This window comes from Denticeps clupeoides, chromosome 4 (genome assembly GCF_900700375.1).
Source record: "Denticeps clupeoides chromosome 4, fDenClu1.1, whole genome shotgun sequence".
Taxonomy (NCBI): domain Eukaryota; kingdom Metazoa; phylum Chordata; class Actinopteri; order Clupeiformes; family Denticipitidae; genus Denticeps; species Denticeps clupeoides.
Window position 1 is genome coordinate 3578994 of NC_041710.1, and position 122302 is coordinate 3701295.

The 122302-nt window shown below is 46.1% G+C and overlaps 5 protein-coding genes across 9 annotated transcripts; 2 read left to right on the top strand and 3 right to left on the bottom strand.

Annotated features, from left to right (window-relative positions):
* Window positions 1-9951: 9951 nt before the first annotated feature.
* Window positions 9952-20220, top strand: emilin2a (elastin microfibril interfacer 2a). Its single transcript, XM_028977181.1, has 9 exons — window positions 9952-10150; window positions 10240-10365; window positions 11263-11450; window positions 11909-13753; window positions 17223-17501; window positions 17574-17621; window positions 17717-17767; window positions 17854-17994; window positions 19174-20220. Exons 1-9 carry the CDS (start codon window positions 10056-10058, stop codon window positions 19503-19505), a joined length of 3105 nt encoding a protein of 1034 aa, XP_028833014.1. The 5' UTR covers window positions 9952-10055; the 3' UTR covers window positions 19506-20220.
* A 90-nt stretch (window positions 20221-20310) lies between these two features.
* Window positions 20311-41855, bottom strand: lpin2 (lipin 2). 4 transcript variants are annotated; one of them, XR_003749543.1, is made up of 21 exons: window positions 41550-41855; window positions 33943-34143; window positions 31859-31954; window positions 31090-31409; window positions 30811-30918; window positions 30589-30715; window positions 29733-30066; window positions 29170-29269; window positions 28696-28883; window positions 28350-28443; window positions 28158-28227; window positions 27853-27945; window positions 27089-27174; window positions 26733-26886; window positions 25491-25639; window positions 24053-24139; window positions 23564-23716; window positions 23084-23198; window positions 22664-22767; window positions 21299-22215; window positions 20311-21207 (listed from the first exon to the last, which is right to left on the bottom strand). XR_003749543.1 is itself a non-coding variant. In XM_028976956.1 (20 exons), the coding sequence occupies exons 2-20, from the start codon at window positions 34132-34134 to the stop codon at window positions 22068-22070; spliced, it is 2718 nt and encodes a 905-aa protein (XP_028832789.1). In that variant the 5' UTR covers window positions 34135-34143; window positions 41550-41855; the 3' UTR covers window positions 20333-22067. The 4 variants fall into 4 exon arrangements, 1 of the variants encoding a protein (XP_028832789.1); XR_003749544.1 differs by having other exon boundaries at window positions 21291-22215; XR_003749542.1 differs by having other exon boundaries at window positions 20311-21211; window positions 21291-22215.
* Window positions 41856-42737: 882 nt separating this feature from the next.
* Window positions 42738-66803, bottom strand: myom1a (myomesin 1a (skelemin)). The gene is made up of 37 exons (XM_028976631.1): window positions 66708-66803; window positions 65869-66033; window positions 64241-64381; window positions 63999-64176; window positions 63758-63915; window positions 62761-62853; window positions 62581-62669; window positions 61530-61565; window positions 60915-61076; window positions 60671-60832; window positions 58997-59138; window positions 58311-58510; window positions 57426-57482; window positions 57215-57339; window positions 55899-56082; window positions 55635-55809; window positions 55367-55488; window positions 53565-53761; window positions 53346-53472; window positions 52349-52533; window positions 51838-51952; window positions 51598-51754; window positions 51383-51489; window positions 50131-50175; window positions 49917-50053; window positions 49677-49821; window positions 48903-48962; window positions 48761-48828; window positions 48539-48664; window positions 47613-47700; window positions 47495-47533; window positions 47256-47361; window positions 46122-46285; window positions 45997-46033; window positions 45365-45387; window positions 45051-45106; window positions 42738-43949 (listed from the first exon to the last, which is right to left on the bottom strand). Exons 2-37 carry the CDS (start codon window positions 65982-65984, stop codon window positions 43680-43682), a joined length of 4392 nt encoding a protein of 1463 aa, XP_028832464.1. The 5' UTR covers window positions 65985-66033; window positions 66708-66803; the 3' UTR covers window positions 42738-43679.
* Window positions 66804-68683: 1880 nt separating this feature from the next.
* On the top strand, window positions 68684-75279 carry pccb (propionyl-CoA carboxylase subunit beta). Its single transcript, XM_028975502.1, has 15 exons — window positions 68684-68894; window positions 68963-69082; window positions 69164-69232; window positions 70386-70442; window positions 70530-70643; window positions 71051-71161; window positions 71504-71612; window positions 71793-71913; window positions 72014-72095; window positions 72514-72637; window positions 73315-73422; window positions 73501-73601; window positions 74557-74655; window positions 74736-74835; window positions 74930-75279. The coding sequence occupies exons 1-15, from the start codon at window positions 68694-68696 to the stop codon at window positions 75049-75051; spliced, it is 1638 nt and encodes a 545-aa protein (XP_028831335.1). The 5' UTR covers window positions 68684-68693; the 3' UTR covers window positions 75052-75279.
* Window positions 75280-76995: 1716 nt separating this feature from the next.
* stag1a (STAG1 cohesin complex component a) lies at window positions 76996-118890 on the bottom strand. Of its 2 annotated transcripts, XM_028975500.1 has the most exons (34): window positions 118696-118890; window positions 92266-92439; window positions 92019-92130; window positions 91755-91904; window positions 91536-91632; window positions 91346-91422; window positions 90781-90985; window positions 90549-90700; window positions 90009-90082; window positions 89631-89754; window positions 89410-89508; window positions 89231-89310; window positions 88397-88504; window positions 88035-88149; window positions 87262-87379; window positions 87090-87193; window positions 86899-86991; window positions 86721-86810; window positions 85891-86094; window positions 82809-82879; window positions 82637-82724; window positions 82489-82569; window positions 82278-82370; window positions 81514-81688; window positions 81288-81427; window positions 81100-81201; window positions 80148-80296; window positions 79944-80072; window positions 79381-79586; window positions 79098-79269; window positions 78535-78648; window positions 77447-77561; window positions 77285-77365; window positions 76996-77200 (listed from the first exon to the last, which is right to left on the bottom strand). In XM_028975500.1, exons 2-34 carry the CDS (start codon window positions 92292-92294, stop codon window positions 77177-77179), a joined length of 3771 nt encoding a protein of 1256 aa, XP_028831333.1. In that variant the 5' UTR covers window positions 92295-92439; window positions 118696-118890; the 3' UTR covers window positions 76996-77176. The 2 variants fall into 2 exon arrangements, with proteins under 2 accessions (XP_028831333.1, XP_028831334.1); XM_028975501.1 differs by lacking the exons at window positions 76996-77200; window positions 77285-77365; window positions 77447-77561; window positions 78535-78648 and having other exon boundaries at window positions 79130-79269; window positions 79353-79586.
* Between the last annotated feature and the right edge of the window lie 3412 nt (window positions 118891-122302).

Below are 122302 nucleotides of genomic sequence, written 5' to 3' on the forward strand. Positions count from 1 at the left end.
ATAAAACAGAATCAAACCAAATCTTGCACAAATCTCACAACATAAATGTTGGTGATGTGACAATAATGAAATATATCATGTAATATTGTTGATGAACAAAAACGAGACTAAATACTAAGATGTCTCTTAATTTTCGTTGATTTATTTGAGACGGTATATTCTCTTGTTTATTATTTTCTGTTTCCTCTGTCTCCGATCCGGTCTAACAAATAATGTCACTCCTTCAATTCACATTCGCGGCATCAGGGTCTGGAATGGTTGTAGAGTATTCTTGAGTCTATAAGGTAACAATAATTATGAAATTGACTTTTCATTGACTAAAACTAGACTAAAATAGTCATCAGTTTTTGTTGACCTAAATAAGACTAAAATAGTAATGGATGATTCTGGCTAAAATAAGACTAAAACGCTCAGTCTGAAACTTGACTAGACTAAAATGATTGTGGTGGTAGTGGTGGGTAACACACCAGAAGACCCAGGTTCAAACCCAACTTACTACCATTGTATGCATGAGACTAAGACTAATAAAAACTAAAATATCAGCTTGATGCAAAGACTGAAACTAAAATTGGGATACAGCCCTAGATGGCCGGAGCCCTGGACAGCCCTTGTTGTACCATACCTGGCTTCAAATTAGCAAAACCACTGAATCTGCTGTAAAAGGAGGTGGAATAAGGGAACAGGAATGAAATATCATAACCCTTCCTTGTAAAGGTGCATGCAGGTGAGTTCAAGTGTGGGGGTCTGTCAGTCAACTTCATGTCTTGCCCCTACACTGTCTTTCAACTCAATAGAGCTATTTAAGTCACTTAAACATTCTTATTTAAAAAGAATTTGTCTTTTGTATGAACCCACTGTCAGTCTTCAAATGTGAAAAAAAAAAAGAAATATCATGAAAATCTTTTAATCTTGGAACTCTCTCCCACGCCTGATTATTAAAGTCACACCTTCAAACAGCCCACATTTATGAGAAACATTTGTGACAAGTACCATTGTGTGACATTCGTGTTGTCGTCTGCCTCGTCATCCTGTGCAATGTGAAGAGGTCACAAGGCTGCAATTCAAAATATTGTACATGCTGTCCGAGTCCTTGGCTCATTGAATCATCGCCGAGATCAAAATAAGAGGAAAAAGAGGCATTGTGTAAGCTTTTTATGAGGCATCTCCACTCAAGAAAACGACCAAGGTTGTGAGATGTTCTTCAATAGTCCCACCTGTGTTTCCTTGGGAACCCTTTATTTTTTCCCTCAATCAGGATGTACAATGCCTCCCTCTGCCGAAGCACGGAGTCCTTGATTGCTTTTGTTGCATGGCAGCGCAATGTTCTACACGACGCAATCTCACGCCCGCCGTCTTGTGTGGGGCTCACGCAACACCACCATCAGATATGGTATCTGAAGAATATGGAGGCTAAAAGACATTCCGATATAGTCATTAGTCTCTGCCAGCCTCAGCGTCAACGGTGAGGATCTCTGTACAGGTGCGATGAAGTTCATTTCACTGACATGTTTTCACCGCCCTTTGGGCCTATCATGGGGGGAATTGATCATTTTGCATTAAAAAGTGACACAATGTCAAAAACCTTCTGACCAACAAGGTTTGCCGCCCGATCCTTGGTATGTCATGTGGTGTGAATACCTGGCCTCACACCTCCAGGGTTGTGAGACTGAATCCCACCTTGTGTGGATGCATGCTCTTCCCTTGTTGCTGTGGGTTTCCTTCGGGTCCTTGGGTTTCCTCCCACCGTCCAAAAGCATGTGCACTAAGTGGATTTGTGACTCTGAACTTACTGGAGTGAACTGAATTGGGAGTGAGTGTGTGTGTGAGTGAGTGAATGAGCTAATTATCAGCTAATCCTCAGTGGTTGGTTGTCAATGCTCTGTTTCACTGTCCTTTGGTTTAAAACAGTCTTATTATGGCTGAAACTGTGAATTTTACCCAAAAAAAGGATCAAAAATCTTCCAGTCAACAAAGTAAGCTAGTCTAGCCTAGCCTAGCCTAGCCTTGTTATGCGGTGCGATTACCGGTATTTACCAGTGGTAGCTAATTATCAGCTAATCCTTGACAGTCGATCATCAAAGCCCAATCCTGGGAATGAGTCATAAGTGGTACTGGAAGCCTAAGAGGAGACATTTGGCCCAGTCACCACTTAATTGGATCACCAGGCTATTGTCTTTCTATGTGTTATCTGGCGTTATGGAGGCGTAGGTCGGACGTGACGCACCCCCAAACCCCCCTCAATGTGGATAATGCATTAATCCCCTCATCTCTGGAGAGAGGAAACCACGAGGTGTCCCCGCGGGACAGTGGCGCTGCCTCCCCGCCAACGATATTTCCCGGACAGATTGCGCACTTATTGCATTTTGACCCGTTCCGCAGCCCCATATTGATTTTTGAAGCATTACGGCAATATAAGGACGAAGGTGAGCGGCCGGGGGTGGACGGGGAGGGGGATTTCTCTGAGTGAAGGCCGTAATAAGCTTTTGTTTTGTCCCTCTCCTTGCTCTTCCTCCAGTTTGGTTGTTTTTGTACTTCTCGGGTCGATAAAACAAATTCTGCCATGAAAGTCTGGGAAATATTGCCTCGCGACGCGTCTTCCTGTTCAGACAGGGGGGCGGAGGGGTTCAAAGCATTAATCAGATAACAGGGATCTTGTTTCCAAATTTACGTCACACTATTTCTCCCGCGAGGACGTTCCTTTTTTAACGCGAACCTGTTGCCTGGTTGTCAGGCGGTACCTGTTGTGTTCGTGTTTTTTCTCCTTCGCATGTAACACTTTTGCCCCGAGACACGGTGGGGAAGTGGGTGGAAATGGAGTCTGTCTCCACGGTGCATTAGTTGGTCTCTAGCATGTATTATTGATTTGGCATTCCTAATCAGGTTTCCAAGTTGGTCGTTAATGTGGGCAGACAAAGAGCTGGGCTTAGATTGTCTTCTGCCGCCTTTGTCTGGGGGACCTTTAAAAGAAACTCGCTTTTCCTGTCCACCCCACCAAACCTGTCTATGACTTTTGACGCTTGTGAAAGTAATTAACGTTCATGTGACATGCTCGTGAATCGGATTTAAAGTTAGTTTTGAGAAGTACAGTTAGCATGACAAGGGTGAGGGAGTGACGAAATGATGGGAACACGAGACGGATGGAAACAGGCGAGGCAGGCCTCTGATGTAAAGTCTTATGATATCATCTCCCCAGCCGGACGTCTCAGACAATAAGAGCCAGCTGAGTCACTGAAAAGTGAAGATCAATGCGGCCATTAATCATTTTAGATGATGAGCCTTTAATCAGCGCTCAAAAATACATCCCCTGTCACCCGGCGGGGAGGCGCATGATGATGCTGGTTCCTGGAGAGGTTTTCATGGGTCCCCGCTTCTCCCATTTTTCCCAGGCCGATTTCCCGCCAACATCAGGGCGTTTTTTAAAAGCCTGCGGACCACGCTTTCTCACCACCACCCCCATTAAACCAACAGCCACTTACCGGGGGCTTGACTGTGAAAAATATGGCACAAGCAGCGAAAGAGAAATTGAGACACATCGATTTGTGTTTATGTGTGGGAGGTGGGTGGTAGCCTAGTGGGTAACACACTCGCCTGTGAACAAGAAAACCACAAGGTCCCAGGTTCAAACCTCACTTGTGTCCTTGAGCAAGACACCTAACCCCGAGAGACTGTCCCTGTAACTACTAATTGTAAGTCGCTCTGGATAAGGCCGTAAATGTAAATGTGATGAAGGGGAAATCAAGGCATTTGGCTGCAATTTAAACATTTCCAGTCAAGTAGATGAGTAGTGTGAGAAGATGAGGAAAATCAGATGAAGAGCTGGAACAGAGTGGGACGCGAGGTCGGAAGGTACCATGGGGAGTTGGGACACGGGAGTGGTGGACAGATAGAGGTCAGAGGTCATCCTGTGGGGGAAAGTGAAGGGCAAGCGGTTTGGTTCTGACTGCTGATGAACAGAGAGATTGCAGGTACATCCACTGGATTGCTTTATAGCAGACATTGTGTGTTGTTCAAAATCTCCACTCTAAATTTCATTCGCTGTATAGATGTATGTATATTGGGTCAGTGGAAGCGACCCCCGTAATCAGAAGGTTGCCGGTTTGAATCCCAAAGCGCCGACCCCACGCACTGCTCCCCAGGCGCCTGTCATGGCTGCCCACTGCTCACCAAGGGTGATGATTAAATACAGAGGACACATTTCGTTGTGTCACCATGTGCTGTGCTGCAGTGTTTCACAATTACAATCACTTTCACTTTCATATCGCAGATATATTCATTAGGGGTGTCAAAATGAATGCCATAATCACTGTAATTAATTCATAAATGTGTTAAAGCAGATTGACACAACTTATTAAGAAAAACTGTCCAAGTATTTTAATAAAAAAGTGACCAGATCATCTCCCTGTCACTACGTGTCTGAGCCTCCTTGCCACGTTGTTTTTGTGTAAGCAAGACTGACTGGGTGACGAGGGTAGCCATGACGAGAAGCCAGTGTGCAGCATGAACGTGTTCCGAGCGGCCTGAAAGTTTCTCATTAGTTAAAACAAATGAACGCTTCGCTCTGCATATTATTGCGAAGCCCTTGAAGTGAAGTGAAAACGAAAGTGAATAGTGGCTGGTGTGTGAGGACGGTACCTTGATCAAGGGGACCTCGGTGGCACCCTGGCGGTTCCGGATTTGAACCTGCAACCTTCCAATCGCGAGTCTGCTTCCCTTTGTAATTACCCGTTATCGGGAGGTTTCTCTGTAAGTGCAAGAGGAATCCGTAATCCTTTTTTATACAAGATTAAAAGCTCCCTATTTATTAAAACCACCGGACTGATCGCATTGATTGAGAAGAACAAATTAATTTATGTGACCGTTTTTTTATTGACATTGAAACACTCCGTATAGACACCGTATCCAAGCTCAGATGTGTGCTGGAAAGTTCCACTGATAGCTTTCATTCGTTTTTATGATGATTATGACCGAAACCTCCAGTAGAATATTAAACCATTAAATGAAGTAATCACGATTCATAAATGTCCAGCTATCTTCATTTATACACTCAACACTTGTCTTGGGCTGAAGGGAAGGGAGAAACAAAGGAATATTTTCACAATGTTCTAATTAAGATATTAATTCCAATTCAAACTTTTACTGATTAATGCAACCCTACCGGTCCCTCTACCTGAGCGGGAGACTGCAGGGACCCTGTCATCACTGCCACATGTGGGCGTGTCCCACAACAGGAAATAGGAGCCGCACGGCGCAAAAAACAGTCATTATCGGCCGAGCGCGGCCCAATTTAGTCGGCACAAGTTCGTTATCTACGTGCCGCCGCGGCCCAGGCGCGACCTCTGCCGCCGACTCCGCCCTCGGCGCATCTAATTATGTTCCAGCCCAGCCGATGGAGGCAGCTCACCTGGACCCACTTCTTCGCTTGTTGACGGGGACCTTGCCGACCCAGAGCAATCTCTGCACATTAACATTTTATGTGACGAGCCCGCGATGGCCCTCCTCAAGTATTCATGGCTGAGGCTTATGGCCGCATTAACATTCGACAGCGTCTGTGTGCACGCGCTGCTCGTGTGCGCGCTTGTCTGTCACTTGTCCGTCGTCACGGACGACCGGTCACGCCGCATTGGTAATTAGTTCCTGGACGGGGGACCTGCAACCTGGGAAAAGGGTCGTTGGGAGTTTAGCGCCAATTAGTACTAATCCGGTTGAACATTTGCACCGAGAAATTAGCAGAGAGTTCTAGTCCAGGCTTAATTACGGCAGCCAGACGATTCGTTGGGGGTTTTTTTGTGCTTTGTTTCCTGCGAAACCCCCTAAAAAAACTGCTGCTGAGGAGCATGAAAGGGGCAGTGGTGGCCTTGCGGTTAAGGAAGCGGCCCCAAATCAGAAGGTTGCCGGTTCGAATCCCGATCCGCCAAGGTGCCACTGAGGTGCCACTGAGCAAAGCACCGTCCCCACACACTGCTCCCCGGGCGCCTGTCATGGCTGCCCCACTGCTCACTCAGGGTGATGGGTTAAAAGCAGAGGACAAATTTCACTGTGTGCACCGTGTGCTGTGCTGCTGTGTATCACATGTGACAATCACTTCACTTTATTTACAAAGGCCGCACCTCGCCGGCTACGTCTGGTGCCCCGGTCGCTCGGAGGAGAGGATTGACATTTACATTTACAGCATTTACCAGACGCCCTTATCCAGAGCAACTTACAATCAGTAGTGACAGGGACAGTCCCCCCCTGGAGACACTCAGGGTTAAGTGTCTTGCTCAGTGACACAATGGTAGTAAGTGGGATTCGAACCCGTCGAGTGTGTTACCCACTAGGCTACTTCCCCCCCAATTTTACTATCTCTCGCCCTCTTTTTTAAAGTTAAAGTGAAGTGATTGTCACATGTGATACACAGCAGCACAGCACACAGTGCACACAGTGAAATTTGTTCTCTGCATTTAACCCATCACCCTGAGTGAGCAGTGGGCAGCCATGACAAGCGCCCGGGGAGCAGTGTGTGGGGATGGTGCTTTTGCTCAGTGGCACCTCAGTGGCACCTTGCCGGCTCGGGATTCGAACCAGAAACCTTCTGATTACAGGGCCGCTTCCTTAACCGCTAGGCCACCACTGCCCCTCTTCGCGCGTAAACAACGGAGATTGAAAGAGAGGCGGGCTCGGCGCCCGGCCCGGTCAGCTTGCGGCCCGGTCTGTGGCGCGCCGCCCGGCCTCGTGACAGGGTGGCCGGGCTGCGAGCGAGCAGCCTCTCCGGGTGACTCAGCCGGTGTCAGCGCCGCGGCCTTACGCAGCCACCGCCGCCGGCCAATTATGCGGGAAGCCACGAGACCCACGCACATGGCCCCCAAAGTTCCCTTCCTTCTGGACCGGACAAATTAGCCGCAAATTGCGCCATTAATGGACCCCCACAAGTGCACTTTCCTTGTTCAAGATTAACGGTTGTACCTGAAATTGTTATTAGATGGCACAAGGCCTCATTACCGAGGCCACGACTGGATAATGGTCCAATAAACTAAGGTAACGAGGTTAACATTAAAAGATTTAAGAGCGCGATGCCACTTCGGGGGCATTAATTTAGTGGGGGGAAGACAGAAGGGCTCTTGGGAACGACGACTTTTATCCAATCAATTAAAGCCGCGGGGCCCTCAGAGGCGGAACAACTTAAAGGACCCTTTGTTCCTCGTCGAGAAACAATGCGAGAACACTCTGCACTTTGGGGTGTGAACTGTTGCGGCAGTTCTGGGTGACGCTTAAGGACACGCTCCACTTGTGAGGTTTAATGGCACCTTCCAGAAGATAATCTTCGAAAAAGTCTGTGCGTGCCTGTGTGTGTTTTTTATATAATTTCAGATGCAATCTGGAGTGCAAAGTGAGAGCAACACTGATGGCAAGGACATCAGATCACACACACAAACGTCCACACTCTTACGTCCATATTTCCATGTTAATATATGTTATGCAAGTGAGTGATTGTGGAATACCCCTTCCTTCCAACAAAGTGTTCATTTACATTTACATTTATGGCATTTATCAGACGCCCTTATCCAGAGCGACTTACAATCAGTAGTTACAGGGACAGTCCCCCCCTGGAGCAACTTAGGGTTAAGTGTCTTGCTCAGGGACACAATGGTAGTAAATGGGATTTGAACCTGGGTCTTCTGGTTCATAGGCGAGTGTGTTACCCACTAGGCTACTACCACCCACTGGGAGGGAATTCACTCTGTGTAGTAAGAATGGAAATGCTCTACTCAGGAACCTTTCAGTGTTCTTCCTGGGAACGATCTGGCCCGGTTTTAGTGTTTATTAAAGTCTGCTGTTCTTTTTTATTGAGTATACTATGAAGTACACCACCAGTGAACTTTTACGTATGCCGTTTACTGGAGTAACACCACATCACGTTTACTTTATAATTATATTGTAATTATATATTGTGCTTGCATTGCTTTCGGGGCAGGCATAGTCAGCATGGAACAAGCAGGTTTACACATTCGATACGTTTCAATCTTATGTAAAGTATGTGTAAAAGGCGTGCCTACTTAACTATTCTTTCACTGTGTATTTCTAGATGTACAGATCTAGTACACGCATGGAGTGAATTTGTCAGTTTTAATCAGACTGGAGGTTTGCTCAGGTACTTTAAGTTGAAATTTCTGTAAGTGAATGCAAGTTAATTTTTTTTTTTTTTTTTTTTTTTTTTTAAACTACCTGATTCCTGGTTTTTTTGTTTTGCTAACAAAAAACCGCCGCATGTTACCTTCAGCAGGCGGGTCTGCTGCACATCCTCATCCTCACGTAACGCGTTACGTTACGTAACGCCGAAGTCCATCCGCAGGCGAGGGTCCGAGTCGGGGGGAAGGGGGGCGGCGAGTTACCGTGTGGCCGCACTGCCCTCTGTCGGTGGCGGGAGGTACTGCACGTCCGCAGCGCCGTGTCCAGGGCGATTTGCAATCAGGATTTACGTGGACAGGGACAGTCCCTCCTGGAGTCCTGCTCAGGGACGCGATGGTAGCAGGTGGGGTTCGAACCTGGGACTTCTGGTTCATAGGCGAGTGGGTTACTCACTCACCCCTCACTTTATTCGATCAGCGCGTATGAAGTTAAGGTGATGTAGGGGTGCTAGTAGCCTAGTGGGTAACACACTCGCCTACGAACCAGAAGACCCAGGTTCATTGTGTTCCTGAGCAAGACACTTAACCCTGAGTGTCCCAAAGGGGGGACTGTCCCTGTAACTACTGACTGTAAATCGCTCTGGATAAGGGCGTCTGATAAATGCCATAAATGTGATTAAGGGAACTGTTTATACCCCAGAACCCACAGTGACCTCGGCCTAATGGTCAGACCCCTGGTCATCAGCTCCTGGAGATATTAAGATAAAACTGTATTTGGAAGCCCATTATTCCCTTTAAAATAAACGTTAATTCTGCATCATCCGCACCTGAGCAATTACTTTTCTACTGAAGAGGATTAGGGCCACAAAAAATGTCATGACTTCTAAAAAAACAGTCATGGTATATGCTGAGAATAAAGTTACAATTCTAACAGACGTTTTCTAACAAGTCTGATTTAAATCTCACAATTCTCACTTTTTAATCTCACAATTCTAACTTTTTTCTCACCATTCTGATTTAAATCTCACCAGTTTGACTTTAATCTCACCATTCTGACTTTAAACTCATAATTTTGACTTTAATCTCACCATTCTGACTTTAAGATCACAATTCTGACTTTAATCTCAGAATTCTATTTTTTTTCTCACCACTGACTTTAATCTCACATTCTGATTTTTTAATCTCACAATTCAAAATTTTTTGCTCACCACTGACTTTAATCTCACCATTTTGACTATTTAACCTCACAATTCTGACTTTAATCTCCCCATTCTGATTTTAATCTCCACATTTCTGACTTTAATGTCACCATTCTGACTTTTTAATATCACAATTGTAACTTTTTTACTCACCACTGACTTTAATCTCACCATTCTGACTTTTTAACCTCACAATTCTAACTTTTTTGCTCACCACTGACTTTAATCTAACATTCTGACTTTTTAACCTCACAATTCTAACTTTTTTGCTCATCACTGACTTTAATCTAACATTCTGACTTTTTAATCTCACAATTCAATTTTTTTGCTCACCACTGACTTTAATCTAACATTCTGACTTTTTAACATCACAATTCTAACTTTTTTGCTCACCACTGACTTTAATCTCACCATTCTGACTTTTGAATCTCCCCATTCTGACTTGAATGTCCCCTGTAAACCAGGGACATGTAGAAGATGGGTATGTTCAGTGTGGGTCGCCAGTGTTACTTTGTTGTTAATGATATGCATGGCGCCCGTGTGAATGTAAATGTGAATGTGAATGGCGTCGTGCGTAATTCGGCGTTTATTCAGCTGCGCGTTGCCTGTCGGCGGGGAGGAGGCCGGGGCAGGAAGAGGGGGAGTCCGCCTCTCCCTCCACCAGCCACTTCCAGACCAGGCTGGGCCGGAGCTCCGCGTCTCTTTTTCTCCATCTTTTCTTTTCTTTTTTAAATGCCCGGGATCGGACGCCATGAGGACGCGAGGCGGCCTGTCCGTTTTCTGCATGATCGTGGGCTTCTCTCTGACCGGTGCGTCCCCGTCCGGCGCGCACCGGCACCGGAGTAGGTGAGGAGCAGCGGGGGGAACCGGGACGCGACGGGGTCCGGGTCTGCTGGGGGGGTCCCTGATCCCCCGCGTTTCCTTGTCCTTCGCAGGAACTGGTGTGCGTTTATCGTGCAGAAGAACGTGAGCTGCGCGGTGCAGGGGAGCGTGGAGAGCTTCGTGGAGCCCGGGCTCGGCCCCTGTCCCCCACATCTTCCAGACTGTGAGCAGAAGGCCATGTAAGTACCTCCAGTGGGGAGAGGGGACATGAACGCACCCACGTAACAGGGCAGTCAGTCTTGATGAGCCCCTAAAGGCATAAACGCAGGAACAGCGAGAACAATCGTGGCCGTGGATGTGAAAAGGCCGCATTGCACTTTTTATTGCGCCTTCTGGGTGTGAAGAAAAATTTATGATGTTGCTGGTTTTAAATCATCGGTGACAATCGGTGAGCACAAATGACACCGGCGGGGCGAGACACTGGGTCACTGTCCCTTTTAACCAGGCCCTTCGTCTAGTTACTAGTAACGGTCAAACCTTCCTGTTTTAATTAAACATTATATTTAGGCTAAATGTACATTTGACCCTAGACCATGAAGTTCTTATTACAAGGACTGGGTATATATACATATTTATCTAATGATCATTGGTTGTATCTGGACAGGCGGTTTTACGTTGTCTCTGTGTGTACACACACACACACACACACACACACACACAGTTTTAAAGTTGTTTAAGGTGTCAGCTGCGTGAGTGAGTGAGAGGTGGGTTTTTTTGTGGGGTTTTTTTAGCGTGTGCGATATCTGACCCCCAGATGTGATGAGTGATGTGGCGCTGGAGGACATTACGTAACCCACTGTTTTCCCATCAGCCCACTTTTTCATTGTCTTCCTCACATGATGCCCATGAGCTCGGGCTCACGTGTCAAGTCAGCTCCTTTTGGTTTTGGTATACGTCATTACGATTCAATTAAACGTAGAATGTAGAGTGCATTTTCACTGAGCGTAAAATGGCCATGACGCACGCCAGGTCTCGTCGTTCCCAGACATAGAAAAGGCAACGCAGCACACGACAACATTGACCAGATCCATTCACCATTTCAAATTGAAGTAAGCGAGGAAACTCTGCTGTCGCAGGTATCGCACCAGGTCCCGGCCGACCTACAAGATCGCGTACAAGGCGGTCACTGAGCTGGAGTGGCGGTGCTGTCCCGGGTTCCAGGGCCCAGACTGCAGGGAGCGCAAAGATGCGTCGACGGGGCGAACGGTCCCCGATCCCCAGTCCTACCCGAGACCCCGGCCGGCGCAGACAAGGCACCCGCAAAGTAAGTCACGTTCAAGACAGCGTGGAACAACGTGACCTAGTAGGTAACGCACTAACCTATGAACCAGAAGACCCAGCTTCAAATCCCACTTACTAGCACTGTGTCCCTGAGTAAGACACTTAACCCTGAGTGTCTCCAGGGGGGACTGTCCCTGTAACTACTGATTGCAAGTCGCTCTGGATAAGGTAAATGCTGTAAATGTAAATGGTGCTACAGGTAACATTTAAACAACGTTACACACCGGCATAAAGTGCAACGTTGACAATCCGGGATCACAGGCAGTACAAGAGTGACATTTGAGACAAACTAAACATGTAGACAACAAAAAAGACAGACAGACAGACAGACAGACAGACAGAGTTAAACCAGTGAAATGAGTGTAATGAGCCTTAAAATGTAGGACAGGAAGTGGTGAATCTCGACCCAAAGTGGAACTTTACATGTATTTCCTGTTACAGGAGCTGAGCGCAGGGACACAGTCCAGCATGAGGTGAGAAGTGGCAATGTGGACAAGACTCAGAAGCTGGAAGAAGAAGTGCAGAGACTCTCTCAGACTGTGCTGGACCTCCAGGCGGCCATGACGGGCGTACGGGAAAACCTGCGCATGAGCCTGCAGGAGGACACCAGCAAGATGCTGGTTACGCTCCTCAACAACCTTCAGCCGCCAGACGGTGCAAGAGCAGAGCAGGGTGTGGTGCACCTGGATGGGCACCAAGCCACCAGGGGGCGTGCCCGTGATGAAAGAGGGATAGAGGAGGTGATTGCCAGGCTAGATGACGTGACAGATGCCCTGAAGAGTAAAGACAAGGCCTTGGAGGATCTGCGAGGGACAGTGACTGGTCACGATGGCCAGATTCGCATGCTAATGGATGCGTCTCAGGGCCCTCCCATCTCCAGTGGGGCCTCCTCTGACTTGGATGTGGTCCAGGTGTACATCGATGGGAAGTTTGAGAATCTGAGGAAGGAGCTTGCCGAGGACATTGAGCAGAAGTTGTCATATCTGAAGAGCACGTGTGATGAGAAGATCCTCTCTGTCCAGAAGACCTGTGAGGAAGGGCAGGAAAATGGCTACTTCAACTTGAACAATCTGCTTGAGACCAAGGAGGCTGAACTGAGGAAGGAGATCAGCTCATTGCGGCAGGATCTAGGCCTGTCTGAAGGACTCGTTCGTACCAATCGTGAGACAGCACCTTCAAGGCAGGAAGACGAGCACAATGACTTGCGCCGAGAGGTGCAGAGGTTGGCGGAGGCACATCGTGTGCTGAATGCTCGAGTGGACAACGAGCTCCAGCACTTGTCCATGATCCAGCTGGAGGACATCTTTGGCCCACGGGTTGAAGAGCTGGAGGACCGGATGAATGTGACTCAGAGAAATGCAGAGCTCTACAGCTTCTACGTTGAGGAGAAGCTCAGCAAAGCCATGGCTGATGAAGTGGCAACCCTGCGCAAGCTGCTGGAAAATAGGCTGGAAAGCATGGAGGACCAGTTCACAGTAATGCTTGTGGAGATGAGCAACAACTCCTACCCAGGGATGTACATGGACTCCATGGATGGCCTCCAGAATGAGATTAACTCAAACAAGTACCTCATCCAAGGCCTGGAGGACAGGATGAATGCCATTGGAGATGCCTGTGCAACAAAAGACTGCAAGCCTGGCTTGGATGGCTTGGACGGACTCATGAAGGATGTGCAGAACTGCAGGAACAGCCTGGACGTTATGAATACGGATTTGAGGAGCAATGCGGACAAGATAAAAGAAGTTGAGTTGCTGGTGGGTGGACTGTCGGTAGAGTCTAAGGTGAATGGTAGGAACGTAGAGGACCTTGAGAACAGGTTCACCAACCTGAAAGACAATGTAGATGGTTTGTCTGGTTCTGTGAAGGAGCTAGGAGGCTCCATAAACAAGTTCAGCCTGGACCTCCAGAACCTGAGTGCCACGTGTTGTTTGAAAGGGCAGATGGGCCCAGGTCAGGAAGAAGCCGGGGCGAGCAAACATCAAATGGAGGAGCTAAGGAACCGATTGGAGAAGCTGGCTGCACAGATGACCTCGGAGTACGGAGACTCCAAAAAGATCACAGCCGACGTCCTTACAGGAGCGTCGGTCCTTGACACCCGACTAACAGCTCTGGAGGTGTCCTGCCGAAGACTTGATGCCGTGTCCAGGAGCCTCCAGAAAATGGACACCACTCTGGGAACACACACCGGAGACATCGTCACCCTGCAGGACACCCTGCAGAAGGTCCAGGCGCAGCTGTCAGAGTCGGTTAAATGGGCTCCCGGAGATCCTGCAGCTAAGGAACCAGGTGAGTTAACAGTCTGCGACCAACATTACTTTTAAAGATGAGCGGCCAAATGAAACGAATATTTATCCCTGGATGGGAAATGAAGGACAGGATGGGAATTAGAGGCGGGGCTTAGCTCAGGCCTACGTGCCTTGAAAGATAATGTCTGAAAAGGCCAAGCTGACCCAGCTGAGGTGGATTTCCATTACTGCAGAGAACCTTCGAGTCGCTCCTTCACCGGCCCGACTGGTTATGGGATGCAGGTGCGCATGTTTGCCCTCGGGGCCTTTTCGGGGGGGGGGGGGGTAGGGAGAGTTAGAAGCTGGAGCACGATGAGGTCACCCCTGCATGGCTATAATATGTCACAGGTTTTTAGGTCTGGACCCCCAAAGCCTGATCTGGGAAACTCGATTCTCACACATCCTCGTTTTAGGCGTATAACCTTTCTGGGTTTTTTTTTCTGATAGCATCTTCAGACGAACCGTTTCGGATAAAGCAGCAACTGTGTCTCACCGGCACACCTTCCGGTGTCCCCCGTAGTCCATTTATTTCACCCAGCCACACAGCTGGGAGTGAATGTCTTCCCTCAGCTCACAGTACAGCGTTCCATGACTGGACGTTTTTTAATGTTTTGTCGAATAGGTGAATAACTCCGCCCCCACACCCCCCCAACCCCCCAACCCTGGCTGGGAATCTGGGAAGTTTGGGTAATCGGTACGAAAAATCCCGCGGAGGATTTGCTCTCCCCCGAACCTGTACTTTCCGTCTCTGTTCGTGAGCATCTGGTCTCCATTAGGCCCCTGAGTCAGTGCCGGAGCCCCAGGAGGCGGGGCGTTCCTCGGGCGGGCTCCGGCCCCAGATGTTCGGCATCACGCGGTGATGTCACACAGACACCCCAGGGGTGACGTCATTGTCGACAGCTGTCTCTGTGTCCTCACGAAGGACTCCTTAACAACGATCCTCTATTTACACGCAATGGCCGCGTTTATTTAGCCGCGCCGTTTTGGTTAATTCTGTGCCACCGTGACATATGCAGAGCATATTACTGAAATAACTTTATATCAGTCATTTGGTTGTGGCCTAGCGGGTAACACACTCACCTATGAACCAGAAGACCCAGGTTCAAATCCCACTTACTACCATCGTGTCCCTGAGCAAGACACTTAACCCTGAGTGTCTCCAGGGGGGGGACTGGCCCATTGAGCCCATTGAGACATACTGTATGTGATTTTGGGCTATATAAGAAATAAATGTTGTTGTTGTTGTTGTAACTACTGATTGTAAGTCGCTCTCGATAAGGACGTCTGATAAATACCGTAAATGTAAAAAAATGTAAATGACACAAGTGACAAGTTTTTCATGCTTCGGCCATTTGGACGAACAGCTTCCCATTGTGTGTGTGTGTGTGTGTGTGTGTGTGTGAGAACTGTTTACTTTTTGTTTTGCATGACCCTCTCCATTCTTTAGCGTAAATCTCCGGCGTCTCGCGGCGTCGGGCTCATTGTTCACCGTCGAAGTCCATTAAAATTCCCAGGCAGGCAGAGGGCGTTTGTCTTGCTCTTTGCATCGCGGACGCCCCGGCTGACACCCGCCGGCGGGAGCGGATCCCTCATAACCTTTTCCCGTGTTCGGGTTCGGCTTGTGCCGCGATGCGCTGTTGACCTTTCTTATTAAAACCGCCGATCTCGCCCGAACGGACAGTTTACTCTCCGCCGAACTCCTAATCTCACTCTCTCGCTTCCTGAAGATTGGCATCATCTCTCCGTTTCCTGACTCGGACGTGACCGGGGAGCTGGACAGCTTTCCGAAGCATGGGACTTGTTTCTGGGTCCCGGTCCTGGACGAGGTCCGTCCTCGTACGGCGTTTTCAACGTGTTTACACAAGCGTCGTGGCCTTCGGCCGTCCGGCCTGTTGAACAAGACTGGCGCACACACACACACACACACACACACACACACACCACCACCTTTTTCCGTACCAAAACTAACCGTAAACTGGCCTGTAGGTCTACGGCGTCATAGATTTATGCCACCGGCGCATACGGGAGGGACACTTTTACCACGTTAAGTCTGCAGGCTCGAGTCGCATGAAATTTAAATCTCACCAACGTCGCTGAACGAGGGAGGTGTGTAACGGAACGAGTGCGGTAATGGTACGGTATCACACGTTTTTTTACTTGGTAAAGGTGTACTTCTTTACTACTGTAAAGTCTTCTACATGATCTAGTTAGTATAGTATGTGTGGTAGTAGCCTAGTGTGTAACACACTCGCCTGTGAACCAGAAGACCCAGGTTCAAATCCCACTAACTACCATCGTGTCCCTGAGCAAGACACTTAACCCTGAGTGTCCCCAGGGGGGGACTGTCCCTGTAACTACTGATTGTAAGTCACTCTGGATAAGGGCGTCGGGTAAATGCCGTAAATGTAAGGCAAAAATGCATTATTTAAACTCTTCCTACCCGTCATTCTGGAAACTTCCGTGTATTCTGAGAACGCCACTAAGGCGTCACAGTAGAAATGCAGAATGTTCTATATTCTTTTGTGGACGTGTCCAACGTAGCGAGTAAAATTGGCTTTAATTGCGTTTTGATTGTATTTGCTTGTTTGTTGCGAGTAGCGGCGAGAAGGAGTTGTGTTACTCCAGGCAGAAAATGGGTTCCAGGCCTCTTGAAATTAGAGTCGTCTGGCAATTGTAGTCATTAATAACCACATGTGAGAGAGAGAGAGAGAGAGAGAGAGAGTGTGTGTGTGTGTGTGTGTGTGTGAGTGTGTGTGTGCGCTCCACCCCACCCTCCAGGGTTTGTCTCCGTTGGTCTGATAAGAGTAAACACTGCGGCGAACCCCAGGGGACGGGGGGGGACGTTCGAGGGAAGGAGGCGATGTGACGTTCGGGAGGACGAGCACATCTTCTCGCTTCTCCGCGGTTCGCGGTGCCGGCAACCCCACCCGACATCCGCCCCCCCCGCGGCTCCCATTAGCGGCTGGTGATTGTGCTTCCCCTCCGTAAACACGGAGTCACGCAGTGTGTGTTTCTGCCGGCCCCTGGGGGCCACTCCCGCCAGATTGCATCTCCGACTCGCCGCGCCGGATGGCTGCGGTTCCCCAACTTCGGGGAGGAGTTGCCACTCGGCGACAATCATCCGCAGGGACACGTGAGCACGTCGCGGTGGCATTCTGCTCATTGTCACTGTAGAATGTGTGCTGCGATGGTGATGAACGGATTACTGCGGTATTCTCGCTAAAACCGAAGGAAAGAAGCTACGGCCAAGGCAGGGTGTCACCGCGGGCGTAGTTGATGCAGGGTTACGTCAGGGCGCGCGAGAACAGCGGAGCGGTAAAAGGGCCCCGCGGGAGCGTCACTGCTCTGTCACCAGGTCACTGGAGGAACTGGGAGAGGAGAGTTCAAGACTTTCACTTTCTGTGACACTTTAATTTGATAATAATGATGACATCTCTCTCTCTCTCTCTCTCTCTCTCTCTCTCTCTCAGAAGTGACGGTATTACAGCAAGTGCCCGTGGGACCCATCATCCAAGTCCCGCACCGCACCCCGCACATCCACATCCCTCTGATCGTCCCCCCCGCCCGCCGGCCACCGACAATCCTTCAGCAGCCCCCCAGGCCACCGTCACCCAACCAGGAGCCCCCCAGGACGGTGGTGGAGACGGGCGAGGCCGGCCCCCCCGGCTACCAGCGCCGGGTGACAGTCAGACGAGATCGGGGCACGGCGAACCCCCAGACGCCGTCGCAAGGCTTCGCTGGCGCGCCAGGTAGGTGGACGGGCGGGGTCACGACCCCCCGTGCACGTGTCTGAGTATTGACCAGAGTCTGTTCGATCGCAGGATACCCGCCAGTAAACCCCGCCTCCTTCAGAACCGACCCGCTCCCACGTAAGTGCGTTTCTGTTCTCCGGCATTGGTTTGGTTAGTGCGGTGATGCCATGTTGTCGGCGCGTGTAAACGATGTCTCCGTCTGGACTCTGCAGTGGTTCGGCTTCCCTACAGGCCCGCGGCGCACCTTCCAGCGGCGGCACCCGGTAAGTCCGGCGCACGGTCCTGGTTCAGCGCGCCGCTCGTTACGGACGCCGTCGGTGAGAGTTTTCTGTTGCTCCGCCCCCTGCAGTCTTGGCGGAGAGCGGCGGCCCGGCGGACCCCTTCTCCTTCTCGGCCGGGCTCACCCGCCAGCCTTTCTCTGGCGACTTCAGCGTGGTGCGCTTCGACCGGGTGCTGGTGAACGACGGGGAGCATTACAGTCCCCGCACAGGTAAAGCCGCTCTTTACTCCCAGGAGGGCCGGCCTTCCTCTTACCCGGATCCGGCGGACGACTCTGCATCGATGCCGTACAGAACTCGACCACAGCTGACCGCACATACGTAGACTAGGGGGCAGTGGCGGCCTAGCGGTTAAGGAAGCGGCCCCGTAACCAGAAGGTTGCCGGTTCGAATCCCGATCCGCCGAGGTGCCACTGAGCAAAGCACCGTCCCCCCACACTGCTCCCCGGGCACCTGTCATGGCTGCCCACTGCTCACTCAGGGTGATGGGTTAAATGCAGAGGACAAATTTCACTGTGTGCACCGTGTGCTGTGCTGCTGTGTATCACAAGTGACAATCACTTCACTTTATTTTATATCCAACACACCATTTCCTGTTTTCTTGTGTGCAACATGTGTATATATATATCCACTGTGGACACTAACTTATGTTCACATTTTTATGTATATTCAGATATTTTTAATTGCCTCATCCACTGTTTATTTCCACAGGTTTCCCAGACTGTTTATTTGTATATTGGACTTTTTACATTATACCGCTGGCACATTCTCTGGGCCATTTATCGTGCACTGTCCACTTTTTGCCGTGACAATGTAAATTTCCCACTTGTGGGACTAATTAAGGATCATGTTATAAGATGACAATGATTTTCCGACAACGGTATGATAATTTTAGTTTAAAATTAGTGCTTGAAGTGACTGGCCAGGGAGGAGTTCAGCCTCGTCCACGCTGTCGTTCAAAATGAACGCCCTCTGAACACAATGCACATTCTCACTGCTGCTCGCTCGTCGCTTACATTTACAGCATTTACCAGACGCCCTTATTCAGGGACACAATGGTAGTAAGTGGGGTTTGAACCTGGGTCTTCTTAAAGTTAAAGTGAAGTGATCGTCACATGTGATACACGGCAGCACAGCACACGGTGCACACAGTGACATTTGTCCTCTGCATTTAACCCATCACCCTGAGTGAACAGTGGGCAGCCATGACAGGCGCCCGGGGGATGGTCTTGAACCATCTTCTGGTTCATAGGCGAGTGTGTTACCCACTAGGCTACTACCACCCTTTTGGTAGTGTTTGGTAGTGTTTGGTGTTTAACACTAGTCGTGACAAGAAAACGTTGCATGGTTCAGACGTCCGGGGCCTTAACTCTCACGTCACTTCTCTGTAGGTATTTTCACCGTGCCCATGGATGGACGATACCTGGTTACCGTGGTCCTGACTGCACTGCGCGGCGAGAGGGTGGAGGCGGTGCTCTCCGTGTCCAATCGTAGCGTCCAGAAGCTGGACAGCGCTGGTTACCAGAGGGGCGATGCCCCCTGGCACAGCAAAGAACAGTGCGCCTGTGGAGGCTCCGCCTCTTTCAACCTTATCCTGTCACTTAGGCGCGGCGACCGCGTGGGCGTGGTCAGGACCGCTGGCCAACTGGCCATCTCCGAGTCCAGAGAGATGCTCTCCACATTCAGTGGCGTCTTCCTGTACCCTGCCACGCCCGCCAGATAGCCCCTGAGGTCACATGTGTCCAACCAACCAATGAGATCAGATGTAGGACTGTAAGATACTTTGGCCTGGGTACGAGAGTGACGAAAGCAATTAATATAAATATAATAATAAATTTATTTACCTAGTAATGAAGTAACTCTTTAAGCTTTAATTACCCTGTTGCCAAATATGTAAGTATTAGAACATTTTAGTTTAGCATTAAAACGCATCTTCAGGCCTATTTCAATTTACAAATTGTGAAAAAAAAGGTTTATATATTTTTATAGCCTTAAATTAAAATGTATTTCTTTTGTAATCTTTGAGCAGAATTCTGAAAACAACTTAATCTCCCGGAGATCTGTGGCTTGCCCAAGGAAGCCTCTCATCTCCGATTTTATGGTTTTTTTTTTTTTTTTTCCCTGCGGTGGCTTTTAAAATGACATCAGGCGGACATTCGTGCCGCCGTTTGTAGTTTATTCCAAAACCCCAAGTTTAGATCAGCCACTACAGGCTGGTGAAGATTGCAGCAAGTGTCTCTGTTGCAACCGCTCAAACCGCCCGACTCCCACGGGAGATGACCGGCGTTCTTCCCAGGCGCCACCCCACCACATGGAATATTGTGTAAGATTTTTTTTGGGTCAGTTTTCTGGCATCCGTGCGATCTGTATCTACGCGCCGAGCAGCCGCTTTCTGTACCGCGCAAGAATGCAATAAAGAAATCATTTCATTCAACCAACTCTGTAGAGAAAAGTCTCCAGATTTCTTTTTTTTTAATTTATTACCTTGGTCATTTGATTTGTAGGATTAAGAGAAACACGTGCACTTGTTAGAGGAATAGATTTTAATACTTTTTATGTAATTTTCTTTAATGTGCCATAAAACATTTCATATAACCCATACAGATAAACATACAGTTAAGTTCTCTTTTTTTACTTATTAATTTTTTTTATATGCTGGTTAGACAAATCAAGTTGCAAGCGTTACACGCACACACACAAAAAGAAGAATATGTACCCCACCCCAAACAGAAATTAAGAGCATATAAAACATAAAAGTCATCAAGACAAACCAAGGGGTGGGACCGGTTCAGCATATACCACAGCAATTTCAGAACATCGCCACCATGTATTCAATAGATTTTCTATTTAATAACCTTTACGGAACGAATGTCAGGTTCGTACAAAGCGAGTGTGTCCTCTCCACACGAGACATGTTGCTTTCATAGAAAGAATGGGATCTTTTTCTTTTTGCTAACAAAACACAGAGGCAGTTCCAAACGGCGCGCACACACACAGACACCAGAGAAAACATAAAAAAAAAAAAAAACAAGAGCCATCATCATCAGAACCATATAAGCATACCTGCAGATGTGTTGTGCTTTTTTTCTTTTTAAAGATATATTTCATAGATACTTAATATGCTTTGTAATTAAAAAATAACTACTTTGTGGCACAGAGTGCTATAAAATACAAGTGTTCATACAAATATCCATAATTATACAACGTGGGATCATTCTTGGACAAGCATGAGAACTTAGGAGCCTTGCGTTCCACAAAAAGCCACCATCGCAGCTACTGGTTGGAGGACCTCTGCCCCAAACCTTCCTTCTGACGCATGCCAACACTTCCCTGACAGATAATCCCTCCATCTCACGCCAGGGAGCACATCTGGGCAGGTCACTTTGAAAAGTCCAGGTTTGTCGGACCATGCTGCACCAAGCGAGCTGCCTGATCAGAATAACACTGAGTGCTGATATGAAATGAAATGTTCTTTTTTTTTTTTTTTTTTTTAAGAGCAGCAGGTCACCTCGTCACCTTTGGGGCATCTTATCGCTGTTCCCTCGCGACATTAAAGTGCGGGACGTTTTAACGTCTTCCGGCGTGTCTCCAGCGGAGAGTGCCGTTCGCTTTTTTTCCCCCACCACCGCAGGCCCCGGCGTGGCCGAGCTGGGGCATCCATGAGCGCCGGAGCCCGGCGGCCGGCAGGACAGGAGGAGGAAAAGGATGCAGTAAGGCAACATCGAGCAGCTCCACTCACGGACTCCTGCACCAATCTCTCACCGAGAGGCGTTCCTTACACAAGTCATGAGGACAGTGCACATGAAAACAATAAGTTAATTAACTATAAATAACCTAACATTGATTCTTTTTCCCCCCCTTCATTTCATAAATTAAGTTCCTATGGTTGTTTTAAGGTCACAAACCTACCGTTCTAAACACAAGCAAGCAGTGTTACATGCCCAAAAGCGAAAAAAAAAAAACTAACATACATGTTTGTATTATTTCATGAAAGATTATGATAGATTATTTCATAACCAAGAGCCACGTGAGGTCATTCGTGTGACGGCAGGGGTGAACAGAACGGCCTGTCGTGGCTGTAGCAGCTTCAGAATCACGCTAACGTTACCAAGGCTCTCGCTGGACAGGCGGATGAGAGCAGCAGCCACTACCAGTGCGCGGGCAAGGCGGGACTTTTATTTTGAAACGGGACCGTGTGGCCAAGTGCTTCTGTGTCCTGTAGAGCCTCAGGTCAGTATAAGTCGTGTTGGGTGAGTCGGGGGGAGGGACCCATGGAGCTCTGGGCCTACGAGAGCAGCTCGTCCGGGTCGATTTCAGGGATGGGCTGCCTCCAGAAACAGAACGAGCTGAACTCGGGGAAAGTGAATGCAGAGCTTTGTTCCTTATTCAGGAGGGGAAAGACGTGTTCGACCAGCTCGCTCAGCCTGCTGTACCTAAACACAGAACATCGTTATGTATGAATACAATATGATTAGAATACGCTGTGATATGACCATATAATCAGACAACAAAATAGAAATGCCTATTGTCTAATTTTTGAACACTGTATACAGCAGGGGCGTCGAAATTAATCTCATAATCAAACGAGGCCTGTCACTGACTTATTTAAAAAAATATCGTGAAATAATATAGATAAACTGACAGGATGCATCGTGATTAATCGATAATCGTAATCGTGGACCAGTGAAGGTCCTAACCTCTACTTTACAGCTATATAGAGGTGATGCTTCAGGACGAGCGATGGAAGGGCAGAGGTACCTGTTAGCGGCACGGTTTTAATATTACACATTAAGATTTTATATAACGCAATAAAGTACATTTCAGGATTCGTTCGTTTCAATCCGGACCATGCTGTGAGTGCAACTGCATGAGGACACTTACGAGGACTTATTGCCCTTGGTCTGTTCCTGGATCAGTTCACCTTTCGGATTGACAGTAAAGATCCTGCAGACTGGCACTCCAACCTCCTTGTAGGCAAACACATCCTGCCAACAAAGGCGAAAAAAAAGGAAAAATGTTTCCAGCGCAGTCAGGCAATGACACAACTTTCCAGGACGGTGATGCAAACACAAACAGGGACCCGCCCAACGTCCAGGCTGAGGACACTGACTGGCCGGGTCGACCCCTCCGCCCCCCCGGGAACAGCTCTTCACAGACAGCCAGAGCAGGGAGGTGTCAGGGGTCGCCCGAGAGGGGCCGTACAGACGTCACGGTGCAGCCATTCACGCGCCGCGCCCTCCCATCAGCCCGGGTCTGAAGCCGAGAGCCCACAGACACATAAGACGGGGGGACAAAACTCACATTGGTGCGGTTTCCGAACGCAGCGTAGAACGGCTGCTTGTTGGGCTGGAACAGGTTCTTGATGTCAGTAAGGCACTCGATCTTGAAGATCTCCGGCTTCTTCTCGATGACCTCCCTGTTCGGGAGAAGGCAGCTCGGTTTTGTTTTTTTGTTTTTTCTATCTGTCTCAAAGCTGAGCTCGTGAAAAATGCATGAAGAGTAAAATATTCCGGCACCTCCACCTCCCCGGGGAGGCGCTGTGGACAGAACCCTTACTGGCGGGTTTCATCATTTCATCCCCTCTTTAAAGGAGTGAATTAAAGAGCGTCTAAAAGCTCGGGGGCGAACGCAGGAGGGGTTTCTCTCTGAGAAGAAGGTCGAGTGCAGGACGTCGTGCTTAAATTTTCCACTTCCTACACGACACGGTCACAAAAAAGACGCGGCGTCCCGAAAATAAGCCCGGCGGTGCGGAGAGGGAGGGACGGATAAAGGAGGCGGTACCTGTGGAAGGCCGAGAAGAGGCTGCTGGGAGACAGCATCAGGGGGCCGCGGGGCAGGATGGTCCCTCCGTCGTTCACCCACTGCAGGTAACCGCGGGTCATGTCCGCCATGCCGATGGCCCGCGCCGAGCAGTACAGGAACTTGTACCCGTTCCTGCGACGGAGGCACGGACACATTTGGTCACTTCACTTTAACTTTCATGGCATGAAATGGTTCAGCTGATGAGAAAAAGGGCGATTAAAAGGGCAAATAATGTTATGCATTATGTGTAAAAAGAATAAATGAATTAAATAAAACGTATTTTGAGGTTAAAATTAGCCCAATAGTTCATAGAATCTAGTGTGGCGGGTCATTATTCTGAAGTTTAAGACTTTGGTGCTGCGTTGTAGATCCGTGGCGACGGCAGGTGTGAAAGGTGAACTGGGTGTGAAATAAAGTGACGAAGCGCTAAAGTTCTGCTTTCACCGCGTCCAGCAGAGATCAACTCACTCAGCCACAGAGTGGTACAGCTTAGCGATGCCCTGGTGCGTCCAGTCCTTTCCCAGCTGCGGCAGGATCTGCCCAAACACGTCCGATCTGGGGGGGACAATCAAAAAGGAGAAGAGACAAAGACAAATTTTATTTTATCTTTATTTTTTTTAAACACGAGGCCTACCACCGGCTAGGGACCACATATTATACGAGAGCGTAGATGATCTGAGGGCGACTGCAGCTGAATCAGACGGTCACGGCGTTGCCCAGATCTCTGCACCTTACCGGTAAATGACGGCACTGAATGGCTTCGTGTTGGCCGGCCGCGTTACTTAAATTAACATACAAAAGGTAAAGATGACGTTTGTGCTCGTTTTCGGTGCTTTGGGAATATTTAAAGGGCAGGAAAATAAAGTGCGGACTGTAAGGGAAGCCACACATCAACCCAAGCTGCTGGAAGCTTCCGCCGCGGGGCCGTTTTAGAGCACCTCAAACGGAGCTCGGCGAGAGGACCCTCATTAGCGCGCCTCACATTTATTTTAATCTTCCTCCGCGGCGGCGCGCCACATTCCGCCGGTCTGATTTAAATTGGCTCATTACGGTGACATCCTCCTCCCGGTCCAGGCCCAGGCCACGCGGCCCTGGACGGCGGCCCCCACATCACAGCCGCGGCCGTGGACCCCGATCGCTGGGCCGCGGGAATAATAAGCGCCAGTCAATCTGCCCGCCGTTTGATGTCCGCCACCCACCAGCTGCCGAGAGTGGGAGTCCGACGGCGGAAGAAATCTATTTCTTCCAGTAATAATACCGCAGCCGGCTTTGCAGTAATTAAAAGTTAAATCGAAATGAAGGGTGGAGAGGAAAAACACACTTGTGCTATATTTAGAATGTCAGGTTGCATATGAATGCACATTTAATTTGGTTAGAGGAGGGGGAAAACGCGGCTCGGCGTGCCGAGGCTCTTTGATGTTATTTGATACGGGGCTCGGCTTTTGACACGCGGGTTGATAAAACTGCTACGTGGAGCATGGATTGTGAATGATCGCCTTCTCGGCTCTCTCCTTGACGGGGGGGAGAATATAAAAGCCAGTCATTCTGACATCCCAAAAAAAAGTTATGGTTACAGTCCTGACAGTCTCTCTACCTACATTTACAGCATTTACCAGACGCCCTTATCCAGAGCGACTTACAGTCAGTAGTTACAGGGACAGTCACCCCCTGAGGACACTCAGGCTAAAGTGTCTTGCTCAGGGACCCAACGGTAGCAAGTGGGGTTTGAACCTGGGTCTTCTGGATCTTAGGCGAGTGTGTAACACACTAGGCTACTACCTGCCTGGCTTTATTTCAGACATCCTCTGTGGTGCAGCAGCATGCTAATCCGGCTGCAGGGACAGAGAACGGGGATCCTGTTATTCACACAGGAAGTTTTGTTTGGTGCAGGAGTGGAGGTGCGTACTTGGTGATGGTGCCGTCGATGTCGGAGATGATGACCTTGTCGTCCCAGTTCCACAGGTAGATGGTGCCCTCGCAGCGGCAGGTGCCCTGGTACTGTGTGGTGATGCTGAAGGTCACGTCATTGGGTCCCTCCTTTAGCTTCAGACTGGCCTGTGTGTGGGCAGATGCAGGAATGTTTAACACACACAGAACCCGCCCACAGTCCCCTGATCTGCTAGCTCTCATTTTCCCCACTTCTCAAATTACCAACAGAATCACACCGCGCTGGTCCAGATCTATGTGCCGCAGCATTGCTATTGGCTTCTGGTACAAATGGATTGCTTTTAAAATAATCTCATCAGGCCAGAGTCATACATACAGAGTACATCTCTTACATGTTAGAGCACAAATTGAAGCCAAGGTCACTAGAGGGCGGTGTTTCTCTGCATTAAATTAACAGAAAATTACTTCTTTTAAAAGGAGTGAAAACGTGACTTTGTGAGATTATTTAACATTAATACGAGTTCCCCTGGCCTGTCTATGCTCCCGCAGTGGCTAGAAACGTTGATAGGTGCTTCGCTTCTCCCACTCATTAGCATTTAAAGCTACAGACACCAAACCGGCACGTCCTGGGAAATCTCACTGGATCAAAGTGGCTGTAATTCTCCTACAAAGCCCTGGGTAGTTTTAAATGCTAATGAGGAGGAGAGAAGTCTATAGAAGTTCAGGGGGCAGGAAGTAGTGTCGCCGCTTTTCCAGAAATGTTTTTTAATAAGCCAGTGCTAAAAAAAAAAAAAAAAAAAAAAAAAAACATTGGCTATAAAAATGAGCACAAATCACAGCAAATGCAATGCTTCACACGTTAGGAAGCCATGAGGGTCGGTGAAGATAATGTTTTACGGGAGGGGTGGGAAATTCTCTGAGTGGAAATAGCATGAGAAATGGGAGGTAACCTTACCTCTTATGACATCATAAGGGGTGAATTCCAGATCAGACCGTCAGAGCTGCCGGTCTATGAACGGTGAAGCAGAATGACCGAAGCTTTCTTTACACCTATCGCAATTTCTAGCCACTGCAACCCCTAGACAGGCTAGGGGAATTCAAAAAGTCAAATTTTCATGTCAGGGGACCTTTAACATGAAGAGACTTCTCCAGAGCTTAGAATCTTTAGGGAGCAGTTTGGGTTCTGCAAGATGGGCCTTCAGTGCAGAGGGGCAAATCTGAATCGCCCAGATGGGACAGGGACAGAACAGTGGGGTCTTACGATCTGATGTGAGGACAGGCGCAGCGATTTCTTGTAGGCGTGAGGTGTGGGGTGCGGCAAGGCGTCTGACTGCGAGCTTCTCTCCAAAGATGCAGCAGCCACAGCACTCAGCTCTTTGGCCTCCTCATCGCTGGATGAGTCCCTGGCTTGAGACCTAGGGAGGGAAGGGGAGAGAGAAAAATAGTCTTTCCAACTCTGCCGTCAGGTTTATTTCTTGTCTCTTCTCACAGCACTATTAATTTAACAGGACTAGGAATTATATAAAGTAATAATTGGTAAAAATGCTGCCAGAAGGCACTTCCAATGACAACCTGAAAACCGATGAGTGGCAGGACTACAGCGATATGAAGACCTACTCAAGGGCGTGGCTTTTGTCAGACAGCGAGGAGCCTTCGTCTTCCAACTGTGACTCCTTCATCTCCAGCTTCCCCGAGATCTCAGACTGCATCACGCAAACAGGCAGAAATTAATGGGTGGACCAGCGAGGAAAGGGGAAAAAGAGAGCAGATTAGTCAGTCGTTACTGTAATTCTGCGTCTGTTGTGACACGCCCTTCTGTTTGCAGGAAAAGTGACAAAACGAGCTCAACTAAAAGCGGGGAATTAGGAGGCCTGAGCTTTAATTACTGCTCATTTAAGGACATGCAATAAAAGCCTGAGTAGCTATTAGGGCTCTAATGATCTGGTTGTATCCTGTGCGAGGAGGGGGCCGTGGTGAATACTGATGAAAGGCCTCCAGAGGACCAGATCGCTCAGACTATTTATACCCATCGGGGCTGGTGCTGTAAAATTCCACTGCACCCTGGACGTGGAAGACAAGACAAGCAGCTAAGATGTGGACGCAACAAAATAAATCAATCAGTTCTAAACTCGTTTTATTCCTGTATCCAACTCCTCCGGGCCTTCATATGATGCGGTCCAGATGGTATTGGAAGGAGGGATGGGCGCTGATTTCTCTTTTCTAACTATGGCACATGCTGACAGCTCCTTATATGCAGGCTGAGCACACATCTGTGCTGCACAAGCACAATAAACTAATTAAGAGTGAATGAGTGACGAGACGCGGCGCGGCGCAGTCTAATGGAGACTTTGGGAGCTGACGGGGAAACTTTCTGCACTTACCTGTTTGACGGTGCTGTCCGCTCTCTTGCGCCAGAACCACCAGCGGCCCGGCTTCTTTGGCATCTTCTCCTTCACCCAGGCCTCCTCGGTGGCCTGAGAGACCATGAGGAGGACAAACACAGACAGATACACAGTTCACAGTGGTTACTGTGAAATTGCTCAAGTTGCGGTGACCAGCGCTTCGCAGGTAATCAATAATCTGTAATCTGTGCATGAGTCTGCTTCTTAATTCCATTTCCCCTAGTGTATACGGGATCCATTATCGAAATTTTGTAAGATCCTGTGGACAACAGAAGTCGCGTTACCTTGGGCAGGTTTTTCTGGAAGGCCTGCAGACTCAGGATCAGAGGAGCGGCCAGTGTCCAGTTGTAATATCTGGGAGAGAGGGAGGCATGAAATAAACTTACTGAAGAAGAAAAAAAAAAAAAAAAAAAAAAAGAACTTTTTTAATCATTAATCCTTATTAATCATGGGCGGTGTGTGTTTGAGACTTTCACCTGTTTGCGATTTTGACAACCAAATTGGGATTGTCTATGATGGCTGGATTCTCTGCAAATTCGTGGTAGGTGATAATGTGTTCCATAAATTTTTCTAGATAAAAAAAAAAAAAGCAAATGTATATCACAGGTCATATTTAAGAAGTAATTTTATTTTATTTTTGGGTAAAAAACAGAACTATATTTCTCTCAAAGCTGGTCTGAAAGTGCAGAGATATAAATAAGTAACTTTTCCAAACTCTCCTCCATTGATCATGATATCACGATAGGGCTTCTGCCTGCAGGAATTGTGTAAAGCGCATGTGAATATTCCTGTTCTATGTTCACTTAGAAAGAGGGTGAGCACCTTTGGATATTTCTGCGTTCTCGCTGAGTCCCCCACACAGGGACAGCGTGACGTCTGGCAGGTCTCCGGCAGAGTCGGACAGGCACTCGGTCCCACTGTCAGCTGCCGCGCTGCCCACCGACTGCGGTGACTGGGAGCCCGAGCGCATCCCAGAGTCCATCCAGTGCTTGGAGCCAGACTCTGAATCACTGCAGGAAAAAAACATCCGTGGCTTGATGAACACATGCCTATTCAGGCGGAATGTACCATGTAGCACTGGCCAAGTACTATCTAGTAGATGAATGTACCATGTAGCACTGGCCAAGTACTATCTAGTAGATGAATGTGATCCGTTTTTAATAAATCACAGAAAAAAAGCATATGCTCTGCTCCTTTAATGAGTAAAATATTTGGATTTCACTACAAATGAGAGCAAAGTTTTGAGTAGAAAATCTATCAGAAAAGTTGCGTTTGTTTTCCCAAAGAGCACAGTACCTCTTAGGAAAGTATCGAGCGACCGCCTCAGCATCGAGTACGTTCAGGTCGTCCAGGTAAATGTCTTCTGGGCCCTGGTGCTGACTCCTCTTAGGGACTCCTGTCAGGAAAATATAATAATAAATTACTACAAGACATTTTGGCTGACTGGGGTTTTTCATACATTACATACATGATTGAATGTAAAAATGAGCACAAATAGATTTATTTATTTTTTTTTAGCTCCATCACGCGAGACTCTGAAGAACCAGTGGGTTCATTTAATGAATGGTGTTGATGACGTCATTTCCGCGAATGCCCCTCAACCTCTATAGGTCGCTCTCCTCCTCATCCCGCCTCTCTCCTCCTCATTAGCATTTAAAGCTACAGACACCGAGACAACTTCATGGGAAATCTCATTGTGGAACAGGATCAAAGTGGCTGTAATTCTGCACCAAGGCTGAATTTTGGAAAGAGACTTTAGATACAGTATTAGGGGACCAACAAGACAGATATATTTGAAAAATAAATTATGCGATGCAAGCTTTATACTGAAGTGAGAATTGGGAAAGTGACCCACTCACCTTTCTTATTAGAGGGCGAGTCGGTTTTCGATGGGTCAGCGATGTCTCCAACCATCTGAGCAGCAGCCGCGGCTGCAGTGTGGGGGTCAGAAGGGGTGGAGGTGGCCATGCTGTCAGGCAGCTCGCAGGTTATGTTGGTGACAGGAGTGACCGGGGTCCGGGGCTCGGGCTTGACGATGGTGCACGTGCGGCCTGGGTCCACCTCAGTGAACCGGTCTTGCTCGTCCGCTTCAGTCTCCATGGCTTCAGTGCTCAGGATGACCCGGAAGTGCGTGTTCTCCGACGGCGTGATGGTGACCGTCTTTGGCAGCTCAGCCTTCTCCTTCTTTGGGACCTGGAAAAAAACATTAATCTCAGCGCGCTTTCACACTCACAGGTCTTGGGTGCGGTTTATCTTGTCCAGTCTGAACACAGTATTAAATGCCCCATTCTACGTATATTAAATGTTAAAACATCTTGACACAGCAGTGATCTAAACGCAATAATAATAATAATGTCTCGCATGCTTGCTCTTGTTCGCTTGCTCTAGTTTTTTAGGACATTTTATGCTGGCATCGATATGTGGTACATTCCGGGACTTCCGACCTGGTGAGAATGTGTACCGAATCAAAAAAGGACCAAACACCGGTTGCATGATTTGAAAAACGACCGATGAACAGAGAGAAAGCTATCGCGTGATTTGGAGCGTTTTGGTTCACTTGGAAACCAAACCAAGAGGAAAAATGATAAAATGTCACAAACTGACAAAGTAAACGTACGAAGGTGTGAAAGCACCCTTAAAATCCGCATCAGAACAGAACTATATATATATATTTATATAAAAACACATGCCATCATGGGGCTTATCGCTCCTCACCCTGGTCGGCTCAGGGAACTCCCCCCAGCTCCACTGCATTTGGGACTCGGATCTGAGCATGCTCTCTGACGGCCGCACCACCAGCTCTGAATCACTCTTGGGAGAAAAGGCCTGGGACTGGGCGTGGCTGCGTACAGGCAAAAATAAATAAATAAAAAAGGAGAACAACGGGGAATGGTAATCATTGCAAGTCGGTGCTTATTAGAAAACAGTCAGACGTACCTGTTTGGGGGCGACCAGTCTCCGTCGGAGTAGGGGTAGCTGTCTAATGTGTGGTGAACCACGGGATATTTGTGCTCGACCTCCCGCGTAGTGCTTAGTGAAGATGATCTGCAAAGAAAATAAATAAATAAATTTAAAAAAATTTTGAGCAAAGCACTGAGTCCCCGGGCGCCTGTCATGGCTGCCCGCTGCTCACCGAGGGTGATGGTTAAAAGCAGAGGACTGCAGTGTTTCACAATGACAATCGCTTCACTTTCAGAACACTGCCACGTCTCTCACCGCGTGCCGTGGGGGGCTGCAGCAGTGTCCTCGTCGGAGCTCAGGTCCATCTCAAAGATCTCCTCGGGAGCCGCGGGAGTGTTGGCGGAGGCTGGGGGGGTGAGCTCCTCGCGTCGGGGGTCTCCTTTGTGCTTCTTCCTTCGCCTTTTCTTCTTTTTCACGGAGCCACCGGTGCTGGTGCTCACCAGGGGCTCAGGAGGTTCCTCGGGATCCAGAGGGTCACTGACCACACCCTTGGCCGCCCCGCGGTTCTCTCCAATCCAAAACAAGTGGCTTTCTGTTGGGATGGGGGACGTGGCCAGATGGGCTGGGACAATCTCCTAGAAACGACAAAGAAGCGAGGGAGTCCCTCAGGTTACCAAAAAAAAAAAAAAAAAAAGCTAAAGCTTCCCTCTCGTACACTGATATATAATCGGTGGATCGAGACCCTCAGGGGTGTTGGCCGATTAAACAGTTAAGTAGGCCAAGATAAATTGAGTGCCCACTCTGTTAACTTCTCATCTCGGCTACATCACACAGAATTAAGCCTGAGAGGGACACCCAGAAGACGGACTGCGATTACGCTGAAGTGAACGCGAGGACACTGAGACACGTCCTGAACAACAGGGCCCTGGTCCCATGTGTCGTAAAAAAAATTTAAATAAATAACTCAAACAGTACGGCAGTCAAAATAACCAATTATTCCCTAGTTTTTCCCCGGTGCCAAATGAAACTTAAAATGGCATTTTTGCAGCTTGATGTGTTGCTGCCAGTAAATATTCCTGCTTACGTTCTGCTCCTCCGTTTCCTGTACAAAGAACGCCTCCCCGTTGTCCCCCAGCTTCATGTGCAGATCCACCGGCTCGCCGTTGATCTCGATGTCGATCTGTGGCGGGAGACGAGAGGGGATAATTACTCTGGTCAGTGGCCACGCTGCACCCACAATAGCCTTAAAATCCCTGGGCGGGGCAACGTAACAAAAAAAATAATAAATCAATAAAATATATCGAAATCCTGTTTTAATGGAGGGCGGGGGAAATAAATAAAAACACAAAATGGCAGGCTGTAGTGCACAGGACTTGGAATGGCAGACAGACGGCCATCGCTGTACGTATAGTGAACAATGTGAATGTGCAAAGAAGAATTCTTTCAATCATACAAACCGGAAATGAATCGTTAGATGCGGTTGAAACGTTTTTTTTGTTTTTTTTTGGTGTTATTCGCAGTGCGTACAGCCCGTTATGGTGACATTAAATCCTTAGAAAGAAGAAATTGATCCCGAGTTGGACGTGGGCGATGCATTTTTAATCCGGCAACACCGTGGCCGACGGAACGGAAGCTCGTTGCCCCGTTTGCTGAAAAAGGAACCCGATCCCCACGGTGCGCGTGGACGCCTCTGGCACAGGAACTCATTCATTTCAGCCGCCGAGCTCCACCTGGCCGCGTCAGATCACGATCTCGTCTCCTTCATCCCGCCGGTTTTTATTTCCCAGATTGCCTGGAGATCTACGGGCCAGCAAGGACCTCGGCGGCCACTCGGGCCTGGCGGCTTCACCGCGGCATCAGACCCTGCGTGCTCAGGATAAAATCGCTTCCCACGGTGCGGAAAGACGGCACTCACGCGTTGATTAAAAGTTGCTGATGAAACCAAAATGGAATAAATGGGTCCAGGTGGGCTTCACCCTAAATACGGAGCATCCCACAATGCAGCAGGGGCACCGCGTCATGTCTCCCTCGCCATTACACAAGCAGCCTTGATGAGACAATCTCACGCCCCAAACCTCTCCTTCCTTCCTTCCGTCCGTCCGTCCTCCTCCACCTTCTCAACCCAGCCGAGCGCCTCGGAAAACCTGTTGCCATAGCAACGCCGACTTCTATTTCTCCGCACCTCTCGGCGGTGAGAAAAGCGGTCCTTCGACCCCCTTCCCTGCGCCCGTTCACGCCATATTTCGCAGGTTCGGCTCCTGACTGGCATCTGAATGGCGCCGAGGGCCAACGTGACTGGCAAGGCCTTTAACAGGAATTGTCTCATGTCGGCTTCAAAGATCCGAATGGAAGCGGGAAAAGCAGGACTCTGCTTTTTTTTTTTTTTTTTTTTGTCCTGCTTCCTTGGCAGGAACACCATGGCAGGCGATATGGGTATATATTTAGCCACGCAGCCCGGGACCGCTGGCGCTCCGCTGCTCCAGGTTTGCCGGTGGCGCTTCAGAGAAACGTTTATGCGCGCTGACGCAAAAGTCGCTGCTGTCATCTGCCTCGATTCCGCCCTCTTCCCCAAAATAGCAGTTACGGGAGGCCCTTCATTGTCAGGCTTCAGAGACGGAAGCCGCAGCGAGTCCTGTTTCCTCCTCATCACACACACACACACACACAAAAAAAAAAGACATTTTTCTGAACCCCTCCAGGCTGTAGGCTGACTGCTCGGCAAAAAAAAAAAACGCGGAGGATGCGCAAACTCAACAGTCCCAAAATAAAGCCTGGCACCGGCCATTACATCTCCAGTGTTAACCCCACACAGCAAATTAATTAACCTTTTAACATTTCCCATTTCCGAAATAGCAACATGTTAATTTTCTCTCTTTCGAAGTCTGTTAACTGGGTGAATAAAATACCGCCTCTTATTTTTCTGTTATTTTTGTGCTTTAGAAAACCTTTTTCTTTTAGAAAAGCATCTGCCCATAGTGAAACCTATCAACTATTTCGCCTGTCAACGACTTCTAGGCATTTAATCAGATATTTGAGTAGATGCATAGATTGGTTCACCCGTCCTGATGTCATTTCTGGAATTTCTTCCTACCATTATCAGCCCGGCAGACACAATATTTTACAGAAACCGAGCCAATTTCGACCCTGTCGGCCCAAACAGGCACTCACCACTTTCTCCTTGGAGCGAAGTACACCCAGTTTCCCAAAGCGCACGTGGAACGGGGAGCACTGGAACGTTCCGTCTTTCTGTCGGACCACCACCACGTCGATGCAGCCGGACAGGGTGGCCTGGTTGATGCCTTTATAGAGCTCCTTCACGGTCACCAGGACCTGGCCGGCCAGCTGCCCCACGTAATTCATGGTGTCGGCCTGGGAACGGGAAAACTTTCGATTAAAAGCTGCTCCCACAATGCAATGTGACTAACCAGAATAATCCAGCTTTTTAGTAATTTATTTTTTTTATTGCTATATGCCAAACAAGTTACCAGTAGGTGCAGTAGATTCTCAGACGACAAACAAGACCCAGCATTCATGATATGTGCGCTCTTAAGGCTGTGCAATTGGGCAATTAGTTGAAATTAGTTGTCTGCCATTGACTGTACAAACGGTCCTGTGAATCACTAAACTAATATTTTGTTGTATGGCCACCATTTTTTATAACTGCTTCACATCTGGGTGGCATGGAGTCAACCACCTTCCAGCTGTTATTCCACTCCATGATTCTTTAACAACCGTCCACAATTCGTTGACATTTCTTGGTTTTGCTCTAGAAACAGCAACATCACCCCACAAGTTCTCAATGGGATTAAGGTCCGGGGATTGGGCTGGCCACTCCATAACATTAATTTGTTGGTTTGGAACCAAGACTTTGGACGTTTACTAGTGTGTTTGGGGTCATTGAGGGAGTCTCCTCTTCAGCATAAGGCAACATGACCTCTTCAAATATTTGGACATATGCAAACTGATCCATGATCCCTGGTATGCGATATGCCCAACAACATGCCCATATCATGATGCTTGCACCACCACGCTTCACGGTCTTCACTGTGTAACTGTGGCTTGAATTCAGAGTTTGGGGGTCGTCTCACAAACTGTCTGTGGCCCTTGGACCCAAAAAGAAGAAATTTACTTTCATCAGTCCACAAACTGTTCCTCCATTTCTCTTTAGGCCAGTTGATGTGTTCTTTGGCAAATTGCAACCTCTTCTGCACATGCCTTTTTTTAACAGGGGGACTTGCGGGGAATCTTGAAAATAGATTAGCTTCACACAGACGTCTTCTAACTGTCACAGTACTTACAGGTAACTCCAGACTTTCTTTGATCATCCTGGAGCTGATCAGTGAGCCTTTGCCATTTGGGTTATTCTTCGATCCATTAATGATGGTTGTCTTCCATTTTCTTCCTCGTCTCTCTGGTTTTTCTCTCCATTTTAAGGCATTGGAGGTCATTTTAGCTGAACAGCCTATAATTTTTTTGCGCCTCTTTATAGGTTTTCCCCTCTCCAATAAACTTTTTAATCAAAGTATCAATGTCTTGAACGACCCACTTTCCTCAGGCTTTGAAATGCATGTTCAACAAGTGCTACTGGTAAATTGTTTGCCATGTAGCAATAAAAAAATATATACTAAAAACCAGGATTATTCTGGTTAGTCACATTGCACTTATTTTGAACAATACTGCATGCCTCAAAATTCGAGCCACAAATTTTTATACCGGCGCCAGAAAATCACCCATCATAGTCACGTGATGCAACGTTCAGCGCTACATCCATGCAGGATCATCCACGTCCGCATCGCGATGCATTAATTATGAGATTCATTTCAACGTACCTACTGTGAGGTCTCGACTGGACCCAAAATCAAGACACAAAGAAGACAAGCATCTAGCACCTCTGGTACCAAGGTGGTGGAATGAACAGAATGAAGTAAATATGGAATTCTATTCTATCAAGTTTCATAGGCGACACTTCAGCACCACCATTTAATGGCAATCAATGTTTCCATGGCAACTATGTCTGCTTGGGCCCGACATTGCTGCGTTAGCTATATTTGGTGATGTTTATCTGCTCAGTTCCACCTCCACCTACTGATATTTTCCCACAACGTTCATTATGGAGATCGTCTGGTGTTTCGTCTCACGCGCTCTTAAGAACCAGTTTTCTTGTTTTATCAGAGAACGTGCAGGGGAGGCATCAACACTGCACAGCCCACAACAAAAGTTTGGTCGCCCTTCTCATTCAATGAGTTTTCTTTATTTTGATGACCATTTACGTTGGTAGATTCTCACTGAAGGCATCAAAACTATGAATGAACACACGTGGAGTTATGTACTTAACAAAAAGTGGAGACCTGGCCTCCACAGTCACCGGACCTGAACCCAATCCAGATGGTTTGGGGTGAGCTGGACCCCAACAAGTGCTAAACACCTCTGGGAACTCCTTCAAGACTGTTGGAAAAGCATTTCAGGTGACGACCTCTTGAAGCTCATTGAGAGAATGCCAAGAGTGTGCAAAGCAGTAATCAGAGCAAAGAAACTAGAATATAAAACATGTTTTCACTTATTTCACCTTTTTTTGTTAAGTACATAACTCCACATGTGTTCATTCATAGTTTTGATGAAAATAAAGAAAACATATCGAATGAGAAGGTGTGTCCAAACTTTTGGCCTGTACTGTACAGGGAGTGCAGAATTATTAGGCAAATGAGTGTTTTGTCCACATCATCCTCTTCATGCATGTTGTCTTACTCCAAGCTGTATAGGCTCGAAAGCCTACTACCAATTAAGCATATTAGGTGATGTGCCTCTATTTAATGAGAAGGGGTGTGGTCTAATGACATCAACACTCTATATCAGGTGTGCATAATTATTAGGCAACTTCCTTTCCTTTGGCAAAATGGGTCAAAAGAAGGACTTGACAGGCTCAGAAAAGTCAAAAATAGTGAGATTGCAAAGCTTCTTAGGCGTGATCATCGAACAATCAAGCGTTTCATTCAAAATAGTCAACAGGGTCGCAAGAAGCATGTGGAAAAACCAAGGCGCAAAATAACTGCCCATGAACTGAGAAAAGTCAAGCGTGCACATGGACTGATGAAATGAGAGTGAGTTTTGATGGGCCAGATGAATGGGCCCGTGGCTGGATTGGTAAAGGGCAGAGAGCTCCAGTCCGACTCAGACGCCAGCAAGGTGGAGGTGGAGTACTGGTTTGGGCTGGTATCATCAAAGATGAGCTTGTGGGGCCTTTTCGGGTTGAGGATGGAGTCAACCTCAACTCCCAGTCCTACTGCCAGTTTCTGGAAGACACCTTCTTCAAGCAGTGGTACAGGAAGAAGTCTGCATCCTTCAAGAAAAACATGATTTTCATGCAGGACAATGCTCCATCACACGTGTCCAAGTACTCCACAGCGTGGCTGGCAGGAAAGGGTATAAAAGAAGAAAAACTAATGACATGGCCTCCTTGTTCACCTGATCTGAACCCCATTGAGAACCTGTGGTCCATCATCAAATGTGAGATTTACAAGGAGGGAAAACAGTACACCTCTCTGAACAGTGTCTGGGAGGCTGTGGTAGCTGCTGCATGCAATGTTAATGGTGAACAGATCAAAACACTGACAGAATCCATGGATGGCAGGCTTTTGAGTGTCCTTGCAAAGAAAGGTGGCTATATTGGTCGCTGATTTGTTTTTGAATGTCAGAAATGTATATTTGTGAATGTGGAGATGTTATATTGCTTAAAAATAAATAAATGGTAAAAATAAATAATTGAAATGTGTATATATTTGTTTTTTGTTAAGTTGCCTAATAATTATGCACAGTAATAGTCACCTGCACACACAGATATCCCCCTAAAATAGCTAAAAATAAAAACAAACTAAAAAATACTTCCAAAAACATTCAGCTTTGATATTAATGAGTTTTTTGGGTTCATTGAGAACATGGTTGTTGTTCAATAATAAAATTATTCCTCAAAAATACAACTTGCCTAATAATTCTGCACTCCCTGTATACACGCACACTCCATAAGGTCATAAAAGTAAAGACAGATAAGCGAGGCACAAAGCGTCAGGTGCCGGGAAAAAAAACAAGAGCGGGGGAGACAGCAAGTCCACATGCATCCTGTTTATGACATTACATAACATCTCCAGAAGTGCTAGCTCAGAGTGAACTTTTCCCTCTACCACCGTTTCAAGAGCCATGCCGGAGTTAACGTTTCACCGAACACGGATGAGGGAAGTGCTGCGTTCTGCGAGGTACGCTCATGAGCGTTATAGCGTCAATGAAATGCCTGAACTCTCCTGGCCAATCAGGTTTCCAGATCAATGTGCTGGAAGGAAGCAGAGAAGCTCCCAGGTGAGGAAGGCCACGTAGAACATGGTCACCATGCAGAGTGTAATCGGGTGAAAGGTGACGATGGCAGAAACTCAGGTGCTGTGCCGCATTTACATTTACGGCATTTACCAGACGCCCTTATCCAGAGCGACTTACAATCAGTAGGTACAGGGACAGTCCCCCCCTGGAGACACTCAGGGACCCAATGGTAGTAAGTGGGGTTTGAACCTGGGTCTTCTGGTTAATAGGCGAGTGTGTTACCCACTAGGCTACTACCACCCTTTTGGAGGTAGTTAACCCGGGGTATTTCTAACACTCCCGTTGGAACGGGGCTTAAACTCTCTCTTCATAAGATATTTTATACAATATGTATAAAAGTTCTGGTAATAGTGAATTTATATAAGTTTATTACATTTTATACATACTTCTTTATACATGTTTATTAAAATGTATGTAAGTTCTCTAAACTCTGGAAGCTGACGGTCGCTCCTCTAATCGCTTGGACAGGTTCCCTCAAGTGTTCCGTGTGTGTGCTTGAGAACACAAAGGGGAACGACGAGGCCGCGGCGAATCGAAAGCAGCAGATCACTGAAGGGCTCTGGGAACGCCTGCTGCCGGCTAAGAGCGAAAGCGGCCCGGCGGGATTAGACGTCCACCCGCGGTCGAATTTATCACCGGGGCGCCGGGCGAACTGGTTCTGATAGCAGGACACCTGGGGCCGCATGAAGTGGGTTTTTCACGGGTTCGAGCTGAAAACAAATAAACTGTTGAATATGACGCACAAAATGTACATACATTTATATACGTACATATGAGTGAGGCCGCAAGAGATTTTTTTTCAACCATCGTCAATTAAACATAAAATTGGGCGCCTGCTGTACCCGCCTAGACGTATAAAAGGAACAAGGGCATATAGGGGCGGGACAATAAATCAATACACCGACCGATCGTGATGTAATATCTGTAATATACCGAAGTAATATCTAATAAAGATTAAAAAAAATATATTAAACTCAGAAAAACAAAAATTATTACTGTAAAAGTGCAATATGAATTTTTATTTAATGGTATAGATTCCTGCTCAGGACAACCTGAAAGGAGGGAAAAAAAGGGCAGAAGTGATTATCCTGTCCACGAGAGAGACAGCGTATCCTGGTCCCCGGACTCACCAGAGACCAGGCGGTCCTGAGGGAAGACGGGCCCTCCTGCTCACTAGCCTCGTCCTCGGTCAAGCTGTCCACCCGATCCGCGTCCCCCCGCGAACGCAGTCTCTTCATGGCCTCATGAGGCTACGGAGACTCGGGGCCTCGGACCGACCACCGCCGGCAGGCACAGAAACTCTGTGCGGCTGTCGGTTGCGCAAGGGTTCGAACGCGTTGCCCCTCTTCGCTGTCCCCAGGGGCAACGTGCCCCTAGGCACACGTCCAATCTGGCCGAGGGGACATCTTCCCCCCGCAGGAAACCGGGCTGATAAGCCGCGCTTCTGGCGAAGGGCCTCCTGCGGTAGCGGCCTGATAAGGGCGGGTCACGTGTCACCGCGCTCTTCCAGCGGCGATACTGCAGGCGCATCCGCCTCATGACTGGTTAATGATCTCAGCGGCGGGTAATCAAATTAAAACGCAGACCTACAAAAGGACCCTACAATGACTTATGGGGACAAATAGTAATTTTAACTGCGGGGTGGTAGTAGCCTAGTGGGTGACACTGAACCAGAAGACCCAGGTTCAAATCCCACTTACTACCCTGAGTGTCTCCAGGGGGGGACTGTCCCTGTAACTACTGACCGTAAGTCGCTCTGGAGAAGGGCGTCTGGTAAATGCTGTAAATGTAAACCATGAAAACTAATGTAAATTCAAAAGTTGTCAAAAGTTTACAGATAGAGGACAATATTATACTGCTGCTCTGAGAACAATACGATAACATTCTGCAATTAATAATTCAGGCAAATCAGTATTTGATTTTTGGTTACTTTCACAAAATGGTGGTTGTGTTTTCCCTGGACTGCATGTCGTATGGACAGTTAGGACAGTCTATGGACCAGCTGGTCAAATCTCCTAATACAGCATGGTTGCTGCTGGGACTGCTGGACCACCGTTTAACTCCTGAACTTCCTGTCTGCGCCAAACATCGTGGTTGGTGAACATCGTGGTGCTGATGACGTCATTTCCGCGAATGTCCCCTGAACGATTTCTATAGGCCGCTCTCCTCCTCATTAGCATTTAAAGCTACAGACGGTGAAACGGCACGTCCGGGGAACTCTCATTGTGGGACTGGATCAAAGTGGCTGTAATTCTGCACCGCGGCTGAATTCCGGAAAGAGACGTCAGATACAGTTTCAGGGGACCAACAAGACCGATACAAAAGCCAAAAAATATATGTCAAGGGACCTTTAAAATCCGTTGTTAGCTAAGTGGGTTAGACACTCGCCTATGAACCAGAAGACCCGGGTTCGAACCCCACTTACTACCATCGTGTCCCCGAGCAGGACACTGAACCCCGAGTGTCCCATGGGGGGACTGTCCCAGTCACTACTGACTGCAAGTCGCTCTGGACGAACGCTGTAAATGTAAAGCTGGTCCGGCCCAAAAACTTCTTATTCAGTGTGCAGGGTAGGGTGGTAGTAGCCTAGTGGGTAACACACTCGCCTATGAACCAGAAGCCCCAGGTTCAAATCCCACTTACTACCATTGTGTCCCTGAGCAAGAGACTTTACCCAGGGGGACTCTGTCCCTGTAACTACTGATTGTAAATCGCTCTGGATAAAGGCGTCCGGAAAATGCTGTAAATGTAAGTGTAATGTGTGCAAGCAGCCCGTCAGTGAATATTACTGCTTCATCCGGGCTACCAAAAAGAAAGAAAGAAAGAAAGAACGAAAGAAGAGAAAGCAAGCTGGTTATTTACCGAACACTCCGGCCATTACCGAGCTGTCAGGTAAAACTAGCCTTCATAACGCAGGCTTCTTTCGGAAATGGAATAAACCGCGTCGGCCGGTCTTCGGTGTGACGGTAGAGTCATGTGCTCGAAGTACAAATGTCACCGCGGTCGTACGAACAGTACGTACGTACGTGTGTGTGTGTGTGTGTGTGTTTTCAAGCCCAAGTTGGAGAAATAGAGGTGAGATGTGCTACAGAAAGCCCTGTATTTCCAGGCGAGAACCTGCGTAACAGCAACTACGACAATAACACGGCTTTTAAAATATATATTTTATATTAAATATATTATATATATTATATTATAATAATAGTACCCTCAGAAACGTGTAAGAGACGTGTAGCATCCGGCCGTGTGAATGGACAGGTTAGCGTTAGCCGGCTACCCTGAACCTGGAACGTAGCGGTCAAAGCAGCCGAGTAGCAGCGGCTAAGGCGACAACGCGGCCGGGGTCGAGAGTAGCCGGGAACCCGCTCCACACGAGCCGGTGGACGCGGCGGCGGACGTTTAAAAATTACCTCCCCGCTGGCGAGCGGCTGGCGAGCAGTCCGGCGACAAGAGACGGCGGCCGGCGACGACCGGCGTCTTCCGGCCGCGGCGGCCGAGGTTCCGTTTTCAGTTGTCCTTCACCTGGGAGCGGGCGTCGCAGAAGCCGTGGTCTCCTACCGCACAATTCAAACACGCTCCGGGAAATATGCGGGGCGACGTTTAAAAAGAAGGAACAAAAGAAAACCCCAAAAAATAGTGATTCCCGACCACGTTCTCGGATCAGAAATCCACTCCAGGTGTTTGCTCCGTTCTCAGTCCCATCATCGGGAGCATTGGGGGCACTACGGATCGGATGCTGGGACGGAGCGAAAATGTGGACTGGAATTAAATCCTGGGAAGTGGATTTGGAACCGCTGTTATTTTTCCACGACCGCTAACGCAGTTTCTGCGGTTTCTCGGGTACTTTAGTCCGTCTGGAGATAACAAGTCAGCGTGTCCACAGTGGGAGCCCAGGACAATGGAAAACACGTGAAAAAAATCGGGCCCGGTTTTATTATCACATGCAAATATTTGACTGGTGAAAGTGCAGCATGCAATTAAAACAGCTTATCTCTTCTTAAGTGATAACATGTCCTAAATAATATATAATGTGCAATTGTGGCAACATTCTATTCATATATTGTATAATGTACAGTACCGGCCAAAAGTTTGGACGCACCTTCTCATTCAATGTGTTTTCTTTATTTTCATGACCATTTACGTTGGTAGATTCTCACTGAAGGCATCAAAACTATGAATGAACACATGTGGAGTTATGTACTTATGTACAAAAAAGGTGAAATAACTGAAAACATGTTTTATATTCTAGTTCCTTTGCTCTGATTACTGCTTTGCACACTCTTGGCATTCTCTCGATGAGCTTCAAGAGGTCGTCACCTGAAATGGTTCTCCAACAGTCTTGAAGGAGTTCCCAGAGGTGTTTAGCACTTGTTGGTCCAGCTCACCCCAAACCATCTGGATTGGGTTCAGGTCCGGTGACTGTGGAGGCCAGGTCTCCACTTTTGGTTAAGTGAATGAACACATAACTCCACATAACTATGAATGGACACATAACTCAACATGTGTTAATTCATAGTTTTGATGCCTTCAGTGAGACTCTACCAATGTAAATGGTTATGCTTAATGAAAATGAATAATAATCTGACACTGAGGCCAACCAGGGAGGCTAAGAAGCATGAGATCTGTTTATTAGGACTCAAGTAAGTCATCGTTTAGGGTACATTTATGTGTTTACATACTATTGTGTACTATGTGACATGCAGTAGACATTCAGTCGCAAGAAGTGCACTATGCAATAGTGCATTCTAATTCTAATTGCATGCATACAACAGGATAACACAACACAAGTGGCATACACCCACTTTTACAGGTAACCAAGACAACGTGTCATCTTGTAAGGCCCTGTTGCCAAAGGCTGTGTGGGAGTTTGATAACAGTATGATAAACTTGTGGGAAAGCAATTGCTCACTCGCCGTATTTACTAGAACGCACAGACACGGATGCAATACCCACAGAACACCTGCATCCAAAAAGCCAGCGCCCAGGCGTTCACTGTTCACTTTTAACACAGCAACATGTGAGGACGAGAAAGGGGCAAACACTCATATTCCCTTGTTCTCTGTCAAAAAGCATCTCTCAGTTTAATGCAACAAGACATAACCTGTCTGTCTGATTGTGTTTCTTTCCCCCGGCTTTTCTCTTTTAAATGCTTATTAGAAATGTGCTTTTCCACAAGGGCTTTGAACAAAACGAAAAAAAAAACATGACCGACAGAACAAAAGCAGACATTAAACAAATTCAAATGCTAATGGGGCTGATATAAAGCATCTGCACTTCGTGGGACAGCGCTCAAAGCATTGTTCCTCTGAGCGTGTCTTCCGAGGACGTGAATAAATTCCGGATTTTGAGACAACATAACCGTGCGCGCTGCAGCCTGGGCTCCACGCACAGTTTATAAGACAGTGTGTGTGTGTTCATCCAGTTATTTAAGTTCCCATTTCTGGTGGTGTTCTTCTAAAGACACGCCTTGGGGAACAATGCTTCGAACGATTGGCATGGCCATGTTCTAGCCCCGCCTTTTTCCATATCTGACCACCGACTCATTCTTTCTTGTCTCCCTTGACCTCTTCATCTTCTGGGAAGTAAACGCTAACAGTGAACGGCATGGCCTCGGTGCCATATTTGTTCTTCACCTGCAGGGCATATTTCCCAGAATCGACCGTGGTGACGGCAGCGATGGTGATGCTGGCGTACTTTCCGTGCTCGAACTTCAGGGTGTAGTGCTCGTCAGATTTCAGCTCCCTGTCGTTCTTCAGCCAGGACACCTCGGGTGCTGGGTCGCCCCATACGTTGCCGGTGAGGTTGAGAGACTGTAATAAAATACAATAAAATCACAGTAAGCAACACAATTCAAATTTTAATAGTCACATACACAGTCATACATGGTATGATATGCAGTGAAATGCTTTTAAAAAGGATTTGCCGGTAAAGGGTTGTTAAAAGTAAAGTCAACGAGCGCCATCTTGGACTCCAATTACCGGGTAATTGGTTGTTTCAACCTACAAAAATGCACCAGAGTACATATGATACTTATCTGAAATATCTGCACACGGCACCATCGGCAGACTTCACAAGCATGATCCCTGTCTTAATCAATCTCGGGAGTAAAGCAAATCTGCAGACAGATCATCAAGTCTTTTCGTCCTGCAACCTCATTACATTTGGTCCTCCCTGTGCCAACATATCTTATTCTGTTGAATTTAAACCCGTTGTCCTCATTCAAGGACATTTGCTTGTCCCTCTAGTGGTCAAGGAAGCACTATACACAAAACAAAGAAAACAAGATGGTGGCAATATCAGCTTCTTCTATGGTGCCTCCAGAAACAAGGTACTAATGCTCATCCAATTTTGTGGTCAAAACCTATGGGTTTTTTCATAAAAGTTTTAAATGGTGCAAGAAATTGACCCAAGTCTTGATGTCCTTATCTAACAATAATGACATTATTGTTAATGTTTTTTGTTTTAATTATTGTATTTTTTTGTATGTGATGCTGTACTAATTCCAAATGAAATTGAAAAATACACTCCAAACAAAAGCTGGGGTCTCAGGAGGTTATTGGCAGAACACAAATTCCAGCATTGGGTTTTAAATGCATGATCTAATGATCATAATCTTGGGATTATGATCTAATGATCATAATGATGCATGATCTAATGCATGATCTAATGATCATAATCATAATCTTGATCTAACAAAGTTCATCATCAAGCATGCATTTTCCCAGCGAGTCCCAGCAAGACATCAGCGAAAGACGCTGCATTTAGCTATCGCCTGGAGGGGAAAAAAAACACTGCAAACTCCTTTGGAGTGACCCGAATCCTAGGCCCGTTGGAATAGGAAGGCTGGGTAGGTTAGAACTGTGACTGGTGGGATAGACAGACAGTTTGGCAGGCTGAGATCTTGATATTACCTTGCCCTCCTGGATGGTCACCACATCAGGCAGACCTCCAACCACTCGAGCACGGTCTGTGTGGGGCAGGGAATAAAAATGTTCAGAAGGGCTTCCCTGAAGCGACGTCTTCCGACGCATGCCAGGATCAGTGCTGCTACTGGATTAATAACCACCACTCCATGAAATAATAAATAATCAGTCATTAAAATAAACGCAATCAGCACTCCCTATTCGTCCCTCGGGGAGCTGATGCTATGGCAACGCCCATTAAGTCACTCTTGTCCTCGAGGTACGCTCTCAGGAGGCATGCCGCGGCGGCAACACACACTTACTTCGCTCGGCGATGGCAGCCGCTCTGTGGAAGGGAGGAGAGAGACAAGCATCGCATCAGTGTGCGTCTCCAAATAGCATCAGAGTTCATACAGGCTACCTCCACACTTTCAACTCCAGGAAATATCACAGATTGCCGGTGTCTTTTTGTGCCGCGACACACCGAGACGTGCCGTCTATTCTGAGGGTCTTTGTGCAAGCTTATCTGAAAGCCCCAATTTCTTCTAAAGCACGAACGGCAAGTGTGTCAAAATGAAAGATCAAGTTAAAATGCAGAATTGGGCGGGTTTAATAAAAGTTATTAAAAAGCTACTGCAGAAAGACACTAATCTAGTGAAGTGAAGTGATTGTCACTTGTGATACACAGCAGCACAGCACACGGTGCAAACAGTGAAATTTGTCCTCTGCTTTTAACCATCACCCTGAGTGAGCAGTGGGCACCCGGGGAGCAGTGTGTGGGGACGGTGCTTTGATCAAGGGGACCTCAGTGGCACCTTGGCGGATCGGGATTCAAACCGGCAACCTTCTGATTACGGGGTCGCTTCTTTAACCACCACTGCCCCTGAGATCTACTTTCCACTGTAAATGCACAATGTCTTTATGAGGCTTAAATGAGTTTATTGTCACAACTTACTTGAGCCTCTTGAACTCTTCGTACGCCTCTTCCCAGGCTGCAACACAATTTGACACCCAGCTGTGATTGTGACACAAAATCAAAGTGAAAATGGAGAGGACGCGGACAAACATCAGACCCCCTACCTTGTCCGGTGAGGTCAAAGACCCTCTTGACGCCATCCTTGCCATCGAAGATGTTGATGCCGTACTTGCCCTTGTCCTTCTCTGTGGGCTCGTTGATCTTGAGCCACAGTTGCTCCCCACTCACACCGCACTGCACTCTGTCCGAGTGGGAGATCTTGGCATCCCTGCAAGACGGGGATGCAGGTCTGCATTTACATTTACAGCATTTTCCAGACGCCCTTATCCGGAGCGACTTACAATCAGTAGTTACAGGGACATTCCCCCCCTGGAGACACTGAAGTGTCCTGCTCAGGGACACAATGGTAATAAGTGGGGTTTCGGTTCATAGGCTAACAACGGATTTTAAAGGTCCCCTGACATAATTATTTTTTTTTGCTTTATATCGGTCTTATTGGTCCCCTAATACAGTATCTGAGGTCTGTTTTCCGAAATTCATCCTTGGTGCAGAATTACAGCCACTTACAGCCAGTCTCACAATGAGATTTCCTAGGACGCTCCATTTCGGAGAGCAGAATATAGAATCTGATGGGGACTTGACGTCATCAACACCATTCACTATGTTTGGCACAAACAGGAAGTCTGCACTATTTACATCTATTGCCATTTTAGCCACTGCAGGACATAGACTTGCTAGGGGAACTCGTATTAATGCTAAATTATCTCACAAAGTGAAATTTTCATTTCAGGGGACCTTTAATTTTCAAGTATTTAGACCAATATATATATTTTTTCGCTCTCAGATAATACCTAGTCACACTCAGTAGTTTGCCGCTGAGAATGCTGAAATTAAAGCTGATTATCTGCAGGCCCACATGCTATTTTAAAGGAACATAAAGTCACCATCGAGTAGACTGTTAATACAGAATGTGGGGCGTGGACATGAGTAAAGGAAAAGCAGAGCGTGAAATGCGGCCATCGCCTATATTTATCTTCTGTTTTTCTTCTCTTGTTCACTGCGCAACCTCATCGTACGTCGATTCATAGATTTATTTCTCCGGTTCTGCTGTACGGAATTGCGTGGACCGGTGCGGTAGTGCACGCTGTGTAAAGAACAGGGTGAAATGGAGCCACGGAAGGCCACGCTGAAGGTGAGAAAGAGAGGAGGAGATTGTAAATTGAGGTCCTGGGGCGTACTTGAGGAGCCAGCCGACGCGCAGCTCCTCGGTGTAATACACAACGGAGGTGTGAAGGATGATTCCGTGCTCCGTGCTCTGTACGCTGAGCTCGGTGGCCGAGTTGGCTGCGAGAAGGGGGACAGAGAGAGAGAGAGAGAGAGAGAGAGAAAGTGCTGCTGGAACTCATGCTGTGATGGTGCAGGGTGCAGGTTAGTGTCAACCAGCAGAGAAATGTGAAATTTACGGCAGTGACCTCACCGATGACCCTGAACACCTCGTTCATAATGTCCTCATAACCTGGAACACAAATAAATATTGAGGTTATATTATTTGGAGCTGCCTGGCGTATTCAAGCGGCGGCCTGAGACGGCGTCACCTTTGCCCGTCAGGTCGAACAGGCTCTTGTCCTTCCCTCGTTCGTCCTTCAGCTTGACCTCGTAAACGCCCGTGTCCGCCTTCGAGATCTGGACCAGAGATTGGGAGCAGTGGTGAGAGCGGGCAGGTGAGGGGCGGCACAATAAAAAAAGACGTATCAGAATGGCTTTGCACAGACATTATAAAAAAAAAAACGAAACGATAGAACGGGGAGGGAGGGGAGTGAAAAGGGAAGCTGCAGGCTTATAGTAACAACAGAGAGAGAGAGAGAGAGAGAGAGAGACAGACAGAAACACACAACGACTTATTAAAGAAAAGCTCCAGACTTTGGGTCTTCTGGGGTCTCCGTCAGCGCCGGGTTTCTTTTTCGTTTTTTCCTCTTTGTCTTTCTTAAAAACACACTGCAAATTAGACAGATATGCCCGTTAAACGCCAGCACTTCCTGCCGGACTGGCGTGGGAGGGGTTCGCCTCTCCCATGCAGCCGCGCTCCAATTAATGCGCCCGATGCCAGTCCGACTCGGGTGGCCTTCTTCGTCCCCACTTCGAAGTCAAGGGCTGTCACTCAAGTCGTGAAATATGACATCGTTTGGACCACAGGCCATGTTGAAATATGCTAGAGCCACCTGAGTGACACTGGCGGGCAACAGCACTTCGTAAGCACACACGGAGACACCATATATTTACGATATATGGACATAAATGTTGATGATGATGAACATAGTATGTTACAAAATAATCTTGGGATTTATGTGCACATTCAGTGTCCGGATTCAATAGGAATGTTGATATCAGCATTTATGAGTCCGTGTGCCACAGGGGGGCTGAAGCCGGTAGCGTAGAAGCTTTAAGCGGCGCCCGTCACACACGTCAGCTGCGAGGCCCCTCGGCCAAAAATTCCCAGCCAGACCCCCCAACAAAGGCCGACCTTGCCGATGTCGAAGGTCAGCACGCCGTTGACGGCGGTGATGTGCTTCGCGGCCTCGTCCTCCTCCTCGATCTCGATGGCGTCCTTAAACCAGGTGATCTCCGTCTCAGGCTTAATGTTTCCTATCTGTGGCGCGACCACAGCGGAGAATTTCACCGTGAGTGAAGTAAAGCACGTCTTGCGCAGCACATGCCCAATAAAACTGGGAAGCGTCCTCCTTACCTTGCATTTCAAGTGCACGTTGCACTCGGCGGTCACCTCGAAGCCAAGATACTCCACAAAGTGAGGGCCTGCGAGAGGAGAAAGGACGGCGGGTTTTACCTCGAGACGCTGCGGAGAAAAAGGGCGCCAAAGGGAGCCTCACCTTGTCTCCTGACCCACTCCGCTCTCTCAAATTCAGATTTCTTCTGAAGTGCGGCAAACTCTGAAGGAACAAAAGGAGTCATAAATTCTTAGATTACTGAACAGCTGATTCTGCTGTGGTGGCAGTGGTGGCCTAGCGGTTAAGAAAGCGGCCCCGTAATCAGAAGGTTGCCGGTTCGAATCCCCATCCGCCAAGGTGCCACTGAGGTGCCACTGAGCAAAGCACCGTCCCCACACACTGCTCCCCGGGCGCCTGTCATGGCTGCACACTGCTCACTCAGGGTGATGCAGTGGGTTAAATGCAAAGGACAAATTTCACTGCGTGCACCGTGTGCTGTGCTGCTGTGTATCACATGTGACAATCACCTCACTTCACTGCTGATATCCAGCTATCTATCTGAAAGTGTTGTGGTTTGATATTTGTGTCCTGCACGCATAGTTTATGTGTATTAAATTTATTTTTTCTTGTATGCACCCTGCTTCTTGTCCAGAGTATATTGCCTTGTGCACGTGACATGCATTTGTGAAACGATTGGTATTATTGTGGAACTAATGTCGTAGTCGAGCCTGGAGCGGCGTGTGAGGGTGCTGCGGCATGCACGGTCCTGCACTGCCCCCTGGTGGTTCCGCAGCATCACACTCCGAAACAACTGACGCCCAGTTCGTTTACATTTCAAACGGAACCTCGGGCCGCGGGTCTCGCTGACCGCTGGAGCGTTGGCCTAGCTGTGGCCCAGGGTTCTTCACCCACTCCCAGAGGAACCCGGACTCGTACCTTCGCCAATCAGCACCAGGCTGGTGCGGCCCGTGGCTTTTCCATCCACAAGGTTAAAGGTGAAGGTTCCCTCATCTGTCACTTCCAGCAAGTCCATGAACATCTCGATGATGCCAGTGCTCTTGTCAAAGTGCATGGTGTATTTCTGACGAAGAGGCGCGAGGAAAGAGACGTCAGGCATTTGCGCGCGTGTGCAATATCACATGATTGTGCCGAGTTCGACCAGGCTCGGAGCCCCACCTCTCCCTGGGTGACGACGTTCTCGTTGAACACGTACTCCACTTGACAGCCGGAGGTGAACTTCGCCACCTGGGCCCAGAAGCGAACGCGGCCCTTCTCCTGCAGCTCGATGGCCATCTCGCTCTTAAACGGAATAACTGCCAGGCAGGAAGTGGAATCAGCACCTCAGACAGCAACATAAGAGCAGGAAAAAAAAAAAATTCCATATGCTCACCAGGAAACTTGTGCTCGAAACTGAGGTCGAGAAGGCGTTTCAGATCTGGAAGGCAGGGGGGGGGGGTTAGAGTAGTAAAGATTAATAACACGAGGGACAAAAAAAGAAAGAAAGAAAGAATTCGATTTCTCTCCGTCACAGCGCTATTTTAACCTGCACAACACAATATGGCATGGCAGGGACAAATGGTGCGGGCTTCAACCGGCTCGCTGATTCGTGCCTCATCTTGATTCATGGCCACATTACACAACAAAAGGGTGGGGCGGGGGGAATGAATCAGGAGCTGTTCTCTGCTGGTGCCACGGTGGGCTCACATGGCAGGGCAGTGGCGGTGCCACGGCTGATGCCTCCTGTCCATACAGAGCGAAATGTGACATTTACATTACAGCCGCAGCATTTGGTAGACGCCCTTATCCAACGTGCTTTCATGTTGCCATCAGTGAAGAAATCGGTTCTGGTTCAGTAGGACCCCGAATATACACAGTACAGGCCAAAAGTTTGGACACACCTTTTATTCAATGTGTTTTCTTTATTTTCATGACCATTTACGTTGGTAGATTCTCACTGAAGGCATCAAAACTATGAATGAACATGTGGAGTTATGTACTTAACAAAAAGTGGAGCCCTGGCCTCCACAGTCACCGGACCTGAACCCAATCCAGATGGTTTGGGGTGAGCTGGACCGCAGAGTGAAGGCAAAGGGGCCAACAAGTGTGTTCAAAGCAGTAATCAGAGCAAAGAAACTAGAATATAAAACATGTTTTCACTTATTTCACCTTTTTTTGTTAAGTACATAACTCCACATGTCATTTTATTCACTCGGTTGTAGTTTTTCTGTCATAAGTCAGGCTATGAGAAAGTTTACAAGTTAGTCTCTACAAGTATTCAAGTATTCTCTACAGAGAAAGGTCTTAATCTGCCATTGTGCTGTTCTGACCTCGAGAAGTTCGTTCCACCACCTAGGGGCCAGGACAGAGAAGAGTCTTTTGAAAGTGAGCGTCCGACTTCACTGTTCTAATTCTACATTGGTGCTGACTCTGAAGGTAAAATGTCTTTGGGTTCTGTGCTGCGGGACAATTATACAAACCGGACCCTGTGAGGTCTGTCTAAGTACACTGATTTGATTCAATACAGACACATACTTTTCTGTAAAAACCACCACATAATGAGGATTGTTACTACAATTAACAGTATTAGAATGAGCATCATTAGATGTTCCAAAAGATGTTCATGGCTCATGGCTGCTACTTACCCTCTTCAGTGAGAGTGTAGCTGGAGGAGAAGCCATCGGTGTTGGTCACCATGCAGGAGTAGGAGCCCAGATCCTCCGCCGACAGGTCAGTGAATATGGCTCGGGATCTGATTTCAAGGGAAATGTTTTTTTTATTGCAGCAAATGTAGAAATTTGCCACGAAAATCACAAAAAAGGGAAATAATGCCACTGGTTAGGAGTTGAGCTCTGCTCACCGGCCCCCGGCTGTCTGGATGTTGAGGCGAGAGGTGTCCGTCAGAGCCTCGTAGTCTCTGGACCAGACGAACTGGGAGCCCTCGCGCATCTCGGAGCACTCAAAGATCATGGAGATCACGCCGTCGTCGTCCACATCAACAACGATTTCATTGGTGCCTGAGGAAATTACAAATCAATTCAATTCACGACTCCGAATTCCGGAGGGCTCCCCCCAGATTGGGTGGGTCTGTTCTGCTCACCTGGCCGAGTCTCTGCCACAATGGGCCCTAGGGGCTCACAAGGAATCCCGACACCAGCGATGTTCTTGGCGCTGACCCGAAGGACGTAGGACACGCCCTCCTTCAGACCTGCAACCTAACACAGAAATCAAGGCTCTTTAAAACTGTGCAAAGCTGAGAATGGAAAAAAGAGGAGGCTTTCCATTTAATGTTTTAAAACCGACATGAAACGCGTTTTTTCATCAGACTATATAGATTTTTATTTCATCTGGCTCTAAATGTGCACCTCTTTATACTTCAAAGGTCTCTTTAAAGCCACTCCTCAAGGCTGGTGCTATATTGAAAGCCTCAGGTCACGAATGCTTTTAGTGTGACGTAAGCAGCCCACGAGGGTGAAGGAGGGCCTGGTTTTCACAGCGCTATACATGAAGTGGCACATTGAGAGTGTTTTGCTAATGTCACATCAGACACATCTTCTTGACTTACAGAAATAAAACATTTTTAAAAATGGGCTTGATTGACACTCCCAAACCTTGAGGTAATGTTTCTGGGTGGACCGCTCGTTCACGCCTTTCCAGCATCCGTCGCTGGCCGAAGCCTCTTTGATGTCCACGTAGTAGCCGGTGACGGCGCTACGGCCGTTGAAGGCGGGCGTCTCCCACAGCAGCACCAGAGAGTGCTTGCGGACCTCCAGCACATGCAGCCCGTGGGCCGGTCCTGTGGAAAAGGCGTGTCTGTCTGCATCAGAGACCACGTCACACTGCGCAATGAAGGCAGCGGGCACTGGGACCATCTACACACTGCACGATTTTAGGGACGTCCCAGATTTTTCATATACCAATTGCTGACCAGTTATTTATCAATCATTCAATCATTAGTCCGTTCAGTTTTCTAATAATAAATGAACGATAAACGCATCGCTTCCAAGCCTACTAACTTTCACCATGGCAGACTATCTTTGGACAATTGTTACAACTAAGCTGAACTAATAAATCCATTAATCTATTAATAATGGGTCAAAATGATCTGCTAATGATCTTAAATCACTAGCAACACACTGTCATTAGGACCATCTAAATACACAAAGTATATGTCTGGAGAAACGTGGCAATATATCATTTATATCAATATATAATTTATTTAGCCGTATTGTCACTTTAGGCCCCGTCTACATGACAACGCTTTTCTCTAAAACGGGTTTTCGGTTTCCAAAAAAAGAGTGTGCCGAACGTTGTTTTAACCCCCTCCACACCGTTAAGTGGCGCTGTAACGCCCCGCTCTTTTTGTTTGGGGTCAAGTTCTCCCCCCGCGGTGAGTTAAACACGTCTTTTGTAATTAGAAATGTGCACCGTGGACTGGACTTCATGGTTGTATGTTGGACGCGTTTGGGGTTATAGGTCAGGTTGAAGGTTGGGCCGATAAGCCAGCATTTATACGTGGACGCAAGGCCAGATCGGATGGAAATGTTCCCGTTTTAGAAAACGTTCTCGCGTGGATGGCGCCTGAAGTCGTTCCCCAGACGCAGATACCTGGCACAGCGACCGTCCACTCCTTGCACTCCAGAGGGGCGCTGGGCGGCGAGGCCACGCTCAGCCCTGCCATGTTAGCGGCCCGTACCTGGAACTGGTAGAATTTGTTCTCCTTCAGGTCCACAGCCTGGCGAGAAGCAGAGGGGGCCGATGGACTAAATCGGAAACCGAAGCCATGCTTCAGCTGTGATGTGACGACGGCGAAGCACCGTGACTCACTTTGTAAGAAGTGCCAGTGACGGCCTGGGTGTTCAGCTCGTGCCACCCGTCCGCCACGCCGTCCTTAACGGTCCTGTAGTCCAGGTAGTAGCCCCGGATGTCTGCGCCGCCGGTTTTGGTGGGCGCCTGCCAGCTCAGGACCATGTAGCCCTGGAAGCGCTCGGCCAGAGTGACCCCAGTTGGGGGCGCAGGAATCGCTGAGCACAAGAGCTCAGGTTTGACTTCATTAGCACACACGTTGCTCCTGACATGGCATTTGAACCGCGCCCCGCCGGAAAATTCTAATAAGGAGCGGCACAGTTTCATAGACGGGCTCATTAATGATAGAGCCAGGACTGGTACTGTCTGAAAGTTGAGTCGTTTCATTCTGCATCCACAGATCTTTGTCAATCTGAGTGACAATCTGAGATTGACAAAGTTCTGTGGATGCAGAACGAAACGTCTCTACATTAAAGAAAGAAAGTCCAGTTGCCCCGACTCAACTTTCAGACAAATTCACCTGGATGACTGAGAATCTTCACTAGACTGGCACTGCTAGCCTACGCAGATTTCTTTTTTCCGCACTGAGAAGTTCTACATTCGACACGTGCGGGTACAGTGCATACATCTGAGAAGAAGTGAAGTGATTGTCACATGTGATACACAGCAGCACAGCACACGGTGCACACAGCGAAATTTGTCCACATAAGTGCCATGCTATTAAAAAAAAAAAAAAAGAACCACATACTCACACGCCACATGCCACTGAGCTGAACTCTTCCCCCAAACACCTCAAAATGAGATTGTTTTTAGGGCTCGACGGGGGCACTTCCCATCCACTTTGAATGGGGTGGCGTCATGCGCTCAATACAAAAAGTTAGAAAATGTTGAACTTTCCAAGCACAGAGCAAACGTCAGCCAATCAGATCCAATCTTCCCGAGAACTGCGAAACAGCGGTTGGTTTCCGCTCCTGTGCTCCCTGCACAGCAGACACAATCACGGTCAAGAATCGACACAACACATACAGTACAGGCCAAAAGTTTGGACACAAACTCCATAACTCCACATTTTGATGCCTTCAGTGAAAATCTACCAACGTAAATGGTCATGAAAATAAAGAAAACACACTGAATGAGAAGGTGCGTCCAAACTTTTGGCCTGTACTGTATATCCTCAAACTACACATATAATGCTCTCTTCCTGGTTTGTAGTCCTTGGCGGTACTGAATGTGTCTGGCCTCTATTTACACTAAAAGTAATCTGTCACACCTAATAATTCAGCATTGCCTTAATGTGAATAAACCAACCAAACCAGCTGTTAGTAGCATTACGGTCAAGTAAACAAAAAAAAAAAAACTATTTACTCATAAACATAAATTAGACAGCTACCGTAATGAGAAAAAGGCTGTAAACAAACACCAGCTCCGCTGATTCTTCTTTCGCTGTACGGTGTGAGCTCGGCTCTGTTAGCGCACCTGCCCCGGCCGCCACCCCAGCCATGCAGAGTCGAGCAGAACACACCATGCAGTTTGCCGACCTTGCAAACGCCGCCTAACAAGATGTCAGATCAAAGTCTCTTTTCACTTATTCGAACTGTCTCCACTTCCTATCAAAGCGATGGCCAGAGGGGCGGTTCCGGGTGTACAGTATGTCTTTCTTTCAATTTCATTAAAGGCATTCCTATTTGTTACTGTCAATGTCTTCGTATCCATGATCTTATCCTGGAAAAAATCTACACTTGTCTGAGTGTTTGTTGAAAAAGTTGGATCGTGCACCATTCCGTCGTTACACGCGTGAACCCTGTGCTGAGGGATTTACTCACCAATGCCGGCCTGCACGAGGACCGCCTCAGACGCCGCCGAACTGTCGCTGTAGCCGGCTGCGTTCACGGCCTTCACCCTGAACACACACTTCTCCCCCGTGGTCAGCCCGTGGCACACAAACCTGCGGCGGAAGACGGAGTTCAAGACCTTTCAACGCAAGATGGTCCTGTCTGTTGTTGCTTTGGTTCTTGAACACCGCGGTGTTCTGTAGTCAGGATCGGTGTCATTGCAGGCCAGTTCGGTGTCGCCTACGGTGACGATTGGTACCTGGTGCATTTCACAGGCTTGTTGTTGCAGGGCACCCACACGTTGCTGCCTTCCACGCCGACCTCGATGTAATAACCCACGAGGCGCTTCACTTCCTTGGAAGCCCCCCATGATACCACCACCGACGTGGCCGTGTTCCTGGTGGCCACGACGGGGCCTGGAGTTGAGGGCAGGTCTGTGAAACGTGGCAGATTACAACATTATTCTTTTTTTTTTTTTTTTTTTTTAAATCAGTGTTTTCCAAGCCATGGCGACCCATCTCACCCAATTTGTCTCCAACCGTGGTGGGCCTGGTGGGTTCAGAGGGCTCCCCGACACCAGCAGAGTTGCAGCAGCGCACTCGGAAGGAGTAGGAATTGCCCTCGGCCAGGTCGAACAGGGCAAAGCGGGGTGATTTCGAGGGCATGCCCGTATTGACCCTCTGCCACGTGTCTGTGCCCACAATGCACTGTAAAAAAAAAATAAAAATCTAACCATTACAAACACCGAGATCAGGGTTCCCGGCAGCGTTCGTGGAAGCCCCCCTGACTGAATGGGTTTGTTCCTAAATTAAAGTGAAGTGATTGTCCCTTGTGATACACAGCAGCACAGCACACGGTGCACACAGCAAAATGTGTCTTCTGCATTTAATCCATCACCCTTGGTGAGCAGTGGGCGGCCATGACAGGCGCCCGGGGAGCAGCGTGTGGGGACGGTGCTTTGCTCAGTGGCACCTTGGCGGATCAGGATTCAAAACGGCAACCTTCTGATTATGGGGCCGCTTCCTTAACCGCTAGGCCACTGCTGCCCCTCCTGTCTCCTCTGATCATAATTTTTTGCATTCTTGCGTCATTACTCAGTGTTGTAGTCATTATGGGAAAAAATGAATAATTTATGGTTATGGTTAGGGCTGCTTAACAAATTGGTACAACATCACATGATGTAGAGGGTTATAGCGCAACAGTCTTTTATTTTATGCTATTTTTCTTTTCTACAATTTTGGATCTAATCCCGGAAGATTTGTGGAGTAAACCGGTTTTAGGTTTAGGACTGGTCATATAGATGACCATTTGGCACCTACACTCCGGGAATTTTCACAGATTCATCCATGCCGAATCTGCCAAAGTTCTGCCAGCTTCTTTGGCCCCTTGCATGCGCTGCTCTTCTGAGATCAGCGGAACGTGAGGTCCATGGCCAAACCGACATGCACCAAATGGCATTCCATTGTTGCGGATTTTGCAGATTATTCTGAGGGGTGTTCTGGACCGTAATCTCTCGTCCCTTTTTACAGACAGAGTGATATCCGCTTCCAGAATTTGCTGTCATGTACTACAGTCTATTCTTTCTTCTACCAATCAAATGTTCCTTGTGCCACTGGCCTCAAAACAAGCCCAAGGCACAATCCACCCACCCCCATGCTTCATAGTCTGAGAGTTGAGCTTTTCCTTTTTTTATCTGCTATCTTCTCCTGCACCATGAGCATCATATAAAATATTTTTTTTTATGTTTAACTCACTTAACCTCTCTCACTCATAGACAGTTTATGGAAATAAAGGCCATACCTTTGCACCACTTTTACACAAATTCCAGTTTTAACTCACCTTCTCCACAAAGTACATGATTCCCTCATGGCCTCTCTGTTCCGGAGGCTTCCAACTCAGGACCACGTAGCTCTTGGTTGCCTCGGTAACAGCCAGATCACTGGGTTGACCGGGCACCACTCCCACTGAGGAAGCAAAGCACAAGTTCCCCTTGCTGCCCACGCCACTGCAGTGTAAACACAGCTACATACGGATCCTGTCAGGCTCCTACCCGTGGGATCCTCCTCCGAAAATTTGATCATACCAGTCCAGGGAGCAGAGGGACGAGCTTAAGCAAAAAAATAAAGAATAAAAAATCAAGAGAAAAGTGAGTTATTATAACAATGACAAAGGACAAACAACAAGGACAAGGAAACCGTTCCGGTGACACAAAATCAGGAATTTTGATTGGTGCTTTAATACTTCCTGAAAATGTGTACAGTTACAGTTACAGTACAGCTAAAGTAATTCCAGTAAAAGTACAAAGTACTCTTCTCAATACTACTCAATTACTAGTTACTTTCAAGCTAGTTAAATTTGTCATAGAAATAATGAATGTTGTCACACCCAAATTTCACTGTTTTAGTGAAAATAGCGTGAGACCGGATTCCTTTATTGGCAACCAAAATGGCACTCAAATCTTTCTATTTATACTCAGTAATGGGGTGTAAAAGGGTGGTCGTAGCCTAGTGGGTAACACACTCGCCTAAGATCCAGAAGACCCAGGTTCAAATCCCACTTACTACCATTGTGTCCCTGAGCAAGACACTGAACTCTGAGTGTCTCCAGGGGGGGACTGTCCCTGTAACTACTGATTGTAAGTCGCTCTGGATAAGGACGTCTGATAAGTGCTGCAAATGTAAATGTAAATGTAATTAGTAATCCATATCGATCCTTGAACTGTCAGGAAGACGAGCATTAAATATAGTACCTTTTTTGGTAGCCTATCTAAGGACTGAACCTAGAGCAAAAATTATTTTGCATGATTGTGTAGCCAAGTTCTACACAGGTCCTTGATCTCTGGACACTTTCCATTGAAAGACAATGGAAAGTTGTCAGGAAATGAGTCAGGACAGCCCGCATCCCGGGTGTTTTGTATCCTGGCCGTTCAGCCCACCTCTCAGACGAGCACGATCAGAAGGGTCCACAGCGGCAACGGGGTCAGAAACTCGGGAAGGCCGGCTCTCGCCCGCTCTGTTGATGGCGCGGACCCTGAAGTAGTAGGAGCGCCCCTCCACCAGGCCGGTGACGGGGAATCGGGCAAATGTCACCGGGGTGTCGTTGCACTGGACCCAGTTTTTGGTGCCAACCTCACACCTGTGCACAAATGTCAACGCCATTTAGTTTCCATTTAGTTTAGAGGTTCTTAAAATGACACACTCCAAACTATTAGATGCATTACACAATGTATATTAATATGTAAATCTTGCAGGTCTGGAAAATTCACAGATTAATATTAATATTAATAATATTATTAATGAGAATGTGAAAGGTTGCAGTTATTGTAATGTTGTACAATGTGAACAAATACTAATCAGACCTAATTAAACGACTTCTAACATGCTGCACATACTATAAAATTGCAATAATAAAATGATTGTAATTATGCACTCAACTCTCGTTATTTTTAACAGAATGAGCCACAGACAATTTTAAGTGAAAAAAAGTAGATTACGGCTGAGTTTTACAATAATAGTAACACATTTATATCAGTTTTGCATCCCTAACTAGTGATAATGTGCAGCCCTGGTGTGGTATTCGTTCTTTTCTCATGCAGTGTTGATGTAGACGGACTGTAAGGACCTGTCGATGAAGTAGCCCAGAATGGAGCTGCTGCCCTCCACTGCCGGCTGCTTCCAGGTCACCACGACGTAGTCCTTATTAGCATCATGGCAACGTACGTCCAGAGGGGCCACAGGGACCCCCTCCTCCTCCACATCAGCATCTGGCAAACACACACACGTCGGAGTGGGTAACAGTGCTGCGACACTCGCTCACAAAAATGTGACGTTAACATACTGATGTTAACATGAACGGATGCAAACGCCCTGACAACTTCCACATGACAGTGACACTTATGGAGGCTTCCAGCGTGGAGAGCAGTTCAACAGATGAGGTGTCCTGGGTCACCTCTGGTGACAGGCTGTCCAGATATAGAAGCTGGATTCCTTGAGAGGAACTTAATATCAGAGGGGTGGTTCCACATTCAGACACGGAGCACCGAACGGCAGCAGGCCTGGGCCACAGAGTATATAAAATCCCAAACCGCAAAGACGCCACTGAGGTGCCACTGAGCAAAGCACCTTTTTCACTTTTACTTTCTGTGTGGGAACACAGAAAGAATTGCAGTTCTCTTCTTTTTGTCTCTCCGCAAACTCCAACTTCTAGAGAATTCTGCTGTTTGGGTCCGAACTCGTACTCGCCCAAGAGAACACATTACCCCAGTTGCCCATAGAAGCAAGGATAAAAGTTAAAATTGTAATTCTCATGTTTAAGTAATAACCTTGCCCTCCTGCTCCACACTGCCACTCGTTCCCGCTCTCTCAGGTCATCCTCTGCCACTCGAGTTATTGTTCCTCGTGCCTGTCTTATCACCGTGGGTGACAAAGCTCCTCGTCTCTGTAACTTACTCCCTCTGGACATTAGGAATTTGGATTCTCTTCCTTTATTTAAGACACGGCTCAAACCTCATCTGTTTAAACTGACCTTTTTGCTTTAACTCAGATTTTAAAGCTTATTGTTCTGCTATTTTTAAAGATCCCCTGATATGAAAATGTTTTTTTTCGTTTTATATCGTTCTCTGAACGATATCTGTATCTGAAGTCTGTTGGTGCAGAATTACAGCCACTTTGATCCAGTCCCACGATGAGATTTCCCAGGACGCGCCGTTTCAGTGTCTGTAGCTTTAAATGCTAATGAGAGAGAGAGGAGAGAGGCGGGACGAGGAGGAAAGCGGCCTATAGAAGTTGAGGCGCCATTCATCATCACCACCATTCACCAACCACAATGTTTGCCGCAGACAAGTTGTGTCTGCATTTTTCCAGAAAAAAAATCAAATGAACCCACTGGTTCTGCAGAGTCTCACGTGATGAAACTAAAACAATACATTTGTGTTGATTTTTACATCCAATCACCAAGCAACTGCAATGCTTCACACGTTTGGAAGCCATGACTGTCAGTGGCGATAATGAGAAACTGGAGGTAACCTTTCCCCTTATGACATCATAAGGGGACAAATTCCAGATCCGCCCATCTGAGCTACCTCATATTAATGTTAAATAAATTCCCAAAGTGAAAATTTCATAATAGAGGACCTTTATTTGTTTAATTTATTTCTGCAAGTTGACCCTGTGTTTTAGAAAGGCGCCCTGAAAAAAAAAAGTATAATAATTATTATTATTATTATTATTATTATAAAGATCATTAGTTAAGGTAAAGAGACACGCGAGAGGGGCATAGTGTCCACGCAAGTCTCACCTCTGACGAAGACGTATGCAGAGTGGGTCTCAAAGCCAGACTTGGTGTTGACGCGGAGCGTGTACAGGCCCTCGTCCTCTTTGTTGAGGTGCACCAGTGTCAACATGGCCTTCTCCCCACTCCAGTGCATGTTCACCCACTTCGAGGGCTTCAGGAGGACATCTGACAACAGACAGAAGCTACAGCGAGCAGCCATGTCCAAATGTTCAAACGCGAGCGCAGATGTCTTCTCGCGTGTACGTACTGTCTCTGTACCACAGCACATCGGGCTGATAGCGCTTTACGTTGGGGTAGATGATCACGGTGCAGCCCAGACTCATGGTCTCCCCCTCATGACCAAAGGACACCCCGAACTTGTCAATGATTGTGGCTATGAAGGTGACTCCATATTCATCACAGAAGCCATCTGTTCACAACGAAAATACAATCAGTATTTAATTCACTTAAGAATTCACCAACCTCACAAGATTTTTCATGCAGAATTAATGTGTGTGTATATATATCACTGTGTAGATAAAGCCATTGTGTAACATGACACTGAATTTCCTTATGTTCATGAAACAGTGACATGATGCGTGTAGAGGAAGGGACTCTGTTCTCCTGTTGTATTCTGAGCAGCAATACCATATTGTTCTCCATCTGTGGACTTTTGCTTGTGGGAGAACAGAGTTGGGACGCATACCGATCAATATGAATATTTCAATTATTTTTAATCTTTATAAATTGTGGGTTTTACACTTTTAGATATTCCCTTCATGAACAAGATGAAAAACCCTTTAAATTAGTGTCTTTCCTTACTGACTGAAACGGTATGCTACAAATGTTTTTTGTTGGTTTTTTTGAAAATGATAAAACTCACGTGGTTTGGCAGAAACAACTTCATCCTCTTGGAACCCTTGGAAAAACAAAAGAAAAAACAGCCACTTGAAATGGCTATGAACAAGAAGGGCGTTAGTAGCCTAGTGGTTAACACACTTGTCTATGAATCAGAAGACCCAGGATCAAAGCCCATTTACTACCATCGTGTCCCTGAGCAAGACACATAACCCCAAGTTGCTCTGGAGAAGGGTGTCTGGTAAATGATGTAAATGCAAATGCTGGGTGGTTGGTTATTTTCATATTAGTTAGTTATTAGCTTATTTAGCTTAGTCCTCCCAGTGTGACGCCGCGGTGCCCTGGGCCCTACTCACCCACAGGTGCCACCCACAAGGGCCCTTTAAATGTAAGTGCATTGCGGTTTGGTTTTTTGAACCCTGTCTGCCACATTACTTGTCTGTGTTTATGTCAATATTATTTTCTGTTTATTAAAACCTCATGTTTCTAAATTTCTGCAAGAGTCATTATTTTCGCCGCATCAATTATTCATCCCTGAAAAATCCACGCGTTCCATTCCATTAAAATTCAGTCCTTAGTTTTAAGTTTCATCTTATTTGCATGGAATTGTAAAAAATATTTATGAACCCTTTAATACTCTGTTAGAATGATGCTTTTTTACGATCGTTGTTCTGTGTTTTCATTATTTCCATTTTTTTTAAATCACTTTGAATGTGCTTTATAAAATGAACTTGCCCGGCACAGTTACGTGAAAAAAAATCGCTATTTATTAAAAACCCGCTCTTTCCATTTATCTCACCAACTGAAGACGTTGGAGAAAAAGAAATCCTTGCGCTCAACAGGCTGTTCATTTCTGTCACACCAACGAGGGTGAACTTTAACACCACAGAGCTGCAGGAAGCTCAAAATAGACTTAAAAAAAAAGAAGTCTCTGGCATTTCCCATGCTTGGCAGCCACTTAGGCACGTGGAGGTAAGAAAGGGGCAGTTGGGGGAGGAAACGTGGTAAAAATGTGTGAAAATGAGAAGAATAATAAAGCGCAAGCGCCGAGGAGTCATGAGGATGCACGAACGTACTTTTCACGACGACCGAGGCGAACGATGAACTCTCCCCTTTCACGTTCAGCGCAGACGCTCGATACTCAGCTGTGTCCATAAAGTCACAGCTGCGGTGGAGGAAAACACACAAGTGGGACAAACATGAAATGTCACCAGGCTCCACAAACTGTCACCCGTGTGACCTTTCACCCTGCGCACCTTTTTATCTCCAGAGAGTGCATGTTGTAATTGCTCTCCACTGTGTACTTGTCAGGGTGACCCTTGGCATCAATGGGAACGTTGTTCTTGTACCTAAAGGTGAGGACGATGGGACACAGGCAGTTGAGGAACAGAAAAGGGCGAGCAACAGACTTAAATCCAGGCAAATCAATTTCCTGTAAAAGTTTTTTTATAAAAAATGTAGAGGCTCGACAGACACCGAGAAAGCTGGCGAACTTTTCCATTCAGCCAGGAACAAGCTGTACAAGAATGGCATTGAAAAAGATTGTTAACACTAATGTTACCTATGCTGCGTGTAACAAAAAAAAAACTTTTTATTCAAGTCTCAGTAACTTAATTATAACACCATGCACTACCATCTTTTACTAGTCCTGGTCATTTTTATCTGCCATTTGTCTAAGGCCCCGTCCACACGGACACGCGGAAAACAGAAATTCGCTCTGGAACCCATTTCAGAATGGGTTCCCTGAAACATTAGACAGAAATGTTCCCATGTTAGAAAAAAGCGTTCTTGTGTAGGGCTGCCATGCGTCCCATAAAATTAGGTCCATGTAGACAATTACATCACGTTCATTCTCAGTTAGCGTTCATTATATTTTTATGTCTGTTGCGTATTAAGTATGAATTGTAATAGTTTCTTGAAACAGCGGTTTTAGATATCATTTACCATATTGCTTGGCTGTTGTGGCAAGGCGCCACCACGGTAGGTGTCCTCTACTTTTCTGCATGAAACGTGGCAACCCTGGCTTGGAGGGTTGTCTAAACGGAGTGTGACTTTATTTGGTTAGAGTACTCATGTACTCGGGCTTCAATGTCAGCATTTATAGGCCATATTACAACAATTCAAAATGGACGTAGGTGCCAGATCACTCTGCTATATGGAAAGATTTATGATGCCTCGGCTCTAAACCTGGTTGCTTAGCGCTGCTGACTGCAACGAGTGCTGCGATCTGCATGGCTTGGGCGGAAGGCTCACCAGGCCACGCGTGGTTTGGGCCAGCCGGCCACGGTGCAGTGCAGCGTCACGTTCTTCCCCTCCCACACCGTCTGGCCCTTGGGCTTCACCATGAACTCTGCGGGGTGGGTCAGACTGTCCGGGTTCATTTTCTTCTGAAACTCCTCTTTCTCGTGCATCTGAGGCCGGAAAGGAGCTTACTTTAGACGTCGCACTGCTCTGCTGACAGCTAAGGTCAATTCATTGCTCCACAGAGACCAACCTTCTTGCCCAGAGTCAGACGGTCTGCCGACTCCCTCATCAGCTTCTTCCTTGTCTTCTTCTCCACCTTCATCTGAAAGTCCTCCTCTCTGGAGAACAGGTTTCTCATGACCACATAGCCAACGCCTTCCTCCTTCACCTCCTCCTGGGACTCCATGAGCTCTCTGGCAACCTGATGACTGGAGAAGACAAAAGCTTAAGTTCTCATATTCTAGTACTTTCTCATAATGCATTCTTGTTCACCTGCTTCGGAACACTGGCACCACGTATCCGATGACTTCGGTGTCTTTGTCCACAGCCAAGTAGGACCGCTTGGCTTTCTTGGGTAGCGACCTGAGCCTGTGCTCCTCCTCTTTCGTTCCAGAGGCCGTCACAGTGCTCACCCTGTGAGGACCAGCTCTGGGTAAATGGCAGGTTATGGACGGCACAGTCAGACAAAGTCAGCGATGAAGAGTGCAGACGCCTTCAGCCTGTTCTCCGGGCACAGCGGTTACTGAATGTCAAAGGTCATGGCAAAAGTCATTAAATTGGTAAATCGGTAATTTGACAACTGCAAACTTGACAAGTTTTAGAGGAAATTGGAGAAAGTTAAATGGGATGGACAGAGGCGGGTGTGAATATAGAATCGTCCTCATCGGGTAACTGGCAGGATTATCGTTTTATTCAAGTCATGCGTTGGCCTGATTTGGAATCAATATCTCAAAAAGAAAAGTTGCAAAAGAAGAGAAGAAGATTGCAATCCTCCTCCAAAAAAACAACAACAATAATTCTGTGCAACAGACACACATTTGATTCTATTACTAGCTTTAAAGGGTCGAATTTACATCCTATGGAAATAGATGCATAGATTCAAACAGAAAACATGCCGCTTTACACGGATGAGCCCCTGATCCCGTCCACTTTCTTTCATGGGTCTCAAGCCACGACCCAAAACCCTCCGGTTCTACTCCAGTCCATGCTGACCGAATAACCGGGGGCAGTAAATCAGCGGCCAGTTACAGTTACAGTGCCAGTTCACCTCGGTCGGCCAGGAATAGTCTGGAGAACCAGGAATATCTCTGGCACCGGTCACACATTCGGCGCAGAACGGATGGTCTTATATCGCCATAGCAATATAAGACCCAGAATAATGACATGTCTAATTGCCTAATTAATCTGCTTCATAAGAGAGCTGGGGGGGGGGGTCACTAGTAAAAAGCAGTTTCCTTTACCCTGCAGACACTGAGGAGTGAGAAGTGGGCACGAGGGCTGGGCATGAGAAACCACACCAAAAATCGAAAATATTAAAAATACAAACCCCAGGAGATAAAAGGCTGTCCGATAATGATGTACCGTTGGAGCAAAAAAAAAAAAAAAGATAGCACACTCACATTTGGACATGGAATTATGGTATAAATATCGAATGAAGTTGATCAATGGCAACGGCGCAGGCTACTGATTTTATCAAGTTAATAAGCAGATGAGACAGCATGATATTTTAACGCTTGTTGTTCTTGTGGTTTTGCACAAAGCTCATAAAGCCGGGAATTATTAGTGGCTTATTTGGCTGCGTTCAGTGACATTAGAGCCTTCTAATTGCTACACGTGTTTCTGGGACCGTGGTTACTGAAGGTTTTAGTCTGAAGCAGAAGTAAGGGGGCTAGATAGGGAAGGGTGGGAAAGGGGCGATACCGGGGCCTCGAGGGCTCCGCATGCTGCAGCTCAGGGGACCGGGCCCCCTCCTTACCCACGGTTGTGGGACTGGCTGGGGACTCTGGGACCGTGGTTACTGAAGGTTTTAGTCCGAAGCAGGAGTAAGGGGGCTAGATAGGGAAGGGTGCGAAAGCGGCGACACCGGGCCCTCGAGGGCTCCGCATGCTGCACCTCCTTACCCGCGGCGAGTCTGCCGGCTCACAGTCCTCTCCACCCGGACGCTCTGCTGAACGCTACTCTCATGGTGCCGGTGGTGCTGCTGCTGCTGCTGCTGGACTCGCACCGATCCTGACATCCTGCTCGCTCTCTAAAGCCACCAGCGTCCCGCGGGTTCCCTTTTTCCACTTCAAGCACAACCACCAGAGTGCATGAACTTGATTTCCAGTGAATGATATTAATAAATCGCCTTCAAAAGGGGCGTGAGCAGGAGACCGTTCGAAACCATTTATAATAATCTATTTTGATAATTCATTATTTGGGATGCTTTTCATCCCTCCATCTGTTTGGTCCATGTAAACAGAATCCACATGGACGTGCAGGATGCAATTTGCCAAATGTTCAGTTCTTATGGAACGTGTCTCCACAGCAAAGGTCCAAATGAAAGCTTCATTATACATTACTGCCAGGCCGGAGTATTTACGCGCCGCGTTGAACCGCATATTGTTGGACCTAGATGACACACCGTGGAGTGTACGAGCTTGTTGTTAACACTTTTTGCACAATAATGATGCTTAACCTGAGAGCACAAGACCCTAATTATACTACAACAATTACTAGACAGAAAGTTAATAATAATTAAGAGTACGTTGTGATGCGGACTGATGCACATCTTGCATAAAGCTCATAAATGACGTCATTAAACATGTATAATTAGAATAATATTGTTGTTTTGTTAGTGTTATAAAAGTGAATCGGATCGAAAGCAGCTTGTTAGGCCCCGCCCATTTCAGCCCTATAATATAACTTTTCATAACGACGAAGTAATTTGGGGGGTGAAAAGAGGACGCGTCCTACTCACCAGAACAAAAGAGGGTCGACCGGCGAGGCGAGGAGGGACAGCCGAGCTGGACGAAGTCCGGGCGACCCGCGGAACAGAAATAACGCGGCGACTCGGCAGAATGCGCACGGCGCGCCACGCCATGTATGGCGCCCGGGGCGCTTAAATATAGCGGCAGGGGCGGGGCCGGCTCGGAACAAGGTTTTACATTTACACCATTTACCAGAGCGACTTACAATCAGGAGTTACAGGGACAGTCCCCCCGTGGAGACACTCAGGGTTCAGTGTCTTGCTCAGGGACACAATGGTAGTAAGTGGGGTTTGAACCTGGGTCTTCTGGTTCACAGGCGAGTGTGTTACCCACTAGGCCACTACCACCCCTTGGACGTTGTTGTTTCACATTTGGTATATTAAAAATAATTATTCTGTGTGTGGAAGAAAAATTAGCGAAGACAGGCCCACGTCTGTGATTAAGGGCCTTTTTTGGTCTGTTAAAATACCAGACACTGTGTCAATGATTAAGTCTGCTAGAATACCGTGTTAAATTCACCTTAGTTAGTGAAAGTGAAGTGATTGTCATTGTGACCCGGTGAAATGTGTCCTCTGTATTTAACCGTAACCCTTGGTGAGCAGTGGGCACCAGTGTGTGGGGACGGTGCTTTTCTCTACACTCTCCTCTACCCAATCGACTCTGTTCTCCTTTGTTGTCCCTGGCTGGTGGGACAACTTGTCCGGCTCCATTCGACTAGCCGAGACCACCACCACCTTTAAGAAGCAGTTGAAAACCCACTTGTTCAAAAAGTATTTCAGACGAATCTAATACTTACACATACACATGCACGGACACTGCACAAAAAAAAATATTATTTTTTCTTCGTCCAGCACTTAACAATTCCCCAGCATGTTCTTTTTCTGACAAGTTGGGCCTTATCAGGGCTCTTAGTTTTGTAAACTCAAAATCTATAGAAATCGAACGAGAACTACTGGTGTCGTCCTCTTGTAAGTCCCTTTGGATAAGGGGGTCTGCCAAGTAAAGTAAAGTAAAGCATTCTCTATAGTACACTTCTCCGCCTCTACAACTGTAGGACTTTTTCCTCTTCTTGGACAAACCATCACCAACCCTGCACTGACACCACTTGCAGGCTCACTCTACCCTGGAAGGGGGTCCCTCGCTGTATCAACCCTTTCCCCATGTTGTTCCTTGCGTGCTGAAGGGTCAAGTGTGGGGCCTGTTAAAGCCCATTGAGACATACTGTACATACTGCAGGCCAGCGGGGATTCATCCATCCATCCATCCATCCATCCATCAGTCCATTCATATATTCTTTTGAACACATTGAAATAAATCCCATTCCATCGCCAGAAAGCCGAATTCATTGGTGCATTACGTCACTGTCCCCTACCTGTGGAAAGAAATGCCTTTTTTTTTTTATTTGCTTCATTGCCGACGTTTAATACGGTAAACGAAGGCGCGATTTATGCAATTTGATTCATCTTATTTTTTACACACGCAGTTTATGATGAATTGAGTTGAGCTCCTTCTGCAATTATTCGTGGGCTGTAATTCCAATTTGGCAGATTCAGCGTCCCAGAACGTCCAGCCTAATTAAAGCAACCAGGTCTCGGATCATGTGATGCCCTCTCTGTGATCTTCCTCTTCCGGGAAAAAAAGGGAGAAAGTGTTTGAATTACGACATTATTCAAGAATGCACATGCTTGCAGCGTGTTCGCGGAACTAACAGGATTAAAATAACTGGATTCTGTTAAAGTTTTCAGTCACTTGTCAGACGCTGTGCATCGTTTGATGTTTCAGCGCGGTGTTTGACGGGAAATGTAGTTTTAACTCGGTGACATTGGACACAATAAACTACATTCATCAAAGTGTGCCCCGAAGGCCCGCCCTTAAACAAAAAGCGCCGCAATTATTGGCCATGGCAAGTGTGACGGGAGCTCCGATTGGCTGAAACCTTTCCCAGCCCCGCCTCCGTGGCCTTACGCCACAGGAAAATGGCAATGGCGGCGCTCGCAGCGGTTCGGCGTTGCCGTGTCCTGCTGCACGGTGCGGTGAAAAGCTCCTTTCGGGGCTCGCCGTCACAGCCGCGCAGCTACTCCGCGGGTCGCCTTTCCGTGCAGGAGCGCATTGAGAGGAAGCGCCAGGCGGCGCTGGTCGGCGGAGGTCAGAAGCGCATCGATGCCCAGCACGGGAGGGTAAGCGGGTTGACCTGGAGCCGGATCGGGTCGCCGGAGTGGCGCGCAGTGACGTGTTGTCCCCGCAGGGGAAGCTGACTGCGCGGGAGCGGGTGGCGCTGCTGCTGGACCCCGACTCGTTCGTGGAATATGACGCGTTTGTGGAGCACAGGTGTTCCGACTTCGGGATGGAGGCCGATCACAACAAGGTGCGCACGGGGCTGGTGGCCCTTCTCCATGCTGCATTAACCAACGCCAATTATAATTAATAATATTCCATTATTCCCCAGTTCCCTGGCGACAGCGTGGTGACCGGGCAGGGCCGGATAAACGGCAGGCTGGTGTATGTCTTCAGTCAGGTGGGAACTTTATAAAATTATAGTTCACGAAGGGAACAGTTATTAAAAGTTAAAAATAATGTTGACGTTAATACGTAGAGGTGTTGTTCTCTCCCAGCTCTGTAAAATAATGAATGATCTCCTACATGCAAAGGTCTACAGATGGAGGACATCAGAGTGTCTTTCTCTACACACATCATGTCACTGTTTCATGGAAATAAGGAGATTTCGCAATAATTAATTTAGGTAAATCAATGTTAGTGTTGCATTCAAGGTCCCCTATTATGAAAATGTAACTTTGTGAGATGGTTTAACATTAATACGAGTTCCCCGAGCCTGCCTATGGTCCTGCAGTGGCTAGAAATGCCGATAGGTGTAAGGAGTGCTTTCGACATTCTGCTTCACCGCTTAGACGGTCTGATATGGAATTAGTCCCCTTATGTCGTCATAAGTTGAAAGGTTACCTCCCATTTCTAATGCTTTTTCCACCCAGAGAATTTCCCACCGATCAACTAAAACATTATCCCGACCGACCGTCGTGGCTTCCAAACGTTGGGTGCTCATTTTTACACAAATGGAGAACGCTTTACAGCATTTATCAGCCGCCCTTATCCAGAGCGACTTGCAATCAGTAGTTACAGGGACAGTCCCCCCCCGGAGACACTCAGGTTTAAGTGTCTTGCTCAGGGACACAATGGTAGTAAGTGGGATTTGAACCCGGGTCTTCTGGTTCATAGGCGAGTGTGTTACCCACTAGGCTACTACCACCCAAGAACCAGTGGGTTCATTTTATTTGTTCTGGAAAAACGGCAAAATGACTTCCTGTCTGGCCCAAATATTGTGTTTGGTGAATGGCGATGATGTAATTTCCGTGAATGTCCTCCCAACTTCTCCTCCTCCCAACTTCTCCTCCTCGTCCTCCCTCCCTCCTCCTTATTAGCGAATGAAACTTCACTTCCTGGGAAATCTCGTTGTTGGACTGGATCAAAGTGGCTGTAATTCCGCATCACGGCTGAATTTCAGATAAAGAATTAGGGGACACACATGACAAAAAAAAAAAAAAAAAAAAAGTTTCCTAATAGAGGACCTTTAACAAAATGGCTTGCAGCTTACATAAACAGTGGTTTTGTACATGAGTCTTTTTATTTATCGTTCTGCTTGGTTCCTTTGATAGGATTTCACCGTGTTCGGAGGCAGCCTTTCAGGAGCCCATGCTCAGAAGATCTGTAAGGCAAGTATAGTCCGTTCGGAGCATCCAACTGTTCATAATAATAGTAATAATGGAGTCTCAACCCTTCCTGTATTGTCTCCCCTGCAGATCATGGATCAGGCCATGTTGGTTGGCGCTCCAGTTATTGGCCTGAATGACTCAGGAGGCGCCCGCATCCAGGAAGGAGTCGAGTCCCTGGCAGGATACGCCGACATTTTCCTGGTAAGGTCAAGAATGCACTGAAACCGTGGAATCGGATATCAAACGAAATTATGACGTTGAAACGTAAAAATAAGAGGTTGGAATTTTGGCAGCATAGGTTTTTGCTCTTTTTCATTTTCGCTTGTTTCGCTGCTGGACAATGAGGTGAAGCCCCGCCCACACAAGAACATTGTGCCAGAAGTCCAACCGAGTTCTCAGGCAGCGTAAACGTAAAGCGGGGCGGAAAGAGCAAAAACGTATGCTGCCAAAACTCCAACCTCCTCGTCGTCATATTTCCGTTTGATATTAGGAGAAGTTTTGTTTCAAAATTTTGCCACAAATCTGATTCCATGTGAATCAAAGTAGCTATGCAGAATACACAGCCGCCCCATCCTCACCCATGCCCACCGTCTCCTCACTCCGTGCAGCGGAACGTGATGGCCTCGGGCGTGGTACCCCAGATCTCGTTAATCATGGGCCCGTGTGCTGGAGGAGCCGTCTACTCGCCTGCCCTCACGGACTTCACGTTCATGGTGAAGGTGAGACTTGAGGCAGTATTTACAGTATATTCACCTTTCTTCCCCCTTATGACGTCAAGTACATAATTGGGTACTTCTCATGAGTCTCGTTTTATTTATTTTGATGCACTGATTCAGAAATGTTGTGCTTTACGTAATAATTTATTTATTATTTAAAAATCTTTAACTCTTCACACACTGGCAGCATCTTGGAATTTTGCATGAATTATTTCAATCCTTAAAAACAATAAATCTTTTTTTTTTTTTATCAGTTGTTAGTCAAAGAACTTTAGATGAATGCATTAGACCACATAAAATATTTATTATTATTCTTAATCATTTTAAATAAATAATCTGACACAGGACACGTCTTATCTGTTCATCACTGGACCTGATGTCGTAAAATCAGTCACTAATGAAGATGTGACCCAGGAAGAGCTTGGAGGAGCAAAGACCCACACTGCTGTATCTGGTGAGACTCCAAGGCAGAAACATTCAGCGATATAAATTCAAATGGAAACCTATCATAATTCTAGAATCCGAATATAATATTCTCGTATACGCTATATCACTGCAGTAAGCGTTTATTTTGGTGTAGCGCATGTATGAAAATGAAGATGCAAGAAGTGCCGTATCCGTTTTTAATTTGCAGGTGTGGCGCACAAGGCATTTGAGAATGATATCGATGCCCTCTTGAACCTGAGGGAGTTCTTCAACTTTCTCCCTCTTAGCAATAAAGACCCGTCTCCCGTCACCGAGTGCCACGACCCCAGGTGGTAACTTTTAACATTTGAGAGGAACGCATGTGTACGTATCTGCATTGCAGAAGTAAAATTTAAAAATTCGTTATAACGCAAATTCTTCTACCACCAGTGACCGTCTTGTGCCTGGCCTGGACACCCTGGTTCCGCTCGAGTCCACTAAGGCCTACGACATGCTGGATGTTATTCATTCGGTAGGTTTCTTTTCTAGGACTCTGAATTGAAGCGGCCTAAATTGTATGAAAATTGTAAAGTGGACGCAAAAAAAAGTGTTCACAAATGAACGAACGACCCGAGAAAATGTGCAAACTGACAGATTTGCAACACTTTCGTGAGGAAGATTGGACAAATAGTAAAGTTGTCAAGCTGGTCGATGTGTGCCCAAAAAGACTGAATGCTCTTAATTTAATGAACAAAGAATTTGTTTTAAAGGATAGTGCGCAGTCTTCCAGCCAGACTTGCACAGGTCATAGGTCAGATTAAAGGTTTGTTTATTTTGGCCCTTTAAAATGCCTCTTTCTCTTTTTGACCCATGAACAGGGGTGTGTTTTTATATGTAAATCCCTTGTTGTACAGCTACTACACTTCTGGTGCCTTTTTTTTCCCCGCCAGATTGTGGATGAAAGGGATTTCTTCGAGATCATGCCAAACTATGCCAAGAATATTGTAGTGGGTTTTGCCCGGATGAACGGACGTACTGTGGGGATTGTGGGAAACCAGCCGAAGGTGGCGTCTGGTGAGTCGAAGTGAACATTTTTTAAATGATTAAATGATGAGTATTAATAAAATTATTAATAAAAGTTTCTAGAACATCTTTGGAGATCGAGGGTCGTGCTATCTCTTATCCTGATCTATAAATGCAGTTTTTTTTTTTTTTCTCATGTTGTAGTATTTTAAGTTGTTCTTAGACTTTGTTCTAGTTTGATTGGCTATTGCGAAATTATTACTGATGTTGATGCATGACCGCAGAATCGAATAGAATTCACCGATCCAGCTTTCTCAGCTCCTATACAGTACCTGCGGTTCGGAGGTCGTCTGGTACAGAGCACCGATCCGATACCAGCATTTAATCAGTAAACTGTATTACTGTGGGAAGGAGACGGAGATTATTCTGCTGTAGAAATGGAGAGTGTGCACATAAAACCATAAAGAACCCATAAGTTAACTGGATCAGTTTCATGGATCAGCATGCAGTTGCAGGCATGTGATCCAGTTAGTCGTCAAGTCTTTATTTGACACATCTGATATCTCGGTGCATTGGTGCATTAATTATTCAGGCACTGAATGAAGGCTGCCTACGGCACGTACGGCACGTCCCCCGTCCGCTGCTCTGGACCGGGTCCAACGTGAGTGACCCAGAGCAGTTCTGCACATCCTGACTCTCTTTCTGGCGGTGTCTTCTGGCCCATTCAGGTTGCCTGGACATCAACTCCTCGGTGAAAGGAGCTCGCTTCGTCCGCTTCTGCGACGCCTTCAACGTTCCCATCATCACTTTTGTGGATGTTCCCGGGTTCCTGCCAGGTCTGACATTAAACCCGCACACAATTTCCCTGGCGGCGTATGTGGCGCGCTCACTGGCATCGTTATGATGACCCACAGGAACGGCTCAGGAGTACGGCGGCATCATCCGGCACGGAGCGAAACTGCTTTATGCCTTCGCCGAGGCCACGGTTCCAAAAATCACAATCATCACAAGGAAGGTAAGGAAACGTGGGATCTCGCGTGGAATCAAAGACGTTCCTAATTATTCACGGCGTGAATTGTCTTCTAGAGGTGGTGGTAGTAGCCTAGTGGGTATGAACCAGAAGACCCAGGTTCAAGACACTTGCAAGGACTGTCCCTGTAAATACTGATTGTAAGTCGCTCTGAATAAGGGCGTCTGGTAAATGCTGTAAATGTAGAGGTCTTCTGAGCCTCCACTGGTCTCGCGATTCGATTATTGATGCATCACGATGCAGCCCATCAATTTTTCTACATTTACTTCACGTTATGCGTTCAAATACACACTGACGTATGAACCAGGCGCTTTTCTGGTGTTTGTGGCGTCAGGTGAGCCAGACTGAACGCCGACTGTTTTTCAAAGTGTCCTCACAGGCGTTCAGGACCGGCGTGCTGAAAATAAAAAACTCTATTTATTATTATTATTATCCTTTTTCTTCTGTTTGGTTGTCTAGGTTTTAGAGTTTGAGCTGTTTTCTTTTGTAACCTTTTGAGAATATTGCTATTGACTATGCTCTAATTCTAATAAACAAAGTTTAAAAAAAAAAAAAAACTTTATTCCGAACGGCCATGTGGACGAGGTCAAACTCCTACCCGGAGTGGCGCTGTACTCAGATCAGGCTGCCACAGTCTGCATTTACATTTGCAGCATTTACCAGACACCCTTATCCAGAGCGACTTACAATCAGTAGTTACAGGGACAGTCCCCCCCCTGGAGACACTCAGGGTTAAGTGTCTTGCTCAGGGACACAATGGTAGTAAGTGGGATTTGAACCTGGGTCCTCTGGTTAATAGGCGAGTGTGTTACCCACTAGGCTACTACCACCCAGTCTCTACCGCCACTACTTTTTAACCACCAAAATCACCAAGCAACGTCACCATGATATAATAGATTATGTTCTGCGCTACCTCTTTCAACGCCCCTCCCGTCTTCAGGCCTACGGAGGCGCGTACGACGTGATGAGCTCCAAGCATCTCAGAGGGGACGTCAACTACGCCTGGCCATCGGCTGAAGTGGCCGTCATGGGAGCCAAGGTGACTCCGGAGCACCACACAATCACACGCACCATTTCAACAGACGCACGAGGATCTGACCCGGCGCTCGCCTGCCACAGGGCGCGGTGCAAATCATTTTCAGGGGCAAGAACAACCAGGCGGACGCGGAAGCCGAATACGTGGAGAAGTTCGCCAACCCCTTCCCTGCAGCGGTGCGAGGTCCGGCTCCCCGTACCGCCAGTCTGGCTTCTGTCGCTGTGTACGTCCTTTAATGTATTTTTTACGTCATACGTCCTCCTCTGTCTTACCGTAGGCTTTGTGGATGACATCGTCGTGCCGTCCACCACCAGGAGAAGAATCTGCCGCGATCTGGAGGTCTTGGCCACCAAGAAGCAAACGAATCCCTGGAAGAAACACGCCAACGTTCCCCTGTAAAATCCCCCACTCCACCTTTCCGGGTGTGCAGGATGGCGTTTCGTTTCGCGTTTTACTTCCCCAGCCCCGTCTGATCGCGGTGAAAATCAGGTCCGTGCCTGTGCCTTCCCTATCCTCGGCCTGGTATAACCACCCCCTTTATGATTCTCCTCTGGTATTATTTTTTTGGTGCATTTTAAGTTGTAACTGGTACCACTATGAATTAAACCAGGTCTGTAGTTTCCAGTCTGATGACCTCTGCAGAACAGTTTTTTTTTTATGTCTGTAAAAGGCTTATTTTATTGGTGGTTTTTGTTAATTTGTATTTTTTTTTATTGATCCTGAATGAAAATGAGGACGCACAACAGAGTATAATGGTTAAAGATTTATTTAAAAAAAAAAAAAAAAGAAGGATTTCCATTAGTTCACGGGGGGGAATAAACCAGAACAGATTCTTGTTAAAAGGGGAAACGTACATCAGCTTTAAGTTGTAGAAAAGAAACGCACTTTCTTAATATTGAAAATGTACAATTTGCAGGATTACTGGCAAAAACAATTGACTGAGCACAAAGGGCGGGGAAAAAAGGGAGGGGACGTCGCTGACACCACAACATTTTCCTTCTTCCACCGTAATACATCAAATGCAACATGGCACCTGGTAGAATTACTCACGTTACTCTTATTCTTTTGTGCAAACGAAGTGTAAATGCCTCCCGGAAACGCCACCCATACATCACAAGCACTGGAAATGCGTCGGTCCTACAGCACGAGAAGTCCTGACCGGGTTTTACTCGCGCCGTACCGAAGGTTCTAGACTTGAGCAGAGTCAATCAACAGAATTATCATAAGATAAGAGAGAAGATCAGCCTTGACTAGTCCCACAAGTGCGAAATCATGTCGCCTACACTAGCAGTCAGAAGTTAGGACCAGGCTTCTCGTTTGTGGGGTTTTTGGTTTTAGGTATTAGAACAAAACCTCGTGTGATATTTTATAGTCCTGCGTCTCCACATATGTAATAAAGAAAAAAAAAAAAAAACAGCAATCGAGGTTGAATATTTGCATCTCTCCAAATCCGGGAGCATTTCACACTCTTGTCTTCTCTCCACCTGCTTCAGTTGGACAACGGGGACAGTTTCCAACAGTCCTGAAGGTTCATGCTGAACACTTTCTTCTCATTCACTCGTGTTAATGAGCAGCTCATCAAACGGCTTTGATAGATGACGATAGTGAACAAAGCCGCCGTGAAGGTAAATAAAGAGGAAATAACAGATTCATCAAACGTACTTCACTTTCTCCTCATACAACAAGTACGAAATCTGTTTCTTGCATTGGATTCTTCAAAATGGCTCCATCCTAGTCTTCATAATGGGCAGAGTCGGTGCATTCAGTCGGTGTTTTTCGTTGGAACGAAAAGATCCACGTAGAAACCACAACTCGGACAAAAAGAAGCGACTATTCTCCGAAGACGAGTGAAAATGAGCAACAATTCGAACCTGAAGTACCGCTGGTTCGAGTTACTGGCTGCGAAAGTGCGCAAGAAAAGCAGCGATTCCGATCTGAATGTTGATGGCTCACGGAACTGCCTCTTGGAATATTCGATTAAAGCAGGGACGAGAGAATTAAGTGGTACTGGCCTTGACTGACAGGTGTATGGACCTGTATCATTCATTTAACGACTTAAAACTGCTGCATTAAACACCATACAGGTGACCTATGACCTATAGGTACAGTTCTGACTGCCACACAATAGCCATTGGACGATTGAACGACAGGTTTCGGGCGAGATGGGAGGGATTCAGCTGACCACACCAACGGAAACTGTACAGTCCACCTATACATTGAGGGGCTACGACACAAATATGTACATTATTATTTTTTTTTTTTTCCTCCAAAAAATATGGGACCATACATTCATACGAGAATAAACGCGTACCACAACAGAAACCGAAACCAGTGTGAACCATGTTTTTTTTTTTTTTTTTTTAAATGTCCGAGGAGCGTCTGTTAAAATATCCAGGCTCCTCTAGCGTAGTGTCCACACGGAAGGAGGCACGAGCATATCTTGGCACCGAACCAGTCCTCTTCCTCTGGGTCAGCTGGGTAAAGAAAAGGTCTGCGTCTCTCCGGCGATCCCGAGCAGACGCCTTCAGAACATGGGCATTGTGAAGCCCTGCGAGACGGGGGGAAAAAAAACGATCAGGCTAAACCGCGGCCTTGACCGGCTGCACTACGCAGCACTGGCGCTGCTACTCACCGACTCGTCCTCAATCATCGCGGCAGAGTCGAAGAAGTCGGGTCTCAGCTCCGCCCTTTCGCGCCTGTTCCTCGATGGAGGCTGCACGGGGACATTTCGCCCGTCATTTTTACCGTCACGGTTAATGGCAAACGGGTGAAGGGTCAGAAGCGGGTCACTAACCAGGTCAATCACCATGGTGTCGTCAAACTCCTCGTTCATGTCTTCTAGCTGCCCACGGGACGACATCATCACGTCCTCGAAGATGGGCTCCGCGTCATCCTCCATGAGCCCCCGCCTGGCGAGCAGAGAGGGACGCGGTCTTTAACACGATCGTGATGTTAAAAAGCTGCAGTTTTCCCCCTGCATTTCTGGTCGAAAATGATGGGACTTTGGCTGCATGAGTCACTTAATACTACAGTTGTTTTAATCAAAAAAATTTCGGACTAAATATCTTCGTAGTCGAACCTTTATGTGATTGAAACGAGACGGGGACGCAATGTAGATGTTGGTCATGTTACGGATAAAAAATGTTAAAAAATGTGGTTTACAAAAGAAAAACTACGTCTGTCTACAATTTTTATATTTACGGCATTTACCAGACGCCCTTATCCAGAGTGACTTAAAAATCCCCCCCTGGAGACACTCAGGGTTAAGTGTCTTGTTCAGGGACACGATGGTAGTAAGTGGGGTTTGAACCTGGGTCTTCTGGTTCATAGGCGAGTGTGTTACCCGCTAGGCTACTACCCCCCACGTCTAAAATGCCTCTTAATGTTCGTAGACGAAATGTTATTTCCTCCCGTTGAATCATATTATCGTTATGCAGTATTCCCATCCAGCCATAATTTGCAGCATTATTTAGAATCCAGAATGCTGGTGACGGGTAAGCAGATGGCTGGGAGAAAACGACAAAGTGACGCACTTTCTTTACAGTGAAGTGCAAAAGAAAACGGAAGGTCTGGTCTGCAGACATGGAACAAATCAGAGCGCCTTCCGTGTCCGGAATGGATGTATTGTATTCTTGAGTCTATAAGGTAACAATAATTTAATAACAAGACAAACTTGTTTTAATCAGGAAATGGGCTTGACTAAAATAAAATGTTTGTTTTTGTCTGTTCTACTTAATACTTGTACTATATTGACTGGGTTAAATAGAAAAAAAAAAGATTATTTAAATGCCAATCAGGGTGGAGAGTTGATAAGAAAAGTTGAGTGGGAGGAGACCCCACCCCTACCCAAGTGGCTGAGGAGTGAGGGTCGAGGACACTCACACTGTCTGCCGCACCCCGCCGCTGCGCGCCTTCATGTAGCCCATGGACGTGCGGTCCTTCCTGCTCACCTCGTCCAGCTTCTGCTGTCCCAGCCACGATATCTGCATCTGAGGACTGACCCACACGGTCCCCGTCTTATTACTCGGTATAATAAACCACCTGGCCAAAGCTAGGGTCATACTTCTGTCAGTTAAGAACCGTGCACATTCCCAACACCGAATCACCAAGGCAGCCTGGCGGGTACGAAAGCGGATTTTAACAGGAAGGTTTGTCTATTTCAAATCCCAAAGCACCGTCCCCACACGCTGCTCCCCGGGCGCCTGTCATGGCTGCCCACTGCTCACCAAGGGTGACGGTTAAAAGCAGAGGACACGTTTTGCTGTGTCACCGTGTGCTGTGCTATCCTCATCCCACTCTGAATGGCTTTGACATGTTTGCGGGTTAAATGTTTACAGTACACGAGCAGTTACTCCGCGGTAGGTTGGGCGCCGCCGCTTTAACCCTTGAGTGACGGCTCCATCCGAACGCACGGGCATTAAAACCGTAACCAGAACCGCGCATACTTGTGGACGTAGTCGGATTCGGAGCTGGGCTCGGGGTCCTGGTCGGGCACGTGCTCCGGGGCCTGCCGGCTGTTCTCCCTCAGCACGGTGGAGGTGAGCTGCGGGGCCTTCAGGGCCCCGGGGGTCTGCAGCGCGTCGTGCCGCGTCAACCACGAGCCCTCCACGTTCTCTTCTGCGAAGAGGCATCGGCCCGTTAGTGCCTTGTTGCACATTAGTAGTTATTTTATGTAGATTTACACACACACACACACACACGTTTATTAGGAACGGGACTGAGCCTGACCCTCGATGCGTTTCTTGTGCAGGGGCGGCCGGCCCTTCTTGCTGCGGACAGAGCCGGCCTTGCTGCTGCTGCTGCCGCTGGTGACCGACATGCGGTCCTCGTCTCCGCCCATCAGCAGGGAGTTCCTGTAGGAGATGAGCGGCAACCACACGTCCTCGCGGCGCTCCATCATCTGGTCGGTCAGGAACTTCTCCAGGTACGCGTGCCTGGGGAAGGCCAGGGAAAAAAATGCATATAAATTCCCCCCATCGCTGTACTGTTCTTTTCAGAGTGTCAGAGTCAGAGTCTCCATTCGACTAGCCGAGACCACCACCACCTTTAAGAAGCAGTTGAAAACCCACTTGTTCATAAAGTACTTCAGACGAACGCACATGCACACGCACTGCACAAAATAAAAAAAATTTTCTTCCAGCACTTAACAATTCCCTAGAATTCCTGACAAGTTGGGCCTTATCAGGGTTCTTAGTTTGTAAACTCAAAATCTATAGAAATCGAACGAGAATTGCTGGTGTCTTCCTGGATAAAAGCGTCTGCCAAGTAAAGTAAAGTAAAGTCACACTTACACCGTCTTCTTATCTTGCCGGAGGAGCTTGGACGAGAATTCACTAAGCACCTCCAAGAACGCCAGATTTGCCGGAGGATACTCTGGACCCTTGGAATTCTGGTACTTGAATGCAAAGTCGATCCCGTCCCTGCGAACAGCGCAGAAGGTCCCCGGTCAGGCGACAGAGGGGGAGAAGTGGGGGCGCGAGGGTGGGCGCTCTTACTTGTGTAGCGTGGCCACAGCCTCGCGGGTCTTGATCTGGTCCAGGCCGAAAGTGAGCGCGAAGCGGCGCGCCAGCTCCTTGATGCCGCTGACGTGGGACGACGTCCGGTCCAGGTTGGGTCCTTGCTCTTGCAGCAGCTCATTGAACAGCTGGGGGGGAAGAGATCAGCATTAACAGTATGGATGCACCGATACCGGTATCTGGTATCGGCCTCCATACCACATCTTCCAAAGTACTCGTACTCGTTAAAAGTCCCCCGATACCGCGGTCGGAGGAATGTCTGTGATTGAGCGGCGTGTAAGGGGATAATCATGGGCACCAAGTCCCAGGCCCCGCCCCCAGCTCATGGCGAGACATGTCAGCCATGTGGAGTTGTTTTTTTGCACTGAGTGCACTGAGCGACCAGCCACCCTCGGAGGTAGAAAATGTGGGGTTCCTGCGTCTCAGATATGACGTCCCAAGCCGCCGCTACATGGCTGCGTTTAGTTTCACCGCGGATATTCGGACCAGCCGTGTTAGCCCCGTGTCGCTAACTAGCATAACCTCCCGGTGGACGGACGAGAGTTTCGCGCGGGAACAATTCCGCGGCTCGCACCCCAGCCGGGCTACAGCACCGAGCAAATGCTCCAGACGTGGGGTCCACAACATGCTTTTCATTTTAAATAAACGTTCTTAATTCCAAACTAGTCCCTTGTTCTATTGTTAAATTATATGACTAAAGCTGCTACCTGTAAATTGAAATCATGTTTTTAGTAAGTACTCGGTATCGGCGAGTACTGAAATTAAGGTACTCGTTCTCGGTGCGCCCCTAATTAATAGCACTCCTTTTAGACTCCTACGGACGTTCCATCAAATACGGCAGTTCAGACGTTTACTGGAACGATTTGTGAGGCGCGGCCTTGATGATGTGTAGCACCATCTGGAGCCACTACCATGGCCACGAGGAGCCCACCTGCTGCAAGCTGAGGATGAGTGTCTTTGCACACAGGATCTTGTCCGTCTGCCTGGTCTTGCTTAACGTCTCCTTGATGATGTCGCCGTAGTCGTTGTAGTACTGGGGGGGGGGGGGGTGAAAATCTGCGTAAGATCTCCTTCAGGACCATCACCTTATTCCAGTTTTTAAACAGTGACCTGTCGTACCTTCATGTAGTGTTTAAAGATATCTGCTGCTGCTGGCATGTCCACGATGTCATAGATGATGAGTTTGCTGAAAGCAGCCAACAGGTTCCTTCTCTTGTGCAAGGCCTCAATTTTATTAGCTTCGTCCTCTTCATCACCCTCTATGATGCAAAAAAAAATTTTAAAAATCATAATTCTGTCTAGAAAGGAAGAAAGATCTACAATCCTGGTGTTGGGCAGGTGCTACCGATGCTCTGGTTCTCGTCATCCTGGTCGATGAAGACGTGATCCAGGATGAAGTTGAGCAGCTCGTTCTGCAGGGTGCTGTCGGGGTTGAAGACCAGCGGCTGCAGCCCCTCTCTGCTGCCCGTGGTCAGCTGGTGGCTGAAGATCATCAGCAAGTCACACAGGAGCATGAAGGCCTGTTGTAGAAGACGAGACGCTGACCTCTTGACCTCTCCTCCACTACTGCTACGCATTTTTTTTTTTCAATTCACAGTCCCTACAGCAGAACCAGTGCAGTCGTTTCGGCCGAATTCCTGGACTCCGCCCATTCAGAGGGACCCGGCACAAAGTCTGTTCTTCGTCAGACTTTCATCTCCCCAGTGGGGTCATTAAATCCCCCCTAATTAAGGAATGAAGACTGTTGAAGGCTCAGCCTTCGGGGAGAACAATTGGACAACGGCTAGATCCCAATGTTATTTAATTAATAACCACATTTAACCGAATTCTGCTATGAGGGGTCAGGCGAAAAGCCCTTCTCATTAAAATGACGTAGAAACCTGTCTGATGCTTGGAACAGTCCCAGATTTATTCAGGAAAAAAAAAAAAAAAAAAACACAGAATATTAAATCAACAATTTTGCGAATGTTGAATCAGCACGGGATGAATTACATCCACGCCGAGTTACAAAATCATTGCATTCATCAAAACGATTTCTTTCATAGACGTCATATGGACCATGAAGCCACGTCAAAACCTCTCTGCTGGTCCGTCAGAAGCCCACCTCACCTGCTCCTTGACCGGCGTGTTGACGTTGGACAAGCACTGCTGGCACACGGCGAGGAAGGACTTGACGGTCCTCCGTAGTGCGAGAAGATCATCCTGGGGAGAATTCAGCACACGGCCGGGGTCAGAACGTTCCTCCAGAGAGATGGATCTGGTGTACGCCCTGTGTAAGGAGGAGGCCTCATTTCATACTCAAACCGAAAGACTCGTGCACCTTGGAGGGTGAACCGTCTGTGATCTTCACCAGCTGCCACAGGATGGAGTAATGCGAACACTGCAGAGCCTGAACGGCGATCTGCGGAGGAAAAAGCGCAGTTTGAACAGGCCGAGCTGCGCCTGAGGAGAACATTCGCCGTCTCTACCTGCTCCGGCATGGAACCCTGCTCGATGCCGGTCTTCAGCAGCCTGTAGCAGTTCCCGAACAGATCCCATCGGGTCAGGTCGTGAGCGCTGTAACACACAGACACGGCAGTGAGCTCCCGGTCGTGATGCGGGAAAAATAAAAGCCGCGGAGGGAGGGCGGGCGGGCAGTACTTGTGAAAGGCGGTCAGCCGCTTGAGGGTGGCGAGCACGTTGTAGATGTCATCGTCGTCTGCCTCCTCGCCCTGCAACACAGAGACAGCTTGAGCCCCCGTGAGTCACGGCCCACCATTGAGAAAACAGCAGAAGGAAAAAACGAATTTAAATAAATAAGTCTCAATAATGGTATAATAAATAATAATTTTAAAAAAAGGACTCGTTCATCGCCACATGCACAGAGCGCCGCTTCTTTTATTCATAGGCCGCAGCCTTTCATGTCAAGTGTTTGCAGCCGACGCGGAGATGAAAGCGTGGCAGAACGCCTTGCTTCTGGTGATGTCAGATATGAAATGATTCTACACCGCTGAATAAAAAAAAAAAATCACCTCTAAAACATTTACATTTACAACATTTATCAGACGCCCTTATCCAGAGCGACTTACAATCAGTAGTTCCAGGGACCGTCCCCCCCTGGAGACACTCAGGGTTGAGTGTCTTGCTCAGGGACAAAATGGCAGTTAGTGGGATTTGAACCTGGGTCTTCAGGTTCATAGGCGAGTGTGTTACCCGCTAGGCTAATACCACCCTAATGAAGCCACAACAAGTCTAGCGTCCCCACTGGCTGGCTGCAGTATTCTTTTTAAGGCTCCGCCCATATTTACATTACAGCTGTAAATCTTGGCCCGAACCGAACAATGTTATCATGTTAGTTGGGGTCTATAGTACCTATCCCTTTGTTTCGGTGACTGCTAAAAGTGTTTCGTATGTTGGAAATTTGGTTTGTTGAATGGAAATATTTTTTAATGGAATGTCGAGTTGGGCTTGGGTCGGATTCTGTCCCGATATGTGTTATGAGATGGGGGATTGAAGTGGTCAACTGCCTTATCCTGTAAGAGACCAGCATTGTAGGGCGGAGCTAATACAGGGTTTCCACGGATCTTAAAGTCTTAAATTGGATTGTCATATCCTTAAAAACAACTAGTAATCCTTAAATCCAGAGTTTAAAGGTCTGCAGACCCTTAAATCAGATGAAACGAGCCTTGAATCTGTCAGTAATTCGCGGTCACTGCACGCTGCTCACTTCCAGGTTTACTAAGCGCAGTGCCCTGTGCAAGAGGCACCGCCACAGCCCCGTCCTGCACCGCGCCAGCACCTTAAAATGATCATATTTTGAGAAAAATATGTAGTTTCCATTCTGACATCGTGCATTGATTAGCTGTAAAGGCACGTAAAGGGGCAGTTGGGGCAGTGGTGGCCTAGCGGTTAAGGAATCGGCCCCGTAATCAGAAGGTTGCCGGTTCGAATCCCGATCCGCCAAGGTGCCACTGAGGTGCCACTTAGCAAAGCACCGTCCCCACACACTGCTCCCCGGGTGCCTGTCGTGGTGCCCACTGCTCACCAAGGGTGATACAGAGGACACCGTGTCACAGTGTGCTGTAGTGTTTCACAATCACTTCACGTGACACAACAGAGTTCTGCACCTTAAGAATGAAATGAAGGGGGTAAAAATGTTTTTTTGGGGGGGAATTATTGATCATACATCGTACAGAGGGTAAAATTATGCTTCAAATATGATAATTATCGTATGTCTGGAAAAACTGCTGTTCGGAAAGCACGAACTTCCGGTCTATATTATACTTATCTTTTCCATGTGATTCGCTGCTTAAATTGGTTTCAGTGATTGGTAAAAGTTTGGCATATTGCAAATTAGTTTAGTTAAATGTTCATTTCATTTGCAAATCTTGGCCACCGTTGTCAGGTGATACGTTTTAGGCCGATTGTGAGGCAAATTTAAATCCACCCTTGCACATCTGTCCGTCTCGAGGCAGCGTGTGAGCTACGTATCTTGTTATACGCCGCGGCGTCTGTCTGAAAAGCTAGAGTAATCTATTTTTTTTTTACATTCTATCATTTAAACTTTTAATGACTGTAGTATGTTAGTCTCAGCATGCTCTGCAAGCAATAGGCTGGCAGACAAGTGACTAATTAAAAGCAGGGATGGATTACTGAACACGCCCACCAGGCCCAGGGTCTCAAGAGCTCTGGTGCTCTGCACACAGACGCTGCTGAAAATCTAGGCTTATACCCGGGTTGTTCATCTAATGCCTGAATGTTGTTCATTTATTTGCACAAAATTCACCAGAATATATCATTTTAGGGTCTACTTTAAAACTCTCACAGGGGGAGCATACCCATGGACCCCACTTGACCATAATGATGATCAGAGTTGCTAGATTTCTGGGCCCGGGGGCCAACAAGTTAAGTGACGAAAGTATGTTGCTACTCAACTGCATGGAAAAAAGTTCAGGCTCAGGATTGAAAAAAGTTTTTTGGGGGGGTGATGCCCATGATGCCTCCATCCACGATGCCACTGTCACCCAGATCAAAAAACGCCCAAAATGACCAAAAATATTGCAGTCACCCCTGCATGGCTTGCACCAGTACAGGTAATATGAGACTGTTAACACTGACGAAAGCTAAACATTTGCAAAGAAAATGAATAAATCAAATAATAATGTATTAACATATATTAATAATATATAAAATATTTAGTATTTTAGAAGAAAAATGTAGTTGATTCAAGGTCTTAAATTTAATGAAAGTGGCCTCTTAAAGCTGCAGAAACCCCGTAATAAATAAATCATCGCTACTGCCCAAACTCGGGCTCCAAACATGAAAACTTTAACAGAAACGAAGGCAACAGAGCAACTAGGTCCATATTTATATTTGATAAGTGGAACAGATGTAGTCCAACACCAACTACTGTTACATATAGCTTCAGAAATGAATACAGGTGAAACTGTGCCATATAATATTATTCCCAGTTTATTTTTGACTTGCTCTATTTTAAGTATGAGCTTTGTTCATGCTGTCGTACTGTTTTCACAGCAATTGCTTGTTATTGCTTGATATCCTTTTTTCACATTTGTGAAGATCTCTGGGATGCCACCATGCAGAGGCATAATGGTCATTCGGGGCGGCCATGTGTCCTTTTGACTAAACTAATTCTAAACGTGTGCAAAAGTAGACAAGGAACTGCCAAAACACAAAGGATGGGATAACAATGTGAAGAAAACAAAATGCATGCTGGCCCCACCTCCTGCAGCAGGTCCTCTACAGAGTGGCCAAAGCGGTCGGCCATCTCGTCGATGAGCTGGCTGCGGGCGATGTCCACGCGGTTCATGATGGTGTACTCCTCGCTGCACAGGATGCTGTAGGTTTTACTGCAGGCCTCCAGCACGTCCGTCTCCGTGTGCTTCTCCACCACGAACTTGATCTGCTTCAGCAAGGCGTCCAGGTGCTGCACACACCGAGGTGGAGCCAGGTGGTCAGGCCACACTGAAGCAAGAGTCTTTTTTTTTTTTTTTTTTAAATTATTATTTCGGCATGCCAATCGAGGCATTTTAACAAGCTCTGGACCCAAGCCCTTCATCTTACGACAGATGGAACGGGTCAGAATGAGAACGCTCGCAGATGGCGGGTGAAAGAAAACAGGATCGATAGAAGCCAGTAAATCCACAAACTGAAGGTCTATCACAGACATATGGGCCAGCTGAGCCATTCAAGACTGAAATTACCTTAAAAATATATATCTATTCAGACCCAATATAGAGTCTGAAGAAATATTTTAAGAAGTCAAACATTTAAGATTATCTCTAAGGGGGACGTTTGCTCTATTTTTGTGTGTGTTTTAAATTGTGCAGATAGAGAGCAATAAAAAAAAGAATAACTAAAGGTCATCTTTTGTGTATCAGAAATGGAAAAAAACTTGGCTGGTGGGTAGTTAGCTCTCCCACGTCTTACAAAAAGACCTGTTTGGGTTACTCAAAATGAAATGCAGCCATTGTTCATTTAATGTATTATATTAAGTCCTTTTTTCGTCCGTATGTCTGGTTATCCTTGTAATAAATGAATGAATTGCCACACCTTCTCCATTCTCCCGGCGCTGTACATGTCCAGGTCGAAGTACTGTGGGATCTGCAGGAGGTTGGCCACCTTCTCGGAGTCGGTCTGGTACTGGGGGGTGGGGACAGAGGTTTCAGGGCGGGTCAGAATGCAGAAACACGTGCGTGGCGTGGCGAAGTGGCGGCCCGGCCGGCCCTACCTTGGACAGTAACATGGGGAGAGCCATTATAAAGTGTTCCGTCAGCTTGTTCTTGTCGTCGATCTGCGTCTTCCTTTCTTTGGCCGTCAGCACCTGCAGACACGAGGACGTTTATTGAATTCGTCCTGGAGCTGGCGGCAGACGCTTGATGAACGAACTCTGAGGTCGGAGGCGATTGGCAGCAGCCCTACCCTTTTTCCTGTCCCCCGGCCCACGGGCGGGTGCGCCTCGGCGGCCTGGCGGATGGTGCAGACGGTCAGCTCGATCAGAGCGCTCTCCTGTCTGTCCGACAGCACTGCGGGGAGCAGAGCGGGAGAATGAGACGAGCGCTGGTCTTTTCGACCGAGCGCGGGCGCGCCGTACCTTCCTCTCCTTGCACCGGCTCCTCCAGGAGCAGCTCGGTCATGCACTCCCAGTCCTTCAGCAGCTCCTGCGAACTGTCCCACAGGCTGTCCACCAGGTACGCCGCATGTTCGTGCAGCTGACGCGGGCGGAAGAAGAGGGTGGAAACAGATCGCCGTTTATTTCAAGCCGCAAACCACCTACTGCCTATAAATTCCGATATGAACACAGACATTTCTGGTTTGGGAATCCTGCATTGATTGTATAATACCGGATATCAGATTTTCACGAGCTGTCGGCCATAATCATCGCCGTCTTTTCGTCTCTCCAGACGGTGCGACGGGTCGTTTGGGGTGGGCTGTGCACCAGTGCAAATTATCATGAATTAAGATAATTACCAATTTTTGTCAAGGATGGTAGTAGTCTAGTGGGTAACACACTCGCCTATGAACCAGAAGACCCAGGTTCAAATCCCACTTACTACCATTGTGTCCCTGAGCAAGACACTTAACCCTGAGTGTCTCCAGGGGGAGACTGTCCCTATAACTACTGATTGTAAGTCACTCTGGATAAGGGCGTCTGATAAATGCAATAAATGTAAATGTCCATTAGTTGTCGGATTCTTCCATTAACAGTGACTCTCTATTCGAATTCCTCCAATTTACCACGGAGGTACATTTCTCCTCCTCAGCACCCGTACTTTAATCTATTCTTAATCCGCCCGCGCCCCAGGGTCGTGCATTTAAATTCCCGCCAGGCTGTCGGCTGTCAGAGCGGAGCCCTCGTGCGCTCACCTCGCTCTCCAGGAAAAAGAGCACCAGCATGCGGATGAGGTTCCCGTTGGGGCTGCTCCTTCCTCTGCGCTTGGCCAGGGCCTCCTCCGCCTGGGGGTCGTGTCTGCTGAACAGCCTGGGGGTCCCACACACGCACACAATTGCTCGTGCTCGGCTGCTCGCATCATTACTAACGGGACTGAAGGTCGTGTTTATCGGAACTTTTAGGTGATGACAATGAGAGAGGAGTTAGAATGGTGCACCAGTGCCCCCAAAAGAACACCATGAATAATGCAGCTATTCCATTTTTTACTTTCAATGTGAGGCTTTTCATCTTAAATCCAGATTAAATGGGGACATAGCTGGACGCAGCTTTGACTCACTTTCGGTGGAGGAACTCCCCGGCAGCCACAGCCACGGGACGGTGGGCGGAGTACACCAGGTGATAAACATTTTCACAGTCCTCATTGGATAAGGCATCTTCACTGCCCCTAAACACACACAATGGCATACAATTAGTGACAGAGATATACAGTGGGTACGGAAAGTATTCAGACCACCTTAAATTTTTCACTCTTTGTTATATTGCAGCCATTTGCCAGCTTTTCATTTTTTTCCTCATTAATGTACACGGAGCACCCCCAGATTGACAGAAACACTCGATTGTTGACTGAAATATCACATGGTCCTAAGCATTCAGACTCTTTGCTTTGACACTGGTATATTTAAGTCAGGTTCTCTCCATTTCTTCTGATCATCCTTGAGATGGTTCTACACCTTCATTGAGTCTCTGGAGAGACCTAAAAATGGCTGCCCACCAACATTTACCATCCAACCTGCCAGAACTGGAGAGGATCCCCAAATCCAGGTGTGGAAAACTTGTTGCATCTTTCCCAAATAGACTCATGGCTGTATTAGATACTTGCTCAGAATACTGAGCAAAGGGTCTGAATACTTCAGTATATTCCAGTTTCTGATATTTCAGTTTTTCTTTGTTAATAAATCTGCAAAAATGTCTCCAATTCTATGTTTTCCTGTCAACATGGGTACTGGGTGTACATTAATGAGCAACAAACATTAGCTCAAATGATTTTAGCAAATGGCTGCATTATAAAATAAAGTGTGAAAACAAAATAAAGTGTGAAAAAAATTGAGGGGGTCTGAAAACTTTCCAGTATTTAGTGGGGTATTAAAGTGACTGTGACAAAGATACTCACTGCAGAATCAGTGTGACCAGTCTAATGGCCTCCACCGCCACGTCGTACTCTTTATCGAGGGTCATGGACACGATGCGATCCTGCAGGGCGGACACGCAACAAAGTATTAACCAGTCCGATCAGTCCTTAATCAGTCAGAAGGGTGAAGAGCAGCGAGACGGTGACAGAACAGGTCTTACCTTGAACCTGTTTGTGAAGAGTTCAAGTTTCGGGAAAAGCTCACGGTTTGTATAGAGGTTCTGAAGGGCTTTCAGACACTTCAAGCGCACCTCTCCTTGCTGTTAAGACATTGCAAGTTCATACAGACGGATCACAACCCGGTTATGGACACGATCTTGTCTCAAGAGGTCAGAGGTTTGGAAATGTGCGTAAAAAGTCAGAGGTTTGGAAATGTGCGTACCCGGTCGTGCAAGGTCCAGCCCACGTACTTCAGATAGCTGTCATTCAGAAAGGCGTCGCTGTACATCTTCATCCACACACCAATCTCCTCGATGCAGATGGCCCGAATTTCGGCTATTGCATCCCTGTAATTAAAAGAAGCACAAGGAGTCACCCCCCCTGTTCAGTTCCATGTCATGACAGCTCACTACAAGTCACACTCTCTGTTCCAGGGTTCTAACACATTTTTACTAAAGAATTCCCATTACTTTTCCATGACTTTTAAAAGGAAAAAAAATACAAAAACTCAAATTTACCAGAAAATTGTTCAAATAAACTTAAGACAACCCTAAAAAAAAACCCAGCAAAAACAGAGCAGATTCGGTGAGTTCTAGCGTACCTGTAACGATGAACAAAAATGCCCTTGAAGATGGAGTTCATCATGTTTTCAATTTCATCCTGGTTTTCCTGGAGCTGCAGCGAGTACAGCAATATGATGACTTTAATAGAGGGTACATTTCATAAGTGGATATAAATAAAAAAAATAACTGGTCACATTGTCTAAAATGTAAGATGTAAGGACATGCAGTATCATACAATGATAGCACGTGTGGACGTGTCCAAATCAGAGAACATAATTTTTTGGGGCGACTGTGCCATTAAGCGCAGGGTTTACATTTACAGCATTTACCAGACGCCCTTATCCAGAGCGACTTACAATCAGTAGTTACAGGGACAGTCCCCCCCTGGAGACACTCAGGGTTAAGTGTCTTGCTCAGGGACACGAAGGTTGTAAGTGGGATTTGAACCTGAGACTTTGTGGTCTTCTGGTTCATAGGCGGGTGTTATGTAAACAACTTTAATGATATAGTGAACACGATTAGCATGATGCACATTAACAACATGTAAGAGAAATTGTATAGATGTCCACAAGGCCCACCTCTTTTCGCTTCTGCAGGAGGAGCTCCAGCTTGTCATTGGCCCGCTTTCCAACCATCTTGTTGCGCTCCGCCTCGTACTGCCTCTGTGTGTTGTCCTGGTGGATGCTGAGGTTCAGCGCCACGTTCACCAGCGCGGTCATCAGCTTCATGGCTGCAGAGAGGAGGCCGACATAAAACGGAGGCTGCGGCCTCGGAACGTCGGGACTGTCGGCGCCAGTCACAGGCCCTCACCTGCCAGGGTGCTGGTGTGGCGGAACGCGCGGACCTGTGAGTCGGACAGCCCCGTGAGCAGCGAGATGACCGTGTCCATCATGTACTCGTCATAGATGATGCTGTACTGACACTGTCGGATCAGGACACCTATGAACTCGCAGAAATTGTAGCGGAACTTCTTCCAAAGCGGGCCAGGCATGGTGAGGGGGTAATCGCCGCTGTCCTGTAGCGCAGAATTTGCAGAATCAATCAGATCGTCAATGCAAATGCTAATGATTAAAAAGCAAATGTGGTAATAATGTGGATGCTGGTATGTAGAGATTTTCTAGAAGAACTGGGTGTCGGTCTCTCTAATGGATGAGCTCCAACGGGTAAAAGTCTGTTGTATTGCTGCTCAGAGAACAACAGGAGAACAGAGTCTCTTTCTCTACACATCACCATGTGACTGTTTCAGAAAAATAAGGAAATTATGTAATAAACGAAAAGAATATTTGAGATTGTGAATTAGTAGGTCTTTTCACTCATAACCGTGCAAAATACATGTCTTGAGAGATCCTGGGTTGAAAGGTCATGTAAACTGTACCTCGTCAAACTCCTCAGTCATCTTTCGAATGATCTCGGCATTCTGCATGTTGCGGAACATTTCAATTCGTACGGTCCCTGGGGTCAGAGGGAAGTCAGACGAGAAGAGGAGCAGGAGAAGGAAATAAATGTTTTAGTAGCCGTACATTCGTGACATTCGAGCTCCCCTGATGAGCAGGACTTTTTCTTACCTTTACAGCCAGAACACTGAATGAAAAAATTGATCAGATCCAAGAGAGCAATGTCTCGGTCTTGCTTATAGGATTCGATCCAGTCATCTACAACAGACTAGAGAGAAAGGGGGGGGTTCTCGATGAAAGGCAAATGGCAGAATGAACAGAAATCTTAGCGAATTTGACACTAATAACAGCCGCGCTTCTCTCAATAGAACTACAAGGATCTATACGTACCTGCATGGCACTCTTGCCCAGTTTAACCACTTCGAAAAGGGTCACCGGGTCACTGTCTCCGTTATGCTGGGCCATGCCATTGGGTTTCCGTCCACGTGGCGGGGCCATGGGGCTTTTCTCTATGGACTTTCGAGGCTTCTTATTGGCTGTCTGTGGACAAGATAAATAACAAAATGACCACATATAACAACATATATGTGAATTTGAACATGTTAATGTTGTGTGGGTCTTGAGTATACGACTGTGAGCAGCAGCTCCACCCACCGGAGGCCTGCCGGGCCTGCCTCGCTTCTTCTTGCCCTTGCCGTCGTGGTCCTCCATCTCGCTCAGGCCCAGGCCCACACCCTCGACCTGACCGGAGTCGTTGGAAGCGTCCCTGAAGAGACACACGTCCCGGTTTTAACAGATCCGCGATGAACTGAACAGGCGGATTTGGACAGTGACACACAGACAGACATATGTTCGGCGCCGCACCGCGGTATACGTGGTATTTTTGTAGTTGCAAACTCACTGTAGAACTGAGAGCTCCGAGGTGATCATGATGTCCGGGCGTGGCGGGGTTTTACGACGTTTCCGTCCTGCTCACGGCTACTGATGGTGATGGAGGCTGTAGCGGTGGGTGCAATGATCGTCTGATCCCAACGCCGAGGACACGCAGCAGCACAGGCCAGTCAGCACGGACGCTCTGAAAGACAAACGTGGGAATAGTTTTCTGCTATTATCTAACGCTGCAATTAACACAATTTACTTCCAATTAGGGCTGAAACGAGTAACTCGAGTGACTCAAATACAAAAAATAATAGAGGAAAATTCTTTGGCTCGAGGCTTCGTTTAATTAATCTCCAAAGTCCATCTATTATTGTGCCACTCCGGCTTTGCAGACTACCGAGCAGCACCGGTATCATTGTTTTACACACAAGCACATTTCACACTCTAGGGTAGTGGCAGAGAACTACATTTAAATTTATATTTACAGCATTTACCAGACTGAGTTTCGTAGTGTATAATGCAACATTTACGTAGAGGCCGTTGGTAAAACCCCCTCTGGGCAGAAAAACTGGGCTCTTTCGGCCAGTAATTTCTGTAAGTCTGATGGCGGCGTTATTCTTTGCTTCTTTCGTGACTGCAACTCCGCGGCGGAAACCACTCATCATTGTTTACACATTCAGCAAGGCGACTGATGCACCGCATTACGGGATCTGTACTTTGTGTAATAAATCTATGTTAAATGACTGCGAAAGTGCATTACATCGTGCATTGATTGTCTGCGAACGCACATTAACGAGCCAAGTATGTCTGCGCAGCCAGATGAAAACAGAGATCTTTACCTGGTCGTGCTAATGAAATATCTGGTACGAATTATGGTACGAATACGATAATTATCATCTGTCTGGCAAAACTGTCCTGATTGGTTTTTGGTGTGGGTGGGCTTTTCAAAACCCAATAACTGTTATCTGTACAGTGGACCGTCACGAGCCCGAGTGGAACTTGAGCAAGCGGAATAATATTATTTAAAATTTTGTTGCATTGGCATTGGAAATTATACACTGAAATTATTTACAGCAAAATTGTACAGGCAAAATATTCAGAAACATTGATTTTCTTTTGGTATTGAAACAGTGTTTGTAATTCAAAGGCTGATAAAATTTCAAAATCTGATAGACGTTGGAAACGGAACTGTTTAAATATGATTATTAGTAACATTTGATTTGTTTATTTATATTTTCATTTTACTATATTGTACCTTTGTACTGGTCATAGTAGCGGGTACACCACTTTTTGTTTTTTTTATTAAAATAAAAATAAAGACAAACAGATAAACCTTTTAGAGTTATATTTCATAATATGTATTTTTCATGTACATCATAAAAACCTTTTCAAAGAAAGGTTGATGTGATGTGAACAAAGAGCATTTTTTGGTAAAATTAGGTTTGGCTTCAACACGTGTTGTGTTTATTTTTCAGGTTTGGAGAAGTGGAGTGATGCTGCCACCAACTGGCCGTTTGATGAACTGCATCAGCACCTCATCATGAGGAGTCGAATCACACGCATCATACATGAAGCAGCGTCAGACTTTACAGATTTATTCAAATGAACACATCAATGTGATTTTTTTTTATGAGCCTGAATATATTATTCATGGATTTCTACACAGGATAGGTGACTATTTTTTAAATTATGGGAAGATAGGACATTGCATAATTATATTAATGAAACAAAAAAAAAATATGTAATTGACTGTAAAGAGCTTATTAATATAAATAAATGAATGCCATAACATGAATAATGTCCAGTCAAATAAACTTTAATGACAAGCCATACTCATCTCCACTAGGGGCAGTGTGAACCATGAAGTCTCTGACACACTATGCATCCATAAATGCAAAAAGAGAAATTAATCTGACCTGAGGAGCACCAAAGTGCACATTAAACCACAGCAATGGAGGGTCTGGACTAAGCACTTAATGCAATTTACCTCAATAATTATCACGTCCGTCTGAGTAATTTGGACAGTGAGAAGCCAAAGCGCCTTGCCTGCATGACGAACTGGGCTTTGGCAACAGTAGGGGGCAGGCTAAGAAAGTTTTCATTAAAATGTTACCCCGCCACTGAGATTTTGCAAACATGAGCAGAGAATAGATGGGGGTGTGTGTGTGCATGTATATGTGTGTTAATGAATCTCCGTCCCCAAATATATACACACATTCCCTGTCCAGAGTGAGAGAATAAAAGGAATTTTTAAAAAATATATGTATAACAGATTATAAGAATAACAGGTCAGAGGAGGAAAAGACGTGTCAGTCGTCCTTTCTGGATGAACATCTATATCCATGTTGATGAGGAGGATGACTGAGTAGGATGGATGGGCGGCTGCTTCACATTTGGGCCTGTCTGTTCATTAATAAATTCCCATGTGGTCTGATTGTTTGATTCAAACACTTCGACCCTACTGCCTGCCACTAGGTGGCTGTAAACTCTAGGTGGAAAAGTTTGGAGGACTTGGCCTCCACAGGTGGTGGTCGAGCCCTGAGCCCGTGCAGCAGAGGAATACCAATGAGGGGCAGAACACAGGCCGCAGTTTTCCATGCGTCCCAGCCCACAGCGGCCATCCCAATCGAGAGGCTGGGAAAAACTCGGCGGGAGAGGGGGAGCGCTCGGTGATTCCCGCTGGGAGGGACTAAAGCCTCCCCTTTCCTCCAGGCACCTCCAGCACGGAGCCTGACAAAGGGCCGCTGGCAGGCGAGACGACCTCCTCACCTCTCCCCCCCATTGCCCCGATGCCTCACACAAACTGCCCCGATCCTCACACAGACCTGCATCCATTTACAATATCGGGCCGATCCTCCACTAGATTCCACGTTAAATGCAATAAAAATGCAGCACCACCACAAAGAGCCCAGGGCCTTCCAATTATTCACTTTCACTGCAACCTATTTTCAGACCCAATTTGCTTTGTGCCTCATTAAACACAAATGTAGTTTTTCAGAAGGAAACCAAATCAAACAATTGTAAGAACGCAGGACTCGATGTACCCCAGAAACGTGGGGTACTCCTCAAGTTTGAGGACTAATGAATTACATGTAAAGTTATGTAATTTAATTACAAATAAAAATGTACAACCATGAAGATCCTCACACTAATCAGTACTCTTGAATGTCAAATATTTGATTTAATAGTGGTTTATAAATATATGATCTTACAGTAAAATGAGGCCCGAAGTCTGACCTTGTGGTAGCTGTTATTATATGTAATAAATTGATCAATTATAATAATGTTAATACATGTATTGAAAGGAGTTTTGGAAGTAGTCAGTGTCTAGTACAACTATATAAGGTGAACATTTCCAGGTTACAAAATTTCTAAATGACAAAAAGTTAAGAATATTCATTCGTAATTTACAAAAGTAATGAAAATTGATCAAATGTAATTAGTTACATTACTTTTTTTATTGTAATAGTTACACTACTGATACATTTGAAATAGGGTAACGAATTACACTTCCAATGTAATCTTCCCAACACAGAACCCACTACCCCACCTAACCCACAACCTAAACAGAATAATAAGTTCGTGATTCACAAATTGTTATAGTGTCAATAGTCAAATGAAAAACTGGGTTGGGGAGAGAGTCTGGCTTTATTTGCATTGAGAAAGACAAAAATATTAATAACTGCGTAACATTCTTCCCTAGTAACATATACCACATAATAAATATGAGTCAGATCTATATCCAGGCTGACAGGTAGCTCCCTCCACAAATAAAAATGAAAACATGAATGATATTTTTTGTTATGATAATGAAGTTTATGTCGGTGTTCATTAAAGTATTTTTCAATGCTAATATATCATCCAGTAGGGGGCAACCCTCTTGCTGGGAAATTTCTCTTTCTCTCAAACACACACACACACACACACACACACACACACACACTTACACTTCACATGTGACCAGGCAGACAAGGACAAGGGGCACCAGGCAGTGGTGGCCTAGCGGGTAAGGAATCAGTACCAAAGGGTTGCGGGTTCAAATCCCAAACCGCCAAGTTGCCTTGATCACTGCTCTCCGGGCGCCTTTCATGACTGCTCGCTGAGATGGTGACGGTTAAAAGCAGAGGACAGATTTCGTTGTGTCGCCATGTGCTGTGCTGCAGGGTTTCACAATGGGTTTTAGTCTAAATACCCTCCAGCCACTAATGTGGAATGGATGGAACGTGTTCTGAATGCACCATCTGGCCAAGGTCAGATTAAACCCACGTTTCTGGGTTTAATGATGAAGATGGAAATCTTCCAACATGCAGACAGCAACATTGATCCATTGGTCCGAGGCACAAATTTTAATCCGTGTCGACCGCAGCCTTGGAAGTCGGCTTTTTATTTTCTGTGACAACGGAGGCGCGTGGCGGAAACATAACAGGTTCTCTCACTCTGTATATGGCAAACTTAGAACCGGTTCCTCGCATGTTCCTCAACATGGAGAAAAAGGTCCGGTGGACTCATTTCATTTTATTTTATATCCTGGGATTTCCCTCATTCTGGGATCAGGGCCACATGATGTTTCTTCTTTGACCTGGTCAGATGAGGCCGTCAACGCTGCAGAATGAAGCATGAAACATCTGACCCTGGGACACCATGCAAGGCCCATTCCCGGCGTATGGACTGTCCAAATCTGAGCTGAGGCCGCCATGAAACACTGGGGATGCTTCTTTTGAAATTAAAATATCATGAAAGCTGTGAACCATCTGAGCATTTTCCCAGTTTAACAAGAGGGCAAAGAAAATAACAACTAGAATCTATTGATCCAACTTTGTGGGTGGATTTCATCTATTTAAAAAAAGGCATTTATTTAAACACGTGGATAACAGTAAACAGAGTAAAAATATTGAGTCATATGAATCCAACGAATCAACAACTGTTTGTTCAGTGTTAAAGTCGTTTGTGTTATGCATGATTATCATTTGTCAGTAGATAGAGGTGATGAAGAGCTTTCGTTTGATGTGCATATCGCAATTTCATCCAAAATATCATGCCCATGTGCTTCTCACCCCTTGATTTGCATCTGGAAGTTATGATGTTGTGGTTTATGTACTGATGCAGCCCAATGGACCATGGGAAGCAGACAACGTTCATCATTTCACAAATGAGCATGAATTCAGCTCAGCATGAGCCTTCGCTGACATTCAAACCGCCGTCATATCCACTAAGACATGAACCTGTGCGGTGGCTTCATCGCTGTCCCGTCACGTAATTCCCCCCCTTACATTTACGCCAGTTACCCAGAGCGACTTACAATCAGTCGTGACAGGGACGGTCTCCCTGTCCTGCTCAGGGACACAGGGACAAGTCTTCTGGTTCAAAGGCGAGTTTCTCTTACCCGCTACGCTACTACCAGGTTACGGCCGGGATGATGAATGAAGTGTGAGGAGATGCCGCAGCTCAGCTCGCATCTACTCTTCCAAGTTGAAGCCGTTGCCACGGCTCCATCCCCGAGGCTTTACATTTACACAAGAAAGGAGCGGTTCGGTGCCGTGTCATGTTGGCGCGCCAAAACAAGATGGACGCCAACTTACAACTACCACAAAGGGCATTTAATACACACGGGCAGACAATCAACGACCGACAAGCACGGCAACCATTTATAACAATAACACACAGGTTGAAAATGGCGGAGCCGGGGCATCCCACGCCGAAAGAGTGCAGTTTGTTTTCAGATGCAAAGAACCAAATCATCCACCATAATCCAGCTACGTTTCTCCACAAAAACAGGTTCAACATCACAAAAATTTGAAATCGTAAAAATCTACAATGTCAAGTCACGCCCGTAGATTTTGGCAACTAGACGGGCAACTAGGAGCGCATCAAATATAAAGTTTACGCATTGCTGTCACTGAATGCACTGAATGTTGGTGAGGAGTTACCTGGCAACTGCCTGTGTGTTTAATTAAAGCTTTTAATAGCTGTACATTCTGCATATAGAACAGTAAGTGATTATGATGGGGGCTTTATTTACACAATTATTATTTTGAAAATTATCATCATCTTCCTCTATTTAAGCAATTTGAACTCATATTGGAAGCAATTCATGTATATATAAGTACTCATTTTTCCATCAGAATAAATGGCATGAAATATTCTGAAAGGTATGTCATAACAGACTCTAGTAAATATTGACTCACGACTCGTGCCCGTGGCTTTATCTCAATATCAATAGAAATAACCCCCAGAATCATATCGGTAGGTGAGAAAACCCATTTTCAGCAGCGCATCAAGGGTGTACCAAACGTCACGTTGCTGTTCTCCGACTTCGTCACGGAACGTGGCCCTTGCATCATTCATCATGTTCTCATCTGGACCCAACTCAGAGAACTAGGTGACAACATTTTAACAAAGTCGGGCTTGACTGGTGCTAAAGCCAGCAAACCACTAGATACAGATTTTCACACACAATATAGAGAGTTGCCTAGTGAGTAACACACTCGCCTATGAACCACAAGACCCGGGTTCAAACCCCCCCATTGTGTCCCTGAGCGTCTCCCGGGGGACTGTCCCTGTCACTACAGAGTGACACTAAGTTGCTCTGGGCATCTGAAAAATGCCATAAATGTAAATATAGAATTCAATGGACTTAATACATTCACAGAATTAAGGTGTGTGTGTGTGCATGTGTGTGCACTATGACAGCTCACATTGCACTCGGTTACACATTCTGCAGAAGTCATGAATTATTTGTGCGGATGACTGCAGAGCGCTCAGTGTATCTTTTTATTTTTACTCAAGCCGTGTTTATTTTGTAAGGAAAATCTGGCTTTGGGTGCAGTTCTCCAACACACACACACACACACACACACACAGAGAATAACACCACCTGCTTAAAACATTAGGAATGCAACCAAACGGCTCCATCAACATTTCCCGATCACAGAGACCCTGTGGAGATCCTGCAATGGAGGAAAAAAAAAGATGGCAGCCACCCAGCAGACGTCTTGCAGATAAACACAACTCTTTGGCAGCGTAATCTGCGGTCCTGCTCGCTGACTGATCTCTCCCGTGTGTGTGCCTTGCCGGGCTCAGCCAATCATGTCAGATGTGGAGCTTATGACCTACCGGAGTTGCCATGGCAACACCTGCCTTCTGGAATACATGTCATGCATGTTAAGTGCCTTACAGTAAAAGACACATGCGCACATGTACAACCAGTCACACACACACACACACACGTAGACAATCTGTAGGTCACCAATCAGCACAGACAATAATGGTTCCATTCAGAATGAGCAATGCGACCACTTAATCGGCCATTATGGACTATGGTAGTCTGGACATTGTGTTCTTCAGTGGCAAATCTTTAGCCTTGTAGACTATATAACTAATAGTGGGAAAAATTTTACGATCCCATTTGATATATATTAGGTTATAGTGCAATACCGTACACAAGGCGGTATTTTGCTAAGAAACAAAATTATAATATTAGTGCATGCACATTTTATAATAAATAATACTTTAGATAAACAAGTTAATTATATACACGTGTGTGTGTATGTATGTTTATATATATTAGATAGACAGACAGACAGATAGATAGACAGATAGATAGATTTAGAGTTAAATTATCATGTTGTACAAGATGGGATATTGGGATATACTGTTGTTTTCGATTACGTAACATAATTATTGTAAAGATTGCAATGCTTTATGAATACATCCATAATATCCCCAAAATAACTAACACTACTAGCATTTTACCAAACTTGTGTTTCGCTGTGCTGTTATTTACCAGACATGAGTGAGGACGTCATCTCAGTGGGTCACATGGTTTGACATTGACCTCTGGTGCTGGATGACAGCATAGTAATGTGTGACAGGGGACTTTAAAAGGGGATAAACTGGGACAGGCCTTTAGTGACGGGACATCCACCTCTCCTCTGCCGACCGCCAGCCCCATGGATAATTTACGTTCTTGATGTATTATGCAGCCCCGTGAATCAGGATAAACTCTAGTCCAAGGAAAGTAAATATGAAGCCATTCAGTTATGCATATGGCCGTCTGTCGTCTAGAGGGAAACTTGGTGAAATGAATCGCAGTAGCTTAGAAGCTCAAAAAGCACTTAGTACTGGAGCCAAGAGCTGAGAAGTTTCTGACCACCTAACAAACATCCAGTAGAAACATAATTATAATAATAGTTATGAAATTAATTACTCTTCTGAAATGTGATATTCCCTCATTAAACCTACAGTTGCAGTTGGCTTGTTTAGACTATTTGTGGTGGTACATGCATCTCACAGCACGTGAGATGCTGAACACCCTGGACTAAATGTTATGGACTAATAGATTTTAATCAATAAAACCAATGAACACTGGCATCGATATGTAAAAAAAATCCAGTTTTACATCTGCCGGTTCACAGAATTTGCACACAGACTACAAGTAATATTCAACAGGCATTGCAGCGGGCAGCCCCTCCCAAGACTATCTGCAGGACCCAACGTTTACATGGGAGACATACCAAGCTTGCTAAAAAACGTAAAAAGCAAGAGTACTGACTGGAACTGGGTCAGATTTGGGCTCAATTTTAATAAATTTAATCAGGGTCCAGTCGGGTCAGTAAATGACCGGTCAGCAAACATAAACTTCCTATCCTTTCCATAAGGTGGTAGTGGCCTAGTGGGTAACACACTCGCCTATGAACCAGAAGACCCAGGTTCAAATCCCACTTACTACCATTGTGTCCCTGAGCAAGACACTGAACCCTGAGTGTCTCCAGGGGGGGACTGTCCCTGTAACTAATGATTGTAAGTCTCTCTGGATAAGGGTGTCTGATAAATGCTGTAAATGTAAATGTTTCCATAAGATTTGCTGCTTGTAAATTTGTTTCGGTGATTGGTAAAAGTGTTTTGCATGTTGTGAATTTGTTTTATTACATTTTTCATAAAATATTAATTGGATTTACAATTCTCGGCCACCATCATCAGATGATGATTCATTATAAAGGCCATATTTGGGTCAGCCCTAACTTTCAAGCCCGATTACAGCTACAATTGCTCAAAAACATTAAAATACATTTCATTCATTTACTACTTCATATATTTATTTATTTGTTTGTTGTCCGTTTATTAATAAAACTTTTGTATTCATTTATGTGTTTATGCAGTATATGGTGTTCTGCCTTTTTAAATATTCTTTATTTATTAAAATTGTTCCTGTGTTTGTTTTTCTTCCCCCTGTAGTATTGAAAAAGTATCAGGTATCGAGTACCATCCTTAGTATTGGTATCTAGTTAGAAATTTCAGTATTGTGACAAGCCTAATGGACGCCCAAAAAGACCAGACTGATCTACTATATGCAAAAACAATGGAATGGTTGTGAGGTGATGGAAATAAATTTAAGGGTGTAAGAAATCAAATCAATAGGCTTCAATACTCAATCAATACAGTGCAATATTTTATTTTGTGATACTAATTCGATTTTCACAAAGACAATAGCAATTTCTTGCTGGCTTAATAAAAAAAACAATAAAGCAAGATGCCATTCCAAAGTTTTACATTCTAAAAATGCCATTAAAATGCCCTACGTACACATCATGCATCAAGTCAGCAGATTCTTCCTGCAACGATTCCACTTACTGTCACTGTGTCCCTGAGAAACTGACTGTCCCCAACTGGTGAGTCACGCGGGATAAGAGCATCATAATGACACTAATTAACTTCCTTAGAGCGGCATTTCTAAATTCTTCCACTTTCACCACAAATTTTGACATGTGGCCACTGTCTACTGTTCTGTGAAGACAACTGACCCAGTCCAATGTTAGCAGCCAATCATGCAAACTGTGGGAAGTTCTGAAACAGAAAGTCCTGCAGCGGATATCCCTCAAACATTGAAGGGACAATTTAAATGTTAGTCCTGTTTAATGTTCCAACAGCAAAGCACAGATTTTATTTAGATTTCTCAATATTTGTCACATGTATGACACCGAATGTCATTTAAGCTCAGATTTTCACACTTCAAGTCTGGCAGTAGTCTGGCAGTGGGGGCAGATTCCAGGTTTCAGTATAAATTATGAAAGCGATGTAGGATGTTATACAGTACAGGCCAAAAGTTTGGACACACCTTCTCATTCAATGTGTTTTCTTTATTTTCATGACCATTTACATTGGTAGATTGTCACTGAAGGCATCAAAATTATAAATGAACACATGTGGAGTAATCCCACTTACTACCATTGTGTCCCTGAGCAAGACACTTAACCCTGAGTGTCTCCGGGGGGGGGACACTGTAAATCTGTATTTATCTGGCCAGAGAAGCGCAGGACAGCTGCAAAGTTATCTGACAGTTACTAGAGCTAAGATACAAAGACAAGACAGGAGGTGGGTTTTCACAGAGGAAATAATTTTATGGAGGACATTATTTAAACCCCCCAATACTAACAGTCTGGACTGGAACCTAAAGAAGCCAAAAGGTAAACTCTAAACTTTTATTAGCACATAAAACAGAATAATATGCTCTAACAAAAAATAAATGCACTTATTCACATCCTTCACATTTTGGAGACAGTGAAATCTAAAAATTGTAAACAAAAAAAAATAAATTTACTAACCTATTAAGCAAAATAACGTGCACAAGTTTTCGGTCTGTACCATTATGGCCATAACCACATGACCATTGCGGAATGGTCACAGCGTAAATGGCGCAGGAAAAACTCCAATTGGCAGCTTTGCACAAATTTCTGCCACATGTGATCAAGTGACCAACCTGAATTTTATCACGGTCACTAATCACGATTGTATAAATCTCCCAGTCCTACGCATTATATGATATATAGGGTGGTATATGGTGGTAGTAGCCTAGTGGGTAAAACACTCGCCTATGAACCAGAAGACCCAGGTTCAAACCCCACTTACTACCATTGTGTCCCTGAGCAAGACACTTAACCCTGAGTGTCTCTAGGGGGGGGACTGTCCCTGTAACTACTGATTGTAAGTCGCTCTGGATAAGGGTGCCTGATAAATGCTGTAAATGTAAATATGATGCAACTTCAGCTTCTTTATTCTCTTTTTGAAAATATATCAGTTTATTAGATTACAAGGTTTATCACCTGGCACTAGCATAGCTTCATGATAACCCCTGCCACTTTGTCACTCTAGCACTGTAAGTTATCAAAAACGACATTTCCCACATGGCCCGAGGGCGACTCTGTGGCAGTCAGGCTTAATTAAAATAATTAAATAGCACTTAGAACTGTGCTGTTAGCTGACTCAGTTACTTCTCCAACGTAGCCATCAGCATTAGGCATTGCACAAAATGTCGTTATGTCAGAATCAAAGCCATCATGTTTAATGATGTTCTATCCGCTGGACGAATCTTGGGGTCATGGGACTAGACAACACTGCCTACCGCTCCCAGGATAATAATGCCTGACCAATTTAACCACTGAGAAAAGCTTCCGGGCACCCTAATGATGCTCTGACGAGCCTCCAACACCATGCAGAATAAAAAGCCACCCAGCAATGCCTCGTATCACCGTAACTGGTGCAGCAGCACGAAGCTTTCTCCTGACTGCAGTCACAGGGGTCAAATAATGTGTCGTAAGCGCTGCACCATTCCCATGCGCTATGTCACCCACCTTTCAGGAAGACTTTCAGCACACAGACAGAGCCTGACTCCTTTTCATGCCCTATCAAATACAAAAAATAAGCAGAGCAGAAATAACGACCCCAGCCACAATTGATCTGACAAGGACTAGCCTCTGAAGAGCCCAGAAGCTCATTAACGGAGAATCAATCGAACAAAAAAAGGTACCAAGTGCTCAGAATAATCTTGCTACATAAAAATAAAACTCCTGGTTTCTTAATAATGGAACTGTACCTGACAACTGGACTTTTCTAATAGCTACTGAGGCCCACTAAAGCTCTTTCCATCTACAGGACATGGCTTCTGCTGTATTTTGTGGGTTGTTGTGAACGGGCGTGGCTGGGTAGTGGGCGGGGCCTGTGTAAACTTGATTTGGTTGTTGTTGGCCACTTCTGAGTGCTCTGGTTAGGGGTGGTAGTAGCCTAGTGGGTAACACACTCGCCTATGAACCCGAAGACCCAGGTTCAAATCCCACTTACTACCATTGTGTCCCTGAGCAAGACACTTAACCCTAAGTTGCTCCAGGGGGACTGTCCCTGTAACTACTGGTTGTAAGTCGCTCTGGATAAGGACGTCTGATAAATGCCATAAATGTAAATGGTTGCCTGTGTAAAACACAAAATTTTAAAAATAAAAATTTTAGTGAAATTTAGTGAAAACTATAAGGCTAGTGTTGTTTTCGTCAATTACATTTTTGCTGAAATATCAACAAACGCAACGAACTTGACAAATATCAGATGAGATTAGTGCTGCGCGATTAATCTAATCGCAATCTTAATGGTAATACATGAACGCAAAAAGCTGGGATTTAAATGATTAGTACATGGATTGGATCGGCAACATATCCGATCCATTCTCTCATTCTCTCAAAGTTTGCGAGCTGACTGAAGTCTCATTTCAGTTGGATGTGACGTGTTTGGTCACATGACTTTTGATTCGGTTCAATGGCGAGCTGCTTCATACGTCAACGTTGCCGCCATATTGCGAGAGGCTCTGCTGTGGCGTGAAGCATATACATGTCTATGGAGAGAAGTGCATAAAAATGCCTCACTCTTGTGCTAGTTGGGGCTGTACAAACCGCTGTACGCTCCAAACAAGATCCCGGGGGATTACATTTCATAGGTAAGGCTGGACAATTGTTTTTAATATATTGGCCATTATAAAATCCCGTTTTATAAGTCTTAACCTTAGCTAAGCTAGGCTAAGCTAGCGAAGCTATGCATTCCTGTGTTCAAGTCAGCCTCCAAACAACATTTTGGCTATTAGGCATTAACTATTTAGACTGTTCTTAGCTGTTTAGTTAACTTTTCTCAACCTTTGAAGGTTTCCTAAAGAAATTCACCTCAGTTTACAAATCTTAACCTTAGCTAAGCTAGCAAAGCTATGCATCCCTGTGTTCAAGTCAGCCTCCAAACAATGTTTTGGTTAAACGTAAGAACTATAATACAGGATTTTATAATGGCCAAATATAATCAAAACCATTGTTTAGTCTTACCAGGGTTTGTCGTTCGACAGTAATGTAATGTAAAGAGTTTTTTGTGATTATTTAATTTTGTAGAATATTGTATTTTGAAAGCACTGGGCATTTCAAGTTGTTATAAGTAGTTTGTATGTTTCACTTTGAAATTAAACATTTCACTATTAGTAATTTGTATGCGACTGTTCATTGATATACAAGCAAGTGTCCTTTATCATATCGCAATCGCATATCGCAATATTGATCTCAATAATTGCAATGTCTTTTTCCCCAAATCGTGCAGCCCTAGATGAGATGAGATGTAAATGCTGGTCATGTGCCAATAACTATAGTAGAAGTTTTCCTTGACTAAAACTAGACTAAAATAGTCATAATAATACTAGAATGCTCAGACTTTTAGTCAACTGAACATTTACATTTACATCTACAGCATTTATCAGACACCCTTATCCAGAGTGACTTACAATCAGTAGTTACAGTCCCCCCCTGGAGCAACTTAGGGTTAAGTTTCTTGCTCAGGGACACAATGGTAGTACGTGAGATTTGAACCTGGGTCTTCTGGTTCATAGGTGAGTGTGTTAACCACAACTGAAGCTTGAATTGACTAAAATGAATATGGCCGTCACTAAGACTAAGAAAAACTAAAATGGCCGCTTGACACAAAGACTTAGCTAAAAGTAAAATTAAGAGAGGCCACCAAAAACAACTATACATTGGGCCCTACACGGCAGGAGGTACCGACCAATCTCAACGTCTTGTGGTGACTGAACGGAAAATGGACACTGTCACAATTGTCATTTTCCTTAACATGGCCAATAGCTAAGGGTGCAGAATGATTCAGTTTGAGTAATAACCACAATTATCTCAATAAACGAGATCTCAAGTGAAAAAGTGAAAGTGAAGTGATTGTCATTGTGAAACACTGCGGCACAGCACACAGTGACACGGTGAAATGTGTCCTCTGCTTTTAACTATCACCCTTGGTGAGCAGTGGGCAGCCATGACAGGCGCCCGGGGAGCAGTGTGTGGGGACAGTGCTTTGCTCAGTGGCACCTCAGTGGCACCTCTGCAGATCAGGATTCGAACGGGCAACCTTCTGATTACAGGGCCGCTTCCTTAACCACAGGAACAAGGAGGATCTGAACACAAGACCACAATCATGAACAATGCTGGTTCCATCCTCTGGAGCTCTTTTCCAGACACTCCGGGAGAACTTCAGAAGCTCAAAGCAGTAAATAGAGAGTCATGACCAGAACACAAGTGAAAGAGCACTAATGCTCAGCTGTGGAAAGCTCCGCACTTCCGATATAAAAAGGAGACAAAGGCGGGTGGTGGGAACAGGTCTCAGGCAGGAAACCTTGGCAGATGGGTCTATAATGAGCAAGTCTGGCCACTGATAAAAGGTAGAAGCTGAATGGCGGCGCCTGAGACAGGTGAAAAAGGTGAGAGAGAACGGCCCTGGGGCCATATGAAAGAGAAAATGATGACACAATAACACAGGAACGCCGGCGTGTGAAGGAAAATAGCGATGGTGGAGACTGAGATGATACGACAGCCATGAGACAAGGACTTAAGTGGGAGTAGCAGCTCTATGCTGAAAACACGACATACAGCAACATAAAAGAACATAAAGACTTTTCTGTTCATTTTTGTCTTTTCCTTGAAAGTTGTTCTTGTTCTCAAGTATGTAAAGTGACCTTAGGTTTGTGAAAGGATCTATATAAATTAAACTTATTATTAGAAGTAGTATTATGCCTCAAGGCATAAATACTGGTCATGTGACAATAACTATAACGAAATATATCTAATATTGTTGACAAATAAAAATAAGAATTTTATAAGATAAAACCTATACTAAAATGTCTATATATTTCCTCTATTATTTCCTCTCGTTTCCTGTCCATTATTTCTCAATGTTAGCACCCAACCCCTAACTACTGTACATGCACGGAACCAATCAGGTAAGTGGTACGAATTCAGCACTGACAGGGTGAACAGACGGCTAAACGGAAATGACGAAGTGATGTTTTACGCACTTTCTTTACAATGAAGCGGAAAAGAAAACAGGTCGTTTTGTTTGGTCGAAAAACGTGGAACAAATCAGAGCGTCTTCCGTGTCTGGAATGTATGTAGCATGTAGGAATGGATGTATTGTATTCTTTAGTCTATAAGGTAAAAAATAATATAATAACATAACCTTGTTTTAATTATGAAGTGGGTTTGACTAAAAGTAAATGTTGTTTTTGTCTGTTCTACTAGGTTTTTTCTACCATATTGACTGAGTTAAATAGAATTGCATTACAAAAAAAATAGATAAAAAAAAAATTAGACTAAAATATCATCAGTTCTTGTTGTAAAACTAGTCTAAAATATTCAAGGATAATTCTGACTGAACCTTGCCTAGACTAAAATGGGTCTGTACGTGACTAACATTGATGAAGACTAAACTGACAGCTTAACGCAAATACTAGACTTAAACTAAAATGAAGACAGGCCACCAAAAACAACACTAATAACCAAAAATGACTCTGCTCCATGGGATTAGGTCCGGGTATTAAAATCTATGTTCAGCATCGATTCAGAACTCCCGATTTCACATTTTGGCCAACGATGCATAAAAACGATCTGCAGGAATGTTCCATTTTCATAGCAAGCGCAATTTTTAAAAAAGTGCACCGTGGCTTCTCTTCTCCCAAATCAGATTCCAGCAGCGCTACAGACGCGGTCTTTGTGGATCTGCAACTGTGCTGCGTGCCCTCTGTGATTAATAGTCCTCAAGTTGTTGCTCAAACGCGTTCTCTGGCATGATAATGAGGTGGAGCAGAGCAGACAGCGGAGAGTTAAAGAAGAGTCGATCACCCGGGGCTGTGTTTTACCGTCTCTGCAAAGCACATGGAAAATATCACATCACATTAACTGCACAATAAACGTCTGCTATAACAGTGACATTGTGATTGGCTGAGGAGCATCCTTGGAGTGACAATTATCTCACGATATTCCTTTCAGGGAAATTCAAGGAAATTTGAATTTTGTGGAGCCGTTTCTGAACGTAGCAAATAATCTATTGACCGTTAATTAACTGCAACCCTATTGTACAAATCTGAAATGTAACTGCGACCGTAACCTAGAAATGTTGTGAAAATGCACAAAGGCTTTGGGCTGGATACTTTTTTAAGCTGTTGTACCTGGCACATCATCTTCTGGGTTTAAAGAAAAAAATATATGCACTGCAATAAAAGCACTGCTTGCTGGTTATTCCCCATCTTTTGTTGGCGCGCAATTATTTCTGACACCCAGAAAATGTACTTTAATTAGGTTTTTATTAACATCATTTAGGAATGGGAGGAGCCTGTGGGTGTGATTGGGTGGCAGTAGCCTAGTGGGTAAAACACTCACCTATGAACCAGAATACCCAGGTTCAAACCCCACTTACTACCCTTGTGTCCCTGAGCAAGACACTTAACCCTGAGTGTCTCCAGGGGGGGACTGTCCCTGTAACTACTAAGTGTAAGTCGCTCTGGATAAGGGCGTCTGGTAAATGCTGTAAAAGTAAATGACTGACAGCTCTCAAAACTTCAAGCACCCAGGTGTAGCGAAGTGTCCATCTCCTCCCTTTCCCTTTGTTCTCTGCACTCCTAATACCCTAATACCCCTTATACACAAACATGACCACGCCCACAACCAATGGCAACATACTTTAACTCCAGCGTTCTGATGGAGGAACTAGAGAATGTGACAATAGTGATCACGCCCCGCACGCTACATTTACACAGTGTTGGGAAAATTGGGCCAAACTTTAATGGGTTTGAAATAGTATGAAGCACAATGCAGCATAATAAATATAAAAAAAAAGTAAAAAAAAAAAAAGCTGTGTGTGTGTGTGTCTGTGTGTGAGAACTGCAGTGGCCCGGGTGGTGCTCACCCCAGGGACCCCTCATCAAACACAACTTCCTTCCAGATCCACTTTTAATTGCCGCCTCTACCGGAGGGCCGGTGACGGCGTTGTCTTTAAGCAGCAGCTTCCTGCTACACCGAGTCCTGTCAGGGACGCCGATCCTCTCACCCCCCTCATTTGTCTCACTCCCTCTCCGGAGGTGGCTGTGGGACAGCAGCTGGTGCGGTGAGGTAATAATGGGGGACGATGAGCGAGCGCAGCTGCGAGATGGGATTGGAGCCGGTGGCGTTCATTATGAGCGTGTCGCAGGTGTGGGAGACACGGAGCCTCCATCCACCTCCCGTCACGTATCTTCCTAATGGGAGCCAGGTCATCAGCTGAGCAACAGCCTGACAAATGGCCAACAATGGAGGACATGTCTGCCAGGCCGGGCCAAAATGGAGTCTGAATGGGCGGAGCTCCGTATTAAAACTGCTCTTTTGTTGGTTTCAGGGTGACAGAGGAAGCGGAAGACACAATTACCCATGCACTGAAGCTCCCACCTTCCACACACACACACACACACACACACACACACACACACAGAACCGATTTGACAGGTAAAAGGAAATAATTGGCTGTCTCACAGCTGACCTGAAGGAGCTGCTGCGGCGTCAGACGGTGCCTCGGTGTGGAATTAACGGCAGTGTGTGTTCACGCCAAAGATCAGGGGGTTTAATCTCAGCAACATATTCATGGACACATTCGAGTTGTGCAAACACGCACCACTTACCACACCTGCACTGCAAAGCGGAATATTTTTGGCCTTTTTAATTGAGACCAGGACTCAAACTATTCTGAAACAGCAGTTGTGTGAAGAACAGAATATATTAAAATATCGCATTTGCATATTTCCACATTTAATACAATGAAATGTGGTGGTAGCATAGTGGATAACACACTTGTCTACGAACCAGAAGACCCAGGTTCAAATCCCACATACTACCATTGTGTCCCTGAGCAAGACACTTAACCCTAAGTTGCTCCGGGGGGGGACTGTCCCTGTAACTACTGACTGTAAGTTGCTCTGGATAAGGGCATCTGCTAAATGCTGTAAATGTAAATGTAGAAATGTGCAGTTTTAACATATTACATTTGTTAATAAAATTCCACCGCCTTCATCATACTGTAAAGTAAAATTAATTATCTGTCCTTCTGGCAAGAGCAAAACTTGTGCCGACAATTTCTAGCAGCGCTGTGCCAGTTGCCACGCTGTTGCTCTTCAGATTTTACAACAAGCCTCCAGTCTGAGAACAAATGTGTAACACAGCACTGCCGAATTCAAAATGAATTTCTTCATGTGTACGTTTTTTTCCCCTACTCAGAACAATGAGGAGCAAATGCAATCATTAAATAAAAACTTGAACTAAGAATTGTGCAATCAATTCTGTATTTTTTTATATGTACAGTACAGGCCAGAAGTTTGGACACACCTTCTCATTCAATGTGTTTTCTTTATTTTCATGACCATTTACGTTGGTAGATTCTCACTGAAGGCATCAAAACTATGAATGAACACGTGTGGAGTTATGTACTTAACAAAAAGTGGAGACCTGACCTCCACAGTCACCGGACCTGAACCCAGTCCAGATGGTTTGGGGTGAGCTGGACCAACAAGTGCTAAACACCTCTGGGAACTCCTTCAAGACTGTTGGAGAAGCATTTCAGGTGACGACCTCTTGAAGCTCATCGAGAGAATGCCAAGAGTGTTCAAAGCAGTAATCAGAGCAAAGGAACTAGAATATAAAACATGTTTTCACTTATTTCACCTTTTTTTGTTAAGTACATAACTCCACATGTGTTCATTCATAGTTTTGATGCCTTCAGTGAGAATCTAGCAATGTAAATGGTCATAAAAATAAAGAAAACACGTTGAATGAGAAGTTGTGTCCAAACTTTTGGCCTGTACTGTATATTATACAGTACTTGGACTGAAGAGACAATATATTCTCATTCTCTCGAAGTTTACCAACTGACTAAACTGAGGCTGGCTGCTCAGTCTCACTTCAGTCTGTTAATTGTTCCTGCCGTGTTCCGGACTCGAGTTGGGGAACACGGTAGAGCTGGAAATCACCTATCTCACCTATATATCCAAGAGATAGTACCTACCTCTTCCGTATGATTCAGTGCTTTTAATTTTTTTTTTTTGCATGTTATAAATAAACATGATTTTTTTTAAAAATGAAAACCTCCTTTGATTTGCAAACCATGGCCACCGTCATCAAGTTATGGTGACCGCATATACCACACATTTTTTTAACCGCATACACAACCCAATTTACAAGGAGATTATGTGGAAGAGATCATCTTACCGCGACACCGTGAGGATGGGTACATGCTGTCTAACAATAACGTTAGGATTTATACAGGACAATCATAATATAATCATTTTCTATATTGCACTGGGAACGTAAGAGACAATATTCTTCTGTGCAGGGGTTCCCCTAGAAACGTTTTAGAAATAAAAATATGTCATTCACATTATGACCAGTAGGGCGCCAGTCATCACACACACACACACACACACAAACACGCACACAGTGTAAGGAATGGAAATATTTAATCTAGGTTGAATTTAGGAATAAAATTAGGGATATTATGTGATACAAATCCAAATTGGGATTATGATCTAATGATCTAATCTCAACGATTTTATGATGAGGTTCTTAATGACAGAATTACAAGATTACCTACAGTATGCACTAATTTTTCATTGCATGATCAACACTTAACACATGCAAATCATAAAATCACAATTCTGTTTAATTAGTAAATACAGGCCAATAATCAATCTTGGGATGTTTATAATGGAACAATATAGTTTATGATACTCTACCTGTAAATTAATTTATCTAGCGGGCTATATATCCAAGATTATGTTTGTAATGAGTGCAGGATGACTGCTGATTTAGTTCTGGATGACATGGCCAGGGCTTCTTTTGTCAGTCCGTGTAAATTTTCCTCTTTATATTTCTGGCGGTGAAGATACACTGTACCGCCCAGAGTTAAAAGGCATCACATTTTAATGGCAGGTGTGGCCGTCTACGCAGATGTTACGAGATGCAAAGGTATTAAAAAGGAAAGTAGGCGATGACTGTGCGGTTCCAGAAGAAACGGAATGTCAGACTGGCCTAATGACTTATGAAAGGTACGGCTAAGGGCCAAGAGTGTCTGAACTAAATTGGTCTAGCTAAACCAATTCCCCCAGGGCAATGAAGATTGTCCCATTACCCACACCCTGTTCTTTCCCCCAAACATTGCCCTGGAGCTGTCATGTCACACAGCGAAATCTTCCAGCTCTGCAGCCGTTATGCGTCATGGGGCTTTTTTTCTTCCGTAAAAACAGTGATGATTCACCAAGGTCAACGTTTGGCTCAAGCTTCAGAATCCTCGGAATTCTGTTTCATATCGGATCTGGCGTAATCTACATAAAGTCAGTAGGTCAGTAGAAACACATGAATTTGCATGGTTTATTAAAATGTATTTCCTTGCATGTGGGATGAATTTGTACTCCAGATTTATTGCCACATTTAAATAAAACATATTGCTAAATTGCTCAGTTATCTGGAAAATAAGAATTGATGAGTGAAAGGGGTTACCGCAGTATCCCCTTCATTCTTATTTTGTACTTATCACCTGACTGTTCAAGGCTATAAAAAAGGCTGCTATGAATGTGCTGTTTTGTCATGTTCTGGCACGTTTTATTATTATTTAAACAGCTATTTTGGCGCGGCTAGCGACTTGTGACCAATTTAAAGATTATTTTATTTCCTCTGCTTGAAAATCCATTAACCCTGTGCTGCTGCAGGAGAATTGAACATGGACCTAGTGGATAGTGAATTCATCAGATGAAGGAATAAGCATGAAAATGGAAACACTGCATCTCTCCTCATTAGCAGCGCTGACTGCTTTGCTGAAACATGGGAAAAAAAAAAAAAAAAAAAAAAAAAACTTTTGTAGTGTAGGCACTGGTGAATAGGCGGGAGTAATAAAAATGTTGGCCAATACACTATTTATGACACGGGTATGTTTTAAATGTGCAGAATTACTTTTAAACGGCAGCTGTACAAGATCTTTGGTGCATTGCTAATATACCATTTTTACCCATGTAACTGAAGAAAAGTACAGTACACTACAGTAACTCACTATCGCCTCTAGTGGTGCACAGTGGCATTACGATAGCTATCTGCTTCTGGTCGTGACTTTGGTAAATATTGCTGCCCTAGTTTGAACCTGGGTCCTCTGGTTCATAGGCGAGTGTGTTAGCCGCTTAATTGCATTTTGAATGTTTGCACTCTCAACTATTATATAATGTATCTTTAGTTAAAATATTCAGAACAGGCCAAAATTTGGGACACACCTTCTCATTCAATGTGTTTTCTTTATTTTCATGACCATTTATGTTGGTAGATTCTCACTGAAGGCATCAAAACTATGAATGAACACATGTGGAGTTATGTACTTAACAAAAAGGTGAAATAACTGAAAACATGTTTTATATTCTAGTTTCTTTGCTCTGATTACTGCTTTACACACTCTTGGCATTCTCTCCATGAGCTTCAAGAGGTCGTCACCTGAAATGCCTCTCCAACAGTCTTGAAGGAGTTCCCAGACGTGTTTAGCACTTGTTGGTCCAGCTCACCCCAAACCATCTGGATTGGGTTCAGGTCCGGTGACTGTGGAGGTCAGGTCTCCACTTTTTGTTAAGTACATAACTCCACATGTGTTCATTCGTAGTTTTGATGCCTTCAGTGAGAATCTACCAACGTAAATGGTCATGAAAATAAAGAAAACACCTTGAATGAGAAGGTGTCCAAACTTTTGGCCTGCACTGTAAATCGCATCATTTTGCTTTCATGTATTTGCACAATCTGACATTGCAATTGTACGCCGCTGATCTTGTGAACCCAGAAGTGAAAGTGATGCGATTTTCATTGTGAAACACAGCACACGGTGGCACAACGACATGTGTCCTCGGCTTTTAACCATCACATTTGGTGAGCAGTGGGCGCCTGTGGGGATGGTACCTTGCTCGGTGCCACCTTGGCGTTTCAGGACTCGAACCGGCAACCTTCTAATTACTGGCCTGCTTCCTTAACTGCTAGGCCACAACTGCCCCAAGTGCACAGTGTGCAGTCATCACCGGACTACTAACAAATTGAAAGCTTGTTAATTTGATTTTAGGAACAATTTTGACCAAGCTTTACACTTGACACAATACAGACAGACAAGCACCACTTTTCCTGCATCTGCCAAATCCAGACAGAGAAGTGTGACTTTGCATTGCACTTGGTGATGTAAGGCTTTATCGATTGCTACACATATTCTTGCATCCCAATACAGAGCAGTTACATTATATTATAATTTTTTTTAATATATATATAAAACTATTTACAGACACAATGTGATGCATTGTGCTCAATTCAGAAGTGCATGAAATTTTTAAGTGCAAAATGTTTTTTTATGCTTGCGAGTAGCATTCTGTGGTTCATTTGGCCCTGATTGAACCTCGACTTGGACGAGCTGGCGTGTGGATCCTCTCTCCCTGCCAGATTTCAGCAGATGATTAGCAAATCCTGAGATTTGCACAACGTCTCACAGGCCCCAGTTCACCGTTATCGTCCAGTCTCTGCGTGCACGGTCAGATCTTTGTGAAAGCCGAGCGTGTTCTTAGCGCGACCTGCACATAAATAGAAAATCCGCAAAACCGATTCGTGCCCCGGAACGCTCATTCGTGCCTCAGATTAAACAAGCCTGCACTTGCCCTGATTCAGCATGGCGGCAACAAACAGGAGACAACGAGGAGCGTCCTGGCCGACACACATGCCTACACGGGTCACTTTAACCCGGTTTATAATGAGAGCAAGAAAAAAAAAAAAAAAGTCCAGGACAGGAACCAATAAATCAATAGCGAGACGCGTTGGATTGGCTGACATGTGGACAAGTGGAACTACGCTCCTGCTGGAAGACGGTTCGATTTGGATGAAACCTCTCTCTCTCTCTTTCTGTGATGTAATCAGTGTTGGTATCGATAACCATGGCTGACAGACATAGCTAGCACTTTGGACAGTGATGAAGCGACGAGGCACATTTGGACTAAGTGGGACCCACAGCCTGGGACATGAAGAACTATGTTAACCCGACCCAACCCCTCCTCTCCTGTGTATCCTTTTTATTAGTATGACAACTCATCACCCTCTGCATAGGTGGTAGTAGCCAAGCGAGTAACACACTCGCTTATGAACAAGAGGACCCAGGTTCAAACTAGGGCTGCAACTATCGAATATTTTTGTAATCGGTAGTAGCCTAGTGGGTAACACACTCGCCTATGAACCAGAAGACCCGGGTTCGAATCCCACTTACTACCATTGTGTCCCTGAGCAAGACACTTCACCCTAAAAAAAAAAAAAAAAAATTGCTCCAGGGGGACTGTCCCTGGAACTACTGATTGTAAGTCGCTCTGGATAAGGGCGTCTGATAAATAATGTAAATGTAAATGTAATCGATTATTCTGTAGATTTTTCATCGATTAATTGGATACCTCATACAACAATTTGTTTAACAAAGTAAAAAACAAAGCAGTCGTGACGGCAGTCGACCTCACCGGCGCCATCTTGGGAAAATCTATAAATTGGGTAAATTACTACCATTGTGTCCCTGAGCAAGACACTGGGGGGGGGGTAAGGGCGTCTGGATAAGGGCGTCTGGTAAATGCTGTAAATGTAAAATCTGAGTGAAACGTCAATGTAGCGGATTTTAGAGGTCATGCCCATTTCAACCTGACTAACAGAACCAACTCGGATCTGTCTGCACGGTGGAGTCAGAATGGATTTGTGGTTCTGTCACGGCTACCTGTCAGCTGGGTCTTGCTAATGCTAACATTATTACTGTCGGGATTATACTGCCGGGCTCGGGATTCGAACCGGCAACCTTCCCTACCCACTAGGCCACCACTGCCCCTTATCAGAAAGTTGCCGGGCGCCTGTCATGGCTGCCCACTGCTCACCAAGGGTGACGGTTAAAATCAGAGGACACATTACGTTGTGTCGCCATGTGCTGTGCTTCACAGACAATCACTTCACTTTCAGTTTTAAAAAAAACAGTTTCACAGCATATTCATATTAAACTCACTTTCTTGTTATGAATCTATTCTGTACTAGCAAGCTGCCACCAGGCCTGAAATCATCCCTAAACCTTTTTTATTAGAATTACCTATTTATGGGCTGTATTCACAATGGTCAATTTTACACACAATCCACCCGACGACCCCTGTAGCACAGTCACTGGAACCGCAGGGGAGCTGGTCACATGGCAACATGACACAGTACCGAATGGCACATGATGCTGAATGCGTTCAAGTGACACTCCGTTTCTATTCTGAGCACCGAATGAAATCATGGACGCACATAGAGACCATCCAGCGACGATCAAACTTCTACTCATCGTGAAACACTGCAGCACAGCACACGGTGACACAATGAAATGTGTCCTCTGCTTTTAACCATCACGGGCCAGTGGTGCCCTAGCAGTTAAGGAAGCGGCCCCGTGATCAGAAGGTTGCCACTGAGGTGCCACTGAGCAAAGCAACGTCCCCACACACTGCTCCCCGGGTGCCTGTCATGGCTGCCCACTGCTCACTCAGGGTGACGGGTTAAATGCAGAGGACAAATTTCACTGTGTGCTGTGCTGCTGTGTATCACAAATGACAATCACTTCACTTCTTTTTAATACAACATATGACATATTATAATACTGTAATGCAAAAACAGAACTGATATACAGGATGCTGATCACATTACATTAATTATTCAGCCAAAACAACATAGCTCAGAACTGAATTTTGGACTAAATTTGTATAAAAAATAGTATCACAACGTCAATATTTTCTGACACGTCTGCTCGACAACAGTTGGAAAAAAAAAAAAAAAAAAAAAACCCTCAAGCTACGTTCCTTCTTCATAAGCAATGTTGAACTGTACTCCATTCCTGCAATAACGTCCAAAGCTTGGTAGTTGTGAACGAGCCCCGCCCCCTTCACATGTAGAATATGGCAGCGTTACGATTGACAAGTTGATGTTTTGAGACGGTACGTGTTTTACAGTTCTGCAAGGTTCTACATTTTCGAGGTAGTATTGCTAGACGATTTTCATGAGCCTCACTTCGAGTAGGATGGTAGTAGCCTAGTGGGTAACACACTCGCCTATGAACCAGAAGACCCAGGTTCAAATCACACTTACTACCATTGTGTCCCTAAGTTGGTCCAGGGGGACTGTCCCTGTAACTACTGATTGTAAGTCGCTCTGGATAAGGGCGTCTGATAAATGCTGTAAATGTATGTAAATGAGTAAATCACTGATCACTTTATCAATAAAAAAAAAAAAACACTGGGACGCTCAGGGTTAAGGGTCTTGCTCAGGGACACGATGGTAGTGGCCTAACTGGTAACACACTCGCCTATGTACCAGAAGACCCAGGTTCAAGTCCCACTTACTACCATCGTGTCCCTAAGCAAGACACGTAACCCTGAGTGTCCCCAGGGGGGGACTGTGCCTGTAACTACTGACTGTAAGTCGCTCTGGATAAGGGCGTCTGGTAAATGCTCTAAAATGTAAATGGTAGTAAGTAGGGTTTGAACCCGTGGCCTTTGTGGTCTTTTGGCTCATAGGCGAGTGTCGTACCAACTAGGCTACTTCTACAAACAACTCGTATTTAGTTTCGTTCAATTGGCCCATTTTGGACCAGAACCGATTCCGAGGTTCGTACCCATGTTGGGTTTTTTGGTAACGGGGCTTCTTGTCGTAGTCTCATCTTGCAGAAGTCCATCCACGCTGCCTGGGGTGAAAGGTCAACCCATGTCTACGACCTGCTAATAAATTGCTGAAAAACGAGCGAGAACCTCGTCGACAGCGGCGTAACGAGCGAACCGTCGACCGAACCACGGGACACCTCCTGCCCCCGCGATCATTGTTTACTGGGGATCCCGGTGTCAGAAAAGGCCCCGCCGGTTAAAAACGGGACCCAGCGCGGCGAGACCAGGCCAAACTCCCGTCCCCAAAGTTCCCGACCAGGACCGGGGCCCGACCGGTTCACGGAGGTGTCGCGGCGCGATGTGTCCCGGCGACGCCGACGGTCCGCGTTATATAAGCGGCGCCCCGCGGACCGGGGTTCTGGGGACGGGGAGGACGGAGAGGGGGAGACAGGGAAGCGGCGCGCAGGTCGCCGCAGGACGGCGGCAATGCGACGTGGGGGGAAAAAAGAACGCACATTCCGCCCTTCTCTCCGTGGCGCACCCATCCCCCACCGACCGCGTCTTTCCTCCCGGTCCTCCATCTTTAATCTGCGCTCCATCTAGCCTCCCACAGCAAAGCCGAGCAAGGGGGTGGGAAAAAAAGGGGAAAAAACTTACCTCGTTCCGTCATGGTCGCATTGATTATCGGCCCTGGATTTATATGTTCGAAATGTAAATTTATTTTGGCGCGCGGGTTTCTTTTTTTAAAATTGAAATTTGGACCGAGCCCGGGAACCGCGCCTTTCGGAAGAGCAGCAATCCTAAGCCGCCATCTGGTGGCATTTTCCTCAATCGAATGGCGCATTTCCACACCGGAGCCGGAGCGCCCTCTGGCGGACACGGCGCGGCGCGGCGCCCCGCGGAGGGCGGGGACCCGGAACCGCGGAGATTTACATTTACAGAGTTTAGCAGACGCCCTTATCCAGAGCGACTTAGAATCAGTAGTTACAGGGACAGTCCCCCCCTGGAGACACTCAGGGTTAAGTGTCTTGCTCAGGGACACGATGGTAGTAAGTGGGATTTGAACCTGGGTCTTCTGGTTCACAGGCGAGTGTGTTACCCGCTAGGCTACTACCACCCTTACCCTAGTTACAGGGACAGTCCCCCCCTGGGGACACTCAGGGTTAAGTGGGATTTGAACCTGGGTCTTCTGGTTCGTAGGCGAGTGTGTTACCCGCTAGGCTACTACCATCCTTACCAGACACCCTTATCCAGAGTAGTTACAGGGACAGTCCCCCCCTGGGGACACTCAGGGTTAAGTGTCTTGCTCAGGGACACGATGGTAGTAAGTGGGAATTGAACCTGGGTCTTCTGGTTCACAGGCGAGTGTGTTACCCGCTAGGCTACTACCACCCTTACCCTAGTTACAGGGACAGTCCCCCCCTGGGGACACTCAGGGTTAAGTGTCTTGCTCAGGGACACGATGGTTGTAAGTGGGATTTGAACCTGGGTCTTCTGGTTCATAGGCGAGTGTGTTACTCGCTAGGCTACTACCACCCTTACCCTAGTTACAGGGACAGTCCCCCCCCTGGGGACACTCAGGGTTAAGAGTCTTGCTCAGGGACACGATGGTAGTAAGTGGGATTTGAACCTGGGTCTTCTGGTTCGTAGGCGAGTGTGTTACCCGCTAGGCTACTACCATCCTTACCAGACACCCTTATCCAGAGTAGTTACAGGGACAGTCCCCCCCCCCTGGGGACACTCAGGGTTAAGTGTCTTGCTCAGGGACATGATGGTAGTAAGTGGGGTTTGAACCTGGGTCTCCTGGTTCATAGGCGAGTGTGTTACCCGCTAGGCTACTACCACCCTTAGAGAGCGTCCGCGTTTACGCTCCAAACCGTGACATTGAATTCCTTTTGAGTTGGATCAACGTTAAATAAGTTGACTTCGTGTTTTGGCAACATGAATATTTGATAGATTCGTAGATACATATGGGGTTTAAAAAAAAAAACTATCTGTTGCTGCAGAACTCCAGCTTGATATACTTACTCATTGAAATAAATATTGTTCAAATAACTTTATTAAAGTTTTTTATATATATATATATATATATAAAATTGCCCACAGAAGTCGGTTTGAGAAAACTTTATTGTTCGTACTGTGGCTGTGTGACGAAAGCACGTTTTGATAGAATTTTCCGACACACTGACAGATGACAATTCGGCTGAAAACCGCTCTGGCGCTCAGATTCGACGCCAGCGCGTGTCGTGAACGGGGGCAGGCCAGACGGTCCAGGACTCAGCATTGTTGGTTGGAAGGCTGGGTGAAGAACAGGGAAATCTGACATCCAAGGACGTCCCCGGGCCTCAGATGGATGTTCAGCAAGGATGCCACAAAAGCAGGCTCGGACTAGGCCGCACCAGGATACATTCCATGTGTAGATTTATCTGCTCTAGAAGGTGCACGGAGCCATCATGGAATCCTTTTGCTTGGTGATAGTGTTGCATACGGATGCATTTTTATTGCTTTTGCAGGGCCTGTCTCTGTTGTGCCTTTCTCTCCCCGTTGGGCCGCAGGTGGGCGAACCCGGCCGCCTCGGGAGGAGTTCTGTTGTGTCCCTCTTTCTGGTCTCCTCTCTGATCGCCTCCCCGCCTCCCTCACGGTGCCACTGCGCTGCATTGCAGGACGGGGCGCATTAAAAGGTAATGCCCTTTGCCTTGCTCGGCTGGCTGCGGGTGCTTTTTAAAGCCCTGCAGCAGAGCTCTGGCTCGGAGGGACGGAGCCTGTTCAGAGCTATAAATCCCACAAGTTCCCACAGTTCCTGCTGGACACACTGTGCAGTCGGCTCTGCTAGATTCTCCAAAAATGATGTATAGGTACCAAATCAAACAATGACATCAATATACATTCATATTAAGTAAGCAAATAAACATAATGCCAGTTTGGATATTCTTTATGTATGTTTGTGTGTGGGTGGGTGTGGTCAGCTAGTGGCCAAATGCAGTATTGCAATTTTTATAATGGACCTCAAATGGAATCTGTAGCTTGCTCCTAAAATAACTGATTCCAATTAAAAACAGAATAATATGACTTGGGAGACTAAGCTTTAAGTTTTAAAACACCAGTAAAATTATTGCATTGTTATTGCACAGTACATAACTCCACATGTGTTCATTCATAGTTTTGATGCCTTCAGTGAGAATCTACCAATTTAAATAGTCAAGAAAATAAAGAAAACACATTGAATGAGAAGGTGTGTACAAACGTTTGGCCTGTACTGTACATACATATATATATGGTGGCTCTGTGACCCTCAAACCCAATTACACACTGCAGGATTTATATAGGGGGGGAAAGGCAGGATGGGGAATTAGTCAGGCTGGTTCCTCCCCCCTGGAGGAGCTCTGAAATAAAACGGGAGAATGGAAAGAGTGAGTCACACTCTGCCTATGTCAAACCAAGCACGTCATCTGGACAAGCCTTCACGCTGACTCAGAAACACTCATATTCCATCCGCTGCATATTACAGATTCTCATTTTATCCTTAAAGATCTTTGTATTCCTTTCAAATAATATTTAGTCAGCCACCAATTGTGCAAGTTCTACCATTTAAAAAGATGAGAGAGGTCTGTAATTTTCATCACAGGTATACCTCAAGTATGAGAGACAAAATGAGAAAAAAACCCAGAAAATCACATCCTCTGATTTTTAAAGAATTTATTTGCAAATTATGGTGGAAAATTAGTATTTGGTCACTAACAAACAAGCAAGATTTCTGACTCTCACAGAACTATAACTTGTTCTGTAAAAGGCTCCTCTGTCCTGCACTCATTACCTGTATTAATGGCACCTGTTTGAACTCATTATCAGTATAAAAGACACCTGTCCACAACCTCAAATAGTCACACTCCAAACTCCGCTATGGCCAAGACCAAAGAGCTGTGTAAGGACACCAGAAACAAAATTGTAGACCTGCACAAGACTGGGAAGGTTGAATCTGCAATAGGTTAGCAGCTTGGTGTGAAGAAAGCTACTGTGGGAGCAATTATTAGAAAATGAAAGACATACAAAACCACTGTTAATCTCCCTCGATCTGGGGCTCCACGCAAGATCTCACCCGTGGGGTCAAAATGATTACAAGAACAGTGATCAAAAATCCCAGCACCACACAGGGGGACCTAGTGAATGACCTGCAGAGAACTGGGACCAAAGTAACAAAGGCTACCATCAGTAACACACTACTGCAGTGCCAGACATGTTCCCCTGGCTAAGCCAGTACATGTCC

Coding starts and splice junctions, on each gene's coding strand:
- lpin2 (XM_028976956.1), bottom strand. CDS start 34,134: ATGAATTACGTGGGGCAGCTGGCCGGCCAGGTCCTGGTGACCGTGAAG. Junction 30,716..30,810: donor GACTGGTCGCCCCCAAACAG/GTACGTCTGACT, acceptor GCCTGTACGCAG/CCACGCCCAGTCCCAGGCCT. Junction 23,199..23,563: donor CTCTTCTCGGCCTTCCACAG/GTACCGCCTCCT, acceptor TCTCCCGAACAG/GGAGGTCATCGAGAAGAAGC.
- stag1a (XM_028975500.1), bottom strand. CDS start 92,294: ATGATCACCTCGGAGCTCTCAGTTCTACA. Junction 89,311..89,409: donor TCTTCACAAACAGGTTCAAG/GTAAGACCTGTT, acceptor TCCGCCCTGCAG/GATCGCATCGTGTCCATGAC. Junction 86,811..86,898: donor TCCCCATGTTACTGTCCAAG/GTAGGGCCGGCC, acceptor CCCACCCCCCAG/TACCAGACCGACTCCGAGAA.
- pccb (XM_028975502.1), top strand. CDS start 68,694: ATGGCAATGGCGGCGCTCGCAGCGGTTCGGCGTTGCCGTGTCCTGCTG. Junction 72,096..72,513: donor TGCTGGATGTTATTCATTCG/GTAGGTTTCTTT, acceptor TTTCCCCGCCAG/ATTGTGGATGAAAGGGATTT. Junction 73,602..74,556: donor TCACAATCATCACAAGGAAG/GTAAGGAAACGT, acceptor TCCCGTCTTCAG/GCCTACGGAGGCGCGTACGA.
- myom1a (XM_028976631.1), bottom strand. CDS start 65,984: ATGTCAGGATCGGTGCGAGTCCAGCAGCAGCAGCAGCAGCACCACCGG. Junction 47,362..47,494: donor CGAGGTGTTCAGGGTCATCG/GTGAGGTCACTG, acceptor CCCTTCTCGCAG/CCAACTCGGCCACCGAGCTC. Junction 45,388..45,996: donor GAAGAGTTCAAGAGGCTCAA/GTAAGTTGTGAC, acceptor TCCCTTCCACAG/AGCGGCTGCCATCGCCGAGC.
- emilin2a (XM_028977181.1), top strand. CDS start 10,056: ATGAGGACGCGAGGCGGCCTGTCCGTTTTCTGCATGATCGTGGGCTTC. Junction 10,366..11,262: donor GACTGTGAGCAGAAGGCCAT/GTAAGTACCTCC, acceptor CTGCTGTCGCAG/GTATCGCACCAGGTCCCGGC. Junction 11,451..11,908: donor GCAGACAAGGCACCCGCAAA/GTAAGTCACGTT, acceptor TTCCTGTTACAG/GAGCTGAGCGCAGGGACACA.